The following is a 130,000-nucleotide window of genomic DNA, read 5'->3' as shown; positions in this document are numbered from 1 at the left end:
GTGACGGACTGATTGCCTGACTGACAGACGGCCGGGGGAGCTTTTCAGCAGAGTGCGTAAGTACTGCGGTCAGTGTTTCTGTTGCGTCCTCTGTTTGTGTTTACGCCCATGGCCAATGAGGGACCAGCATTCATGGTGATGTCATCATCAACAGCCAATGAGGGACCAGTATTCTTGGTGACGTCACCATCAACAAGTGCGACCTGATATAAATAACAAGGCGCAAGTTGGCACCTCGACAGAGTGCCAACTTGCCCACCCACATACACAAAGACAGAACCGAACGCAGTACTTGAGTGCTCTGCTGGCACACAAGTAGGCCATATATGGCCACGAGTGCACACGGCGCAAGTTGGGACCTCGACATAGTGCAGTCTAGTTGTGGGCTCGCTGAAAGGAGAGACCAGTATAATGTTATACCAAACTATCACTGTGCCCGGTGAGATTCTGTGAATGATGCTGCTTTCTCAACTCTGCACGCACATGACACGCACACATGCGCATTGCGCACATGCGTGCTCAGACAGCGCATGCACTCTTACAGGCACACACAAGCACACACAGACGCTGTGCCGAACCTCTAGTCATCTCAGTTAGGCAGCAGTCATGTTGTGTGCAGTATTGTAACAGGATGGCTGTCTTACAAGAATACATTTAGGGTAAAGTACGTTATCCAATGAAAAACTTTGTTTATTTTGATATTGAATATACAACAGGAAAAAAAGAGTTGAGCCAGAAGGCAAAGCTCTCTGTCTATCGAGCAATCTTCGTTCCTACGCTCACCTATAACGGTCATGAAGTGTGGGTTATGACCGAAAGTATAAGGTTGCGGGTATAAGCGTCCGAAATGGGTTTTCTCATACAGGTGGCTGGCATCTCCCTTCGAGTCACCCGAGAGAGACTAGAACCGCTGCTCCTACGCTTGGAAAGGATTCAGCTTAGGTGGTGCGGGCATCTAGTACGGATGCCTCCCAAGCGTCTCCCTATAAGGTCCTCTATGCACGTCCCGCTGGGAGGAGATCCCGTGGTAGACCAAAGACCAGATTCATCTCCACGCTGGCCGAGGTGCGCCTTGGGATTCCCTTGGAGAAAGTGAATAATGTTGCTCAGGAGGAGAGGGAACACTAGAAATCTCTTTTCCAGTTGGAACTATTATTATTGTTTTCAGGAAGTCAAGAACAACCCAGTGTTTCTGAAGTGAACATCTGTGGTGGTGACAGAAATCACAGAGTATACAAACGGAAAGATTCCATTTCATTTCATCAAGAGTTACAGACCCAGCTGTATAAGGCTCCATTTGGAACCCCCTCAATGAATCCCGGTAGGCCTACCCCATTTTAAGAACCACTTGCTAAAATGTTCACTTTGAAGATGTAAAAAGAAACAAACCATCACGATTGCTACCATTGTGGGGCCACCTCACAGCCCACATCAGGGGCCCCAGTGTGTCATATCTGGGGCCCCCAGGGGCCCCAAGGTGCCAAAGGTGCACCGTTGCTCTGATCTGCACCAAATATGGCACAAACACTGGTCTTCCATCACAATAGTCACACCAGGGGCCGCGACATAAAGACAGTAACAAGACAGAATAAGTGAACTGTCCACAGCCCACCTCTGAGTCACAGAGGAACAATACATTAGTGTGTCTATTCTCTTGTCTGCCTTATGTGGTCCCCATGTGCCCCCACACATGGCCTCTGGAGTGACTGTTGTCATGGCAGACCCCTGAACAGTGTTTGTGACAAGTTTGGTACATAAAGGGGCATCAGTGCACCTGTGGTACACAGAGGCCGCTGGGGGCCCCTAATGTGGTCCCTGGTGTGACTATACTCAGGGCAGACCCCTGAACAGTGTTTGTGACAAGTTTGGTGCGTAATGGGGAAACAGTGTTCCTGTGGCCCCCAGAGGCCCCTGGGGGCCGCTAACGTGGCCTCTGGGGGCCACACATGGCCCCTCGTGTGACTTTTGTCATGGCAAACCCCTGAACAGTGTTTATGCCACTTTTGGTGCAGAGTGGACCAACGGTACAGCTGTGGCACCCAGGGGCCCCTGGGGGCCCTTTATTTTGCCCCTGGGGTTCACACATGGCCTCTGGTGTGGCCACTCTGATGGCAGACCCCTGATTAATCTTTGTTTGGTGTGGATTGGAGCAGTTACTGTTTCCCTGTGGCAACCAGGACCCTTCAGAGGCCCTAATGTGGTCTCTGGGGGCCACACAAGGCCCCTGGTGTGACTATTGTCATGGCAGACTTCTGAACAGTGTTTGTGCCAAGTTTGGTGCGTACTGGGGCAACGGTGTGTCTGTGGCACACAGGGGCCCCTGGTTTTGTATAGTGCACGTGCACTTGGGCCATTTGCGCTCCAAGTTCAATGAAGGTTTTCACCTACGCCTTTTTGGTTTTTAGGCTTTATTTCAAAAAGTAAAATGTATTATTATGATTTTTTTCACCATCTGATAGTGTTCATGGAGACCTTTAAGTAAAAAAGTCATGAAACTGTACCTTTCCCTATGCAATCAATCAATCAATCAATCAATCAATCAATCAATTAATCAATATGACGGTGTCATGCCACATTACAATAGCTGATATACAAGCTCACAACATAGGCCTAATAATATGCTTTTGCAGTTAATTGTGTGTAATACTGTGGCTGTTGATACTTGTTGGCCAATGGTTCTCAAGGAAGGGACGAGGGACCACTTTGAGGGGATTCCAGGCCAGGGGTCGCCAGCTAAATTCTGTCCTATATTTCATATTCCATCCTGATTGGCGAATCATTGCTGGCCCACAATAACACTTTTTCTAGTCTGTATGTGGGATGTGATGCATTCTAATGGATTTTGTTAGGGTCGATTCATACTCCACTTTTAGAGCCTAATTTATTTCGGTTCGGCTCTGTCTAAACTATGATATGGCGTCATTCAGAGGATCAGGGGGGGCGGGTAACGTCATTAATGATTAATGACGCCATATCATAGTTTAGACAGAGCCGAACCGAAAGAAATTTGGCTCTAAAAGTGGAGTATGAATCGAGCCTTAGCCCAGCCCCTCTAAATCACCACCAGCCGCCACTACTTCGCCTCAAATTTATAGCCATAGATTTCAATTATTAGCCTACATACAACACAACAGTAAAGGGCAACCTATTAGGTGTGGAAAAATTGTCTCATCTTGACCTTGAACTTTGACCTTGAACTTTGAGGCCTATATTGAGTGAGTTATAAGATTTCAATTATTAGCCTACATACAACACAACAGTAAAGGGCAACCTATTAGGTGTGGAAAAATTGTCTCATCTTGACCTTGAACTTTGACCTTGAACTTTGAGGCCTATATTGAGTGAGTTATAAAGATGTTAAAATGTTTGGCCTTATGTTAAAAATTTGAGGATTTGAGTCATTGTGAACAGAGTATAGGCATATCTTATATTTACAAGTGGCTAGAGGCCACGCCCACTAAGCCTCCACAAAACGGACATGCTTGAGGCCAAGCCAGTTCATTGGCTCCCACACCCATCCCCCCAGGCTATGGGGCCTGCAGCAACATTCCAACACTCCCCCAGGCACAGGGAGGGGGATGTGCCAACAACTCCACTCATTTCCAACAACAGAAAGGCATCAACACCTATTTTTCGTCTCCACAATGGCATCCTCAAGCCCAGGTACAGCACAAAAAGGTAATAACAATAAATCAATTTACTCCAGTAAAAGCACAGGCGCTGCATGTGTGATGTACTCTGTTCGATTTCCTCACTCTGCTTGTAACTATACAGCAAAAAAAAAATTCTCAAAATTTGATTTTTCTCTTTTTTTTATTTTTTTTTTTTTACTTTTTTTTTTTTTTTTTTTTTAACTAGATGTGAGCGGGCCGAAGGCCCGCAAACCTCTAGTTAGGCTACAGTATGCAGCCCAAGAATTGGGACACAACAGAGAGCCTCATCATAGTTTCACAATCCTTGTTGTGGCTCAACTTTGCCAGTGCTTAATTTGTAAATTGTGAGGTGCAGGGAGACCTTGACTTTTCAGAGTCAACAACATAGAACAGATGGTTGAGGCTGCCCTCTACAGGCCAACCGAGGAACACACACCACACACCCCCAACAACTTTCATTTGTAAATGTTCAATTTAGGCATTATTAAGCAAGCTCTTGTGAAGTGCAAGATAAATCGCATGAACCCTAGTAGCCAACAAATGATAGGGTAAATGGTTACGTCATGTAAGTAGAGTGCAAAGAAAATAATTAAGTCCTTACAATTACAGACACCATAACATTTTGTATGTTGACAACATGTCACATTCTTATGAGCTTCTAGATAAGTGGTTAAACTGATTTTCCTGCTACAGTCATGAAGCAATTTAGCTGGGGACAAATAAACACTGAACAAACAATAACAATGAGTAGAAATCCCATAAATAGAATATATCACATCACTATTATAGACATTTTGGTGTTTAAGATGTCTTTTAATATCACTAATCTCCAAATAAGTGCATTTGTCTTATTGAAATGTTTTTTTTTTCTACTTCAGTCCCCGTCACTGCTAAGTCATTCCACGAAACCGGTACGATTTGAGGTCCCTCTAATCCTTTTAGCTGTATTTTATCTATTTGGTCACCAAAATTGATTTTTAGAAGCTTTTATCATTAATTGAAATGTTCCCTTTAATATTGTGTAAAACTTACATACATTTTATCTTAATTCCAGAAATTATCTTCAATTCTTTTAGTAGACACCACCTATTTTGTCCATTTTCTCATGTCCCCGATGGCTGCTAAGGAAAGTGGACTTGAGATATAACTACAAAAAATGTAAAATAATGCATAAATTATGCTATTCACATAAAACCAGCAATGTACTCTATTGCTGGTCATGTTTAGTATTTTAATAGATAGATGATTTATCATTAAAATCACATAATATAGCTCCGTCCCCCAATCGCACTCAACCCCGTTACAAAGTCATTCTCCTCTCTGTAAAAAGTATGAACTGCTCCTTTAGTGACATTAACAACATGCAATGGCATTCTACAAGTCTTCTGAGCAAGATGCTGCAGAAAGAGGATTTTTCCCAACTTTTTACACCTATTTATAGTCATTTAAACTTTCATAGTGTGGTCGTAAAGCTTAACAACTCAACCCCGTTACATGAAATAAAGATAGAAAACAATCATTTGTGAAAAATATCTTTGTTATTTCAACAATGTATCTGATTTCCTAATGTCATGCATGCCATGTGGTCTCTTCTTAATCACCACAGGTAGAGTAATTGCCATCTTGAGTAAAAAATCTCAACCCCGTTACACTCAACCCCATTATCAATGTCAACCCTGTTAAATGGATTATTCCATATAAAAATATTAATTTAATGCCTGAGATGGGAAAATATGTTTTTCTGCATGTTAAATATGTCCTTAATGGTGTGGGCTATTCAGAAAAGTAATTCATTTCGATCAAATTTTCCCGAAAAAAATGTCCAAATCGTACCGGTTTCGTGGAATGACTCACCTACAGTTGGTCATGTTTGAGACGAGCCTCTCTCCTCCCTCACACATGCAGTTCCCAGTTACCCGGAGATAGCCTTGCTGGGCAGAACCGAACACACTATCCAACCTAGTTCTGCTCCCTGCCTGTAGGAGTCACTATAGTGCAGCAACAGAGATCACCCTACCCAGTGCCCACTAAGGCTGGGCATTGATTGATTGATTGAAGGCTTTATTAGAAGTTTGCATAGGAAAAGGTACAGTTTCATGACGGTACAGTTCACTGGTACAAGGTCTACTAAAAGGAGATCCTGAAAAGACTACGCTTATTTCAACAGGAAACCATTAAAGTATCTCATATAACATTGAATGACAGACGAATAGAACACAGTACTATGCAGTAGATATGTAAAGAAAAGAAAATGAGAGAGAAAAAAAAAGAGAGAAAACAGTAAGTCTAAACAAACAGTAAGTATATACAAAGAAGGGGCAGGGGAAATTAAGTCACCCAGAGGCGGCACAGCAGTTAAGGTTACAGGACAGTAAGAAAAAGAAAAAGGACTGTTGTGTACAGCCGAGCGACAAAAACAAACAAGAAAGAAGAAACAACAATACAGGAGAATCAACCATACAGAGCAATTAGTTATATATATATATATATATATATATATATATATATATATATATATATATATATATATATATAGTGTCGAGAACAGTTTGAAAAAGAAAAAAAACACAACACAACAAAAGAATAGTAGTGCTTAACGTTTCTATAATGGATTGCAATTTTAAGTGACTTTTCTAAGCATATTGCAAACTCAAAGAACTTACAATGGTCCATTCATCCAAACATTAGGAACTACTTATCAACACAGTGCCAAAAATATATATACACAAATATACAGTAGGTCTATACATAGGCGTCTGCACCAAGACAATAATGATAATGCTTAGCCTAAATAAAAATAAAAGTGCAGAACCAAAAAAAAGTGTCCAAAAGTCTGTGCAAAAAAAAAAGAAGTGACCAGTGTCGAGACTCGAGTCACAACAAAGAAAAAGAAAAACGCAGAAACGGCAAGGTTTGGTATCAACATGCAAGGTATACATATCGACAATGGCTTGAAATGGGGTATTGGTATGTGTCAAATTATTTAACAGACACACTTTGCATGCACGTAGCACATGCAAAAAAGCAGTCCATTTGTAACCTTGTTGTGGTTATTTCAATGAAACCTACATAAATAACCCTTATACCTCTTTTTGTGGTCACATGTTCAGATACTGGATTCTGATTGGCTTAAAACAGTGGTAAATCAGTTATACAACTGCAACACAACAGTGGGCGGGCCACTGTTGTGTTGCAGTTGTATAACTAAATAACCTTGCAAGTTACAACTGTGTTTTCTTTCATTTATATGGTAGAAGTGATAGAAAAGCAATTTACCATTCGAGGGTCGTGGGTTGTTGGCTGATTTACCACTGTTTCAGGGTTGTTTGGCACTTGGCTTCGCCTTGTGCCACAACTCTGAAACAGTGGTAAATCAGCCAACAACCCACTCCCTCTCATGGTAAATGGCTTACTTCTACTGTATGTGTGTATACTGTGCAATGTGCATGCACGGATATGCTATTCATTATCTGGGTTAGGCAGGCAGGCAGTGGACCAAAAGCAGAAAAACATACATTAAAAACTATATAATGCAATTGTTTCTACTAATATCGTGAGTAGTATCGAGGTATTCAACAACGTTATCGAATATCAAAAGTTTTCCTAATATCGCCCAGTCTTAGTCCCCACCCTTCGGAAACAGCCAATTGTGTTTGTGGGAACGCTTGGCAAAGCCAGGTGCACCACAGATGATTCAAAACCCCTATTCTCTGTGGTGGTGGTGGTGGTGGGCAGGAACTTTACCCCTGTGCCACCCAGATGCCCCTGCCCATGTACATTTCTGATGCTGTGAACACATCCAGTTTGCTGCAGACCAAAGTAGGAGGGCAGGAAGGAGGGAAAGATTGCACACACATGTAGTCTGGGCGGATGCCTTCACTTTTCGGGGTTTGATCCGGTCAGGAGCGGAAACCACTTTACGTCATGTTGTAGTCCTCAAAGGACTACAATTTGGCCGGAAAGATCAAACCGGATTCAGTTTTAACCCAAAATAATTCCTGTGCACTCAAGGACACACTTTTAGGGCCTACCTAATAAACCCCTTGATGCGGCGTAGTTTTGCTTTTGGAAAATTATTTCGGTATATGCATCTTTTAGTCCATCTCATAGCGACTGGCAAGACTACACTAGGCTACTCCCGTTTGTGGGGAAACAAACAGGGGGAACCAAAACAAAGCGACGCCGCTTCCTCTGCTTGTGGTTTCCGCCTAGACCGGATCAAACGGCCTGTTGAAAACGATCACCAGGCTGGGGGAAAGCCTGGTGAAGCGAGGTTACACACATGTGAGTCACGAGGAAGCCGCTGGGAAATGAATATGGAGCATGATGACAAATCATGTCTGATTGGACATTTGTCCCATCAGAAAAGGGACAGAAAAAGTCAATTGACTTTTGGGGTTACAGGAAAAGGTTACAAAAATCTGCCCATTGAACTCTTTGGGGGTTACAGAAAAGTTAACTGAAAACAGGATACTCTAGTCTAGGCGAAATAAAAGTTTACAGAAAACTTTTTAAAAATCCATCCATTGAACTCAATGGACTTTTGGGGTTACAGAATTGAAAACAGGTTTATTCTAGGTGAAATAAAAGTTTACAGATAACTTTAGGACTAGAACAATAGCAACCACACTAAATACATCTACAAAATATATATTATTAACTTTGTGTGTACAGTATGTGTGCGCACAGCATGTGTGTGTGATGGACAGTGTATATTACACGTGTGCATGTTAGACTGTGTTGTATGCTGCAGTAAGTGTGATTGTGTGCGTGCATGTGAGTGCGTGTGTGTGTGTGTATGTGTTTGTGTGGTCAGTAGAATAGAGTTCAGTAATAATTAATAGCCATTCTATCTGTCTGCATTTAGAGAAGGGAGCTCGGAGATATACAGGGGAGATATGTCACTATGGCAACGGCCCCCTCACCGACCCTAACAGACCTCCAGCTGGGGTTGTGTGTGTGTGCACGCGCGCGCGCGCGTGTGTGTGTAAGAGGACAGGTGAGGTGTCCACTGTGTCAGTCAGTCAGTGTGTGTTCTCCAATGCAGCAGGATGCATCGAGCCTACCAGCCTCTAAAGCCCGTTACCAACAGATACCTGCAGCAGAAGTGGGATGAGGATCAGTTCAACCAACACCGCAAGAAGGTATGATGCAGGGATGATGGGACCATATTAGTCATTAGCGGTGGCGCTACCTGAAAATAAACAAATACTCTGTCTTGGCTTTATCACCTGTCTACATGTCCAGTACTACTCTGTCTTCATCACCTGTTTGCCTGTCCAATATTCTGTCTTTATCACCTGTATTTCTACCTGTCCAGTAGTCTGTCTTATCCACCTGAATCCTTTCACAGTAGCTGTCAATAACCAGTTTGTTACCTGTCCAGGTGAGCTCTGCTTTGCCCACAGTGGATACAAGAGGCATGGATATACCTGCACATGTTCAGCTCAAACTGAAGAAACTACAGGTCAGTGGACACATGTGCGCACGCATGCACACACAAACACACACATGCACGCACGCTCGCATATATGCACGATGCACGCTTTGACGCATGTGTGTGTACAGTACCGGTACTTGTTTGTGAGGGCCGAATGTCCCAAAAGTAGTAGAATTTGAGGCATCAGCATTGCAATGCTGATGCAATGCAGGATTCTTTACAAGGAAAAAGATTGTTAGTTCTCTTTTTAGAGTTAGGCCTGTCGTCGCACACCTAAAATAGCCAATCTACAAGCTCACAACGCGTCAACTTACCTAGAGAAATCACACCCATGTAAAGAGAGCCGTGCTCACTTCGCCTCGCAGGTGGCTTGATATCTTGTGACGTCATGTCCTGTGTAGTTGGAAAGCTTACGTTAAACTTATATCATCCAATGGGAAAATCCTTGGAAAAACACAAAGCCACGCATTTAAGCGATTAGCACCGCTCATGAAGTAATGTAATACCTGTGTGTGTGTGTGTGTGTGTGTGTGTGTGTGTGTGTGTGTGTGTGTGTGTGTGTGTGTGTGTGTGTGTGTGTGTGTGTGTGTGTGTGTGTGTGTGTGTGTGTGTGTGCGTGCGTGCGTGCGTGCGTGCGTGCGTGCGTGCGTGCGTGCGTGCGTGCGTGCGTGCGTGCGTGGTGTAGCTGCAGGATGAGAAGCTGTCGGCGATTGACAGAGACAACAGGATCCTGGCCTCCAAACTGTCTGACATTGTGCGCTCTAAAGGTGTGGTGGACCACAGGAACCACTACCAGATCAGAAGGTATTTCAAGTCTTCTACAGACTAAAATTATCAGTGTCGATTTAATTACATGAACCTAGCGTCCCTAATCTGGGTGTGAACATTCTGTGAAATTAGTCTGATCTACAAGCTCACAACATGTTGCTTTGAAACGCCTTGTGAACTTGTAGATCAGCTAGTTTCGGCTATACAACATTTGGTGTAGAGTGAAAAGAAGGAGTAGACCGAGCATAGACCCCCGTGGGACTCCTGTCAACTTAGTACAGTATATCCACAAGTTTCCGCGGGAGTTTACTGGAGACTATCGGGACCAAACTTCCGGGTTTAACAGCAGACATACAAGCTCACGTCGCGTCGCAGATGCAACCCGTTGTGAGCTTGTAAATCGGCGCTGGAAGCTCGGTGCAGACGTCTGCGCAATGCACTATGGGGCGTTGGAAACTCGTGGATAGGGTTTATTATTTTAACTTTAACTCAGGATTTTAGCATGTACTGGGTCATTGGGTTTATGAAGGTCCTTTTGTCAACGTGTCTCTGCTTTATTGGATGTATTGGTGTCTCTGCTTTAATGCAGAGGACGAGAGGAGAGAGAAAGTGGACCAGGGACATGCAGAGAATGTTAGAGAGGCAGGGGCTGAAATTTCTAAAAGGTCCTTTTGGTGAAAATATGAGAAATAGCAGACCTTCAAGCTCACAACTCATCGTGAGCTTGGAGGTTGGCTATTTTCATTGCTTGATACCACATTGAACTAAGCATAATCAAGTGAATACTGGAGATGTGGCTTAAGGCATGGATTTCTACACAGAGAGGACAAATATTTCAGCATGAGATGCTGCATTCAAGTTCAGGAGTGTTTGGACAAGGCAATTCTCTTGAATGCTGCCTTCAGGTATGGCATGGAAAGGGGGCATTTGCATTCCTTTCACCATAGTAAAAACTGCATTCATGGTCTAGAGAGGGTATACCTTTTATAGATGGGTAAAAGGGCAGGGGCTCAAGCCCCCTTTGATGTCTATGTGTGCACGTGCCTGAAGTGGACAGGGAGGGACAGAGCATTTAGTTGAGATTCATCGCTGGTCATGAGTTATGCTATGTCAACATACCGGTAAGTGAGCCAACAGGCTGTTTTAAAAAATGAAACATGGCAGTTCACTCCTTTTGCTTATTTTCCATTTAGTTCATTTAGAAAAGCTTAGAGGGAATGCTTTAATCGATGTGATTTGATACTTGAGCAGTTAAGGCTACATACAGTATAGATTAGGAGGGCTTAACCACTACGCACTCCTGTCTCCGCTGTGGTCTGCTTGTAAGAGGAACGACTCCCCTAAATTACAACTGAGATACACAGTCTATACACAGAGGAGGAAGCCAACTAACCACCATCTGTAGATTTAAAACAGAACCTTAACACAGATGACGAATCTACTGTTTTCCTGTTCGGTATTTGTTCAAAGAAGGTTGCTGTTTGCTCACGAGGCTGTTACGAGAAGTCCAGGTCAGGGCGTCTCGGTTAAGGTAGGTTAAGGTTTCAGCAAACCATAAACATTGTGAAGATAAACCCGACAATTACACTGAGCTGACAAACATTATGCACTCATGTTTCCAGGCACGTGCACACATAGACATCAAAGGGGGCTTGAGCCCCTGCCCTTTTATCTGTCTGTAAAAAGTGCCCTCTCCAGACCATGAATGCATGCAGTTTTCACGATGGTGAAAGAAATGCAAATGCCCTCTTTCCATTCCATACCTGAAGGCAGCATTCAAGAGAATTGCCTTGTCAAAACTCTCCTGAACTTGAATGCAGCATCTTATGTTGAAAGAATTGCCCTCTCTGTGTAGAAAACCATGCCGTTACGCCACATCTCCAGTATTGACTTGATTATGCTTAGTTCAGGGTGGTATCAAGTATCGAAAATAGCCGACCTCCAAGCTGCTATATTAGGAGGTCTGCTATTTTCAATATTTTTACCAAAAGGCCCTTTTAGAAATTTCAGCCCCTGCCTCTCTAACATTCTCTGCACGTCCCTGGACCAGACAATTACACTGAGCGTACAAACAGTATGCACTCATGTTACCACCAATAAAGAACCCTGGAAAGGAGCTGCAATGAGATGGTATGGCACGCTCCGCCTCCTCAGGTTTGACCCGGTGCCAGGTGTTTATGTGTTGCCATGGTGACATGGGCTCCCTGCTGGCTCCTTCTGAATGTTTGATGGGACCAGTGACCACTCCTGTTGTGTCACTGAGATGTGACTGTGAGTGTACAGTATGCATCATGGATCTGTGTTTTTGAAAAATCTTGAACATTTGTGCAAGTCTTTGAATACCTGTCCAATAGTCTGTCTTATCCACATGAATCCTTTCACAGTAGCTGTCAATAACCAGTTTTTACCTGTCCAGGTGAGCTCTGCGGTAACATGTCATTAGGTCGAACACCCTTTGGATTGACCACCAAACTCTAACCCAAACCCTAATCTTAACCTCAGCAAAACTATGCCTAACTCTAACCCTAACCCTAAACCTAACCTCAGTAACCATGACGCGGGTGATTATCTAACCTGCCGACGCTCGCGGGTGATTATCTAACCTGCTGACGCTGTTCAACCCAACGGGAGTTCGACCTATGGGGCAGTCCCCGAGCTCTGCTTTGCCCACAGTGGATACAAGAGGCATGGATATACCTGCACATGTTCAGCTCAAACTGAAGCACAAATGTACAAGATTTTCAAAAAATAGCAGAACTACAAGCTCTAGGGACCCCTCCAGAAGCAAATTTTGAGTTACAAATGTTCCCTAGTAACCCAGTCCCACTACCCCCCCCCCCCCCCCCCTCGTGACGCCCCTGGAAGGTGGTGTGACAGACAGTTGTGCTGTGTGTCAGTCTGAACAGGGAGAAGCGCAGAGAGGAGATGCTCCAGGTGTGTGTTCAGAACCAGGCCATCCACCACCGCATCTCCGCCCGCCAGTCAGAGTACCGGCGCGGTGTGTGGCTGGACGAGTGGGAGAGGGTGGAGCGAAGACGTGAAGACATCGCCCGCTACCCAAGGAAAAACAAGGTTCAGACAGTGTCCAAAATATATAGGCCATGGGTCTTCAACAGGGGTTCCGGGACCCCTAGGTGGCCCTCAGAGTTACTACAGGGGGTCCTTCAAATCTTTGAGTGATAGAAACCTTTTTCTCCTTTTTCATATTAACTACTTGAACCCTAGCATCCATATTCTGAGAACTTTAGCCAAAAATAGCAGATCTACAAGCTCACAACGCCTCGCAACGCCTCGCAGATTGGCTATTTTAGGCAAAGAGCTTTGGTGTAGAGGGGAAAAAGAGCAGACTAAGTACAGAGTGAAAGGACGGTTCAAGTGGTTAAATATCTGAAGAAACAAATTGACATGAATCCAAAATACACTGACGATTGTGCTGTCAAACAATGAAACTATATGGAATCTATGAGAAGTCCGCTTCATCTCTCTCTTAACTAAGGGGTCCTTGGCCTGAAAATGTTGAAGACCCCTGACATAGGCTATTTGTTATTGTGACCAAAGTACTTATCTGTGTGTGTGTGTGTGTGTGTGTGTGTGTGTGTGTGTGTGTGTGTGTGTGTGTGTGTGTGTGTGTGTGTGTGTGCGTGTGCGTGCGTGCGTCCGTGTGTGCGTGTGTGTACAGAGGGGTAGGAGGAGAGTGCAGTTTGCAGCCAGTGAGAGCGGGGAGCAGAGTGAGTCGACAACAGACAGCAACCTGAGTGACAGCGCAAGCACCACCACCGAGGAAAAAGACACACGGAGAGATGAATGAGCCACATACACGCACAGACGCACAAACACACTCAATTATGTACACACTTATGTATTTGTAAACTTTAAATAAAGAAAAAATAAATTGCAAATGCTTGTACTTTGTGTATTTCTCATCCTAGTAGCAGCTTATTGCAGCCCATCCATCTGTCCACCCGTACACTTTTCTTCTCCTCAGAGAATGAGCCCCACACATTTAGGGGATCCCCATGGCCTTTCCTTTAAGGCCACCCATAGGCCACTACTCTAAAAGTAGACTGTTCAACTTGCTCATGCAGTGCACTTGCTATGCTGTGTGTGGTGGATGAACCCTAAACAATTTGGGTGACATCATGACGTTGTCTCTTAAGGCCCTTTTCCACCGGCAGCGATAACGATGACGATAGCCATAAAATATCACAGCGATAATTATGCCTTCACATTGATGTCCGATAAAGTTATCGGACATCAATGTGAAGAGGCGCCAATTAACAGCCGCTCGCTCAGAGCGCACCTCGAGCTGTTTGTCAGAGACCCAGTTCCATATCACTGTGATCTTAACCACATCGTTGTTTATCCTAACGATGTAGTTGTCGGCTATCGTTGTCTTTATCGGTGTTGGGTGGATGCTGCCGATCCACTTCAATTGAAAACCCACTTTTTTAAATCGTTATCGTCATCGTTATCGCTGCCGGTGGAAAAGAGCCTTTAGCCTGACATGGGCCTATCACTGCAGATTCCTATGGTTTGCAGGCTAGTTGCCTCTAGCACAAACCTCTGCCCGAAATGTCAACTTTGCATCTCCAGTCTAATGGCAAGTGTCTTAGCCAAAATCTTACTATCAACATTTAGCAAGGAAATAGGTCTATAAGATCCACAGCTAGTTGGGTCTTTATCTTTTTTGAGAATAAGGGAGATAGTTGCCTGTGTTAGAGTTGGCGGAAGAGCTCCATTAGTCAAGGATTCGTTGTACATGTCGAGCAGTAGAGGAGAAAGTTTTTCGCTAAATGTTTTATAAAATTCTGAAGGGTAGCCGTCCGGGCCTGGAGATTTATTGCTCTGCATTAATTTAATGGCCTCAGTTAGCTCCGTTAGAGCTAAAGGTTTATCTATCCGCTCTGCCTCGGCTAAGTCGAGTTTAGGGAAATTGAGATTTGAAAGAAATGCTGTTGCATCAGATGGGTCGTTTGGAGACTCCGATTTGTAGAGAGTGGAATAAAAACTAGCAAATGCCTGGTTGATTCCAGAGGGAGTTGTCTGTAGTGTATTAGAGCCATCTTTTATCTGCAAGATCTGCCGGGTGGCAGCTTGCCGCCTAAGTTGGTGTGCTAAAAGGCGGCTGCATTTATCTCCATGTTCGTAATACCGTCCCTTCGATCTAGTTAGTAGCTTCTCAGCGGTCGTTGTAGTCAGTAAATTAACTTTATTCTGAAGGTCGAGCCTCTTTTTACATAACTCTGGGGTAGGGTTTGACACTATGAGTTTGTCCAAATCAGCGACGTCCTTACATAAACCGTCAAATTTTTGTTGTTTGGCCTTGTTGGATGATATTGAGTATGAAATTATTTGGCCTCTGAGAAAAGCCTTCAACGATTCCCATAAAATGGAGGCAGAAGTGTCTTCCGTTTTGTTTGTAATAATAAAAGTGTCGATCGAGCTGGAAATGTAGTCGCAGAACTTTTTTTCAGACAAAAGCAATGAATTGAAACGCCATAAGGGTCTTTCCCTTTGACAGTTAGAGAAATTTATATCAAGTTGTATAGCTGCATGGTCTGAAATGACTATAGCCGTATAATCACATAATTCAACGGCTGGCAGGAAAGACTGATCAACAAAAAAGTAGTCAATTCGAGTAAATGTTTTGTGCACATTTGAGAAAAAGGAGAATCCTTTTGTTTGAGGGTTTCTCTCTCTCCAGGGATCAACACAACCATTTTCCTTCATGAACACATCAAAGGCTTTAGCCATAGCCGATTGTTGTTGAATTTTAGGGTTTGATTTGTCTAATGCAGGGTTCATCGCTGAATTCAGATCTCCCCCAAAAATGAGGCGGTGAGTATCTAAGTTGGGAAGAGATGACAAAAGGTTGTTCGCAAATCTGGCATCGTCCCAGTTTGGGGCGTAAACATTCACCAAGACTACTGGTATCTGATGAAGAGTACCCGTTAGAATAATATCAACTTTGCATCTCATAATTTTTGTAAAGACAGATGAACCCTACTGATTTTGGTGACACAATACCCTTTCCTCTGGGTCCCTTCTCTCATGGGAGGGCCTCCCAACTAATAAAAACAAAACATTCTTCACCGTTCTAACCCCAATCTTTGCCCCAATAGTGAGATTGCCAGATAGAAATGTCAGTCACTTCAAACTACCGTACATTAGTTTGGTTGGGTGTAAGGAGTAGCTAACAGGGCTTTTACACTTTTCCATGAATCACCCAAGAGCAAACGTAGAGAGAGAAACAGGTTTACCTAAAAAAAAAAAAAAAAAAAAAAAAAAAAAGCATTTGCTAACTATTTTGTAGAATAGTTAGCAGAATATTTGATAAAAGGTATGACTCCCATAACACAAGTAGTTTTTATTGTTGTTTTTTAAGATGTCAACCTTACAGATGTTCATACATTTGAGATGACATTTGTGGGGGAAACATTTATATTAAAGATAAATCTAATAGGAATATTCGTATTAATCTCTTCAGCGTCGTTTGTTAGGTCACCAAAAAAAAAAGTGCTGTAACACTAACATGGAATCTGTTGAGCATGTGTCTTCGCCTATGCCTATGGGGTCCTCAGAGTTTCTTCAGGGGGTAAGGTGTGAGTGGAACCTTTATTTTCTTCTTTTCTTTCTTACTTTAACCACATGAAACGTGGGGAAAATAGCTATTTTGGGAAAATACATTTGATGTAGAAAGAAAAAAGAGCAAAGGTCAAGTTTACTTTTATTGAGGGTTTAAGTGGTTAAAAAATGAATCCAACATATTAATAGAAAAGATAATGTGTAAACAACAAACAAACAAAACAACAAAACACAATGCTAGTGCTGTTTAAACAAGTCTATGAATCTCCCATTCTGGAACCCCCAGCCTCAAGGCACGCTGAGGGTCCCTGTACCCCACTTTGAGAACCACACATGGTCTATGTAACACTGTGGTGAGTACCGTTTCTGTTTCCCAACAAATTCTGAAGGAAACCAGTTACCATCAGTGTTACGGCTCGAAAGGAAAGCCATAACGCAATGGTGCTGGTGATGACGATGATGATGAAGATTGCGGTGAGGGCGCCGTTCATCCAACAGGCTTTACGTCCCAGTGACCTGGCCCCCTCCACATCCCCATGCTGGAGCCTGTCTCTGGCCTGCAACACATCACACCACACCACGCCACACCACAACACACAACACAACACAACACAACACACACAACAGAGTTAGTTATTAACCTTTATTCATAGACAGAAAGTCAACTAACCTCACATTTCATCACATTGGCCTGTACATGTAACCACAGTCTGCTGGTCACTGGAACCCTTATGCAACTGTAATAATAAGTAGAAAGATGCAATTTGAAAGTTGCGAGTGTGGTTGCTGACGGTGGCTGACTATATTCTACAGTAAGCTAACTGTCATTTGAAGCTCGACCAATTGATTCCCTATTGATTCCCACTCCCATTGATTTCCTACTGATTCCCACTTCCATTGATTCCCTATTGATTCCGGAAAGTGGAAAAGTTACCCTAGAAGTTTATAAAAAGTTATCCTAGAAGTCTATAAACAGTTACCATAGAAGTCTATAAAGTTTCCCTTGGACTATATTGTGTTGCCCTGTTGGGCAACTACACTAACTAAAAAAGATGCAATTGGAAATTGCAAGTGTGGTTGCCTATTTATTGTCTGGGTAGCTAGATTGTCATGTGTAACGTGACCAATCCTCGAGCTGGCACCACTCCTCCATTGAACTCAATGAATGGACTTACTCTATAATGCTGACGTCACCGAGAATGCTGCTTCCTGATTGGCTATGTTTACGCAATGTTTGTGTTCCAGACTAGAACAAGAAAGATGCAATTTTGGGAAATTTGCGAGTGTGGTTGCCTATTTAAAGGCTGGAAAGCCAAAATGTAATGTGAAGCTCGACCAATCCTCAAGCTTGCAAGCACTCCTCCATTGAACTCAATGGACTTTTTGCATTTTCCTATTTATAGTCTGGATTGTTTATCTAGAATAAATAAATAAAGCTACACTAGAACTATAATGTGTTGCCCCTGTTGTGCAACCACACTAATGATAATCTCTCAAGGCAGACTCTGATACATCATCAAATGAAGAGGAACAAACAGAGAGGGCGTTCCCTTTTATTTGACGACGGTTAGCCAGACTGCACTAATGATAATGAGATTGATAATCATCATCATCATCATCATTACGATTATTAGGTCTAAGTACATTATTTAGCCTTTATAATAGGCCTAATAAACCATACATTAAAATATATGAACAAGAAGTAAAATTAAATAAACAAGTAAATTAAAAAGTAAATAAATAAATACATTTGAATATTTTAAAAGCAATAAACACAATAAGAAGAGTCCTGTCTAAGCTCACCTTGATGGACCAGCAGAGAGCTGGCAGGGCGAGGCAGCATGGGTTGATGTACACAAAGTTAATGAGGGACCAGATCAGGTAATCTCTGGGTGGAGGGCCATCCCTGATACTGTCCACCTCTGGATGCTGGAGCCTGCTGTTCTACATAATACAAAACAGAGACAACAATGTCCTAAATATTACATTCAAATTAAATAGCAGTCAGTATAGGTCAGTGGTTCTGGCCAGTGAAAGGGTTCCAGGGGGTCCCCAGCAAAACATTTTAATGTAGCATCACTACATCACTACTTAACCCTATTTTATACTTTGTCTATCCAAAAATATTCTCTCTACAGCGCGTCCGCTTTAATCCTGGATCGTTTTCAGTGCTTCCGTTGCACAACTACCAGTTGTGTTCAATTGGAGCGCCCGGACAAGCCAGATGCCCCATGGAGGATTCAGTGTGGGCTAGTGGTGGGCAGGAACTTTAACCTTGTGCCACCCAGAATATCTTGATTTTATATAGATGTTATTTTACTCTCAAGGTTGAAGGTATCTGATATGTACTTTGCCCCTGCAAGTCAGAGCCAATTGCTATTAGTGATCTCATGGATATTGTGTCTAAAAAAGACATTAATGAAACATGAAACAATATGGGGGAAAAGGCTTTGGGGCCTACTAAAGAGCTTCTAACCCAACAGCACTCCACAGCAAACAAACTATATAGAAGAAATACCAATGCACAAATAAAAGGTCAAATGAAATGATTAAATGAACTCAGTAAACACATAATTCAAATCCATCCCAGCCTTCCCAGGTTAATGATTAATGGCCCAGTGTAAACCTATACACCCCAGCCATAAACCTGCACATAGCCCTATAGAGTAAATAACAAAGCCCAACAAGACAGTCTCTAGTTGATCTGTTGATGGCACAAGTTTAAAATTTGAGGAAAACAGTGAGTGTTTGTTGGTACTAGTGTCCCACTCCTTTCTATTATAGAACACACATAACATTATGAAATAACATTTCATTTGGTTGCCACCAGCATTGTTAGTCCTAAACATTAGTAGCCTATAAAACAATAACAAAAAAAGAAAAACGATATGAATAAAATCACACAATATATAATATCAAAGTGTATCTGCAAGACTCCGACTAGTTTATACAAACAGTTGGCTTCAAGCAGAGATAAGCATTATGACAGTGGGAGTTTTGGAGATACACTTTGGCAAGGTATTTTTGAGTAATTGTATTTTCATAGCATTTTTGTTATATTACTTAATTAGGATACAAGTTCAAGATGGATACCTACAGCTGGTTCAGCTATTACCCGGAGGCACATAGGCATCACTCCTGAAGCAGGAGGTGTATCTTACAATAGTTACAATTGTATGGCTACACTCCATTGTGGTTTGTCAATTTTTTACCGAAGCCTTTGCCTCCATATATTATGTTGATCTTACCTTGGACTGCAGGGGAATTAGCTCTGGCTGGTGAAACAACTTGGCATCCATAATTGAATTTTAGAAATTGTTTGGAGAAAAGATGGAGAAATGTCTTTAGAGAGGGTTTCTGAGCTGAAGCAAGACACATCCAGCCTCCAGGGAGCAGTCCGGAAGTGAAACTACTACTGACACACCTCTAAACCTGTTAATATGTCTAGAATATGTCCAAGGTTCACAGGTGTCAAAGCAGTTCAATGGCCAATAAAACCAGTCCAAAAACAAGCGCAATACTTGAAATCAAAATACGGCTCTGCTAAACCCTATCTAGACCTATGCTGCTTTTAAAATCAAAAAGCGTTACCCTCATTACCATAATATATTGTAAATGTAATATAATCACACACTGAATGTTTTCCCCAAGTAATTCTATCACTGAAGTAAAATGATTGTAAACTAGCCTATATACCGGTAGATCAGATTTTAGATTTTTAATGCATTAGTGTTTTATGCATAGGCTACAATGCATAAAACACAGTGTTAGGCCTAACCTATAGTTAGGCCTAAATCAGAATTTAGCCTACAAAAACAAATATGTTGCAACATACTGTACATGTACTGCCCCTCCCATACACTAAAATGTGTACCCGGCCTGAATGGGCTTAGGATAGTAGATCTTTCACCAAGATCAGACATTTTTTTGGGGCACAGTAGGGAACAGGAAATGGGGAGAGAGAGATGGGGAGTGACACGCAGCAAAGGTAGTTGGGATCGGGAGTCGAACTATAGAAATAATAACATTTTATTTATAGCGCATTCACTCTACAGGGCTTAAAAACGTGGCATAAAACAGCAAAGGCAATTAGATGGGACCTACTAGGCTAAAGGGTCAAATTAAAAACGAGTTAAATCTAGGGCATAGAAAAAAGGCCCACACAGATTGTTTGTACTGAAATAGTATAAAGGTTCATCTCAATACCACACATTCATGTACTGTATATAAACACAATGGTGTTCCTTCTTCTGTGGGCTTGTTACTCCTCCAACTGCTCCACCACCTTGCGTAGTTTGTCCACCAGCGCTGCAGAACAGAGACAAATATCACTTATATCACAACACCAAAAGGCACAAGATGAAATTAATTGCCAAAGGCATGCAGCAACAGTAGTGTGAGTGATAATGAACAAAAGAAACAATTTTGCCAAATGCATTTTTAGACTGGGATGTGTAAAAAAGCCATGCATAAAGACAGGGCTGAGCTTTTAATATAACAAGTTGAGTTTGACCATAATGGCCATGCCCATATGGCCTATCAGATCATCCCTGTGGTAAGTCAACCCTCCTCCCTTTCACATTTGACTTATCCCCAGTTCCTTTAATAGGGCAGGGGTCTTCAACGTTTTCAGGCCAAGGACCCCTTAGCTGAGAGAGAGATGAAGCAGGGACCCCCTCTAAATATTGTATAAATGTGTGATGGAGATTCTCATCGATTTCATAGATAGATTCACAGAATAGTTTGACACTTAACCACTTAAAATCTTAAATCGTCGATACTTAGCAAGCTTGACGTTTCACTCTGTACTTGGTCTGTTCTTTTTTACCTCTACACCAAACCTATTTGATACAAACCTATTTGATACAAAAATAGCTGATCTACAAGCTCTCAACACCTCGCGCTGCGAGGCGTTGAGAGCTTGTAGATCAGCTATCATCAGAGTATAGGGATGCGAGGGTTCAAGTTGTTCATTTAAAAGAATTATCCTATCACACAAGGATTTGGCAGCCCCCCTGTAGTAACTCTGAGGACCCCCTAGGTGTCCCGGACCCCCTGTTGAAGACCCCTGCCTATTAGGGTAACACTCAACTTGGAAGTTGGATCCAAAACAAGATAAACAGAATTACCTCCAGCAGTTGGCCTGTGGAAACTATCATATGAACGGCAGGCATTGATTAGTTCTCTCAGCTGCTTAGGACAATCCTCAGGAAGTGGTTCTCCTAGCTTGTCCTCACACACTCTCTTATATATCTCTAGATCTGTGGAGCAATCTGTTACGGGAGAAATCGTTATAATTAACAAAGTAATGAAAAGTAATCAGGATGATTGTGTAATTGCAAAGACTGAAAGGTACAGTCTGCATTAACCACTGTTTTCGGGACACACACCATAAAATGGTTTCTTCCGGGTTGCAATTTCCCACAAGACAATTCCGAGACTGCAAAAAACAAAGTACAGTTTTGGTGGTATGTTAATTGATTATGCCATGCACTTTATAGTTTTTATGTGTTTCACTTATTTATTTTTGTACATGTAAAGAATTCTGCAGATTTGTTTTGACCTTAAGTGTTACTACAGGTGTTCAGTTCAGAGTACTGACCTATAAATCTCACATTCCCTGCAGTATGGATGTTTGAGGCTCTGCAGCTGCTCGGGTGATCGGTACTGCAAGGAGCTTTGCTTTTGGTCCTTAAGATTTTCTGTCCTTCTCAGGGACGTCTCTGTTTGTGACAGCTCCAAGCTATCCAGCTAGTTAGAACAGATAATCACTGATAGGTATCATTAAACATTTTAAAATATAGAAATGTAGACATTTTAAAGATGATCATAATGTATCTAAAGTATTGAGCCATGAAAAAAGGTGAATGCAAACAAGAACATAATGAATCCCTTCACTACACTTTATATTTGACTCCCTCATACATACCTTAACTCTGAACCCTTCAGCTACCAGGAACTTGTCACTGTTAATATTCCCATGAACTTTAGATGTGTCTTCTGTTTGATGCAATCTAATAGGAAACAATAATTGTGAGTGTAATTTATCGGAACCAAAGTTTAAAGATTTGTTTTGGGGCTTTTATGCCTTTATTTTTTTCAACATAATTTTTATTTGCAGTTCGTTGCATGTACAAAACATTCACAGGGTCAACATCATTACAACATTTTGATTATCACATTTTTGTCCATTTCAGATATTTGTGGTGTCATTTTGTTGGGTTTTATATTCTTTATGCCTTTATTGATAGGACAGTAGACTGACAGGAAATGGGGAGAGAGATGGGGAGTGACATCCAACAAAGGTCGTTGGGATCGGGACTTGAACCTGCAACACACTGTCAGGCATCAGGGCCTATGTGGTATGTGCCTGGACCGGTAGGCCAGCGGGCGCCCATCAGAACCAAAGTTTAAGAGAGCTAAAAGTTGTGGCTTAACCCTGCCTAGAGACACGGTGCAGGGCTCTAGGCAACGCTCTAGGTCTAGGGCCTCGACATTATATTGCACACAGTATCACTGCCAAAAACTTTCTTGTTCTACATGTGTCTTCTTCTTCTTCTTCTCTTCCGTAGACGTAGTGATATTTTCTTGACTGTGTTTTTAACTGAACATGCAACCTACCATGTTTGTCAACCCATCAAGTCAAATTCGTACTCAGTGTTAATTATTAGATATAACTATTATTATTATTCTGAATTGATTTGCTTTTCTCTACCACGAAACTTCCACTGCATGGGAACTCACCTGTAGAGGCCTTGTGCAGCATCTAAACACATGCTAGCTTTCCTGTCCCACGGTAGTTTACATTTTGAGTCCAAGACTTGTCTAAGACTTCCCTTCTCACAGTACTCCATAACTATAAGGTAGTTTGGGTTGAGTCCTGCAGGAAGGGAGAAGACATTGGGGACATCACACTGTGATCGTGGCTATGTTTGCCGCCCTAAAGCAATTCACCAAACTGTTTTGTTCCCGTGCAAAATTAAAATTAAAATTGTAAAAAGCCTACTCACCCTTCTCATTCTGGACACAGATGCCAAACATTCGCAGTATGTTTGGTGATTCGAAGTGCCTCATGGTTTGAATCTCCTTTTCAAATAACTTCCTCACTTCACTTTTAGGGAGAAATATACATAACAGATTAACATCCAGTCATTCGTTGTTGCTCGTTGTTGCTGACAAGCAATGTTAATCTATTTGGTGCCATAATATTTGCCTATATTATTGAATATATATTATTTATCAATGATAAAGTGTGCCACAAACCTTGGATTAGTGCTCATTGGGTAGGTGTATCTTTTGATGGCCACAGTAGATTTCTTGTATTCTGCCTTGTAGAATTCTGAGTCTGAAGTTTTCATGAAAGGTTTTTTATCATGCTTCAGCTCCTCAGGTTTAATCTCCCGGATGTCTTGAGGAACACTGGGATTTTTGACTGTTGATGGCAAAACCATCAATGGGATTGAAGGAGAAAAGTGAAATATAATCCATCACAACATTCCACTTCCACGCCTAGAAATTCAAGGCTACAATTGAGCATAACAGTTAGTCAAATATGAAATCTAAGTCCAGTTGCCATTACAGAGCTAGTAATTCGGGCAAGATGAAAAGGCTACATTAGTGATCAACATCACAGCAAACTAGCATGCATAAGTTAGGGTTCTTCTGAGGTTAAACCATCAACAGAGAAAGGTGCATGTCATTGAAAAAACAAGCGTATAAGTCAGAGCACAACAGAGGGACTCACCCTCTTTTTTGTCAGGTGCTGGTAGATGAGGAATAAGGGAGCATAAGAAGTACTAAATTAATATGTGAAAAAAGGTAGTTGGTGTAATACACATTATATTACACATATCCATAATCTTGCACAAACTAATTTATTTTGTTTGATCATTGATCCCATTGATCTAATATTTTATCTTGGTTGGCCAGTGATTCAAAAAGCCTATACAAAATATTATGACCAAATGTCTAACAAACAAGTAACTATGGGAGAAACAGTTCCACTGAAGGCTGGGACCAAATGTCATCCATGGGGACTTTTTATTTGGGTAAAATGTCAATGTAATGTGTTACAGTTGAACAAGACGTGGCAACTGACTTTAAAGTTGTTTACTTACGGATTTCATTCATGGTTTCCATATTCTGTTTGATGTCTTTGACTTCTTTTAGAGTGTCTTGAACCTCTTTTAGAGTAGAATCCTGTTTCTTCACCATAAGTTGTAGCACTGTGAATTACAGTTGGTATTAAAGACTAACTTCATAAAGGCTTTCCTATATCGCCTCTTTTTATTTATTTACATGGAAGATCCAATCTGGCTCACTGCAGACTGTATAGAAACATCAATTAATACCTTACCAACAGACCCTAGTGATAAGTCATTCTCTATGAAGTCAGTATGTTTGTAAAATCAGCAATGTTAGATTAAAATGCTGGATTTTAGGAGTGGATTTTGTCATAATACCATGACACCTGCAGAGTGAAAAGAAAGACCTGTAGTGTACACAAAGGGTCCAAGATACGATGATCAGACTTCTTGGGAAAACATCTTAATATGTAAAAGGTGAAAAGACCCCCATCTCACTTTTCTGCAGCTCAGCATGATCCTCGTTCCTGTCTGCTTCATCCTCTGCTCGCTGAGAAGTTACTTCGAACAGCTTGTATAGTTTATGATTGTGGTCCACCTGCAGAGCCAGGGACAGCACCTGGAATGCGTCGTTGAGACGGTCGTTCAAACTCTCAAACTCGTTACCGTGGTTGTAGGCCTTCGTGATACGCTTGAGGAAACTATCAGAGGTGTATTCTTTAACAACCTCTGTAGCAGACTCCAGTGTGATCTTGAGCTCACGAAGGACCCTCTTTACATCGGCAGAGGTCTGACCGGCTCCTTTTCGCTTGATCCCCAGCAACAGTTCCTCCAGCGCTTTCACACGCTGGGCCAGACGACGGCACCGTTTCTTGTTGGCCTTGACCTCCTCACAGAGAGAGTAGAGTGAAGATGCTATGACCAAGATGGGGTCTATGAACTCCATGACTGAAACATGAGAGAAAGGAGAAAGGCTACAGTAGTTGAAATGGAACAGCCCAAAAAACTAAAAGAACAAAAGAAACGTCATTCCAGCTGAAATGAGCTAGATAGAATTGAATTGAATCAAATCAAATTCCAATTAAATGGATTTGATTTGATTTATGCAACCCATATGTTGTGCACAATGGCATACAGCCAAAGTAGGAGAGGTGCAGAAAGAGGAGCGTGCCGTAGAAATCTAAACATCAGTTTCACAGTCATGTTTTTATTTTATTTTATTTTACAAACCATTTGGCAAGTGCTGCCTTTATCAGGGATGATGTTTTTTTTAAGTACCGTAATAAAGCAAAAGTAGGGATGATGGTAAAAAAGAAAAAAGATACAAAAACACACCACAGGACTAGGGATGGGACGGTATGAAAATTTCATATCACTATTATTGTGACCAAAGAAATCGTGATTTACGATATTATCGCGGTAATCAAAATATCTCCAACATCCATTATCCTGGGGTGGAACATTTGCCAAAAAGTAGCAGATCTATAAGCTCACAACGCATAACAACGCGACGCGTTGTGATCTTGTAGATCAGATATTTTTTGGCAAGGTGATTTGGTAGAGAGTAAAAAGAAAAAATACTGTATCAAGTATGTTATTTACAGGTCCGTTATAACAATTATAAAGGGTTTAAGTGGTGATATGCAGCTTGGCAAATAAAAGGCAAATTGATCCCAGTGCATGACGGAGGTCGATTTCACGATAAATTAAATCTCCACGATACGATTGTTGTGAGTGCTTTTTATTGCGATAAACGATAATATCGATTATTGTCCCATCCCTACACAGGACAGTGTGACTCAATGGAGAACACTGAGAACCCCTTTACCAATGTCTCTGTTATTAAAGGTTTAAAGAACACTGAAATGGTGACAGAAACATTTGGTTTAAAGACTGCCAGCTTGTATAAATAATTCATGCACATGGGTTTCACATAACACTACATTACCAACTGGACATAATACCATGCATGAGCATGACAATTAAGCACAGGCAAGGAATATTGGTCTTCCCTGATTCAGGTGTCTGTCAATTCCTGCTGTGAAATTATCTCAGAAAAAGGAACTGGAACCTCATTGTGAAATAAGAACTGATCCCCATCCAGTTGTTTCTGGGGTGTAGCAATAGTATAATTTGAGAATTACCAAGCCTAATTTGTGGGTTATTAAAAGGAGTGCATATCAATGTAGTTCTAGCCTCTGAATGGAGGTTATGTATTTGCCAGCATGCAGATAGTAGTAGCATGCCACCCACTAATGTGGTTTGAATAATAGTGGGAAGACCACTGTTGCTTTATATCAAAAAAAACTTTTTAATAACAAAGACACACAACTTAACCCCCTTTAAACTGGAAAATATGGGAGAATTGCTTCTCACTTTTGAATTTGACTTGGTTAACTTGGTTCTAGTGAGCTAGCATCACATGAAAAATACTGTTAATTTAACTCAGAATGTAAAATAGGCATGTGCTCCATAGATAGTCTATATAAAGAAGTCTAATACATCTGTGAACAGAATAAACAGGAAGTAGGCGTAGGACAAAAAAAACACATCAAAGAACATAAGGAGATAATTTACCTGTAGTGAATGCCGATATCAGACACCTGTTTACACCCAGGTCACTCTGTTAACTGTAATGAAACCAGAGCTGAGCTTTGTGTGCATTCAGCGACTAGAGTAACTGTGTTTGGCTTCTGCTCCTCCCACAGCAGTAACGTAGCAGATCTGTCATCCTCTCCACCTCCTTCTTGTTGTCTTGTTGCCACCTTAGTAGCCATCAGATGAGGTAAACTGAAACTGAATTTCCCCGGTGAAATTAATAAGGTTTACACACACACTGTAGTTTTTCTTATAGTCTCCTTTTGTTGCAAACCAAACAATCTATAACATCAACCATATAAAAAAATTACAGATTAGAAGAGGTAAATATGTTGTTGTACTATCTGCAGAGCCGATCTACAAGCTCAAAACGCATCGCAGCGCGATGCATTTTGAGCTTGTAGATCTGCTATTTTTGCTTCTATTGTATGAGATACTAGAATGACAAAGTAGGACGTAGCAATATGCAATGTGGCCCTCTGGAGTGAAGGTGGAAATATAGTGGCCCTCGCCATCATCAAAGTTGCCCACCCCTGGCCTATACACTCACATTGTGTGGTGCTGCGACACCGTGTGATCTTGTAGACTGGCTATTTTAGAAAGAGATATGTGTAGAGCAGTTGTTCTCAACCAGTGGTCTTTGAGGGGGTTCCAGGTGGTCCCCTGCTAAATGATGGAGAGTTAAACCAAACTAGCCCTTACCCGTTCAAAGATATGAGCTCCGAAATGATGTGCAGTGTGTGGATTATGGGATGTGCACTGTGCACACAGTATATGAGGGATGGAAAGTAACTTTAACTGGTGCTTGCATGCTAATATGTAAGAAATACCCGTTCCATTTAACGGCTACAGAGATACTGTGTACCGATCTGCATGATTTTGGACAACATCTGTAACAGGGCCAGAACCCCCCCCCCCGCCCGCCCGCCTGCCCGCCTGCACACACACACACTCCCCCCCCCCGTGTGTGTGTGTGTGTGTGTGTGTGTGTGTGGGTTTGTGTGTGATTGTGCATGGCCTGAACAACAGCGCCCCTCCCTTAACATGTGTGGTCACAAAAGGTACTGTAGGCTAAATAGATATAGATACACCATAAAAATGCTATTATACAGCATACGATTTGTGAAAGTGACAAACGGGCTTCACAGTTATGTCAGGTGTGTTCATATGCTGATGGTGATGCGATTTCAGATCAATTGCTCCAGCCACCGAGGAGAAACGCTGAGACAGACAGACACTCACTCAGACATTCGCAAAATTATAGTATAGATGGACCCTTATAGATCTTTAACTCTTGAGAGAGTAAAATGAACCTTACAAGTCTGTTTGGTTTAATGTTACGCTCTCAAGAGTTAAATAATTGTTAAACATCTGCATTACTTAAAGTCTAATGAGACTTGATATAGAATAATTGTTATTTTGATCAACGTTTGCCTGTTATCTCTATATGGTACCACATCAATACAGCATGGAATTGTGGACGAAATCTAATTCAACGATAACAAAATATGCAACGTTTTTCGTCTGAGAGGGCAAATCTCCTCAAACGGTGGTCCATGCATGGCTCAAATGCCGAATAAATAATGAACCTTGATATGAAAAGGGTTGAAAACCAATGGTGTGTAGAGGAAAAGGAGCCCTAGAGCCCTGGGGGACACCAGCCAATGGATGGGCTTTAACTGGTCAAATAGGCCTGCCCACTTGGTCACTTGGGGGGATGAGAATGTGCTGGTTTTGCTGGGCTGCTCTCACACTGTGGTCTTTTTTACCTGTACTTCCCTGTTTGTGTCTTTTTTCTACTTATTTTTCTAAGCATGCACTCCTGTGACTGTCCTCTCTTCATCAGTATCACATGCTACACCACTTTTTGGCAGGTCAGGAGTAATAATAACCTTCCATCCACCAGGTAGGAGCTGCAAACTTTTCGGCAGGCAAGCTGTGGTCACAAAAATAAGCAGGCAACCTGCAGAATACTGCCTGGTGCTGGAATGAATGTGTCAACATAGGTTATGTTGTATTATCACCACAGGATGGCGCTCTTCACAAATAATTCAAAATATACTAGGCCTAGGGCAATGTGGGCTGTACAGTGCTATGAAAGTCAAGGGGAAAAAACAGGTTGTTTACATTTAATATTTGATATTAATTTGATCAGACACACGGCACACGCCCCCTTCCTATACAAACCCATTGTAACTTAAAACTACATTTTAACCATAATGAATTAATTGAAAACACCTGTCCTTGGTTCTGGTGATTGCATGGCCTTCTAATAGTGAGGGGCCATGTTTTTCTTTTCTTTTTTTCCCTTGGAGCACAGGTCTCCGCCAGGTCTGGTAGGGTGTTGTGGGCCAGCAATGTTAGGATTAAAGTTGAAGTTTTTTGCACGATTTGCATGATGTTTAAGACTGTCTCATTAGTGTGTGTAAAAGTGTTTCAAGATTTAAGTCCCAAACGGCCCCTCATAATGTTTGGACAAATAAAAGTAATAAATAGCTTTAATATCAAAAATTGTGTTTGGTTAGAATTGGCCTGCCGGTGGCGCTATAATAGGCCAATGTGAAAAGGGTGGCATTTCTACCTCAACCCTGTGGGAAATTCTGGGAATGCATGTGCATGCAACATTTCACTGCAATCAAATGCTGCGATTTGAGGCATTTGCTCACTTGCAAACTTTAGATGCCGATCTTAGCCAATTAGGATGGAATATGAAAAACCGGACAGACCACATGACTAGATACTGACTATTTTCTGATGTTTAGACGAAATCAAACCTCGGTTCGAAGTGAAGCGGTGAATTTTTATTCTATGTGTTCTAGAGCTATGACATCCGTGTTCTAGATCTATACTGTCTATGTGCTTTAGTTCTATATTTTTATGAATTCTGAATGAATGAATGATTTTGTCTGGAGGGCCAAATTGGCATGTGAAGCTTGACTGACCAATCCTCAATTCTGCATGCACGGGACATGTACGGGACACACAAAGCCACTCCTTGGAAGCGGCTTTCACCACTTCAAAAATCGTTAGGATTAGTATAAGTAATATAAAGAAACTAGAATTTCGCCCGCCTTCGGCTCCAAGCCATGTTGCCCACAAAAAGCACAGTAATGCTTCTCTCTCTGTGTGCGCGCTTCTGCACTGACTGTATGAGGGGCACGTGCCTCTCTCTCTCTTGAGTTGAAGTGGAGGCGAAATGGGCGTGAATGGGCTTGGAAGTGGGATGCGGCTCTAAGAGGAATGTAATAGTAGATGCATTTAGCAAAAATCAGCCTCCTGGTGGAGCTATATAACTGGTCGATCTGAAAGATTTGAGGCAGGGTTCTGCTGTGGTATACAGGGAGTGTTTGATTGATTGAAGAGTTTATTACTAGCAGTTTGCAATAGAAAGAAAGTACAGTTTCACGACAGTACAAATCACTGGTACAAGGTCAACTACAAGGAGATCCTCGTAAGCTTTATGGCTTATTCTTGCCAACTGCCATCAGACTGTACAATGAACACTTATAAGAACACTCTCCCTCATATATTTGTGGTCTTTTGTGATTGTGTCCATTGTGTCTGTGTGTTCCTGCTGTCTTGTAGTTTAGTTTATCTATGTATTCACATATGCTGCTGTAACGCCTTTCCCCTCGGGGATTAATAAAGTATTTCTCATCTCATCTCATCTCATCTTTACACAGGAACCACTTTATATCTCATAACACTGAAAGACAGACAGATAGAACATAGTACTTTACATAGGATAACATCAGTTACAAAAGCAGATAAAGGGGAGGAAAAAAGGGGGGGGTGGAAACATGGAGGCTTAGTCCATTTACTTTTTTTAAGTCTCGAGTAGCAGCCGCCTGAAGGTGACTTTTCATACCAATTTTGAAGGAGGCTGGGGATTTGCACTCCTTTAAGGCTTGCGGGAGGGCGTTCCACATGTTGGTGAGTATAGCTGGAGAACAAATTAGATCCTTTTATAGTTTTAAATCTAGGTTGAACATGATTAGTGGAGCTGCCTCTGGTGTTGTGATCGTGGACATCCTTGACCTTTAGGAAGTAGTTTGTCAGGTACATGGGTATCTTGGAGGTGTAGTGTATCATGTACACCAGGCCCATTGCAAGATGCTGTACTCTGTCAGCTACTTTGAGCCACCCCACGCTTTTGTGGTGATGAGCGGTAAGGTGGGCCCGAGGAGGAAGACCAAGTACGACCCTAATCAGTTTGTTCTGGGCTGTTTGGAGCTTTAACTTTAAGGCAATTTGCAATTTAAGGCATGGGGCATTGCGATACCAAACGAGGATTCCGTAATCAATGATGGGCCCAATAAGAGCACCTCCTAGGGTCTTTCGTGATTTAGTATTGATCAGCGGGGCAACCCTATGCAAGAAACAAATTTGATGGTTGACTTTATTGATTACATTGGTAGTACATTTTTCACTGATAGGTTAGCCTCCAGGATGCAACCCAGGTCGCAGTTTTTCTTTTCTTTTTTTGTTATCACAGTGTCACCAACTTTAATTGTGAAGTTCTCAACTTTGCTGAGTTTCTGACTAGATCCGAAGAGGATACATTCAGTTTTACCTAGGTGAATTGAGAGTCTGTTGTCATTGAGCCAGGTGCAAATCATGTTTAGTTCACAGTTAAGGGCCTTTTCAACCTGTAATATGTCTCTGCCTGAGACTAGGAGAGCCGAGTCATCCGCAAACAGAAACAGATTGCAGTCACACGCAGATGACACGTCGTTTACGTGTATTAAGAACAACAGCGGTCCTAGTATACTTCTTTGGGGGACTTGACTCCACAGTTTACTGGGAGCGGGGAGGACAGGGTTCCGTTGACTTCCACCATCTGTTCCCTCCCCACCAAGTAAGAGTGCATCCATCTCACTGCTGTGCTGTCAAGACCGATAGCTTTAAGTTTATCAATTAGAGTGTGTATGCACAGTATGACGTTGGTCGGGCCATCAGTGCCAGAGAGCTGTTTTAACACAGACAGACACACACAAACACGGACAGGAGGTAAAACAATGTCTCTGCCACGACTTCAGCATGGCGCCTGGCTGAGATAATAAATGAAGAAAATACTTGAAAAAACCCAGTCCCCTCGCATTAGAAGGACAATATCAGTCACCAAAACCAAGGACAGGTGTTTTAAATGAGTTGAAAATTGATAGGTTTGTATAGACATGGGGCATGATATCAATTATCTGAATACATCAAGCAACTTAAAAACTGTCTGGTGTGCTCACAAAAGCCTGAGTAGACAATAAAATGGCCCAAACATGTTTGAAAATGAAATATCCCTTAAAGCATAAGGTTCCACCAAACTGCAAAATAGGGACAAAAGCATAGATTTGATGTTCATATGCCCTTACCCAACCTGTTTGAACAGACAACAAGCTGCCTTAATGCCCTCAGCCTATGGCAGTAGTAAGTTACCTCAGCCAGAAAAACACAGCCACAGCTGCAGAACAGTTCATGCTATTATTGCTATTATTAAACATAAGTACTAACTAGGCTAAGCATCCTTACATTGGTGGATTGTTGTTGTTTTGCTTTCTGTTTAACCTTGTGTGTGGACATGCACACATACTGTACAATGTACAGTATTCCAGATTGTTGTTATTGAATGTACAGTGTACATTCAATAACAACAATCTGGAATGTACACTATACTCACACTCAAGGCAAGGCAAGACAGGACAAGACAGGTTTGCTTTTGTAGGGCATTTCAAGTAATTCAAAATGCTTTGCACATTAATGCAGGCCCATGCGCCTTGCATGGGAACAACAACAAAAGACAGGTGATTTCCACAACAACGTAAGTGACCTTGCACATACAGGGTGTGGAAAAATAAAGTTTAATAATAATAATAAAGTAAAGTTCCACGACAACGTAATGTCATGTCCTGCAAAAAAAAAGAAGAAAAAAAAATCTCAGTCAGAAAGTACCCATCGTGGGATTTAAAGTTAGGTGCACAGGAACTAGTGAGACAGAAACAGACAGACAGGATGACCGACATTCCACACTTTTGGTATTTACACTGACTTCATAGCATGCTGCTGAATCACATGTTGAACAGGTTTTCTAGGTCCTAGAAAGACCTGCACTTCCTAGAATCTAGGAGGTGTGTGTGTGTGTGTGTGTGTGTGTGTGTGTGCGTGCGTGCGTGCGTGCGTGCGTGCGTGCGTGCGTGCGTGCGTGCGTGCGTCACGGTGTGTGCGCGTGTGTGTGCGCGTGCGTGTGTGTGTGCGTTCATGCATGTGCGTGTGTCTGAGTTAGTAAACCTGGGACTTAGGGTAAACAGGATGTAACTGCCTTATTTCAAAACTAGCTTATCTTAGTATGCCTGATTTATACTTAGCTGCGCACCGGTGTCTCACAGAGAAAATAGCCGATCTGCAAGCTCACAATGCGTTGCACTGTGATGCATTGTGAGCTTGCAGATCTGCTATTTTGGTGCAAGACATGCGACCAAGTTAACTCAGCCTTTATGTATCATCAAGGATATCAAATGCTTTCCATCCTCTTATACTCCACCAACTTCCTCTCCTCTCCTTTCCTTAAGTCACTTCACGCCTCTGTTCTCTTCATATCTCCTCAGCCCTCCTTTCATCATAATCCTCATCCTTCCACCTCATTTACTATCCTGCCCTTTGTCAAATAATGAATGACTTTTAAACTACCTTTCTCTCTCTCTCTCTCTCTCTCTCTCTCTCTCTCTCTCTCTCTCTCTCTCTCTCTCTCTCTCTCTCTCAGTGTTTGTGTATTTTTTATATCAAAAGTCTGAAAGACCATCTTACAGTTTTTCCACTATTGTTAACACATGTTTCTCAAAACAATAATGGCTTTCTTAAACTGCACACACAAAATGCTAAACCTGACACTCCCTTCGCAAGCTGACTCTTTGCCATCAAATACTTTAAATGTTCAGAAAATGGCCTTTTCATTTCATTTGGTACACACAGATATACTGTATTTTCAAATGACACACACATACCATTCATTGATTACACTAAGCAACTAAGCATTTGCTACACACTACCCGGCATTTACAGCACAAAGAAGTGCAAACATTAAAACACAATCATAGAAATGGAACACTCCATATGAATAACAATGAGAAATATAGCTGCAAGCAGCGATAAAGTGTCCAAGGCATAAAAAGCAGGAAAGCAAAAAGGCATCAAGGTAAAGCAAAGAAGAATATTCTTCCGAACAGGACTCCGGCAGGTCAGGTAGGTTTTTTTTGGCCTAGTGGTGACTCTATAATAGACCAAAGTGAAAAGGGTGCCACGTGTTCTTGGGCCTTTCACGGCAATCGGACGCTGCATGCAGGATTTGAAGCATTTTGTTCCAAAAATGTGTTTTGCAAAAATGTACCCACTGGTGGCGCTATAACAGGCCAATGTGAGAAGGGTGGCATCTGTTCCTTGGCCTAGTGGGAATGTGTGTGCAAAATCTCACACACATAGCAGGCTGCGTTTGAGACATTTTGTTCAAAAAGGAGCAATCCTGCAAACCTTGGAATTCAATGTTAGCCAATTAGATAGAATATGATATCTGACAAATCCGTCATGATTACATCACTGTAGAGATACTGTGTACTGATTTGTGTGATTTTCGGATAAAATCTGAAGGAGTAATATCGAAGAATGTGTTTTACATACTGTAAGTCGGCCTTCTGGTGGCGCTATAAATGGCAGATGTGAAAAATGCAGGGCACAGGTTTTTCCTTGGCCTCTGGGAAGTGTGCATACAAGGTTTTACACTAATCGGTGGTTATAGGTAAAAGCACAAATTGGCCTCTACACATGTATGCAAAAGACTGTAGGCCTATATGCAACAGACATAAAATACTGTGATACTATGCACCTGGACAGTTTGATGATGTACATAGTAAGCCTTGCTGAGCTATGAAGACCATATGAATCGGCCGAGCCATGAATCTCATAGGGCAGGAGCCTGTCTCCTGTTTCTGAAGCGTAAGGCGGCTTGATGTACAAGTACACCCCCTGGACATGACACTAGTATGTCGCAGGGAGTTACCCCCAATCCAACCCTTGATGCTGAGTTTCAAGCAGGGAGGCACTGGGTCCCATTTTTTAGAATCTTTGGTATGACACAACCCGGATTTGAACCCGGATCTCCCAGTCTCATGGCAGACACTCAAACCACTAGGCCACTGAGAAGGTACATGATATCATTGCAATCCTTGGAAATCACAACATAGGTGTAGACATGACAGTTTGTATTATAATCCTTGTTTCAGGATTTATGATGCAAAATACATTATTTAGTAATGGCGGATATTAAAATACGCATCAAGGGGGGTTGGGGGACATTTTTAGGAAGGCTCCATATCAGACATTGTTCAAGGAACCAGTCTGTAAAGTCTACCAAATGTCATGGTTTTATGCTTATATAAACCCCAGGCGGGATTCAATCCAATCCATCCAGTGATCATATTTTCTTTCACTCAGAACAGAAAAATAACGGCCGGTAGAGAAGGGCTCATTTTAAACATGAACGTGATCTGGAGTTAGATCAGACGTGTCAACATTAAAGAGTTTGACATACACACATGCCATGGGCATCCAGGATGTTAACATCAACTCAACCCGACGTGGGGTTTGAACTCACAACAGTCCGTATATCAGGCACAGGCACTGACCACTACACTACGGCAGTTACACATAATGGACCTGTCATTTAAAAAAAATAAAAAAAGTTTCATGTAATGTACTTGACGCCTTCTTTCAAAATGATATAGGGCCCCCTTTGGCCAATTGGGGTAAGATTGGTTTCAGTGATATTTGGAACCTCTACAGTAGTTCATCATGAAAATTTTACTTTGCATGTATGTTTTAGAGGCAGAAGAATAATTTGCATAAAACTTGCAATATTGATTGAATTATTAAAAAAGCATGTTTCAATTTTTAAAAAATCCGATCTGACAGATCTTTAGATATTGGTCCAAAGTTAATGTAAAAAAAGTTCCATACACGTGATGCGAAAATTCCGGAATAAAAGCGGGTTTAAGCGTTTTACAAACTGCTCAAAATGGCGGAAAATCAAAGGGCGGAGCTTACTTAACAAAGACACAGATGTCTTCTGCTTGAGTCAAGGCACGCGTGTAAGCAAGTTGCATGTCTTCAAACGAAACGAGGCATGACTTATGCCCCTTTAAAGTTTGAGTTTTCAAACGCTTCGTATAGCGCCCCCCTTTGGCCAATTGGAGTAAGATTGCTTTCAGTGATATTTGGACTAACCCTCTACATATTTGCCAAATGCCATGAACGTGTCGCGTTGCATGTATGATTTAGAGGCAGAAGAATAATTTGCATGAAACTGCAATATACAGTGAATTATTAAAAAATAATGTTTCACTTTAAAAAAAATCCGCAGAGACAGATCTGACCGTATTGGTCCAAAGTTCATGTAAAAAAAGTTTCGCGCACGTGATGCGAAAATCCCAGGAGGAGATAGATTTTGACTGTTTTTCATATAATTCAAAATTGTGGGAGAAGTAAAGGTCAGAGGTCAAAAGTCAGAGCGTAAAAGTTGTTCGGCATGAGGAGACGCATAAGTGTATACAGGTTTCATGGCTGGATCTGAAACAGAGCATGAGCTTTATCTGTTCAAAGTTGGCATTTTTCAAAGGCTTCCTACAGCGCCACCCTTTGGCCGATTGTTGCGAGCTTCGCGTTTTAGCCGTTTGGCATAGTACTCTGCCATACTGCCGAGTTTCGTAAAAAGCGACTGCACGGTCTAGCCGCTAGAGAAAAAGTGGCGGAAGAATAATAATAATGGGAAAGTCCAATATCAATAAGTGGCCTTTTGCCACTTCGTGGCCTTGGCCACTAATGAGCCAGTTCTCCTTTTGTAAAATGACTCAGAGTAGGCCTATTTCTTTCATAGTCAAACATAAAACAGCACACAGAGATATGTAGCCAAAAAAGTGTTATTTCGCTACATGATTTTAGCATCACGCCTCCGGTTCCTGTCTGACCAGAGGGCCTCATCTACATCTGGTCCAAGCAGCAAAAGAAACGAGTGGCGCATGAAGCACTGACAGGCCTCAACGCTGACACATACCCCTTCCACCTCCAAGCTGAGAATAACTCAATGGGTTTCAGGAAAGGAGAATAAGGTGGAAGGTGGGTGGTCATGTAACCACTCACGCACTTGAGCAGCACGGTGGAAGCTAACAGTGTCCCAGATGACAACGTTGCTCAACAGACCTTGATGTTTAGAGATTTGAATATTTGTGTGTTGTAGGCTGATGCTTACGTGAGAAGTGTGTGCAAAAACTGAACATTGTGTGCAGTGCTTGGACAACAAGGTGTTGTAGTGTAATTGACATCAGAATGTAAAGAAGGAAAGTCAAAGTCTAATGCAGATAAAGGAGTATGAAGTAGTGGCAAATCAGGTCGACGACTATATGCAGTCCATGCATGGTACCGTAGCACCTCAAATGCCTTAAAAAGAAGGCTCCAAACATCCCAAAATAAACTGTTTGGACTTCCATCTCAGACATCTTGACCCTGATCATTTTGCTCGTTTGGCATAGTATAGTTGTATACTGTATCTATCAGGCAATCTGTCATTTAATGTCTCAATTAATTAAGTACAACAGACCTCAATCGAAACAAGCCTTAATGCTTTCTTGGGTTTATATCCTATTAGTAGACCTTGTTGCTAAACTGTCCTGTGCTTTTCCTTTGCAAACTGCTAATAAAGTATTCAATCAATCAATCAAGTGTGAGCTGACAGGCTACAAACACTAGCCCTCTGCGGCCACAGCTGCAGTAGCCTTTTTCTCTGCGTTGGAAAGCCTGGTGACACGAGGTTACAGCTGCAGATTCATATGGTAGTAGGTACTGTGTATATATACACACACAGCTCCTCTAAAGGTAACAGTACTGTAGATTACGTTATCACTGCTGTCAGCATGGAGTCTCTCAGAGCGTTCACAGTCAGTTAGCTAATACCCCTGTCAGACCACAGCATTACCTGAACAGATCAACACCCAACCACAAAATGTTAATAGCTAGACAACGTTAGAAATGGAAGGAACAAAAGTGGAAGCATTCCAAAACGCTATTAGGCTAAAACATGTGCAATCACTACTAGACAAATTCCTAAAAGAACCGTAAAGTGTAACAAGGCAGTAGAAAGCCTCAATAACATAATTTGACCTTATAGCCTCATTAGCAAACCTAAAGCCCTCTCAGAAGAAAATGAGGAACAAAGATAACAATGAAACATTGTATAATAATGAACCTACTAGACTAGCCTAAGGAATTTATCAAACCAAAAACACAGAGAGCCAGACAACCAGAACACACGCCTATGTTGCAACATTGAAACAGTGTAAAAACACTATTTGCCTTTTTATTTTATTTGGTATTTATTTCTATTTTTATTGTATGTTTCTGTAATTTGTTATTCCTTTAAATTATGTTGATTTTGTACTGCCATGAGTGTGTTTGGGATGGGGGGGGGGGGGGGAGACATCTATATTTGTACAATTTATTTCTCAATGTGAAAATCAATAAAGACATGTTTAAAAAAAAAACAACAAAAAAAAAACACAAGAACAAGAAAACTAGAAGCAGTGATCTTCCGAGCACAGGTCTCCGCCAGGTCAGGTCGGTTATTGTGGCCTCCTGGTGGCGCTATAATAGGCAAAATGTGAAAAGGGCGGGTGCCATGTCATCTGCGGCCTGTCATGATTTGAGGCAGACAAATAGCCACACATACAGTTTACTGTATTGCAAGCAGACACTGTATAACAACAGGTGTGAGGAGGTGCCCGCTGGCCTACTGGTCCGGGCGCATACCACATAGGCACTGCCACATAGGCATGGATGCCTGGCGGCGGCGGTGGCGGTTCGATTCCTGATCCGAATGACCTTTGCCACATGTCATTCCCTGTCTCTCCCCCCATTTCCTGTCAGTCTACTGTCCTATCAATAAAGGCAAAAAGCCCCCAAAAAAAATCTTTAACAACAGGCGTGAGACCTGATCCACTGACAATTGTATGTCTACGTGTGTGTGTATGTGTGTGTGTGGGTATCCACCCTATATTGTACCACTGACAGGCCTGCTGGATATGAATAGAGCCATGTGATACTTAAAAACATACCAACTGCATACTGTAGCTGCATGGCATGCATGAGGTACACTTCATTTAGCACACCTTACATGAAGGGTATGACTCACAGAACTAAATAAAGCATTTTGTAATTAAAGTGATGACACAACATAAAGGTGGCATGTTTTTATGTATATGAGTTGAGCTGTGCAGAGAACAGGACAAGGCTCTCTGTGTTAGATAAAAGGACAAACATGATGCAAAATCAATCAAAAGAAGAGAAGAGAAGAGAAGAGAAGAGAAGAGAAGAGAAGAGAAGAGAAGAGAAGTATCTGAAGAGCAGAACTGAGCCAACTTACGTCAATCTCGCTCTTCTTACTCTCATACACACGCAGACATGCTTGTGCACACGCACGCACGTGTACACACACACACACACAGTATAGACCGTGATTGCGTCGAAGTTGAAGTAAGGGTTGAATGAATTAAGACAGAGAGAGCCGGGTGTGGCTGCACGTTAAGAGGACACACACACACGCGCACATGACATGCACACGCACGCACACACACACACACACACACACGCATGCACGCACGCACGCACAAGCGCACTTTCACACATTCTTTCCCTCCAAACACCATTGCAGAAGCACAGTATATATTTCCTATAGGTCAAAGGGAGGGGAAACTGTAGCAGAGAAAATATTAGGTTTGTGATAAAGCCGCTCTGTACCTGGTTCATAGGAGGGGCTGCATGACTCAGGTCACAGAGAGCAGAATAATAAAGGATACACATACAGTACCCCCATTGTACCTTTGCACACGTTCATCAGTGGCCACCACTGATAGCAGATGTGACTTTTATGCCCATTGCTAGCCCACAACAAACAGTGTGACTATGATATAGTTAGTAGTTAATATGACTACCATTTCAAGACTATAGGCATACGCTACTACTTTTATAGGACAACAGCACTTCTCAAAATCAGTGTAATATTACTGTTGCTTACTTGTACACAAAGTGATTTATTCAGATAGATGCTAGTTGCATTTCGTTAGATGCTTTATTAGTGGACTTTTGGTACTACTGTGTTGTTGCGACCATAGGTCGCAGTTTACTATGAAAACTGACACATCCTTTCCATCAGTCAGTCAGTCAGTCAGTCAGTCCGTCCGTCCGTCCGTCCGTCCGTCCGTCCGTCCGTCCGTCCGTCTGTCTGTCCGTAACGCCTCAATGTCTATAGCTGTTCTGATCACATTGTTGACTGTAAGGACTATTGACTATCATCACCTGGATATCCATGCCCATACAGTATATGGAGATCCCTGATGTCATCAATTACTTAATTAATCAATTAAGTTGGAACAACACATACTGTAGATCTCCATATATGGAGATGACTGGATCATCACATGGATCCCCATACTGTATATGGAGCTGACCAACACTGACATCATCAACTCTACATCACCTGGATCTCCATATATGGCTATGGCTGACTCATTCTGACATCTCCAGGATGACTTGACCAGCTCAGAGGAAGGGTATAAAGAGACCGAACTCTCCTAGTAGGACAGATTCAACCATCGCTCTCGAGAATCTCCAACTCTACCTTCAAGACCATCCACAGATCTTCAAGAATACTTGAAGTCTGTGTGGAGTCTGTTGGAGAATACTTCAACAGACTCCACATATGGATATAGCTGACCTGTTCTGACATCACGTTCAAGACAAGTATTTTTCATTCTTAATTTTTTTGCTCTAAGTTGATCCCATGCCAAAGTGAAAGTTGATCCCATGCCAAATAGCCTTCAAGCACTGGCCTGTGAATACGGAGCAGCAACCCCATTATAAGCCAAAGAGCCATCAAAGAGTCATCAAAGAGTCACACAAATGAATTCCGTCCTTGTTCCTTTTATGCCCATATATGGAGATCCTTGATGTCATTAATATTAAGCCCATGTAAATCACAGTGCGTGACGCCTCATCCCAGCTCATCCATATTTGGGAAAATATGGCTGCATTTTGGCAACATTTTGGCCAACTTAAACAAACAATCGTAATGCGAGTCACACTTGCAAATTAATTCTGTCCTTGTCCCTTTTATGCCATATGAGATCCCTTCATGTCGATGTCATCAATATTAAGCCCATATCTGGGAATGCCCATAAATGGATATATTGTGTCAGTCTCATCAAAAATCTATGTCAGTCATCTCCATATTTGGGGAAATATGGCCACATTTTGTCCAACTTAAACAACCAAACAGGTCTGTGATTTTTTTTTGGGTCACAGTTGATCCCATTAATATAGTCTTTAAAAGACAAAGAAGCAGCCGCACACACTGTAGCCAAAGTGACACTATTTATTTTAGGACGCAGAGGGAAAGTTGATCCCATGCCAAAGTGCCAGCACTCACTCAGCAGTCTGCTGTCACCCAGGGCATCTTACTGGTTAAATAGATGCTATATAAGTTATATGTCTTCTTATGATCCTATAACTTTGTAGGACATGCTTGCTTCCTTAATATAATTTATAAAATAATAAACTGTAACCCTGACCATCCTGCTGTTGTTTGACCAGGGTTCATGTTTCTTACACCAGTCTTGCACTTTAAAGTCTCTCTGGATAAGAGCTAAAAAATTACTCAACTGTACTGCTGCATTACCACCATGATCTGAACAAGTGGTTCCATACCTGTGTTTTACCCCCTTGGAACCCAGGTTGGGAACGACTGATCCAAACATTCTAAAACTCATGTGTTGTACAGACTGTTCCTGATTATGCACATGGCAATGTCAAGATAAAACTACAAAATGTCCAACACACGCTGCTACAGGCACAAGTTTCCTTTAACCAGTTACCCTTGATCTAAGATTTGAGACAAAGTGAGTCAATGCTGAATATGAATCATTCCCGACACAATAAATCTTCTGCTACCATATACATTATTCTGGCATTCCAAATGTGCCTATCATCACAGACACAGCGATGCTTTTGAAGATGATAAAAGAGGAGAAAGAAAATACCGGTAGGAGAGGACTAGTACAGTGGTTCTCAACCTGTGGGACGGGACCCCCAGGGGGTCCCATAATTATTTGGGGAAGTTCCCAGATGATTAACTTAATGTGCAACATTGTTTTCTCGCTCAACAGTAAACAACCCAACATATAGTTTAAGTGTACGGAGGGTTTCTAACATTGCTAAAGTCACAATTTAAGGACTTTTTTAATACATCTAAAATGACAAATTAAACATTGGCCAAATCGTCAAATATTAGAGGCAGAAATTGTTAAAATAGCCGATCTACATGCTCACAACGCCTCGCGTTGCGAGGCGTTGTGAGCATGTAGATCTGCTATTTTCACAATAGTGTTATACAAAATGTAATGCCTCAACTCTTAGTGCTCGCCAGGGTGGGGGGGTCCCAAGTTCAAATATGATTATTTTGGGGGTCGCGGGCTGAAAAGGTTGAGAACCAGTGCACCAGTAAAAGAGAATTGACAGGGAAACTTGGTTTGAAAAAACAACAACAGTCATATGAAGAGAGCAAATGAAGGAAAGAGGAGTGAGAGCTTTTCCATGTTCTCTGAATCTCTTTGGAATGCATCCTTATCTGGAATGGTGGCAGGTTGTTGGTAAGAAGATTGTTGCATAAGTGTAGCGCGCGCACACACACACACACACACGCACGCGCACACTCGCACGCACGCACGCACACACACACACACACACACACACACACACACACACACCACACGCACGCGCGCGCACGCACGCACGCACGCACGCACGCACACACACACACACACACACACACACACACACACACACACACACACACACACACACACACACACACACACACACACACATACACACACACACACACGCGCCAGCCCAGTACAGGCTGGTACAGAAAATAGGCAGGCTAGCACAGGGCATAAATCTGGAGGGAGGGTCTGCTTGGGTTAGACTCAGAGAGAGAGAGAGAGAGAGAGAGAGAGAGAGAGAGAGAGAGAGAGAGAGAGAGAGAGATAGAGAGAGAGAGAGGGGTTGAAGCCTATAGAAAGGAAAGGAGGTGTTCTAAGTGAGGAGTGCAGGAGGATATGCCAGAGCTGGACACACACACACACACACACACACACACACACACACATGCACAGTCGCACACATGCACAGCACACACACACGCACGCACAGCTGGATTCAAGTTACTCCCTTTGCTTTTAGTCATGAACCATTTCCATCACTCACCATGAATCATGTCGACTGGACACTGACAATGACCTTGACTTGGGGGAAATTATGATTTTCACATGACTTTTGAATAAATCATATACCCTACAGTAACTGTGTAATAGCCTACATCACAGAACACAATAAGGGAGAGGAGAGTGGTTTTGGCGAACGCTATAAGTTCAGGGCTTATCGGACCCAATCTCACTCACAATTCAGAGAGCATACTGTACACATATATTCTTATAAATTAATAGTTTCACTCAACTCAACTAGATTGCATTAGCCTACTTTTCTATCTTGTTTTATTTTCCACACTGTTGATGAAGCTTTAGATGATTTTTTTTTGCTATTGATTACTCACCCCATGGAGACCTTTTGTATTCTTGTATTCCTAAGACAAAAATGTGATTACAGTAAATGTACCCCCATTGATACCGGATGGGGACCCAAATGCATGGCACTGGATGCATGGGGACCCAAATGCATGGCCCTGGATGGGGACCCAAATGCATGGCCCTGGATGGGGAGTCTTGGGGACCCAAATGCATGGCACTGGATGCATGGGGACCCAAATGCATGGGTGGCCCCACTGGCCCTGGATGGGGACCCAAATGCATGGCTCTGGATGGGGAAACCTGAAACCATCAGGGTAAATGTAATCAATTCTTTGTCTTAGGAATGCGACAAAAACCAAAACATATTATTGAACTCAGCATTATTGTCTCCAGCATGGTGTACGTGAGTAATCAATAGAAAAAAGTCATCCGGGGGTGAACTAGCCTACACCTTTTCCTTTAAGTTTCACTGTCAATAATGCTATTCATTCACCCTCACCCAGATGGAAAGGGGGGGGGGCAGCATTGATCGATCAAAACCATCAAAACCAGCTCGCATCTGGTCCATTTGGCAAGCGAAACCGTCGTACTAAGGATTATAGCACACCAACGCCCCGCCCATTTCGCATAGCTCCAGTTTTACCGTGGAGGAGAGGGGAGGAGGAGGAGAGCTCAGCTTGGACTGGAGGAGGAGGTGTGAGACAGAGAGGAGAGAGTGAGAGCTGAGAGGGACATTATTATTACTACCGTGTCTGACTGCTACTGAGGAAGGGCTGTCGTACTGTGTAGGCTACCGTCAGGCTACCACCGAAACGCATCGACAGCACTGCCGTCTGTGTTGTTGATACAGTGGGACGGTCTGAACCGCGGCAGCGACCCGCACCTGTCGCCAACCCCCCCGGGCCCGGGGTGTCACTAAATAATAATAATAATGCGCTGACATCGGCAACTAGAAGAAGTGACAGACAGAAACGTATTTTTTTCCTGCACGATTATTAGATAATAACTCGATTCGGACGGACGGACGGACGGACGGGCAGACGGATTCTCTACTCTCTCGCCATCCATGTGTCGCTTTATTATTTCACCGCGGAAAGGAGGGACATAACACAACTGCCCGTGGATGATCTTATCCGCAGTGCTCCAGTCGGACAACACCATGTCGAGACACCAACGGACGCCGTTAAAGCTCACCGCCGACAATGTGGTGGAGGTCAAGAGCAAAGTGAGTATGAGGGATAATGGTGATGATGATGTTTATAGGCTGTTTTATGAAAGGAACACAGCAGGACGCAGTGTTTTTATCCTAATGTGTAGTAGAGGTGCACCACCACGGTCTACCGTCTGCCAGTGATTTAAATGCAGAGCCCCCTGCCATCCCCATAGACATCCTCTGCTGGGTGGAACCTCCAGGCCAGGGTCATGTCATGTTGTTGTCACCCTCTTTCGGGTCTTTCCTCACCCTGTTGTTTAGGCTACTAGCCTATCTAATTAAGTAAGAAATAGTCCTACAGCATTCCTTCCTAATAATGTCTTGGAAAACCATCTCTCTCTCAGCTGTGTGTGTGTGTGTGTGTGTGTGTGTGTGTGTGTGTGTGTGTGTGTGTGTGCGCGCGCGCGCGCGCGCGTGCGTGTATGTCACGCAAGGTTGATTACTTAATCCTTGATTATTTTTGGAAATAACAACTAGGACTGGGCATTATGAACAAAATGAGATAAAAGGAGATATTGTGACATATCTTTTTTTTATCATTATTATTATTATTATATATATATAAAAAAGAAACTATCTACCAGCTTAGGATTTTTACTATTTATGAATAAAATAAACACAGGAAAACAAAATAAACAGGAAAAGACAAGACAGACTTGTCTTAAGCCATATCTTGATGTTATATCCATAATATCAACATATTTCCCAGCCAGCCCTATAGACATAAGCTCACATAAGGTGTATTTAAAAACATGTCATCCTCTGTTATCAGCCTTTAGCAAGCCTGCAGCTGCTTGGCTTATTACACCATTGAGCATCCCCCCAGTGTAGGCTAACGAACTGCTATTGATTACTCATTATTTAGACTGGCAGCATCTCCACTGGTCTCTGACATCTTCTGGGTCGTTCCCTCCACATTCGGAGTCATCTTAGGCTGTGTTATGATATGGATTAATTCCACATTCCACGTCAGAGCTCTCTCTCTCTCTGTTCTTGATAACATTGATATATTGTTTCTCTGTTGAGCCATGCTAAACAGAGAAAGAATGCTGATTTGAGTGTGCACGTGTGCACATCAGACTGACAGACAGAGACAGAGATATTTTTTCCAAGATATTAGGAATGTGGGCCTATTTCTGCTTCTAACGCACAATGCACTGAGGTCTTTGGTTTAAGAAGGGGTCCAATGGACAAGTGGTAGACGTGGTGTCTACTCATAAAATACAGTATCCACCAAACCGGAATTCACCTGAGACCCATCAGGTTCCTCTCAAATCTGAGCCAATTCCCTCTTTAGTTATTTCTTAATAGATTGGATCTGGCTACATCCCCATGTCAAAAGGATTGGAGTATTTTTGTTGTTGTGTATAATGAAGAACACCCACTTCAGGACCTGAGCACCTGTCTAGTATCAGCTCCCTGCCAGCCCAGAATGAGGAGGGAAGCGGAAGTGTGAAAAGAAGAACCAGTTTGTCCACATGACGCATGTGATGTTCTACTGGAGAGACCTGTTGACAGTCCTGTTGAATAGTGTGATACCTAGCACAACAACGTGTCTAAAAACATGTCTCTCTGGGGATATGCTACACGTACATTACATGGCAGACTCCTGATTTAGTCAGAAAGCCCTTTCTTTCCCTTCCCTAACCTTCTCATCTCTCTCTCTCTCTCTCTCTCTCTCTCTCTCTCTCTCTCTCTCTCTCTCTCTTTCTCTCTCTCTCTGGCATGCTGTCATTCTCTATCTACCTCTCTCTCTCCCTTTATTATTCATGATGTGAAACCACTCCAGCCACTCAAGAATCTACTCTCCAGAGAGTTCCGTTGTCTGTCCATCTGTCCGTCAGCAATCTGCTCATCATGACACAGCATAGAGTTATTTGGTAGGATATACAGTAGCAGCTTACAGTAGTATACACTACTAGCGTGTTTAGTTGGGGAGTTGCACCAGAAGCTTACCAAATTAAATTTGTCCCTGGATTGATTCTGGCTGCAGAGACATGTGCTGCATGGCCTGCCACCATTTGTTGTCAATATATGGGCACATTCTGACACCTCCACCAGCACAATTAAAGCCAGAAAATGTTCACTTTCTAGGCCGCAAGGCCAGCAATACTGCTCCAGGAGCTGTACAAGAAGAGATGCGTAGTCAAAGCTCTGCACGTCATCAAAGACAGGCACCTCCCAAGCCACAAACTGTTCAAACCCCTACATACCGCAGCCGGGCAAAGCGGCCTAACTGTAGTATTAAGGGCCAGACCACCAGGTTAATGGTTTACTTTTGCTTTCCTCATGGACGTAACTGTGGATTATACCAGTAAAGCAACCTTCTGTGGACTATGCCGTTGAACTTGACACTTGCCGATACTCTGCACCTTATTCTCATGTACAACGCACTGATACTCTTCTTGGGGGAAATCTCCCTCTTTCGAACGACCATCATTTCGACAAAGGAGCGCCGGGAGGGTTATAGCGACTCGCCCCACGGAGGTTAGGGTTATGGTAAGGGTTAGGTTTGGGTGTCGAAAAGATGACACGTAGAAACAGCGAAACGCTCCCTCTTCTTGCACATGTCTATGTCATGAACATGTACCAGCTGCTATGCTCATCCACCGTATTTCAAAACCTCATGCAAATATGTGTAAATACGTAGATACCTTGTTGTCTCTTTGTGTGTGTGTGTGTGTGTGTGTGTGTGTGTGTGTGTGTGTGTGTGTGTGTGCGTGTGCGTGTGCGTGCGACGTGCGTGCGTGCGCGCGTGTGTGCGTGCGTGCGTGCGTGCGACGTGTGTGCGTGCGTGTGTGTATAGGTATATATAGGTCCAAAATTGAGTGCACATTTTTGTTTTTGGTGTTTTCTCTTGCGTTGCTTAGTGGCAAAGTACCAAACCCAAATGATTAGAAATCAATAGTCTCTTGTCTACAGGCCTACCCAAAAGGCAGGAGTAATTAGCTGTGCTACTGTTTGAGAACATGCTGGCTTGGGGTTTACTGTGGACTCTCACTATGAAAACACCCTGAGCCCTATTCTACCTCAGAGATTCGAATGCTGTGATTTAACCACCGTATACACTGACCGGAGTCCCACAGGCATCTGTACTAGGCCAGGTTCCTTTCCCCCCTCTAGTCTACACGAATATATTTGCAATAGAAGAGCTACAAGCTCACAACATGTCCCATTGGGATCTTGCAGATCTGCTATTTACCCCGAAGGAGGTTCGTCTCAGCATATTAGGGTTCATGTGGTTATACAAAGATTGGAAAGCGTCTTATCACCTTTTTCCAGGTAATGTTTTTAGGAGTGAAATTATTAATTGAATAATTCATTAACAGAATATACTTGAATATTTTTTTTGTAATTGAATAACGGGTAGTAATGTGTCCATCTAAAAATGTGTATGTGATCTAACTTAACCTTTCTATCATTTGTCTTTGTTCCATATTACGAAATGACATTTTATGAGTATGACTACTGGGTAAAAATATAATGAAGCCTTTTCAAGACCCTTTTCTGTGCTGAACATTACCATATTTTGTTTACGTTTTACCCTATTCTATTGTCATTATCTTCTGAATTAATTGCATAGATTCATTGAATAATTAGAGGATCGGTATAATTGATTATGAAAATTATTATTTGCGGCCCTAGCAATCTGTGATTGATTGTTTTGGTTTTTCCGGTGTTCCGGAAACATTTTAACAAGTTATGATAGTGTTATGTCAAATTTGATTGATGATACATTGAATGAGAGCAGCGATCTCTGAAGCGCTCGTCAATGCCAACAATCAGCTATTAGTGTACACCGAATAAGGGTGAAAATGTTGTGAGTCATGAAGTTCCCCATAGCTAGCAGCAACATCTTTTAGACAGATGTAGGGAAGAGTGGGAGATTTTGTAGTGTCCAGGGCCAGCCGGGGCCTTAATGACCCTGAACACTTTAAACAGGAACACCTCGAGTCAGGATGATAGCTGGGTGGAGCTATGCTGACTGCTTTATGGTGTCACAAAAATCTATGGGCCAAAAAAGAATGATGATATGGGATATGGTAAATTGGCCAGGAGTGAGGCAGTTGTCAATCAAAGCTGTGTGCCCTGAGAAGAGCAACTGCAGCTAGAGTGACTAAAAACACCTGCAGGGATGCAACCAGACAATCCTTTAGCCTCTGCACTCTGCAAAGAATAAAACAGCCTGATCTACAAGCTCACAGCAGTCGCAACACAAGGCATTGTAAGCTTGGAGATCTGCTTTTTTATGCATCTTGGCCTATAATGACATGCCCAAAATAGAGACACATTGGCTACAGATTTGTGTAATATCGATGTCACCAAAAAAGTAAAATAATGGATGAATCATTTAGGCTCTACAATAAAGACACAGAGATTGAAAATCAGTGAAGTGCTTCTATTCTTTTAACTGCAACAACACATAGGGTCATATTTTCATCCATGCCTTACCACTTATCCCTAAACTTCTTTTCCTTTTTTTACTATTTTGAAAAACATTTTTAAAAATAGCTGATCTACAAGCTCACAACATGTCGATCAGCTATTTGAAGTATTTTTAAATGTTTTTCAAAATAGTAAAAAGAGGCAAAGAAGTTTAGGTAAGTTAAGGCATGGAAGAAAATATAGCTCATGGACTCACATGCAGTTCCTTGGTAACTTTGCTCTCATGTCTTTGCAGTACGAGGCAGAGTACCGTCGGTTTGCCCTGAAGAGAAACGGTCCAGGTGGCTTCCTGGAGTTCTATCGCCTCCTTCAGACCGTCCACCGCATCCCGGGTATTGACGTGTTGCTGGGATACGCCGATGTCCACGGCGACCTGCTGCCCATCAACAACGATGACAACTTCCACAAAGCCGTCTCCTCCGCCAATCCCCTACTTCGTATCATCATAACCAAGAGAGGTAAGACAAGAAGGTTATATTGCTCAATCCTGGGAGCAGGAAAATGCTCTTGCAGAGAGTGGCAGTGCGACCTTCAGTTGGTGGTATGGGCAGCCCTTCACATGCATCGATACTGCGTCGGTGTGTGGCTCTGGGATTGTGAAGTGGCCTTTAACCACTCACACTTCTATACTTCATTGACTATATACTATTATACTCTATACTTTTCGACACTAAATATCTTTTTCGAACATATTATCGCCAAAGGTTCGCCTATCATGACATGTCCAGAGACAGTAGGGTTCATGTGGTTGAATGCTGAATTATTCCTGCATTGGCTGGAACCCTGTGCAGTATGTGTAGTGTGGCTATGAGTAGTACTCACACTCAACATCTAGACTATAGTGTATTTGGCTGAATTTCTTGAGACCTTCCACGCACACGGCCGCCTGGTGGAAATCCAATCAAACAAATAGAAACAAGCATTATAGTAAAAAATATTATTTATTGAAGAAAGACATGCTGCCGGAAGCAACACAAACTATATATGAAAAACCATGATTGAATAATCAAGGATTCTCTTGTGTTTGCATATAGTTGCTTTGCTTCCACAAATACACATTATGAGCCTCCACCCCAAGCCTCCCTCATCACAGTTTTCTTTCTCTTAGGATATTCTACCTGTTTGGCTTGCTAGTCTTGAGTGTGTTGATGTTAGCTTGAGGCTCTGCCGCTGGGACCTTTTTGTTCCCATCATCAAACACTCTTTATTCCCAGTAAAGAACACCACCTGATTATTCACTAAATGGTTGGTCTCTCTCTCTCTTTTTTAGTCAATTCAAAAACAATTGTTGATCCATTGATTAAAAAAGATTACAAAACATTTCCTGAAAAAACACACTTCAAGATTATTCCATGAATCGAAAAATAATCAATAGTTGTAGCCCTAATGTCATGCATTTACATTTACATGTCAAACTGAACCCCTGTTAGGTCACCATCCGTATGCTCTCCTGCTGCTCCTCCCCACAGCTCCATCTGCTTTCATGTATCATTTGGGAATCATGTTACTCCTGACCAAAATCTGTAGTAGTGATTTATAGCCTTTCTAATTTCAAAGACCCACAGTTTAGGTGTGTTTGTGCATTAGGCCAAATCCTGAGAGGTTCTAAAGCAGGGCCGAGGATCCCTTAGTTGAGAGAGAGAGATGAAGCAGGGACCCACACAGCCTTTTCATAGATCACATTGCCGAAAATAGCCGATCTACAAACTCACTACGCCTCGCGTTGTGAGGCGTTGTGAGCTTGTAGATCTGCTATTTTTGGCTAAAGTTCTCAGAATATGGACGCTAGGCTTCAAGTGGTTAATATAAAAAAGGGGGGAAAAAAGTCACACAAGGATTTGGAGGACCCCCTGTAGTAACTCTGAGGACCCCCTGGGGGTCCCGGACCCCCTGTTGAAGACCCTTGTTCTAAAGGGTTCCTATCTCAATTATACAGCTGGGGACCCTTAGGACCCTTGGAGGTCCCCGTACCCCACGTTGAGAACCAGTGTTCTATTATGCATTCACGTGGTGCATCTAGCTCTAACCCAGAGAGCCATGAAATTACATCTAGTCCCCCCAAACCAAAGCTATTTCCACGTGTTCTCTTAACACCAGTACACCTATTGTATCAGTTGCTCATTTGTCTTGAATATGAAATGAATGAAAGTTGCTCATCTGTATGAGATGCAGGCGTGCATTGAATGTGCTCCGGCATGTTTCCTTACTATTGAATTGCCCAGATTAACTCCTCTCCACTCCTATCTCCTCCTCCCCGAGCTCTCCTTTCCCATATCGTTCTTTTATGTCTTCCGCTCTATCTTTTCAATCTATGTGTCTGCCTCAATCTAGTTGCCTTGCCTCTCTCATCTTACTTTCCATGCATGCATGTCTCTCCCCATCCATGTCTTTTGTGCACACACTACAGCTCGTATTCAATAATTGTTACCCTGGTTTATATTGCAGTATACTGAATCTCTTTCTTTCTTTCTCTCTCTCTCTCGCTCTGTCTCTCTGTCTCTCTCACACACACACACACACACACACACACACACACACACACACACACACACACACACACACACACACACACACACACACACCCACACACACACACACACACACACACAAACAATTTCTCTCTCTCTCTCTCTCTCTCTCTCTCTCTCTCTCTCTCTCTCTCTCTCTCTCTCTCTCTCTCTCTCTCTCTCTAATCTGTTATCGAGTAGAATAGGCTGTCATTGTTCAAGATTTACAGACAGACCCAACTCTAATCAGATTACCTCCATGGCCACAGGATGAAGAATGAATTGTGGTTTCAGGTGAAAGAGAGTCAATGAATGACAGGAGGGGCAAAAGACAGACAGAGACAGAGAACGATGAGTCAGGCTGAAGAGAAGTAGAAAGCATCTATTTGGCTATTTCAGAGAGAGGGATGCACTCTCACACACGCACGCACGCACGCGCACGCACACACACACACACACACACACACACACACACGCGCACGCGCACGTGCACTTTCAGCCACCAACATCCTGTTTAATAGAGCACTATTAAACAGGATGGTCAGTGTGTGATGATGCATTCAACAAACAAACAACCAGCAAAATGTTGAGACATGTTTACAATCTCACTTCACCCCAAGGCATTAGATTGCACACACACACACACACACACACACACACACACACACACACACACACACACACACACACACACACACACACACACACACACACACACACACACACACACACACACACACACGTGGTGCATACACTCACAATGGATTATAAATGTTAATCTGCATTTTGCCTCAGGAACCAGCAAGCACCTCGTTAGTACAGAGTTTGCTTGAATAATTATACCCAACAAACATATGCTCACACAATGATTTATCCCTCGAGTAAAATACTATTCATACATACAACACCTTGTATTCATACAAAGAAAGGAATATTCTATTATGGGACAACTGGTCTTACTAGCCATACATTGTATGCTATATCTCATGATGCCGGACACTTTAGGCTAATATCCATGCATTGTATGCTGCTGTACTGTATGTCTCATGATGTTTGACACTTCAGGCTAATATCCACACATGCTACTGTATGTAAGTTGGACACCAGGCTAAGTTTATGTCTTTGTCAAACAAAATTATAAAAGGAGTAAAGTAAGTAAGTGAGTAAAGTAGCCTTGGGAACCAATGGTTCCTGAGCCATGTGGCCCATAGGTTACAAGCCCATCTCCTGTTTCTGTAGCTTGAGGCAGCTTCATGTATAAGTACAGTACACCAATACAACCCTTGATGCTGTGTTCCAAGCAGGGAGGCATTAGGTAGTGGGTACTGTTTTGTGGTGTGGTGAAGCCACTGCTCTGAGTGGGTATGTCCGTATGTGGCTGGCTATGTCCGTATCATGGCAATACTTCTGCTGACCATACACACGCATTACAGTAAAGGAGGGGCGCTAATGAGAAGTTTCATATAGTTGTATGTTCCCTAAGGTCATTCAGGTGGTTTAGAAGCCTAAACCCCTTACAGATAAGGGGGTTGTTGTAGGCCTAAACACGCCTGTTAACTGTTATGAAATCACTGCCAAGCACTTGCTCTTGAGGCTTATTGCTTTATTAACCACCACGTCAACACATTACTGTGTGTGACTGTGTGTGACTGTTACTGTGTGTGTGTGTGTGTGTGTGTGTGTGTGTGAGACTGTTACTGTGTGTGTGTGTGTGTGTGTGTGTGTGTGTGTGTGTGTGTGTGTGTGTGTGTGCGTGTGTGTGTACAGCATGTGGCACTGAAATGTGAAATGTTTGCACGTGCCTCAAAGCCTTATCAAGCTCTCTGCTTCTATTTCAAGGCAAATAAGAATTCAAATTTTCTCCCTGCACAGGGGCTTAGCTGAGCTGAGCTCACTCACACTTTCCTCTCTCTCTCTCTCTCTCTCTCTCTCTCTCTCTCTCCCTCTCTCTCTATCTTTTCCACACTTTAACCTGTGCTCCACCGAGTCTCTTTTTCATGCTGCGTTCTCTACCAGTGTTGGGTGTTACGGCGTTATAACTAACGGCCTTACGTAGCGCTGTTACGTTTGGTGGTAACGGAGTAACTTAACGAGTTACTTTTGCAATTTAGTAGGATCGTTACCTGTTACATTTTCCAAAAATAACAGCGTTAATTAGTTACATTTAAGACATATAAGACCCTGTTCTTTATTCTGTTGCCACAAAGGAAAAAGAATCCATCTGACACATTTGCTTTTTCCTGAATGAATGAGCCTGAGGAGGCATGCATGCATGGCCTGCATTTTTACACGGAAAAGGGTGACCGACCAGAAATGTGTTGCAGTCTGTGGTGGTTGCGTAGTCATTCTACAGTTTACGACAGCTCACGAAATTTGTTGTAACACCGGCCCGGGTTACACGGTCATCTATTGGCGACATAAGGAGAACTTATTTGTGCGTGTATTATTTACATTAATTTACAGTCGCGCACGACATGGCAGAGCTTGAGAGAAGCCCTTTAGTAAGGCTGTGGAAGGATTCACACTATTTTTGGATTTACTGGTGAAAGGATCAATGTCATTACATTATCCACGTTCAAGCTGCAGGTAGCTACGCACAGCTGACAGCTCCATAACACTCTAGCCTGATCTATTTTATGTTTACCAAACTTCCTCGCAGGTGGGTTTTAATGGTCGGTAACGGAAAAAGTAACCTAACAAGTTACTTTTCTCAGTGGGTAACGTAGTAATGTAAAGGATTCGTTTTTAAAGGCAGTAACGATGTAACCTAACGAGTTACTATAAAAAGTAACGATACCCAACACTGAGTCTCTACCTCCATGTTGTTTCACTACATGTTTTCAATCTGTCGGCCTCTTTGTCTCTGTTGCTGCATTCCTCCCTGCCTCTGTATGTCTGACTGTATCTCTGTATTTCTCTAGCTCCATAGACGGTCGTTGAAGAGAGTAAGACCACATTGAAAGAGAGATTTAACAAAGGCTCAACAGAGTTGATGCCCTGTGTGTGTGAGTGCGTGTGTTTGTGTTGGGAGGGGGGGGTATTTTCCTTTCTCTACTGGTGTGTGAGTGTGCATTCATATGCACAGTATAGCTTCTGTTTGTATGTTGAAATGTGGATATGTGGGAGTGTTTCGCTGTTCTACGTGTCATCTTTTCGACACCCAAACCCAAACCCAACCCTTACCCTAAACCTAACCTCCGTTGGGTAAGTCGCTAACCCTCCCGGCGCTCCGTTGTCGAAATGATGGTCGTTCGAAAGAGCAAGATTTCCCCGGATATGTACGTGTGCGTGTGTGTGTGTGTGTGTGTGTGTGTGTGTGTGTGTGTGTGTGTGTGTGTGTGTGTGTGTGTGTGTGTGTGTGTGTGTGTGTGTGTGTGTGTGTGTGTGTGTGTGCGCGCGTGCTAGAAAGAGTGTGTTTGTGATAGATAGGAGACCATCTGCTGTTTTACGCCATTAGCCACTCAGTGGGATGAGCTCATTCTAAAAGGCTACATCAATCATAACAACACCATTCACTGTCACCACCGTGTGTGTGTGTGTGTGTGTGTGTGTGTGCGCGTGCGTGTGTGTGTGTGTGTGTGTGCGTGTGCGTGCACGTGCTTGCGCGTGCTTGTTTACGACGCGTGTGTGTAAATGTACTTACAAAATTGGGGTGAAAGGTTGACATGAGGACGTAGCTAGGGTTCTTACATTTTAACCATCAAAGTCCCCCAGTCTGCATGTACGCAGCATTAGTATTACATTGGTACTATACTAGTACAGTGGGACTACATTAGTACCAGTAAGACGCCTAAGGGTGAAAAGCGACCTCGCCCTAAAGGGAGAGGTCGCGCCATCTGTCTTGGCCATATCTGGATTCTGTCGTCTGACAACATACATTTATGCCCATATATGGAGATTCCTGCTCTGAGTATCTGACTGATGTGTCAGCATTTTATACCCATATATGGAGTTCCCTGCTCTGACGATCTGACATCACTGTGATGTGACCTGTGATGTCACAGTGATGTGTCAGGGGAACCACAGTGTCAGGCGTTACGGAACCTGATGGCTTTCACCAAGGCCGAGCTAATGTGTCAGCAAGAATCCTACAGTATTATGTGTGTTTGCGAGTGCATGCGCTCATGCACGTTATTGGCCTATAGTTAGTAAAAATGCTCCATTTGTCCTTCACAACAATGGCCACTGGAGTAGAATGCAATGGAAACGATAGCAAAACATATGAACCTGGAGAAGAGAAAAGCAACGTATTGTGTAGAATTGAACCAATTAAGTAGTCTGGCTTACACAACTGGACTGAATCCAGTCAGTGTCTGGGAAACCTTCTTTGATCTTGAAGCGGCTGTGCCCTCAGACCTTAAGGCGGGGTCCTATGCTGGTTTCCCCCTTTCAAATGTAATGAATCATGATCTAGAACCCACCCCACCAAACCACACATGAGCCACCTGGTTGTTGTTGTTGTTTTCTCTTCTTCTAATCAACTGTTTTAGTTAGATTGTCTTTTCATTTTATTCCCAATTTCTAATCTGTAGTTCCCGTCACCGGCAACCTTATTTTGTAGTAGTTGGAGTTGTTGTTGGAGTTGTTCCGATACCAATACCAGTATCGGAAAAGCTGCCGATACTGCCTAAAATGCTGGTATTGGTGAGTATGTCATTCTATGAAAAAAAGAAAGTTGAACACAACATAAAACAACATTAAAAAGCATGAACCCTTAAACATGAGTCATGAAGCATTCTAGTGTCATAAGGCTGCCTCGTGTGTATGTACCGTATGCCATTCTGTCTGCAATGCCTATACACTGTACTGTATCAACCTCAAATCACAACACAAGGCCATGAAAGTTCAAACGTACACTTCCTTTGACCTGTTACATAAATTATGAATGCAACAGAAGTAACCCTTCTTGGTTAGTTCTTAATTATCAGCTCTTAGAGACACAAAATGAAGAAAATACACACACCAGGGGTCATCATCACCATGGCAGCTTGTGATGGACATACTGTACCAAATGCGTGCCAATAATTATTATCAGAAATGCAGCTAGACCTAGCCCTAAGTGTATACTAATGGACTCCCAACAACGTGCCATATGCCAATGTGCAACAGTATTTCTAATATTCAGCATCAATGCAGCTTGTGAACTGACTATAAAGTACTATATCATATCATATCCAAGTCTATATGCAAGTCTCAGTACAGTACAAATACAAAAATACTCAAGACAGACACAGACACTAGACCATGAAAATGTGAGCTGTGTGCTATGAAATGTAAGCGTGTGTGCTGTGGTGAAGCTGTAAGCTGTCACAGAGAGAGGTGTGAGGATGCTTGCAAAAACATGCAACACACTCATGCTTTTATGTCAACTGATATGCCAACTGCACATAGACACACTAAGCTAACTGTACCCGCAAATGGATGTCCTAGCGTGTGTGTGTGTGGGGGGGGGGGGGGGAGTAGCAGAGATAGAGAAAGAGAGAAATGGAGCAAACTGTATTCTATGTTCTTTCTGCCAGAGGGTTCAGGGAAAAATAAGCCTCCAGAAATAACTCGTACGCATACTACGCACACATCACAGCTGCTCGCACTGTGTGTGTGTGTGTGTGTGTGTGTGTGTGTGTGTGTGTGTGTGTGTGTGTGTGTGTGCGCGCTTGTGTGCTTTCATGTACAATATGTTATATGATGTGCCTCCTTCCATGCATGTCAATATGTCTTAGAATAGACAGAGGGAGAGAAAGAGAGTGAGTGAGAAAGAGGAGTGTGTGCGCGTGCGTGTGAGTGTGCGTGCATGCATGCTTTCCATGTATAGAAATATATTCTTATGCTAGTGCAGCTGTCAGTAGTGCAGCCTGACCCCTCCCACCCGTCTTATCTATTGTCTCTGGATGGATGGATGGATGGATGGATGGATGGATGGATGGATGGATGGATGGATGGATGGATGTCTGTACTGCAGAATGAGAGAGGACGAAATCAAATATTAATAGACCAAATACAAAGACAGATGGACTGTAAACAAATATGTTTTAAAAATATTAATTGTTGGTTTTGCTCATAAATTAAAATCATTTGAAGTGAGCGGTGCATTTGAGGCGAGCAGTTCATTTCATTAAGCTATGCCCTGTTTGTGTGAGAGAGGAGTGTGTGTGTGTGTGTGTGTGTGTGTGTGTGTGTGTGTGTGGTGTGTGTGTGTGTGTGTGTGTGTGTGTGTGTGTGTGTGTGTGTGTGTGTGTGTGTGTGTGTGTGTGTGTGTGTGTGTGAGAGAGAGAGAGAGAGAGAGATAGGTAGCTCACCATGCCCAAACAAGCCCATCTGCACCGCACATGTTCACAGATCTCTCAAATAATGAAACATACTATCTATGCAGGATAAACATGAAAGCCAATCACAGGCATTCTGATTGTCTCTGCATAGACACGTCACAGTATGGTAGTATGTGTCATTGATACTAGAGTGTGCTCACAACATTTGAGATTGTGCAAAGATAATCGTTCAACCACATATAACTTGTGCACCCCTAAATCTTTTTGGCATGCTAAGCTAAAGACATTTGTGCTGAAACAAATTAATGCAATATTCAACACCATATTTTTTAGCGGTGCAAGCACTCCCAAGCTTGACTGAGTGTGTATGTAACTATGTCATTATGTAATTATGTATGTGTGTAGGATATGTAACTATGTATGACTATAGTGTGTTTGGTTTGTCTTGTAACCATGGAGGCTCAGATTGCTGCATCTGAAGCCAGAGCATTCCACCTGCCCAGTGTGCCAAGGCACATGAATCAGTAGTACCTTGTCTGAAAGGAGATCAAAGATTATTTGTGTGTGTGTGTGTGAGTGTGAGCGTGAGCGTGAGTGTGAGCGTGTGCGTGTGCGTATGCGTATGCATATGCGCGTGTGTGTGTGTGGAGAGAGACTGGTTCCACTTGACTTGAGAAAACAGGTATGCATTAAGTATGCAGACCATCACCATAACAATAGGAACCAGTCAGTCAGTCAGTCAGTCAAGAGAGATGGGAGGGGGGCAGGGGGCACAAAGAGACAGAGGTACAGAGAGATATGACTCAAGAGACAGAGATCAAAGACAGAGAGTAGGTGATGAGTGTGAAGATCTTGTCCTTGTCAGTTCAATCACTATTATTATATTAATATTTTGGCCATGGAACATCTTGAGAAAACCAACCAAGCGTGGGCAGGCACGCATACAAATTGAATAGGCTGTGACTGCTAAAGTTTACTACAGCATACAAAAAGGGAACTGCAAAGCGAGCACACAAACTTTGCCTGCATGTTTATTTCAGTATTCAATGGTCATATGGGTTTCAGTAAATTTCACTTAATAATAAGTAGGCCTAATTCAATGATATATGTTTTATCTACTGTAGTAGTTGTACCTCCATATTGATAACAGATACTGTAAACACGTATGAAATGAGTACATATAGTCTTGTCATTCTATCTATGTTAGTGTGGCGGTACTCTAGCTGGATGCGATGCAGTTACCCCTCATCTTTCAACAAGCAGCTATTTATGCACCGTCTCGTTAGTAGAAGACAGAGAGGGTGTTGGATGGGGAGCTATGATGTGTCATTGGGGCCACGGAGCAGGTGCCTCCTCCTATCACAGATGTTTGGGTTAAATCGGGCTCTCTACACCTGCTGTGAATCCAATACATTGCCCTCTCATGGCACTCTTCAGTTCAAACCTATCCTGAGCAACGTTGCATAACCCCACAGATGTATATATAGTCTACAACAGTGGTTCTCAAACTTGGGGTTCTCACTCAACGGTAAACAAACCAACATACAGTATAAGTGTATACAGGGTATCTGCAAATTTATAAGGTGACAATTTAAGGACTTTCAAGACTGTTTTAATACCAAACTGGCCAAACTGTCAAATATTAAGTAAGCAAGAGGCGAACATTGTGAAAATAGCCGATCTACATGCTCACAACGCCTCGCAGTGCGAAGCGCGTTGTGAGCATGTACTGTAGATCTGCTATAATCACAATATTTATCTGTGAAATTTTTAAATGTAATACCTACAATTCCAAGTGCTTGTCAAGGTGGGGGTCCCCAGTTCAAATATGTTTATTTTGGGGGTCACAGCCTAAAAAGGTTTGAGAACCCCTGGTCTACAACACCTCACAGTCCACAACATTGCAACTGGTTAATGGGACAGGTGTCCCTGCTGACTAGACCTGGCAACAATCACAGGCTAAGGGGGGAGGCTGACACTGCAGGCTTGAAACTGATGTAACACGAATACACCCAGAGGGGGGGGTGAGAGGAGAGGTTGAGGGAGAGAGAGGTTGTGTATATAAACTACAGTAATTATCCCAGGAGGGAGTTATAGAGGGGTCAAATGAACATAATGTCTCTGCTACAGTAGTTGCTGATGTCGCCAGCTGGCAGTTAAAAACACTTTCAACCTGGCATTCCTGTCCTGCAGGAACATTTAAATTTAGGGGCGCCGGGGTGCCCGCTGGCCTACTGGTCCGAGCGCATACCACTTAGGCATTGCCACATATTAGGCATGGATGTCTGGCGGCGTCGCTGGTTCGATTCGCGATCCAGACGACCTTTGCCGCATGTCACTCCCTGTCTCTCCTCCTATTTCCGTCTCTCCCCCCATTTCATGTCAGTCTAACTGTCCTATAAAGGCATAAAAGCCCAAAAACAAATCTCTAAAAGCGGGGCGCCCGCTGGCCTAGCGGTCCAGGCACATACCACATAGGCCTGACAGTGTGTCGCGGGTTCGAGCCCTGATCCTGACAAACTTTGCTGCTTGTCACTCCCCATCTCTCTCCCCATTTCCTGTCAGTCTACTGTCCTACCAATAAAGGCATAAAATCCTCAAAACAAATCTTAAAAAAGCAGATCTACAAGTTTACAACATGTCATGATGCAACACATTTCTTTTTTATTATTGTTGTTATTTTTATAGGGCTTAAGTCTATAAGAACGAGGCGGAGCAGCTTGTAGCCATTAAAGTGTAATTATTCATGACACCTAAGTGACACCTAAGTGACACCTAACCAGATGACAGACAGAGAGGGGAGAGAGGAGAAATGATACTGTCTGGACTGGAGGTTGTGGAGTGGGATTCACAATCACAGGACGTTTGTGGCTGCCAAGAATGAACTCTTCAAGGAATTCGTAATGAACTTGGATTAGAATCTAGTTAATCACCATGTAAATCTAAATGTACATGGCATTGTCTTGGAGATACAGTACTTTCTGCATTAGGCAGACAGTATGTATATGTAGTGTACTCGTACCATAACATAATTGGATTTCATACTTTGCATATCCCCTCATATACTGTATGTGCAAACATTTCCTTGTTCTCAGTAAAAAAGAGTAGAGATATAGGCTCTGAACACACATTTAGGGAAGGCACTGGAGAGAAATATAATATATCAGCAAAAATATGAAATAGAGTCAGCACATTGCAGTGTAGTTCCTAAAACACAGTTCTTTATTTCAGTTTCTGTGTCCATGTCATTCTTCAAAACAAAGGTCTTTGATAGCATGACATAATCCCTATTGCTAAATTGATGCTTTGTCATACGATGATATCATGCGCCTAAAATAGCTGGTGTACAAGCTGACAACGCATTGCAATGCTATTTGAATGATGAAGTAAAAAATCTGGCTCATCTCTCCTGTCAGGTTCCATTGTGTACTTAATACAAACATATGGCCACACCTCACCTCCCAGATGGTGGGCATAGCAGGGGGGTATGGTTACACACACGCACGCACGCACGCACGCACGCACGCACGCACGCACGCACGCACGCACACACACACACACACACACACACACACACACGTCACACGTCATTCATACACAAGGGGATAAAACAAATACATTATACATACAACACACGCATAAAAACCTATGCACAAATCCAAAGAGAGAGAGACAGGGCGCTTGCATTTATTATTACTGTACAAGTATACTTGTTAAGAAAGTGAATCATATTTTTCAGCCACCATTAATGAAACAGTATGTAGTAAATACAATCAGGTACCTTGCTAGTCAACCATTCACCTAACATAAACAGCAAGCCAAGGACCTTAGTTAATTGTTGCCAATCTTTTCCATTCAGTCAACTGGCCGAAAGTGCCTCATTTTGCAATACGATACATAGTGAGCATAGATCTGCTATTTTAGCATTTCTTTTTAATTGTGAACATATCTATAGAATATCTTTTTAAGCTTTTGAAAATCATGTTTTTTAATGCTTTGGACAGGTTAATGTGGTTAGTAGTTGACTCCATCAGTTCCCTGTGCTCTGTAATAATAAACCAATGTGACAAATTACCTTATCATTAACCCCAGTTCCACAATTCAGTAACATGTTTTTTAGTTTTTTTTTCCTTTCTTTTTGAGCGGTGGTCACAACGCTCCTATACGTGGCCGTGTGTGTGGGTCTGTCTGTCTGTCTGTCTGTCTGTATGTCTGTCTCCGTGTCCGTAGCCTGCAGTAACCTTTTCTGACCACACATGTTAAGGGAGGGGCGCTGTTGCACACACACACACACACACACACACACACACACACACACACACACACACACACACACACACACACACACACACACCACCGCTCAGTTCACACAAGTGTGATTTTTTAATAAACTACTGCACACTGTACCATAATACGGCCATAGCCATAGCTATAGCTGAATGGTTAGTGAGCCTGCCTTGGACACTGGAGGTCCCAGGTACCATTCCAGCTCCAGCAATGTGTCGAAGTGTCCATGAGCAAGACACCTAACTAGGCCTGTCACAATTATTACATAATCGTCTAATCGCAATTATTTGACATAATCGCAATTATTTGACATAATCGCAATTATTTTGTGATAATCGTCATAATCGTGTTGAAAAATGTTTATATATGTTCAAACATTAAAAAAAATAGTGGAAATAGCAGATCTACAAGCTCACAACGCGTCGCGATGCGACGCGTTGTGAGCTTGTAGATCGGCTAGTTCCACTATTTTTTTAAAAATGTCATAATCGTGACAGCCCTACACCTAACCCCTCCCCTCCCCCGCGCTCCTTGTGATGCTGAAACCGAATTTATTGGTAATTATTAATTAATTAATTAATTCATTCATTCATTCATTAATTCATTCATTCATTCATTATACACAGACAGCGGGGTAAAACAGCCAGACAGCTATTCAGTCAAAAAGCCAGTCAGCCATCTGTCATATCACCAAGTGGATTAAATAGCCAGACTGTAGATGAGTAAAGTTCTATTGTTGTGTATAGAAATATTGCCAAGGTTTGTTGATATTATAAATATACATCATGAAGTAGTTTGTTACCATAATGTGAAAGTGCACTGCCAACAGCAATGGGATGATATTATTATTACACATTCACTATGAAATGAAACCTCTTTCATTGTACACTAAAAATATACAAAAAAATGGCCTCCTCTTGGACAAACATGTTGAGTCAGAGTCTCTCATCTGCAGCATATTGTGAAGTAAAGTGTTATTTAACATCGGGAAAGTATTATGTTGATAGTTTCTAGTATACTATGCACGGAATAATAATACTTAACCACTAAAACTGTATTTACTTGCCTGGTTGACCGTAGTCCCCCAAGGGTCTGTACTCTGTACTAAGCCAGAGATTATTTTTGATGTACCTTTTTCATGCTTCAGTGCTGCCCACAGAGGAGCTGGAAGGGGGGAGCAGTTAGGGGTGGCTACACGGAGCTGGATATTTCTGAAGCTAGACATTTTTTGTGCTGTTGGGGCTTGCAGCCACATGAAGCTGGATATTTCGGCCGCGAAGCTGGATATTTTTTAAACCGGATAAATAAGTGAAGACATTGAAAAATATCTGATTCACTGGATACGTGTAGACACGGTACCCGGATATCTCTTAAGACTTTACTGTGTGTGTGCTTGTCCCCCAGTGGAGGTCTGGGGACTCAGATTATTTTAGACCTAGATATCTTTCTCGTGTGGACCTAGATATTTTTCTATGTGGATATCTGAAAAACCGGGATATATGAAAAATCCAGCTCCATATAGCCATGGCCTAAAGGCCGAACGGGAGCTCATCGGTAGGTTTTCGGCAGCGGGTCGGGAACGCTATTGACCAGTATCGACGGAAAACTGGAAGACTGGACTTGCTCAGTTTTGTAGAGTCGCCCCTGGACGTCGGTGAATTGTAGCGAGTTGTAATGGACCATTAGTTTGCTACTGCTGCAGCAAAACCAAGCCTAAATAAGCCAGAGACATTTTCCCGTTGCATATTTTAACTAAATAGCATATTCACAATCTCAACTCTCAATTTCCTATACTAATCAACTCCAAGGCAACGCTAGTAATAGTGATGTGTGTTGTTTTGGTGTGAGGAGAAGTAAACACCGGACAGGAAGCATCTCCGCTTCTGCTCCCCGGTTGCCAGATTCTGTGAGTTAAACAAGCGACCAGGTCTATGAAAACAAGGCCTAAAGAAGCATCCAGTTTCACCTATTGAGCTCTATTACATTAGCTATTTTCTAAAAGAATGTTGAAAGCAAGGCCCAATAAGCAACTACAATTCAGAAACATGCCCAAACAAAAGTAACCCACAACTAGCAACATTATAGGAAAACAGGCTCAAAGTCGCTTGTAACGAGCCGATATGGCAACACAGTGCGCATGCGCAAAACTGTACAGTAATTACAGTCTGCATACAGTCGGCTGGAAAATTCAATTTGCTTAGTTTTTAAATCTGTGTAACAGATTTCTTTCATCAGCTCATTTTCTTAGACGAGATTCTAGCGACCGTTGGGTACCTCTTCTGGACTGGCTATCCCATGTCACATGGTACTGAGTTAAGGGCCAATCGCAGGACAGTACCCCAGGAGCGCCCTTACCGCTCCTCCAGGCTATGGGGGAAATTAGCAGTGTTGGCAAAAGTACTCAAATGTTTGTTGTCCCTGCTTAGCATTGACTTAGCATTGACAACATTGTCATGATCGTAAAACTATCTAGTTTTAACGTTCAGAACGTTTTCTTTTTGGACAATAAAAACATTGACAGCCAGGGGGAAAAAAATCCATGAAGGACACGTAATGCAATCGTTCACTCGCCGTTGGAAAATTGACTTATTAGACTATTCTGGATGTGTGGCTAACGGCTAACGCTAACGCTAGCTAGCGCTAGCTGCAGGCTAACGCTAGCTAGCGCTAGCTGCAGGCTAACGCAGGCATGTTATACACAATTACTCATGGAATAAAACGGCGACCCAACTCTATTTTTGCTCTTCTACAAGCTCACAACGCGAGGAGGTTAAGTCTGTCAGAACCGTCAGATTATCTTTCTAACTGAAGTTACACAAACACTGATTATGCTACATTTAGCACTGTTAGCCCGACCAATTTAGATAGGGCACGTAATAAATTCACTTCAACCTCGTGTTGAGCAGTTAAACCTATTTGCTACGTACGTCTACAAAAACGTTCATATTTCAAAGATAAAGTGCTTACTGAAGTCTCACAGATGTCACAGTATGGTACGCTCAAGCAGAATTACCCGTATCTTTCTTATTGTTTAATAAACAGCATTTTAATCCGATCAGACGTCATTTTCTGTTGTTTTTCAGCCATGCGACCGCATCGGTTGCGAGGTGTACTGCACTTAGATACATTAATACCTTTTTAAGGAAACAACGACCGATCGGATTAAAATGCTCCTCTTTAAATAATACGATCATTACGGGACATTCTGCTGGAGCGTACCCTATGGTGACATCCGTGAGCCTTCACTAAGCAATTTATCTTTGTAATCTGACCGTTTGTGTAGACGTACGGAGCAAATTGGTTAAACTGCTCAACAGCAGATTGTGTTGAATTCATGGTTGGCGCAGCGTAGCGTCTTTACATTTAGCCCAATAATGCTAATCTACAAAGCAATAACTACAGTTTAAAACATACATAAACCACTTTAGCCCTATGTTATACCAAGGCTATTTGAAAATAGCCGATCTACAAGCTCACAACGCATTGCGGTGCGACGCGTTGTGAGCTTGTAGATCTGCTATTTTCAAACATTTTGTACTTTTACTTTTGGTACTTTAAGTACATTTGGATACCAATACTTTTGTACTTTTACTCAAGTACATTTGTAATTCTGGACTTTTACTTGTAACAGAGTGATTCTACATTGCAGAATTGATACTTTTACTTAATTATAAAAACTAGCCCTTACCCGTTCAAAGATATGAGCTCCAAAATGATGTGCAGTGTGTGGGTTATGGGATGTGCACTGTGCATACAGTATATGAGGGATGGAAAGTAACTTTAACTGGTGCTTGCATGATAATATGTAGGAGCATCAATGTAAGAAATACCCGTTTCGTTTAATGGCTAACCCCCCCCCCCCCCCGCCCGCCCGCCTGCACACACACACACACACTCCCCCCCCCCCCCCCCCCCCCCCCCGTGTGTGTGTGTGTGTGTGTGTGTGTGGGTCCATGTGTCCATGTATCCATGTGAAATTTTCCACACACAATCCTTGTCTGCCAATCCACAACCTCCACCCTTCCAGGGACCCCCGCAGCTCCAGGGACCCCCGCCAAATTTTTTAAAACACATTTTTGAATACTGCTCCTACAGTTTTTGCCCTAAAATCACACAAATCGCTACACAGTATGTCTACACTTATCTCATCAACATGGATCTGTCCCATATAGCGCCACCATCAGGTCGATTTTTTAACACATTTTTGGACCTAAACCTTTTTTTTTTTAATTTTTTTTTTCAAACTTTTTTTTTTTCAAAACATTTTTTTTACAAACTTTTTTTTACACTAAAACACAGATTTTATATTGACTGTGTCAATTCTTGTTTGCAGTTCTTTGCAGTTCTTTGCAGTCTGTGAACAGTTTCCTGTAGTTTTTTCGGTGTGGAGGCACCTTAAGTGTCTTGCTGAGGGAAACTTCGACACATTGCAGAGGCCTGGAATCAATCCTGAGAGCTTTTCCTTCCCAGGCGGGCGCTCTTGAGGTTCTTGTGGTTAATTACGCCACAAACATTCTCCCTTACGTTTCCTTTCTTTAAAATGTTGAAAAATGAAAGAAGAAAAATGGAAAAGAAGACATATGAGGTATGAGATAGCTACATGAACCTTAGCGTCCCTTTTCTGGGCAACGATCTGAAAATGTTGGAGACTGCTGTGTGGTTGAAGTGGTTGAAGTACTGTGCACAGGGGAGAGAACCCACATGTTTGCATTCCACTATAGAATTGTTGAGCACTCCACTCACATTATAAATAAAATACTAAAATTGCATTTTAATGAACCAGTGCAAATATTGCAGTGGAAACATCCAAACAAGTGTCAGCCCTGATGCTGTGGGAATTAACCATTTGAACCCCATGACCCATATTTCTGGGAGAACAATTTTGTCAAAAATAAGCCGATCTACAAGCCCACAACGTGATGTAGATCGGCTATTTTTGGCATTAAGTGGTTAAAAGATGCATTTGGCTGTGGAAGGGTGAATCTCTTCAATTGTTCACGGAAGTGCGGTTGATACATATAGGATACACTGTTATGATTGAGGAAAACTATAATCACTCTTTTTATTTCTCTTTGTGTGTGTGTGTGTGCGTGCGTGCATGCGTTTGTGCGTGTGTGTGCGTGCGTGTAAAGGGCTTAGCAGTGTCTATACCTTCAGGCTGCAGTCTGGTTCTTCCTTCTGTTGTTCTGTCTGTCTGCCCAGTCAGGAAACAAACACACACACACACACACACACACACACACACACACACACACACACACACACACACACACACACACAAACTCAAACTCGCACAACATGGTTGTACTTACAGTTACAAGGGCCTAGACTAGAGAGAGGGTACGTGGTGTAATCTGTGTGTACGTGTGTGTGTGTGTGTGTGTGTGTGTGTGTGTGTGTGTGTGTGTGTGTGTTTCTCTCACCATTAACGCTGATGTCAGTGGATCAATACTAGTGCTCAGAACAGACATGACGCACGCACGCACGCACGCGCGCACGCACGCACACACACACACACACACACACACACACACACACACACACCCACACGCACGCACGCACACACACACACACACACACACACACACACACACACACACACACACACACACACACACACAGAGAGAATAGAAATAAAGGAAGGAGGAGGGGCTGTGATGAGAGGAAAATAACAAAGAAAGGTAGAGACTGGAGGAGAGGAGAGGAGAGGAGAGGAGACAGACTGATGGAGACAGATCAAAGGAATGTAGTAGGAGGAATGTAGCAGGGCAGGTATTTGTCTCCAGCAGAGAGTCTGTGTTGGGTTGGGTTGGGTTGGGTTGACGTATGGCTAACAGGCGTAATGCTACAATCATTTAGTTTATGCATTCAGTCATACAGATCATACAGATAGGCTGTGTTACAGTATGCTTTATTTGTGCTCCATTGTGCTACAGTGTCAAAAAAATAAGACCAACGTGTTGCATTGTGAACTTGTAGATATGCTATGCAACACGTAGGTCTTCTTTTTTTACACTGTCGTAAAAACTCGAAAAGAAAAAAAAACAACGATTTATTTTTGGGGAGCATTGTAATAGTAGTATTACTAAGGGTGTAACGATACATTTAATAGCGGTACGATACACATCACAATACAGTTACTGTACAAGGGCCTAGACTAGAGAGAGGGTATGTGGTGTAATCTCTGTGTGTGTGTGTGTGTGTGTGTGTGTGTGTGTGTGTGTGTGTGTGTGTGTGTGTGTGTGTGTGTGTGTGTGTGTGTGTGTGTGTGTGTGTTTCTCTCACCATTAATGCTGATGTCAGTGAATCAATACTAGTGCTCAGAACAGCCATGACCCATGCGTGTGTGCACGGAATGTAAAAGTAATTAGACCCATCTTTTTCATTTTTCTAATTAAAATGGCTAAATACAAGGCACAGGTACTTAGTATCCATACAATCGATTGTTTGCATTGTAAAATGATACGATACGATACAAAGACAAACGGTATACGATATTTAGCTGTTTGCATATCGAAATAGTAGATCGTTGCACATTTTTTCGATTCACTTACTATATCGTTACACCCCAACAAGTATTACTGTCTAAATTTAGAAATGGGTAATATGTTGCATCACAATGGTCAGCAGACAAAGTGACGTGAGTGAGATGAAAAAACCTGGGTGAAATGTGTCAATCTCAACAGGAAACATCGGTATATATTAAAAAGACATTTCAAATAGAGAAAGTGATCGATGGAATGATCGCTAAAAAAGATAATCAATAGTTGCAGTCCTATCGCTTATTTCCCCATTGACCTTGCCTTCATTAACCTGTGACCTCCTCTTCTCTCATAACTTGTACTCCTGTGATCTGCTGTCCTTCCCTCTCCTCCGCCCCCCCAACACACGCACGCACGCACGCACTCACACACACACCCCTCTGTGACTTACCTCCCCTCCTGTCTGCGTCAGCAGTTGGTATGTTCTAGCCTCTCCCCCGTGTCTGCGTCAGCAGTTGGTATGCTCCGGCTGTGTTTAATAAGCTTCCCTCGGTGGGGGACTAAAAGTCATAATGTGGGTGCAAGCTGGGGGACACTGAGACCCACACACAACTCTGTACACCAGTGTTTCTCAACCTTTTTTCTGCATGGGCACGCTTTTCATGTCCCAAGAATCCATGGGCACACCAACATAATACGCGGGTGTAAATATCGTCACTGTCGGGAAGAAACCTTGTATCTCCAAGTTTCAAATTTGTATGTTCCTTCGCAAAGTAAAACCCTGCTTCATCATACAAGGCTGTTGCACAACAGTAGTGAAAACAGCAGATCTACAAGCTGCGAGGCGTTGTGTGCTTGTAGATCGGCTGTTTTCACTAGTTTAAATCATTTTTAAAATGATAAATACAATACTGGCTTTCAAGCAGTTTCAAGGGGCACACTTGACCATTCTCAGGGGCACACCAAAGGTCCCCAGGCACAGTGGTTGAGAAACACTGCTGTACACAGTAAGGAATACAGGCAGACAGACAGAGACAGAGAAAGACAATGGAAATCATATGCAACTGTACATACGCTGGTGTTCTCTTTTTTTGCTTCTCTTTTTTGCGCGTGAATTATTATTATTATTATCTATGCTGCTGCATTGTCTGAAGGAAGCCCAACAAAAACAGGTTTTACGGGGCGCCCGCTGGCCTACTGGTCCAGGTGCATGCCGCGTAGGCGTGTGGATGCCTGGCGGCATCGCCGGTTCGGTTTCCGATCCGGACGACCTTTGGCGTGTGCAGCGCGCTGTGAGCTTGTAGATCGTCTATTTCCACTATCAATGTTCTTTATAATAGTATAAAGTTGTCAAATATGTCTGTAATTTCTTTGTATATTTATGTGTCATATCTGCCATGTGCAACTTCAAAGCCTAAAAGCCAAACAGAAATGTAATTGTCAACGACAAAAACACAATTATATCGTTAATCGCAATTATTTGAGTGACAATTAATCATCATGTAAAATGTCATAATTGTGAAAATGTCATAATATGTGTACCTGTACACAAGATGTAACAATAAAGCACAAGCTTGAACCTTGAATAGAGGTTCTGCTGTGTGTGTGTGTGTGGCGGAGCATGTGGGATGTGGATACTGGATTGTAGCTTTTTGCAGGATGTATCAAATCCAACTTTATTTATTTTTGTTTCGCAAGGCAAGGCCAAAGGATTGACCCATTGGATCTATTTCCAATCTGCAAGCACCAAAAGTCTTCTATATGACCCCAGTATGCAGTGGATGGCTGTTTGACCTTTAGGAGCTGTGTGTGTGTGTGTGTGTGTGTGTGTGTGTGTGTGTGTGTGTGTGTGTGTGTGTGTGTGTGTGTGTGTGTGTGTGTGTGTGTGTGTTTGTGTGTGTGTGTGTGTGTGTGTGTGTGTGTGTGTGTGTGTGTAGTACATACTGTACATGCCTGCATATCGTCGTTGTTGGGTGGAAACCTTGTATGTCCAAAACCGTTAGTTTTTAGCATTAAAAAAATGAACTAGGTGTGAGGTGTTGTGTGCTTGTAGATCTGCTGTTTTCACTACTTTTGTGCAACGGCCTTGTCTGATGAAGGAGGGTTTTACTTAGCGAAAAAACGTACACATTTGAACCTTGGAGGTACAAGGTTTCTGCCCGACAGTGACAATATGTATGTGATCTATGCTGGCACTTACACAGGAACACACACTGTTTAACCCTTTGACCCAGATCAGATTTAGCTTTTGCCAAACACCGCCAGAGATCAGGATCAAATCTGGATTAAAATAACCCCTCGCATCGCCCTCCCATCTAGGCTTGTCACGATACTGGATTTCTAACTTCGATACGATATTATGAAACATTTCGATACTCGATACCATTTTCGATACCACGCAACCAAAGCAATTTCAGTGCAAAAATGTTTATTTTTATTTAAAGAAAAATACAGAACTTCTTGAGGTAGATGGTAGTGCACTTTTTAAAGGCCTGCCTTTGATTTTTTCACATTCTAAGTACAAATAGGCCTTTAAAATAACTAGGAATAAGCCAAAGTAGGAAGGACACACATAAAATTAATGTTGGTGTAAACCAACGAGAGGTCAAAACTGATCAATATTATCGATATTATTGATAATATCGATATTATCGATATTATTGAAACTATGGAAAAGTCATATTGAAAATCGATACTATATTCAAAATCGATACTTTTCGATAAATCGATATTTTTGACAACACTACTCCCATCATCACTGTCTATTTCCAATACTGCACTGCTCAGCTGTGTTGTCTGTGTACCCTGAAAGCCCTCAGTGATTCAGTGTCTGTGTTATAGATGTTGCCCCATTCACCTATCTGCTGTTACTAGAAAGGAAAAACATCCAAAGCACAATGGACCAGCCACTATGGTCTTTATCGCCATTGTTGTATGGTCTCCTAGCAACTAGTGGCTTATTGTATACAAGTCTGGAGTTAAACGCGCGTGTGTGTGTGTGTGTGTGTCTGCGTTTCATATGTTTCAAATGTACGAGCGTGTGTGCGTACAGCCAGATGACACTTTATTAATCCCCAGGGGGGATGCGTGTGTGTGTGCGTGTGTGTGAGCACTGTGCGTGTTTGCGTGGTGGGGGATGGAGTTTGTGTTGTCTGGATCTCTATGATAATAAGAGGATCAGACTGTACAAGTCCTTCTGCACTGATATTGTGTGTGTGTGTGTGTGTGTGTGTGTGTGTGTGTGTGTGTGTGTGTGTGTGTGTGTGTGTGTGTGTGTGTGTGTGTGTGTGTGTGTGTGTTTGTGTGTGTGCCTTCTGGGTAAAACATGTGAAATCACACAGAAGCGAGCCTCTCTATACTCTGTTTGGCTAGTCTAGTCTGATATGACTTCCTGGTTGGTGGAGTGTACCAGTACAGGCATGGCTGTGCATTGATAATGTTATTGCTTAACATGAGCTGTCAGTACGTTTCCTCCTCCTGGTCTGTTTGTGTTATTACAACAACAACTAGCTCACTACATCCTCCCAAGCCCATTAACCACTTACTGTAAAGACTCTATTCTTAGAGAAACGGATGAGAGTGACAACTATAATTGGGTCACTTTTTCCCTGTCTCTTTGCCAAAAATAGACGATCTACAAGCTCAAGCTGTGAACTTGTAGATCTATTTTTGGCTAATGTCCAAATTATTTTGTGGGGTCCCCAGATGATTAGCTTAATGTAAAAATGTCTCACTCAACGTTAAACAAACAACAAAAACAAAGTGTATACAGGGTATCTTCACATTTATAAAGTGACAATTTAAGGATTTTCAAGACCAAACTGTCAAATATTAAGTAAGCTAGAGGCGAACATTGTGAAAATAGCAGATTTACATGCTAGATCTGCTATTTTCACAATACTTATCTGTGGATCTGAGTCACATTAAATGTAAGATCTACAATTCCAAGTGCTTGTCAGGGTGGGGGTCCCAAGTCCCTATTTGCTTATTTTGGGCTAAAAGGTTTGAGAACCCCTGACATACTGTATATATTTGATGGCTTCATGGTTTTCCACTGATTGTAGCGTTTTAGATTGGGATCAGTAACATCTTCGGGTTTCTGATTCGTTTGGGAGCAAAAACAACCTACGTCATCTTGTAGTCATAGATGGACTACACTTTGGCCTCAAAGATCAAACCAGAAACAGTTTTAACCCAAAATAATTCCCACTCAAGGGCATAATTTTAGGGCCTACCCAATAAAATCCTTGATGCGGCGTAGTTTTGCTTATTTTTTTAAAGGTTTGTTTGGTATATCCATCTTTTAGTCCAACTCGTAGCGAGCTAGCGACTGGCAAGACTACACTTCTCCAGCATTTAAATAGGGATTTGGCAAACAAACAGGGGGGGGACCAAAACAAAGCAACGTCGCGTCATCTGCCATGCCTAGACCGGATCACACAGTCCGTTTAAAACGAATACCAGGCTTTCCTCCGAGGTCGACAGTCTGGTGACGCGAGGATAGGAGCGTTTCGAACATCACAGAGAAGCCTGCGGCGATGACAAAATGTCAGATTCAAAGGAACATAATAGCAAATTCACTGAGGTGGGAGACATCATGGCATTTAGGCTAAATCCCACAGCGACCAATGACAGATCATCTCTCTTGTCTGTCTTCTATGTAAAGTAGCATCTAATCAAAAATGGCATATAAACTATCCTATCTAAACCTATATATGATATATCTGAGTGTAAATGTAAATATCGCTTGCTTTTCACTGCAATGCACCAACCTCACCAAGTCAAATTCCTTAGTATGTGAAAATAGAAAATACAGAAATTCTGAAGAAAAACTAAAAACCAAAATGGTGTTGAGATCCAAGATGATGTTGTGTGATCTCCAGAGAGAGAGTGACACTGATGTCAAGATCATTCTTTCGTCTTGTACAGTATAACAATGATGGGATTATACAGTAGATGGGAGATTTAGCGTAATCTGTCTGTGTGTCTAATCTGTTTGATTATCTCAACCCTGAACGCTGATCCTCCACATCTGGACCCACAGACAGAGATGTTACTACAGTGTCTTTTCTTAACCACTTTCAACCTGGCCTCTACAGGTATATTGTCATTTTTGGCTAAATGTTTCAAATATTTCTGAATAGGATATTTTTCATATGAATATTTCAGAATATTTCTAAACAAACACTATCAATAAAACGCACGCACGCACGCACGCACGCACGCACCCACACACACACACACACACACACACACACACACACACACACACACACACACACACACACACACACACACTCAATACAGTACATAGTAAACTTGACCTTTGGCTCTGTACTTGGTCTGCTCCTTTTCACTCAACTCCAATCCTCTTCTCACACGCATTGTGAGTTTGTAGATAGGCTGTGTTACCCCCCATAATAGGGACACTAGGTTTCATGTGGTTATTTGCCTAGACAGAGCTATGTTTTTGTATAGTACCGGTACATGAACACCGTTACACCTCCCCCTTCATTTAATGAAGCTTTCCTCCCCTACATCAGTTTTCATCTGTCTTATTTCTCCTGGTACAGTCTTGCACTCCTCTACTAAGGTTTCTGGCCATGGATTAGGTTGAATTAATAGGATTAGAGTAATCTGATTAAATCCATTCCAGTGGAAGAACACTTTCTTTCTTTGAATATTTTACTGCATAGTTTGTGACTTGTTCTGATGATGGTTATTGTAACTGCCCTGCATAATGCTCTGAGGCTAAATGCCTAGTTTATAAATGATCCTCGTCACTTAACGTTTGAGTATATCACTAGTCTTTTACAAGAGCTAGCGTGAATGCTAGTTTTGACTCAGTTGGAACTTGGAAAGTGCCGGCAATACATACTTTATAGGATTCATGACTAGGCTTTGAAATCCTGTTCTGCATGACGCCGTGTGCAGTTTTGCAACAGTATAACGACCAAGGTTAAAACGTTTTAACAAGAGCTTGTTACTAAGTAATAACGACATCGGGCCCAGACGGTTGGCATAACCGTCTGGGCACCTATGCTGATAATCCAGCCTGACAGCATGTCACGAGTTCGAGTCCCGATCCCGACGCCCTTTGCTGTGTGTCATCTCCCCCATCTCTCTCCCCATTTCCTGTCAGTCTACTACAGTATGCTATTATTCCAAACGTAGGAGACGGTGGAGGAAGGAGCGCTTCTTTTCCGTTCACCAGCGTCGGCTACTCGCCAGCGTCAGGGTTACTGAGGTTGGGGTTAGGTTTAGGCATAGTTTTACTGAGGTTAGGGTTAGGGTTAGAGTTAGGCATAGTTTTACTGAGGTTATGGTTAGGGTTTGGGTTAGGGTTAGGCATCGTTTTACTGAGGTTAGGGTTTGGGTTAGGTTTAGTCATAGAGGTTAACGTTCACACCCGCTCGGTCCAAGTGACCACAGCCGAGCACTCCAGACCTCCGCTCCAGCCAATCACAAGCCGCGCCTTCTAATTTATGCAACACCGTCTCCTATGTTTGGAATAATCGCCTACAGTATATAGTACTGTATCTATCAATAAAGGCAGTAACGACACTGGATCCATTGGAACACAGGTTATTTCTTTTTTATAATGGTTTGGACATACAAGGTTTCTTCCTGACAATGACGTTATCCCCTGAGTCTACTCTATATCATAGCTTGTCCTACCTAGCAGTATCTGCCCTGTATTTGTCTGCCCTATATTTTATTATTCATGGGTTCCATTTGTAGTCCTACACCAGCCATGTTGATGGCCAACACAGTTGTTCTGATTGGCGTAGAACATTGGTTCCATGCCAATCAGACAAATTGAAAAACCTGTGTTGGTCATCAACATGGCTGTTTAGGACTACAAATGCAACCCATAAAATAAAATAACAATGATTAATGAGCATTTTTTTAATGGATATGCCTGTGCTTATTCTCACCCTATTCTATTATCTGACTTGCTTCATTTTGTCAGACGCATTGGCCTTTTGTTTGATGGTGGAGGTGCCTCTGTGGCCTTCTGTGGCAGTGTGGGAATCTGAAGATGCATGCAGCCCAGCCCACCTACAGTATCTGACCACTTTGACAACCACTTTAAGTGGTCAGATGGGTGGGCCGCGAATGCTTTTGAGATGTTCAAGTGGGCCCTGGTCCAGAAAAGGTTTAGAACCGCTGGGATAGACCCCTGCAAAGATAGGCTGTAAAAACACTCCCTCACACACAGACCGTTGGGGTAATGGATACGTTCATGGAATTAGATCCATGGCATAATATTTGTGGACTAAAACGCCTTCGTTTCCGCCACAACAAAAGTGAAGAACGACAACACTGTGGTGTGATGTACTCTACTGTTGTACTCTCTCTCTCTCTCTCTCTCTCTCTCTCTCTCTCTCTCTCTCTCTTTCTCTTTCTCTCTCTCAACCTCTATCTCTCTCTCTCTCAACCTCTATCTGTATCTATGCTTCAATCTGCCTCTTGCCCTTTCTCCCACATCTCGCTGGATGGAAGTTATCTCAGTACATCCTGAGATTGCGAAGGCAATCTTTCACTCAGACTGGCTGCCTGTCTCTCTCTTGTAATTTACCCTCATTAACCCTGGCATTCCTAGTTGGGGTCGAAAGAAATCCCTTTTTGATAATAAAATAATAGAAATTGCAGATTTGCAGATAACATTGTAGATCGGCTATTGGCTATTTGCCATACAACAAAGTGCATGAAAATGATGCTCAACTTCTCTCTCTCTCTCTCTCTCTCTCTCTGTTCCAGAAGACGAGCCTGTAGTCTTCACCAACTCCCTCCAGCGGCGCAAAAAGGGGTTGGGCTTGACAGGGCTACGCCCAACCGGCTCCGGCTCCACCCACCAAAAGAACAAGCCAGGCCTACGGATTGGCTTACCACAGGACTTCCGACAGATCTCCTCCATCATTGACGTGGACATTTTGCCGGAGACACACCGCCGCGTACGGCTCCACAAGCACGGCACCCATAAACCCTTGGGGTTCTACATCCGCGACGGAGTGAGCGTACGGGTGACATCGCAGGGGGTAGAGAAGGTAAGACAACGCAGAGAAGGTCACTGGTGATGGTGGAATATCTCTTGATGGTCGATATCCTGAATACAAAATTGTATTTTTGTTCGGAAAGTCTTTCCCTTTGGATTTGCAACCAGTGGGGATTCTGGGCTCCAAGCTCAAGAGCAGGTTCTTTCAACACGTGCATTTAATTAAGATTAGTAATGATGATGAAACTCGGATGTTTCATTCCTTCCTCCCACTTTCCATTTCTGTCTTCGTCCCTTTTTTTATCATCTCCACCGTTCTATATTTTTATATCATATGTAAGCTTCTGTAATATCAAACGACAATGCTTGATGTTTTAAGACCTGTTTCAGTCAAATGTACTGCATTACTGTCATCTCCTCTCTCATGTAGAGTACTCTCTACTTCTTTCCTATGATCTCATGTGCTTCTCTCTTCTCCTTACCTCTCCAGGTCCCTGGGGTGTTTATATCCCGGCTGGTACGTGGGGGGCTGGCAGAAAGCACAGGGCTGCTGGGTGTCAATGACGAGATCCTGGAGGTCAATGGCATCGACGTGGCGGGAAAATCTCTGGATCAGGTGATTACTGAGAAACAGGACAGGAAACTTGTTCAAAATAAACAACACACGCAGGCTAATTTATTGCGAGCGTGTGTGTATGATGCCTACCTAATCCTGTGTACAACTAGGCCGATCAGCATCACATTTCTTGTGCACACTATACCAGCAGGGCAAGAACCTGAATGTTTTTCAACAGCAACAATGCCATTTTTATGAATTTACTGTATAGAGCGGCCATCCCTCCAGGCTATGGGACAAGCATCCCATGGGGCTATAAGGAGTGTCAAACAAACCAAACCCCTTGACATTGTTAAGAGTACTTATGTTCACCAAAGAATGCACCAAAACTGTCTTGAAATCACAGACATGTACAGTACAGTTGGTGAACAAGCATGCTGGAGTTGAAAATAACATGTTTTGGACAACGGGATTGGGACATCTTTACTGATGATCTCTCTCTCTCTCTCTGTCATGTGGATGTGGGCAGCGAACACATTTGGTTGACTGTTAATACAAACATAATTGACACAAGGCATTAACAGTTCTACTGCCAGATTTATTATTTATTTATTGGGGCTGGTGCCAACAGAAAGCAGCTTACCTTTGCGATGTTATAGAAAAAGATCTATTAATTTTTTTCAAACGATTTTATTTTTATTTTTATTTATTATATGTGTTCTGTAGCCAAGCTGACGGCAGAGGGCAGCCTTATGCAAAGAATAGGTGTGAATTGGGCGGCTCCGCTTGCCGTCGTTCAGAGCATAGAAATGCATAATCTAGATCAGGTCCACAGAGAACAGCCAGGAAGTGAATTGGACATCATTGATGTATACGTGTGGTGGAGATTTGAAAGCAGCATTACGGGAGATGTTTTTACTGTACACACCCGCGCGACCCCTCATCAGCTTACAGTCATCAGACAAGGTAAAAGAACGAGCGTTCGTATTGGCAACGAGCTGGGTTCAAAATTGGGGCGAACGGGAACGTCCGAAGCGGTAAAAGAGTTAAAAACCAGACTGACTTTGTGTATCACAGAGAGGGATTTGAATGATAGCCAGCCAGACAGTCAGACAGACAGAGTCTGGCAGAACGGTGGAGAGAGGTAGACAATAAATGTGTACGAGAGAGAGGGAATAGGACAGTAGGGACACAGTGCTGCTGTTATTAGGGCATGCCTCCTGGCAGAGATTTGTGCTCCACTGAGAGCGACTTTCTAGTTTAGTTATAGTTTTATCTGAGGATCTGTAACATGCAGGGAATCTTCCTTGAGTCACAACACAATGTGGAATCAGGCCAGTTGGTTTGAGACACTCAATCCAGAGGCAGAATACAAAGCAGAGAGCATGTAGTAGGAAGTACTGGGAGGCCATGAAGGCCGAAGGCTTAACCACTTAAACCCTCTAGTCTAAACCCGAGTTGGATCTGTACTTTATACTTGCTTTTTTCTCTCTACACCAGTGGTTTTCAACCTTTTTCCACATCAAGGTCCATTATTTATTGGGCATTTGAGCCACAAACCACCATTTAGATAGAGGTTTTGTCCACATTTCTATCATTGCTGCATTGATGTGGCACCATAGAAGAGATAACAGGCAAATGTTGATCAAAGTATCAATTCTTCTACATTCTCTCAATTGTCTAGACTTAATTAGACTTTATTGTAAATTAAGACCACACTCTCGAGAGTTAAAGGGGCATCTATAAGAGTTCATTTTGTTACCAACTCTCCATCATTTAGCTGGGGACCACTGGTTGAAAACCACTGCTCTACACCAAAACTCTTGACCAAAAATAGCTGATCTATACGCTCACTGTGAGTTTGTAGATCCTCAGCGCTGAAGAAGACCGTCAAGGTTCAATTGTGTCTGTTGTTCCATCTGGGAACGGCAAATAAAACTATGAAAAGGACCCTTATTGAGTGCTGAATGTCTTCTTCTTGTCATGATATTGTCGGGACATGCACCTTGAGACGTACCTTTAATTGGAAGTGTTGCGGGCATTCTCTTTTCTCTCTCACTTCAGGTGACAGACATGATGGTGGCCAACAGTCACAACCTCATAGTGACAGTGAAGCCAGCCAACCAGCGGAACAACGTGGTGCATCGTGGGAGCAAAGTCTCGGCCGGAAACACTTCTACAGGCTCAGCCGGGTCCACAGGCTCCGCCCCTTCCCATGACTCGCCCAGCCCCGCCTCTCAGAGCAACCCCATGACTGCTAGGTGAGACTGGTTCACAATGAGGCCTAGAGCGGCGCTTCTCAAAGTGTAGTCCGAGGGTCCTCAAGTGGGTTCCAGGGGGTCCCCAGCTAAATGCGTTTATTTATTTATTTTATTATTATTTTCCATGTTTCCTGACCTCAATTACACACAAAAAAAACCTGACCTTTCAACATTCAGTGGTTTTTCTGTAATCTGTCGTTTTTTTTTAATAATTAGGCTCAGAAAGGTGAGTTAATTTGTCTCTGGACGTACGCATCATCATCCAGGGGAGGGTGTGGTTGTAGGGGAGCCTATTAAAAAACTACAGATTACAGAAATACCACTGAATGTTGAAAAAACCTTTAAAAGTGTCTGTATTGCTCCAATATGGCCTGAACCTTTTACAAAGTTGTTGGATGCACTTTTCCCACTGCTCTTAACATGTTGCCATGTCCTCTGCCACAACTACAGCAACAGCGTTGCCGAGGGCGACAGCGAAGACGACGACGACGACCTCATCATCGAGAGTGACAACGTGCCGACGTACGTTTCGCACCGCGTGACCAACGGCAACAACGGAAACCACAACGTCGCCATCTCGCTCGGCAGCATGAGGCACGAGTCTTCCGCCGTGCAGAGGCCCCTCCCGCAGAGCGTCTCCATGCCCAGTAGTGTCGGCGTGTCCTTGAGTGACACTTCGCTGACCACGCCCATTAACAATGACAGCCCTGCCCACACAAACAGCAGCAGCAGCCAGGAGAGCATGAGGGAGGACGGCAACATTATAACACTGTAACCATGACAACCAGGATGTAAGGCCACCAGGACCACCTCAGAACACACATAATATCCATGTCTCCACAACACTTATTTTTATTTAATTCTAGTTTTTCTTTTCCTTTGATCAAGAATGGGTCCTGAATATGGATGGATGGATGAATGAATGAATGAATGAATGGATAAATGAATGGATATATATATATATATATACACAGTATATATGGATAGATGATACTGATAGATAGATAGATAGATGGGTAGTGAGAAAAGAATAGGAGAGACACAAGAGATGGGGAGGTGGTAAGGTCACACTTTTCTCTTCAAGCGCGCAGCCTATAAAAAAAAGGTTTAGCAAAAACAAAAAGATGCGATTGTGGTGAAAATGTGAAAACGTTTATTTCATCACTTCTTGCACCGCCAAGATTGAACTAGCCAAAGTCACTCTTAACTAATTTAATGTTAAGAGCTCCAAGCAAAAACCTCATCCAGTATAAAACAATTTAAGCAGCAGGGAAGTGCTGCGGGTTTTGGCAAGGCACAAGATGCCTGCTTAAAGTTTTATTAAGCCATTGCTCATAGATAATTAGAATGAAACAAATTCTAATATGAGTAAATGTCATTAATCAGCCTATAATGCCAGACATAGGACCATGTGATGGCACTAATGACATGACATTACAACTACAGTAGGCTATATGATATGGGAATAAGACACCTACTAGTTGTCAATAAAGTTAATTATTTTGGAGCAGACAGAGCACCTGATAAGACACTATGTTTATTGTAGTTCGGACGTTGTTGCAGTTTCCTCTCAGGAGAGGGAGGCAAGAATTGTAGCTTTAATAATATACATTTGTTGGAGAGGAAATGGAGCGGTACATGGAAAGAGAAGGATATACGTAACATGATCTGTTGAACATGTGCCAATTTTGTCATACGACATAGTAGCATAAATTAGCCTCAAGGTTCAGTGCATATGGCAGTAGCACATATTGCCTGAAAAACAGCATCGTAACGCACATTTTCTCGTCTGAACCCAGCCATGTTTTTTCAGTACATCAAGAAAATACCACTTTCCTCAGGCAACTTTTATTTTGACATTTGAGATGACTAGCATGAGAGAACACGAAAGGGCTATACTGTATGTACAATTGTTCATAGATTGTGAAGATGTGGAATTGTTACCTGAACGGTATGTTTCTCAATTTGGATTTGGATACATTTAGAAAACTTTTTTTGATTTTTTGCAACACTAAGACACTAAGAGATTGTCTGTCTTCCATCTTCACACTGTATAAAGCAGCGGCAATGCTGTAATCTATCACCTCCGCCAAACTCAGCCATAACAGATACAACCACCTCAAATTCAACATTCTCGCTCCGATTCACTCACACACACACTTATTGCAGCCAGAGGGTCAGAAAGTACAAATAAGGAAATTCCTTTCGTGTTTGAAGAGCTTGAGAGTCAGTGCGCCATGGGACATTGGTCACACACAGACACATAGACGGAGTTACGGACAGACAGATAGATACATACACACACACATAGAGAGAGACCATGCTTGTCTGGATAGTATAAACCTCATCCTGTGTGTGTTTGTGTGCGTTTAGCACAGATTTCCCCCATGAAAGCACAGGGGAGATCACCTTACATTCAAAACCGTTACGTAGATAGACTAGTCTTTCTCTTCATCTCACTTTACCTTGTTTTTTTATCGCCTTTTTGGCCAAGCCAAACACTCTCTTGTTTCAAATCTAAACAAACTGCGACAGCAGTATACACACATTACATTCAGGCTAGATTATACAGATTTTATTGATGCTTTATGATTGGTTCATTGAGCTGGTATACTGTACCTTTACAGTGATAGTTTTTTAGAAGAGAAATGAGTTTGTACTCAAAACATACAGCAGTTATGTACATATTTACATTCTCAAATTGTTTTCTTTCTCTTATCTCCCTCTCCTATGTCGTAGCTGGAACTCACACAATGAGCCCCATGTACGTGTGTGTGTGTGTGTGTGTGTGTGTGTGTGTGTGTGTGTGTGTGTGTGTGTGTGTGTGTGTGTGTGTGTGTGTGTGTGTGTGTGTGTGTGTGTGTGTGTGGCATCAGATGTCATTTCTGAAAACCACCTGTGATAATACAAGACTTAATCTAACCTCTTTATCTCTGTGCATGTGTGGGTGTGGGACGGGTGTGTGTGTGTGTGTGTGTGTGTGTGTGTGTGTGTGTGTGTGTGTGTGTGTGTGTGTGTGTATGTGTCGGCGTGGGTGTGTGTGGGCCTGTGCATGCCGACTACGTTAATACCGTAGTTGTACAGTATGAGTGCACATAATGTCCCCTGTAATGTACAGTATGTGTAGGTGTGTGCACGTGTCTGTCCATGCTTACGTGTGTGTGATTGGCTAAAACCGCAGACACAACAGTCTTGGCAGAGTAATGGGACGCCTCCCCAAGCACCCGTATTGAATCAGTGTGCTAACCCAGTTTTTGGCGCCATGTGGGAGAAACACTTGCTGTATTTCTCTTGGAGAATAAGCCTTTCTTAGCTTTCTTAAAAATCCAAACATGTTTGAAAATTGCCGATCTACAAGCTCACAACGCGTCACATTGAGCTTGTAGATCCATGTTATTTTTGCAGCATGACGTCGTATGACAAAGTATAAATTGGCTTAAGTGGCAGAGAACAGTTCTCTGGAATGCCTTTTAGGAAGTTAGGCAGAAACAAAGTTGAGTGATTACAATTACAAACTCCCATAGCTGCTAATAACCAGTAAAGCGTGTATGTACGTCTAAAATGGAGTCGAGGTTGGGGCTTTTGAAACGGCTACTCCCATAGGTGTGAATGTGTGTAACTGTGAGAAAGCGTGGCCCGAGTTATATTTAAATAGTATATTAAATGTATAAACAGACGATTTACAAGCGTTGGCTTGTGAAGCAGGGCATTTCTGAAAAACTGCATTTGCGCTGGATAAACATTAAGAATAATAATAATACAATTTCACTATACAACAGTATGCTCCAACCATTCTGCATCCAAAATCCTATTTCCTAAAAAATTACAAAATTGTAATAGTATCCCAGTCTTTCAAGTACTGTATATTCACGTTATAAAGTAAAACATGTAAAATTCAGTATGTTAGCAGCAAGTGTTTCATGAAATTGATGGGTGAAGGCTAAATTAGATTTTGTGTTGTATGACAAAAAATGTTTTGTGTCAAAAAATACAACAGAAAAAAAAGGAAAAGAAAAACTCTTTAGGCTTCATGAGCTATGGAACCCCCAAACTAGCAGACCTGGTACAGTCTCTTGGAGTATTGTAGAGAAGCATGAGGATCAATTCATCTTTTCAACTGATGACGTGATGTTTTTGTGTCTGGTAAGACAAGTGTACCCCACTCCATAGATTAAACATTAGAGACCAGAGTTTAATCTAATATTGTCTACCAGTGATGTCAACTAAAATGGATGGTAGTGCAATATACTGTTTAAGTTCACACACACGCACGCACGCACTAACACACACTAATACACACACACACACACACACACACACACACACACACACACAGATTATCTTATTTTCAAGTATGTAAATGTTATCGATAATACAAATAATATTAGATGGAAAATATCAGATCATAAAACAAGGGAATTCTTTTTGATTAACTGGGAGAACTTTTCTAAGTAAAAGAACATTTTATAATATCTGTAAAATACGGAGAGATTTTTATTCTTGTACATTTAATTTGTATATGAGCAGAGATGGGTAGCAGAATTTATAACGGGGGACTTTGGAACTGAGGTACTTTGTTTGGAAGCAATTGAGTGTGTTAACCTGCACACATGTAATCCGGATTATTAGTTCATAAAAGGATATTCATATTGCTGTTGACGGTGTGAACACTGCAATCAAACCATCACCCAATTATTCACAGTAACAGTTAAACATCCAGTTGCCCCACAGTCATTTTGAAATGACTTATAATGGGGATATGGTTCAATTTAAATACATGTTACAGTTCATCAAATTATTCAATGGAATCTGTGATAATATTCACCCGGATGATAAGGATGTCGCTGTGCATGTCAACACACTCATTTCCAGGTTTACATATTAGGCACTAATTATGGCTTATTTCTGCGTCCACAAGTTATCCTTTTTTTTCTGCATGCCAGTGCCTGTCTGAGGACATATCCCTGCTAATAAGTGTTGGGGATCATTTGGAGCAAGATGGCATAAGTCGAAGCAACGATAGCAATCAAATTGTTTTTTCTTTGCAAGTTTTGCCATGCATCTCCATGATTCTCGACAATAGGTACACGTTGTAGACTCACAATCTGGACTACTTTAGTTTTTTCTTGGGAAAACAAACAACGAAACAAGTCTTCTTGGTTTGAGTGTACGTGACTCTGTGTGACATACGATAAGGTGGTATAACATCAAGCAAACGCCTCCTGCACCAACAAGTTGTAGGTGCAGGTGGCGGGAAGTGCCTTTGATAAGCAATATATCACCTTTTTTCCAAGGAAGTCCTGTCCCCCTTTCAGTGCTGACGATGTTGAAAAAATTAAATAATGCAGACAAAAATGCATTGACATTTTTCACTTAGGATTTTTCTTCTGTTCTACATGAAAATGATGACACTACATTTCCAGTTTGTTCGGTTCACTACACAAGCATCTAGTTAAGCTGGTTGTGTTGAAATGAAGACACTCAAGGAGGGGACTTTGTGGCAGGACAAAATGGCACAGGGCATCCAGACAACTTTGGACCTTGTGTTCATATCTGCCCATTCGGACTCGATAACAGAGTGTTATGCAGACTTCTAAGCTAGGAATTACAGACTAATGTGTGCTCCTTACTGGAATGCTATCCAGAGTTTCTATATGATTCTATGGGCCTGGACATAACAAAACTGTGAATGTTATTTGAAGAAAATGTGCTGATTATTAAATCACGATATTATGGTAATAAAATATGAAAAGTGATATGTATTGGGTTAACGTTTGTTTTTCTTTGATGATGCGTTAGCAGAGTTTGAACCGTTGTCTTATTTTCTGGTTACCATTTAGCCAAATGTTACATTCTTAAAACTATTATACCGGTTTGACTGTTGTCAACCTGGTGTCAACATTATTTTGGAAATGGGGTAATAGCAGGTCTACAACCTCACAATGCATTGCACTGTGGCACATTGTCCCCTGCTGCTTTTCTCTGTCACACTTAATGTACAGTACTAGAGGTTCGCGGCCCTTCGGGCCGCTCACATCTAGAGTCCACGCCCGCTTCTTTACTAAAAAACTTTTTTTTTTTCAAAAAAAAAAACTTTTGAAAAAAAAAAAGGAAAAAAATAAATAAATAAAATTAAAAAAAAAAGTTAAAAAAAGAAGAAAAAAAAATTGGGGGGGGGGAACTATTGTGGCGGAACTATTGTGCCACAGCGCACGTTTCCGGTCGGACATATTTGACCGCCGGACACACTTCCGGTTAAGAACTCCCGTGTGCCACGTGATCAGTCCTAGCCAATTAGCCCTATTCACGGCCCGCCCACCTACTTCCGTTTCTCAGTATCCCCCGGGTGCTGACTTCAATTTAGAAGGGGAAACTATACTGGACTTAAAGCCAACAAATCGTTATTTCTAACGGTAAAGTAAATTATAATGCTTTGTGCCGTTTACTATCTTGTGTTCTTGATCATGCTAGCCGTATTTTATACTTTACTATTCGGAAATTGCATTAAATTTGCGATTTCTGTGCTAACTCTATAGGCTTATAGTAGGATTTTCCCCTTCAAAACGGGACTTCAGCACCCGGGGGATGCTGAGTGGGCGGGTCGTGAATAGGGCTAATTGGACTGCTTTGGGTCGTCGAATGCACCGTTCGGTCAGTTTCAAATTGTTATATAGATGTGTATAAAAACAGTGTCCTCCTGGCTGCAATTGTAAAAAGCATAAACCACCCTCAGCTGTCATTGAATGCAGGGCAAAACACATTAATACACAAAATAATAATATAAAAACACATCGATACAAAAATAGAAAGCTGAACCTTGTGTTGAAGATCACATTGCATTGTTTGAGTTGGATACTAGCAGTGGTGTAAAGTAACTTTTTAAGTACAATTTGGAGGCATTTGTACTTTACTTGAGTATTTTCAATTTCCAATACTACTCACTTCTACTCCACTACACTTCGGATCCAAATATTGTACTTTTGCTCCACAACATTTATTTGAAAACTTTAGTTACTAGTTAGTCACATTTTCTGTTGTATAATCTCACACACAAACTAACACACCCCTCCTTACTGTTATCTTTGCAATATCCTGTGCTGTGTTGAACAGAGCATACCATTCTGCCAACAACAGCAAAACAACTCATGGATATTGGCCTTGGTACAATGAGAAAACAGAGAGAGAGCATGCTGCTTACTACACTCTCACATAGGCACTGTAGAACTGACATTCAATAGACACTATTAGGCCTACTCCTACACTATCACACTAATTGGTGATGTGTCACAGTCTTTAAGACAGCAGACAAATACAGTAGGCCTACTGCCAACGTTTAACCGACCCCTCATATAAATCTGTTAAAATACTGCCATCTACTGGCCTTAAATGCACACTACAGGGAGAAATCTGACTCATGGGCTTTTAAACATTTGAGCGTGTGAGTGAATTATTTGTGTGATTAATTAGTACTAGAGTGGCTGTGGCATTAGTGACATTACATTGGCTAAATTTCATGTATTCCATATTTACTCAGCCATATGCCCTCCTGTGACAGTGTCACCAATAATTAATTGCTACGACTTGTAGTCAGTTTACTTGTCATCGAGTTTCATAATCCATTTGAAAGTTCTGGCAGAAAACGTGTAGTAGGCCTAAAATATCTCCACTTTCCCACGAGTTTCAAATTCTACTGATTTATTGTACATATGGCTATGTGTTCTTGAGCAACCCAGAGAAGCAGTGGAAATAGCTACGAACCTAAAGGGTCATTCGGGGAAGAAAAAGATAAAGATAAAAGAAAATATCGTTCTCTGAGGATGGGAGTGGATGGCAGCGTCCAGTGTGGACACTACCATCCACTTCAATTGAGAAAGATATATATATTTTTTTATCTTGCCTGGTGGGAATGACAATGACCCTTTAAACAGCCTTCATTTTCATTCCAGTTTACCAAGTTATATAATAAATAATATATTTTTGTAATTCTCAGTGAGAGGGAGAGATGAGGGTTAGTATAATTTAATTTCACAATTCACACACACACACACACACACACACACACACACGGTCCACTAGCCATAAAATAAAATGCATAAACTCCATCTGCAATTATTTATTCAGAACATTAATTCATGCAACTTTATAACCTAATTCCTTCATCAAAATGTAAAATATTGTTTTATGTATTTGTAAACCATAATTTGCATTACAATGCAAGTGTCTCATCTCTCCAGTAGGTAGTGGATGAACAGCTTCTCTGAGCTCAGAACCTTGCTGCTGGGCTTATTGGTTTCCAGTGAACGTAGCCGCTGGAAGCCTGGAAGCAAACACAAACACAAACACAAACACAAGCCCCCATAAACAATAAAAAATGATCTTTATTTAGACTTTCATGTTAACATGAGCACACACACACACACACACACACACACACACACACACACACACACACACACACACACACACACACACACACACACACACACACACACACACACACACACACACATTGTGAGGTTATGTTGTGAGAGGAGAGCCATGGCTCCTCACATGCATTTCATCGCATGTGCATCTGCATTATACTTTTTAGTGCACACATGACTCAAAATGTTGTCGTAGCAAATACATACTTTATTAAGAACCTTTATTGATTGAACACTACTACTTGAAGTTGGAGTTGAAGTGTGGTGTCTTGTATGCACTACATTGCTAATGAGACCAACTAGTGGCTGATAATGATGTGGTGGATGGGATGCTAGACCACTTGTACCCTGCTGGCTTGGGATCGAATGTCACCAAACACCTCTGGTGACAACTCTGTGCATCTCACATAAACTTTCTCCATCTTACCTCCCTAGTACTGTCAGCATCGATGAAGAAACACAAAGAAGAAGAATAGCTTGTACTCTCTCCATAACCACTAAAGGCCTATTTTATACTTGTCCCGACACGTTGTTGCTTGTAGATTGCCTATATTTACCCTATGGTTGGATAATCACTTAAACTTAAATCTCTGGCTTTAATGACATTCCCAAAATAAGGACACCAGGTTGAAAGTGGTTAAAAACAATTTAACAAGGAAGTTTATTTGTAGCTTACCTCTGATTGCTGTATACCAGCCCTTCAGGCCCTCAAGAACACTGTTTTCATTGTCTGGAGCGTACCTCCTTCCGTCTGTAAAAGGAGTCAACAGTCACTTTCTGCACAGACATGACAAAACCATTTTACACGCACATGCTGTGATGTGTCATCATCTAACATGTATGTAAGTCTGCACATTTGAACAAACACAAACTCAGATTGACTTAAAAAAATTAAATAAAAATCTACTGCTGAGTGAAGACAAATTGGGCAGAGATGATATTATGCTTTGAGTTTCATGCAATATAACTGGTCAGTGTTCCTAACCAAAGATATACATTTCTCAATAAAAGAGCAGGGAGAACAACTACCTGTACAACCACCACAGTTATGCTAGTTACATTGTATTAACATACTCTACCATACAGATTGGTTCAAATAATGTTCTATTCATTTAAAAGGTCATGGGTTGCAGCTCTAATTAACTCACGTTTGCCTTTTAGGTACATCATGGACTGTGGGCCCCAGCGGATGTTTAGCTGAAGAGAAATCAAAATAGCAGATAGGAGCATTATTGTTCCTTACAAATAGAAACATTTTCACAACATGAGTTGTTGTTGTTTTTTCAGGTAGTGGTGGAAAGTAACTTAATACATTTATTCAAGTATTGTTCTTGAATAAAGTACCATTGCGAGGTATACTTTTACTACACTTTACCAGAGGCTAATATTAGGCTACTATTTCACTACAATTATTTGACAACTTTAGTTAGAAGTTACTTTGTAGATTTTGTAATTCAGAAATAGCCAATCGACAAACTCACAATCTCAATTTCTTTTTAAAGATTAAAAACAAAAACATAAATCTTTTGGTACTTTGGTACTACTTTTGGTGTGAGTACTTCTTCCACCGCTGTCAATAGGTTGACATAAAACAGAACAGAAGGACAGAGCGTTGTACCTTTTGTGCGTGGTTGCATTCCACAAGCAGGGAGATCAACAAGGCACATGTCCAGAAAACTGTTGTTTTTATCCTCTGAAACAAGACCAAGAACAACCTGTCATTCATCTCCTCCACACAGGTTGATAACGCTGCCACAGTTCTAGTAGTGGGAAGTAGCTATAAGTACACCAACTCAAGTATAGTACTTAACTACAATTCTGAGGTGCATTTTGGGTATTTCCATTTTCTTTTTGATTACCTTTTACTTATTCCACTACAATTATTTGACAGCCATATACAAATTAATTTGCAGATTTAGATCATTATTCCAAAACATACATGAACCACATTAGCAGGGGCATCATTTGGGGTCCCATTGGCATGGCAATTACCACCAGCTATAGCGTTCACGTTTAACCTCAAATTCAGTTATTTTATGCAATTATTTTCACCACCTCTGCACATTTATTTTTCCAGATAAGTGATTCAATATAGGAGGTGAGTGCATCTTAATCCACACTATATATCCATCTGCATGTGTTATAGCCAGTAGCCACATTCGTCTATATCCATACACATTCATTAACTACTTTCAACCATGGAATCTCTATTTTGGGCATTACCAAAAAAATAATAAAAATCAACTTCTTCTACCACTGCACAGTTAAAACGAAGCACATGTGTGGACATTATGGCAGCACACAGCAAAATCCTCAAAACATATTTGTGTTTTACTTATTCCAGACAAATAAATCCCTAATATGAAGCAAGCATACCAAGGCAAGGACACCTGACAAAATCAGTTGAAAATCAGATCAATCAATATCACTGCTCCCATTTTAAATACAATTTAGTTTTTACAACCACCTTTCTCCCTTTTGCCCAAAATAGGGATGCCAGCGTTAATGTGGCTGACAGACATTTTTTGTTAAATTGTGATACTGTACATAAATATATCAACTATACCTTACTTTTCCCAAAAGGAAATGTGTGTATTTAATCTAACCAGTTTAACCAGAAGCATGGATAAAACCTAACCCCAAACGTGATTCCCACATCACCACTCATTGCTGATGACATGTATTATTTCTCTGCTATGTTGATGAATTGAATAGTCTACATAGGACCACAATGGAAACAAGTCGACAGGACTTTTTTTAAATCCTTTTAACCTGTCTGACTGTACCTTGTGCTGTTTACATTTATGACTAATACAGTATTCAATTAATACAAAAAAAGAACAAAAACACAGCAAAATGAACCTAGATGTCATGCTACTGTACCTACCTTTTCTGCCATTGTAAAGCCAAACTCCATCAATCCAGTCAGACCATTCGTGATTACACCAATGTTCCTGTCTCCTTATATTCTCTGTCAATAGCAGCAGGCTCACATCAGGTTCGATCTTGGCTCCCTGTGTAGTGTACTGAACTCAGGAGTGTGCCTAGCAGGACTCCTGTTTACTAGCAGCTTAAAAGCAGTGCAAAAAACATTGACTCACGTCATCACCATGACTTGGAGTAATGGTTGTCAATCGTTTTTTGACCTTACTGTGATAGAAGTGGTGGAGAGGGAATTGGTTCACTCTGTAACCAGTGAGCGAGATTGAGAACCCACAAGGCTGGATCATAAGTTGTGTCATTTGAATTATTTGACTCTTGAATGGTTGTCATTTTCATAAATCCATTACATTTAACTCAAGCCCATAGTCATCCAGGCTGTCTTGTTCTATAGGAAGCTAGCATACAGTATATATCCATCCCACAATTATATATTTAAAAATATGTTTTACAAATTTCAACAATAAAAGAAATCAGCATTTTTCAAAGGAATTTCAGTAGTAAAACAAAACAAAATCCAAGAAATTCCATAAATATAAAATAAATAAATAAAAAAGTGAAAATAGCTCACTTGTCCTTGTTACGAGTCATCTGGTGTGAGTGGCTGTCAGGGCTGTTCTCATTCCCCTGCATCTTTCCTTCTGTGCCGTTGCCACGGTGCTTACAGCACTTACAGGTGGTTGAACTAAGTGTCTGGGCCTGCACAGGGACACAGCAGGGAAACTCACCGTTTCAACACATCTTCTAAATCCTAACAGTTTTCTGAATAACCTATGTTGCTATATCAGTGGTGCATGCTCAAACGTTTTCATGTATTAGGCCCCAGACCCCATTCTCAAAATATTTTGTTCCAGTGACCCCCAGAAGCAAAGATTTGAGAAGCAAAGATGTTCGCTTTAAAATAATTATGTATTCAAAGTTAATTATCTATTGCCAAATTCAAGATGGGTATTTTCCTCCTGTATAGAAAGTCGATGGGAGCCCAATTTGATTTGGCCGCTGTGGCGACCCCGAAGGTCGCCGACTCAGGCGCCCTAGCTAAACCATTAGAGCATGCCCTGGGCTACATCTGTGCAAAATGTGGCGCTTTTAGACTGATTAGCACGAAGAACTATCAGTCACAGTTGCTGCTGCACAGCTCTCCACTGGCAAAGCAGTCACAGTAGCTGGGAGAGATAAAAATGCAGTTAGCTCACACTCAATCAGTCTCACACAGATGGACAAGTAGTGTGTGTGTGTGTGTGTGTGTGTGTGTGTGTGTGTGTGTGTGTGTGTGTGTGTGTGTGCGTGCGTGCGTGCGTGCGTGCGTGCGTGCGTGCGTGCGTGTGTGTGTGGGAGAGGGAGGAGAGAGAGAGAGAGAGAGAGAGAGAGAGAGAGAGAGAGAGAGAGAGAGAGAGAGAGAGAGCTACAGTATGCAGTAAAATGCCTCTGGCATTCACGCTGCTTAGCTGCTTGGCTGGTGTAGTTAACTGTAAAACCAGCCATGTCAAAGCCACTGTTTTGCACTGATTATGATAATGTGTGCAATCAGGAAAATGCAAGGATGTATATCTGCTCTGCCTGCATGTACATAACCTTGACGCATGAAAACTGTTACACACTTTTCACCTGTACATATTTTGTTCTGATTGTATTGTATTGTATTGTATTGTGTACACTTCTGCTTTGGCAATGTAAACGTATGTTTTCTCATGCCAATAAAGCCCTTTGAATTGAATTGAAAATTGTGTGTGTGTGTGTGTGTGTGTGTGTGTGTGTGTGTGTGTGTGTGTGTGTGTGTGTGTGTGTGTGTGTGTGTGTGCGTGCGCGCGCGCGCGTGCGTGCGTGCGTGCGTGCGTGCGTGTGCGAGAGAGAGAGAGAGAGTCTACACAAATGAACGCAAATAAAGAGGGTTCTATAAAAATGTATACTTACAAAACCCTTGTACCATGTGCTGTATTTCATTCCACTGTTTGTCATTAAAAGGACAAAAAGATATCTGAACTTATAGTAATGATCCGGAAGGGCAATTAGCGAATGATGTGAGCCAACATGGCATTAGCAATATTCTATCAGTGCATTATCTATTATGTATGTATTGCATAATGCTGATGGCTTACTTGTGTGGTACACACAGATTAAGGCATGGGACTTGGGGTAGTTAATAATAATCTTTATTTGTATAGCACCTTTCATACAAGGAATGCAGCTCAAAGTGCTTTACAGTCAGTTGAAGTGCTTACTGGACACGGTCAAACACCTTCTAAACAGGAAAAACAGGGTCAGCACATGGATGTGCACCATTGTGTACAGATAAATACTACATTAATAATACATCTTATTTGTAACACATTTGACATTTGAAACCGTTTCAAACAAATCTCAAAGTGCTATACTGTATACTAGTCCGGGAGCCGTGGGGGTGAACGTGGATTTGCCTGTAAAAGTATTTTTCTCAACTGATTCTTGTAGCTTGGGGTCACCTCTTAAGGATTCAAGATGATGACCAGTGATATCCATTGAGCATTTTTTATTATTAATAATAAAAAATGCTCAATGGATATCACTGGTCATCATCTTGAATCCTTAAGAGGTGACCCCAAGCTACAAGAATCAGTTGAGAAAAATACTTTTACAGGCGAATCCACGTTCAGCCAAAAATCACCATTTGGCTCCCGGACTATACCTAATGGCATGGTTCTTGAATGTGACATACTAATTGTGATTTCCCAAGGTAAACAGGATTATTTGACTTTCTTGCCTTGGTCATTACACTATACTGACAATTAAATCATACTTCTTTCACATAGGCCTACTGTGAATTAAATACATTTTTATTCTATGCTTGATGCCTGTCATTGCTATGGAAACTCATACATTAGCGGGTTGCATAAAACATTTCGAATAAGGCAAAAACAAGAGAGCAAACATTACATCACACTCATCTTTTCATTATGCCAAGTGGAGAAAGGGCTTGTCTTTTGTCATTCCTTCGTTCATTCAAATCTGAAAAGGAAATGTCCAAAACGTGTTGTTGATTCTTCACTTGGCATAATTAATAAAAGTATTTTTGTAATATAGTCAGTCAGTCCTACAGTATATTTGTGTGTGTGATTGGCTGCATCAGAGTGAGCGAGAAGTCTGGCCCCCATTTTTGCCATCTGCAGCTGCAGTATTTGCAGTAAATATCTAGAGAAAACACGGTGCACGTTTTACAGCCTGAGAAATCACTGGCTTTAGCTGAGGCCAAACAGCAAACATAATCCTTACCATGCAGTAGGGGCTGTGGGATGTCGCTTTGCTATCTGGAGACATGTTAGAATATAGACAAGGATAATGAAGAGATTAAATCAATAAATAGACAAATTAATTAATTTATGAAGCTAAGGATGAGGAGCTGAAGTTTGGGTCATGGGATAGTGTGGAGTTTGCTTGCTTGAAAGGTTAAAGGACAGCTATCCCAGCAAAGCTGTTCCCTGGGCAGAGAGATGACCTGGACAATGCAGTAATCAAACTACCTCTCACTAACACTATACACTGTTGTTCAGAGCGGTTCCGGAAAGCAGGCTTGTGGCTGCTCACCTCCCATAGCTGAAGGCCAAGTTAAATAAGCAATGTGTGAAATATGTGCCATGAAAATGGATAACATGATTCAGATAATATGAACTCACGTGTATGATACAGTGTCGTGGACTCTCTGTCACCCATGGACCTGCAGACACACCAGGCATTTATCTGAGGAGGCAGGGATAGGGCTTAATTTCCCCTGGAACTTTATGAAGTGACAGCGATTGCCTCTACCACTAAAGAAGACTTCAGAAGTGAAAAGTATAATGGATGTTCGGGGAAATCCAGCAATCCAGAAACGCAAGTTACAGTGTAATCTTTTTTACTAATGGTGTACCATGATGGCATGTGGTGGATATTCTTGTCAAAATTCCATTTTGCCATGGACACACAAAATAAGCAGACAATAATATTCCCAGAAACGCATGAAGAGATAACCCTGATTGTCCATAACAGGTCTGTAACCAGTTATGGGGGTCCTTGCAAATAAAACATTTGAGAACATTTAGTACTTGTGGACTCATAATGTGCCATAGTGTCGTGTGTCATACACATTCTGAATAAAACCTGGAGACTTGACATTCAGTAATTGGGTATACAGACAAGGCCAAGTCATTGCCACAGACACATTTTGTCCTTGTGCAGACAAATTGATGGCCCCTGACTGGGGAAAAAATGTGAGGTTATGGAACAAGGGGGTGACAATTCAGGATTTTACAAAGACAGGGCACCCCAGCAAATGAGGGCCCAATTACCACTGAGGGCCAGGGGCCTCAGTAGGACAGTGAAACCTGCAATCAATTAGCCAATTAGGCCTACAGCCATCATTTTGATCACAAAAAGAGCTAGAAAAAAAGAAGAGGGACATAAAATGAGAGTGAAGGTGAAGCAGTAGGCAGTCTAGTATGTGAGAAAACATGTGATGAATACCTAGCTATAAGTTACAACTAGTCTATTTATGCTAGTTATAACAACTAGCATTATGATTCGTTTTTAATGTATAGACGGCCCTTTTACTTGAAAATGTCATTTGAATTGAAATGTTTTATTATATTGTCAAACAACTACTGTAGTCTATGTGTTAAAGGGAAACTGAGAATATTAAATGAGTCATAATAAATTCCTGTACATTACTTGCAAGGGCAAGAAACAATGTATTAATATAGTAGCCTATTAATTAGGCCTACTTTTCGAAAACTACCTTTATTTCACATAATGGGGTGGCAGGGGTGCGCTCCTTTTGTTGTAGGTGTAACTCAAGAAAGAGCCAGTTAGGTCTTGCCTGGCTCCAGCCAATAGACCCGCCCACTCTCTGAGTGAACTGCTTCTTAGAGTCTGAAATCAGGCTAAGTTAGGTCGGTAACCTAGCGAAATTAAAAAGTGAATTTTGATAGATTACGTTTCTTAATGCACAGTTTGCACACGTAATATTAGTAATGTGTAACACAAGAAAAAAAAAAGTGTCAACATGTTTATAGCACACATCTAAAACGAATGGGTAGCGCGGCGCCCTACTGTGCTTATCCGTGCTCTAAACCGAGTGCACCTAAACGCAGTCACCGTAGCCCCGCCCCACGTGGCGTAACGTTACTTATAAAAACGTGAATGGTGGTGTAGTGTTTATGTTGTTGTTGGCTGTTGTAAGAGAGAAGGGCACTTGTGCAAGTACTAGTGACACACAAAGAAGATGAGTGCGTATTTTGGTAAATGTAAGTCTATTCTGATAACGGGGGCGAGCAGAGGAATTGGGCTGCAGATTGTGAAGGACTTGGTGAGAATGAAGGACCGTCCAGCCACGATCATAGCTGCAGCTCGCAACCCGTCTGCTGCAAAAGTGAGTAGGCTATGGAATGCAGGAATATGCAGGAGTTATGTTTCAAATTGCCACAAACGATTAAGAAAATAAATAAATCAGATCGTTCCTATTTGTATTTTTTCTCCTTGTACTGACAAAAGTTTCTCCCTCCCAGTTCGGTCCCCACTGTTCCCAGTTGCCAGGTTATGTCAAAGTCATCATCTTAACAACATGACTGTCAATTTTTATCTCAAATAATTATGTTATTCTGTGTTTGTTTTTATTTTAGGATCTGCAAGAGCTCTCCAAAACATATGCTGGTGTTCACATTATAACATTAGGTGAGACATGGTTCTACCATATTATGTAAATTAAGATTCTTGGCTACAGCGAAATACAAATGCAATACACTATTAATAAAGCAGCCAATTATTATACCCCAAATGCTGAAAAAGTTGTTGTCATGTGATCCCCTGACCAGGCTGTTATAAGTGTTGCTGGCAGTAGATGGCACCAGAGCCATTTCTATGCAAACACTGCACGATTCAGACGTGCATATTTATACAGTATGTGCATGACTATTAGTTAGTTGACTCTTATGCCTTAAGTAATGTAACGTATACATGAGGTGAACATGCACATTACATCATTATCAGTCTTAATTTTATCCTTCAGCTTATTGTTTATGACCCAAAATGACTTGATATACAGGTAGAAATCTGTAGCAATTGTAGAAATATTAGACCTTCATGTCTCAAGTACTATTTTTCCTCTTGCTTGTCCAGATGTCGTGAGCCCACCCAGTATCACCTCAGCCCTGGAGGAGGTCCAGTCCATTGTAGGTTCCGGGGGTCTGACCTGTCTAATCAACAATGCAGGCATCAACAATGGTGATAACATAAACTCTGTTAGCCCAGACAACATGATGAAAACCTTTGAGACCAACACTGTTGCACCGCTCTTCATCACAAAGGTACAATGTGCGAAAAACCTATACCGAACTTCAGAGCTGAGGTTGCACCGAGTGAAACCTTGGAAAAAGTTAACCTAATTTTCTGATCCATTGTACGCTTCTGCTTTTGAGACATTGCATGAACATGAGTTCATATCCAGTACTTTACTGCTAAAACACTACATTTGGGGGGAAATTATTTCAAGTTAACATCCTTTAATGCAAGAAGAGTGAACATGTTTGTTTCTACAACATTGATACAAATAACAGGACAATTATTAAACTTGGGAATAAAAGTTACTAGTCCTGTGCCCCGGGGGTGTGCACAGTAGCCTATATGAGGGATTGAATGTTGGAGTCTCAGAAGTAATGTTGGGGTACCCAGATCGGTTACCCGTTGGGCAGAATGGTCAACATTGATGTCCAGTTGTGCAATACCCGTTGTATCCGTCTGTCTGTCTGGCCCTCTTATGCCCATATATGGTGTTCCGTGTCCAGGCCAGTCTGTGATGTCATCTCCAAATTTGGGCACTGTAGTGATGACAGTCAGTGATGTCAGTTGGGTATTGTTTTAGCATGCAGTTGTTACCATTGTGGCGACACGATTTAGTATCAGTCATGCAGACAGACGGTCAGACGGCGGACGCACAGACATTCGCTATATTAATAGTTAGATATGCACCGAATCATTGGCATTTGGCACCAATAAAGTGACAGTACATTTCTCATTATTGTCCTGCATTTTAAGAAATAATGTACATATAAGCAATGACAAAATCTGACACAAAGTTCACCAACACATCCACCTACTTTACATTCAAAATTGTAAATAGAAAATGTAAACGAAAAAAGTCATTTTGAGCTACTTACTTACTTTACAGGCTTTCCTCCCACTTCTCCGAACGGCTGCATCCCAGTCCAGTGGAATGGGCATTCATAGAGCTGCAATCATCAACGTCTCTTCCATTCTGGGCTCCATCAAATGCAACTGGGGAGATGGTGCCAACTTCAAAAGCTATTCCTACCGCACCTCCAAGGTCAGAACAGAACACAGCATGATAACTGCTGCTACTGAGTTTGAGGCATCAGGCATCACAAATCTGAGTTTATATCTTAATTCATAGATAAGTCATGTGACTGGAAATTAGTGTTACAGTTTGTTGTCCTAAAACCTGTAGCCTAAGTGAGTTTGTGAAGTGTTTTTTAAGGCAGGGTTTGAGGCATCCGGTTAAAGTATTGGGGAGTAGTGGCCGAAGTAACCCCATATAGAACCTCACCCTCCGCTGCATACTGTTGTGCTCTGAGATGAGGTCCTACGGGGATATCACCGGGCTGGGGTAGAATGCCTCCACGGCGAGGTAGATCACCCTTTTCCCGAAATTGTATCCAAAAGGTAAATTTAGTTCCACGCTCCCAGAGTATGATTTTCCATCCCACGGTACATAAAACATGCACTACGGCATGAAAAAACCGCTTAAATCACTAGTTTTGTTAGCCAGTGTAATGTTTTCCCATTCTACCGGAACTCCCCCGGCGGCAGTTGCTAGTACTGCTTACTTATCTTTATTATACAATTGAGCAAAAGCCGCATCCCACTTCCAAGCCCATTCACGCCCACTCTGCATCCACTCCAACTCAACTTCAACTCAGCGGTAGGTAGAACGTACGGAAAAATACCGCCCACCTCTATGCCGATTCGCTAATCGCTAGGATCAGGGGCGTCACTTGGGTATGGCAGGGGTATGCAGCTATATACCATACCCTGGGTCCAGGGGGTCCAGGGGGGAAGATAAAAGTTAGTTCGAAATATAAATCCATGAATGTCTCTGGGTCCAGGGGGGAAGATAAAAGTTAGTTCTAAATATAAATAATAAATGTATCATGCCTGTTGGTAAGGTATGGCAACATGACTGGAGCTACTTCTTCTTAAAATAAATGTATCATGCCTGTTGGTAAGGTATGTCAACATGACTGGTGTCTTGCACGCGCGCACCAGTCATGTTGCCATACCTTAGCTTTTTCTGAACTGACGCCACTGGCTAGGATCCCGCTACACTTCCACAGCACAGAGGAAAGTTACAGCAGAGTCCCACAACAAGAAGAGCATCAACACCTATTTTTTTCTCCAGTGACAATGACGACCATAAACACAACTACTGCATGCATGCAACATTGCAACTCCAAATGTACCGCGCCGCGCACGCACAGACATTTACGAGGAACGTGCATGTTTGGATCGATGACTCCCTCAAAAATACCATCAAGCGACCATACTTCTGCGTCTTGAAAGCCTTGGATCGGCCGCGCCGTGCAGTGGCTCTCTGTTTCGTGAAGTGTGTCTGTGTATTTATGTGCGCCCGCTCATCTGAGCCATGAGTGTGTGTGTATTTTCATGGGCCGGTCAATTGGCCGCCGCATCAGTAACCAGCGGCCACTGACATAAATTCTCAGCACTGCTCAGCATGCATGATGCTCTGGGACCACCAGAGCAGGACTGCAACTTGTACTAAAAATTAGCAAGTAGCAGCCAGCCTACTTTAGTGGCAGCCAACAGTATACAGATGGTGCTTATTAGCCTACCTTTGCAATGTAAGGATATATTCCATAATCCTGTGTCAATGTCGTCTCAAAGAAGAAGAAAAAGAAAAAAAAAGCATCGTGTCACCATGCTTTCCTGCCTCCAGTCCAGACGGTCCATGCAGAAGGAGTTTACTCTCACATTAATTGGAGTTTACTTTCACATTAATTTAACAGAATGCAACAGAATTGCAAAAGCTTTTGCAAGCTATAGAAAAAGCCATTAGTCCCTTTATTTTAGCCAGTTTAAAGGGATAATCAGCTCCAGTTTCTCTGTTGCTGAAAATAAAAAGTCCGTTCACTTTGTGGTATGAAAAAGACCGTTCACTTTGTGGTATGTCCACACGCTGGATTAATGAATGTCCACAGGTGAAGCCCGTTAAAGGTCATTAATAGTCTCCTCTGATAGTTTCACAAAGTACACTAAGCAACAGAAATGTATATGTAATATTTTAAGTCCCTGACAGAGGTTTTACAAGCCAATTCAACAGCATTGTCATGAGGTAATTTTTGCCCTTAAATATTTGAAAGGAACAGACTAGAGTCAGATTATTGTGACATATTAAATTTTCCAATAATAAAATCTAATAATTCGCTCCAACGTGATACATCAACTGTGTCAACGGCCCATGTCCTTTTTTATATGCAAATCGCTATTTCATTGTTTTATTTGTTGAAAGGTGTGAATAGAGGTCTCATTAAATTCTCCCCCCCCCCCCCCCCCCCCCAAATGAGAGACCGAGTGGGAATGTTTCTGTCTGCAAATACACTACATGTATTGAAGTGATTATAGAGATAGTCACGTTTAAGTAATTAGTGCTTATTATTAAACATAACTCGTATTGCTTCAGTCATCAAATCAATTTCAGTAGGCTTACTTTTAGCCAATAATAATAATAATAATAATATTATCCAGACGTTCCATGCAGAAGGAGTTTACTTTCTTACTTTCTTACTTTTACTTAATTTAACAGAATGCAACAGAATTGCAAAAGCTTTTGCAAACTACAGAAAAAGCCATTAGTCCCTTTATTTTAGCCAGTTTAAAAGGAAAAAGACTGTTCACTTTGAAAGTTTGTGGTATGTCCACATGCTGGATTAATGAATGTCCACAGGTGAAGCCCGTTAAAGGTCATTAATAATCTCCTCTGATAGTTTCACAAAGTACACTAAGCAACAGAAATATATGTAACATTTTAAGTCCCTGACAGAGGTTTTACAAGCCTATTCAACAGCATTGTCATGAGGTACTTTTTGCCCTTAAATGCTGTGCACTAGCCTGGAGAGCTGTGCACAGCACAGATATAAAAAGCTAGATACCTCCTCCGCTGCTGCAGTTCATTAGCACGACTGGTCAAACACCTCTGGCGGAAGTGCATAACTGTGGAACTGCGGAAGGCACTCTGCCCCCTCCAATGGGAAAGAGGGAGTCCTGCCAATCCTGCATCTGATTGGACTACCGAGCTTCCCATTCTGTGACGCACAAGGAAGCGTCCTTCAGAATTCCCAAGAGCCCCGCCTCAGAATTCTGGAGGCTTGCGTAGAGTTATTGGGAGGCTTGCCAGGAGTCTTGGACCAGCACCCCCCAGCCGGAAGAGGCGTCTACCTTTCTATGTCTGTGGTGCACAGCAGTGGAATATCTGGCCTAGCCTGATACTTCAGTCCGCACATCACCACCCCCTGCTGGTGGGTGGTGTGCGTGTGGTGTGAGTCGGATGCTAGCAGTCAGGCAATATCTGGCCAGGTTGTCCACAACTGGCCAATTGTAATGGAATCTGCTCAAAGCCACCCTGTGCCTGAGGGGTTTGTCGGTGACACTAGATGATCGGCCGGCAAAGCCGGCCGAGCCTCTAGTTCTGCTACAATGGGAAGGGAGCAGTACTGGCACCTGCCCCCTTTTCTAACCCTAACCCTTTTCTGAATTTAATGAGACTAAATAACCATTTCCCAACGCCGTATTGCATGTTTTATGTACCGTGGGATGGAAAATCATACTCTGAGAGCGTGGAACTACCTTTACTTTTTGGATACAATTTCGGGAAAAGGGTGATCCACCTTGGCGTGGGGGCATTCTACCCCAGACCGGTGATATCCCAGTGGAACCTCATCTCGGAGGACAACAGTATGCAGCGGAGGGTGAGGTTCTATATGGGGCTATGGCTGAAGTAGTACGGGTCAGTCTACAAAATATGTCATCACCAGAACACTCTACTTACCTCACATTCACATTGGGCCATTGCGACATCTCTGTTTGCACACTATTAACCTATTTGCAATTGGTTTCTGTGTGTGTGTGTGTGTGTGTGTGTGTGTGTGTGTGTGTGTGTGTGTGTGTGTGTGTGTGTGTGTGTGTGTGTGTGTGTGTGTGTGTGTGTGTGTGTGTGTGTGTGTGTGTGTGTGTGTGTGTGTGTGTGTGTGCAGGCAGCATTGAACATGGTGACGAGGTGTCTAGCAGCTGATCTGAAGTCGGATGGTATCCTCTGCATGGCTTTACACCCTGGTTGGGTCAAAACTGACATGGGAGGACCTCTCGTAAGTATCCTTTACTCCAGTGATTCTCAACCTTTTCAGGCCGCGACCCCCAAAATGACCATTTTTTAACTGGGGACTCCCCACCCTGACGAGCACTAAGAGTTATTATTAAGAGTTATATTATGAAAATAACAGATCTACATGCTCACAACGCCTCGCGTTGTGAGTCGTTGTGAGCATGTAGATCTGAGTCGTTGTGAGCATGTACCGGTAGATCTGCTTTTTTCACAATTTGACAATTTGGCCAATGTTTAATTAAAATTAATTTAATTATTAAAATGTCCTTAATTTGTCACTTGAAATGGGCAGATACCCTCTATACACTTAAACTTTGTTGGTTTGTTGAGTGAGAAAACAATGTTGCACATTATGTTAATCATCTGGGGACCCCCCAACATTATTTGGGTCCCGACCCACAGGTTGAGAACCACTGCTCTACTCTATGTTGAATGAGAAAATGAAACTCTATTTTATACTGTTGTGAGATTTTAAATCGTCAAAAATTCTGAAAGAATTGGGCAAAAAAATGTAAATAAATAAAAAATTAAATACCAGTAATGATGATGTGCCCAAAAAGTGAACGTCATTAAACCAGTTTGAAGGCTACTTAACATCATCTATCTGAACATATCTTTACATAACCAACTCATCATTTCTATTATCAAAGAACTATTTTGTTGTATGCATAATAGTTGCAGCATTAGGCTCAGATTCAGTTGATGAATAAACCCAATGAACCACCGTGGTCTGAAGACTCACCTCTTCAGACTCCACCTTAGCCCATAGCACTTACCGTAGCACTTGCCTTAGTTGCCTACACTCAATTGACCATACATGTAATTTAGAAAGCACTTTTTATGTGTTTCTTGATTATTATAAAGTTTTTACTGAATAGGTGCTTGTTCTCCCTACGTTACGTCTACTATTTCTATGCATGTGTTGTATTGATGTTGATCTAAGTCTCTCTGGATTAAGAGTGTCTACATATATGACATATAGTTCTCTTTGTTTCAGGCTCAACTGTCAGTGGAGGAGAGCGTCACTGGGTTGCTATCCACCATTTCTAGTCTCACAGAAAAAGATAATGGTGAATTCTTGGACTATTCTGGAAACAATCTCCCTTGGTGAACAACACAAACGGCAATCTGTTGCTGTGGTTCTAAAATGTTGAAAAATAACTTGCTCCGCTAAAGAATGCCAAGAACACCCCTCACTTGTAAAACAATTTTAGGTAATGTTGTTAAGGTAATTAATCCTTATGAATCAATTCATATTTTCTGGTTTCTAAAATACTGAATTCAGCCAATTTTGAACATGTGTAATAAAAGTGGCATCAGGTGACAACAGGCAGGAATGTCTAATTTATCAGACTGTCTGTAGTGTATATTTTTGGTTAAAACGTCTGGTAATAATCATTGCTTATCTAGAGTGTTTGTTCAGTAACGGGGGTCTTCCCAATCTCAAGTTTTGTAGTAAACAGAAAATATATTTTCAGGCGGGTTACACTACACATTTCATCTATTACTGTTGCATCCAGTCTTGAGAGATGACTCCACAAAGATTATTTATCAGCCTGTGTTCCAATTCCAATTTTGTCTGCTCATTTATTCGTTTCTGTCGAGTTCTCTCTCCCGACTGGATAAAACCATGTTGACTTTTGCATAATCGACTGTCTCAGTTACAATATAAAATATTCTGAACTGAACTAATGAGTTGCTTTTTTCTGTGTGTAGACTAGTAGACATGTATGTAGACTAGTAGACATGGGACTGGTTAAGATCGGCCCTTCAGCCAATCAGACATTTAATTTGAATTGATTTCAAAGCAGAGTTTAGTGGCTAATTGAACTCTTTTTAGTCCTTAACACCTTGACAAAAAATAAAGAGTATAGGCCTATTTCATAGAGCAGAGCAGACCAGACAACCCCAGAAAACACAAATATCAAAAGGTGACACATTACCTCCATGATATAGACTACATTTTCTACTTCCCATTTGTATGTGGATACATGCATGCATAGATGCAATTTTCATCAGATGAAATTCCAGCAACACATGCAGTAACTCTTGCAGGTGGTGGGGATGAATTGTGTATGCAAACTTGAGACAACTCTCTGTCTGAGTAAAATGCCATTTGTTAATTTTATTCACTCCTTCCTCTCAAATCAGATAACAGTACTGTACATATAACATGATGAAACAATATTAGTGATTTGGAAACCATTTCTGCAGTCCCCTGTACCTAGAGCCAAAAATCCAAAAATCAATCTCCGTTCAAATATCTCAGAGGTTTATCCTCTGCTATCTTTACATTAAGTGGTGCAGACAACACGGATGATCTAGTTTTAGCTGTCTGTGCTCGGAAAATAATATCCCTATGTGGCATAACCCTGCATAGCCAGCCATATTGATGTCATTTGTGTGCCACCACCACCACCAGGTGATAACTGATTTATGCTCCATTTATATAACAGTGTTGCACATTGAAAATAGCCAATATACAATTTTCAGCACACACCATCACACAGGAAAGTATAAATCAGGCTTAAGAATAAGAGTATTTTGTATCTTGTCAAAGGGAGCTAAGGTAATATGAGCCAAGACAGCAAAAAACATTGATTGGTTTTAGGAAGGCAAACATCAGAGAGACAAACAGGGGAGAGGATGAGCAGACAAACAGGTGAACTGATGAAAAACAGATGATTTAGGAATTGGCCAGCTCTTCTGAGGTCAGAGAGGATGGGAGGCTGTCCAGGGCACCCAGCTCTGCAATGGCAAAAAGCATACATGTGAACAGAGTTCGATTTATATGTGTTATTATTTTTAATGAATGATTGTGACATATTTTGAAAATTTTCCCGCAAAATAGGGACAAACCAGGATTAATGTGGTTAACATTATGTTTTTAATAAATTGGGATATTATCAAATATAAATATCAAGTCTACATTTCACAAAAGGAAATTCATGTATTAAAAACCATACTCTATAGTATTTTTGGTTCCATTCCCGGAAGATCCTTATTGTGTTAAGAACAAAACCCAAGGAAGGGAAATTAATGAAAGGACACCAACGTAACTTTCTCTATCCGGCAATTCCAGTTGGCAGATTTGTTGCACTGGGTTGCAAACTTGGGAAAATCTCGCTATTTCTACGTCCCATTATTTCGACTACAGGCGTCGTCAGGTTAGCTACTCACCAGCGTCAGGGTTACTGAGGTTAGGCTTAGGGTTTGGGTTAGGTTTAGGCATAGAGGTTAACATTCACTAGCGTCGGCAGGTTAGCATTTCACCAGGTTAATATTCACCTGCGTCGAAATACTGGGACTTGGAACAAATGTTATGTCAAAATATCGACACGCTCCCATGCAAACTTCAGATGCAGCTTTAGGGGAATACATTCGAGTCAGTGAGAGCCAGGTGGTCCAGCTTATGAATAATCATTATTTCTGAATGACTGCGACCATTGTAAAATACTCATCCTAGCAAATAAAAGAAGACATATCACAATTGCTTTTTGAGCACAAACACAGAATAATTTTATACAGATATCTAAAGTGCACAAAGTTTGTTTCTGAAGAACGTGCCAAAGTATCGCGAGACTTTTCATCATTGCCACTCTTGCCAACCAAATCTTGCGAGCCATAAATGATACCAGTGATCACAAAACAACCATGTGATATGTCATCTTTTACAACCTGACAAAGTCACGATCGCTCATGAATAGTGTTTGTTCGTTCGTAAGATGGTCCAGCTGGCTCTCATTCACTGTAATGTATTTCATCAAACTTCAGGTCCTAGTTTCCCACCCAAATATTGTCTCTCTAGAAGCAGGGATAGAACATGAATACCAGAATGCTCGCCCCAAATCACAGTCGCCTCGGGCGTCTATCCGGCGGAGCGGTAGAACGTTCTCTGCCTGGTATTCCTAAACATAACCTCAGTAAAACAGTGCCAAAACCGAACCCAATTCCAAATCTTAACCTCAGTAAAACTATGCCCAACCCTGAACTTATTTCTAACCTTATCCTCCTGTGTTTTAGGGCAAGCATTCCGGTTACCTAGAACATATCTGACGATACAAACAAATGACCAGGGGGCGAAACACATGAAGAGTTGGGACTGACTCGCCTTTAAGTTTGAGGTAGGACAGGAAGTCAATGATTGTATGAATAACATCTTCATCTGCTATCCTCTGGGACCCTGTGGAAGAAGAGCACAGTAGAACTTCAGTCTACCAACAACAGTAAATGTACAGTGAAACACACAAAGTGTCTTGATACTGCCAGTAGCAGAACATCTATTGCACTGGTTCACAAAGTGGGGGCAGCAAAATGAGGAATAGTTAAAACACAAGCTCTATTTGATCTTTCATCTATTTTATTTTCAAATATCCCAGACACAAAATCATATCAAATGGGTACTGGCAGCTGAATACATATCAATTTGTGGGTCCTTGACATGAAACTGTTTTAGTGATCTACGGTATAGAATCATCTCAGATTTAAAGTGCTTAAGCATTTAGGATAGTACTGTTCTGTTGATCTTGATTTGTTATACAAGTAATGAATTGTACCTGGGCTTGTGTGTGGATGTGGGTGTGGGTGTGTCTCACCTGTTCTGTAGTCCTCATCCTGGGACATGTCTCTCTTGCCAGCCAGACCAGGCTTGTCCCCTAGTGTCCTATGTCCTTCAATGCCATCTGAACAATCAAGGTTAGTAAGAGATCATTACAATTATACAGATTGTAGATGACACAACTAATTATTATATGCTTGCTTGGTTTTATTTTGATTGTATTGTATCATTATTTAAATCAACCACAAACATAACTTGCTCAACTGTTTGTTAATATTTTGAGGTAAATCCATTTATTTTTGTGACAGAACTAACCCGGTCTTAAATGAAAAGGGTTGTATATATAAATCTTCCATGAAATGGAACTGATTTAATGTAAAAATCCAAAATTGACATATTAACAAAAGCATTGAAATAAACTGAAAGAAGAACACAAATAGTTTATTTTAAGTACATATAGTATTGAGTAGAACAGACATTTGCACTTATTTCCTACATTAAAAAGCATCCAACTTCACACAAGAAGCATCCATGTGAGAAACATTTACATACGGTACACACACACACACACACACACACACACACACACACACACACACGCACACACACACACACACACACACACACACACACAAGTCTGCCTATCGCTCATAAGAAGACCAAAGGGACATCTTTCTAAACTCAGTCAGCTAATTCAGCGTGCACTTCATGTTTCTGTTGTTCGTGTCAATTTCCAAACTTCTACGGACTGCTGCAGGGCTTGGCTCAAGGAATTGCATAAAACAATATGAATGAAATGAGAAATGATGTAAAACCACTATGACAGAAACAGAAAAAAACTAATTCACAAAAACAAATTGTTTACAGAACAAGCTTAGTGAAAAAGAACCAAAACAAGCATACAAAAGTATACAGTATTCTGATTTTATTCTGATACTATTCTGGTTATAAACCTATTAGTATTACTCATCTACAAAAAAAGTATGAGTCTACAAAAAATGGTGTGTTTGAGGTGTTGATTTTTATTGGTTGAAATAATCAACCATTTGAGGTATGAGTACTCTCCATAAGATAATTGTAATTGGGCAGTGAATTCACTGGAGTAGTGCTTTTGAAAAAGAAAAAGTACAGTACTAGTAGTACTATAAGAGCCGTTTTTAATTTGTCATGAGCACTTTACTGGCTTGGCCAATTACCTCCTTCATGGGAAACCAAATCAACTCCTACAGAATGGCAACAGGTTAAGATTAACATTAACGTCATTTTATCACTGTCTGTGTCTGTCTGTCTGTCTGTCCGTCCGTCTGAACATACATTATCCCCTTCATAGCAGTTTCAGATTTCTTGTGACATTAACACATCACGAGGCCATGCCATTTAGCTGAAGTAGTGCTTCAGATGTAGGACCTTACTTACCCGTATGACCCCATAAAGTGCTTTTTAACCCTAAACATACAGTATATTGTTACCTTAGTATGTTCAGAAGGCAGCAACACAATCTGTCTTTCTGTCTTTCTGTTTGCCCTATATACTATGACAAATAGTGAAATTAACTCTACAAGCTATTTATACATTTGTAATTTTATTCTACTGTAGATCTGTTGTTATAAATAAAATGGTTGTTATGGTTATCATGGTTTTTGTGGTTAATTTAGATACTACTTTTGTCCTGAAAATATGGAGGCCATTTTGTAACATTTCACAATCGCTGCAATGCTTTAGCAATATAACAGCTCCCTGTGACATGAAGTGCTATGGGGGGAAAAAAAGAAGAAAAAACATTTAAACTTATGAGCACAAACAGCAGCAGCTGGGTAATGATAGAGCGCGGGCCAACAGAGCAGCTGCTCCCCTGACAATACTTAAGGGCAGAAAACAAGACAAGTGGCAGGATGTTTGCACAGAGCAATTCCTGTCCATCCACCAAGGCCCTGCAGCGACCGTACATGTTTCTATCTTACATTGAGGGCCCAGCTCTCCTGTGTCTCTGGTACTGGGAGAATCCTTTATCTGAATTAGGTGATCAATACGACCTGCAACACAGGATGAGGCAGGTGCAACCTTTACCCAGGCTTCTCTCTCTCTCTCTCTCTCTCTCTCTCTCTCTCTCTCTCTCTCTCTCACACACACACACACACACACACAAACAAATGATTCCAAGCACACACAAATGATCAGATGTTGATCATACACACAGACACTCAGCGCCTGCATGCACACACAAACACACACTCAGATAATCAGACAGACACTCAGTACCTGTGTGCACACACATGCATACTCACATAATATTTGTGTGTATGCATGACGCGCACACACACACGCACGCACGCACGCACGCACGCACGCACGCACGCACACACTCTGTATCACTACTTTGTCTCTCAAACAACAAAGTAATCTGAACGTTTTACTAAGCGGAATCAGAATTCTACAGAGGATTTAAGGAAGCCAAGCTTGCAGTATCGTGTTCTCCTCTGCGCACATTCCAAAATGATAACCAGCACAAATTGATATGTGATAATCATTAGTCTACTTGTCAGTATTCTTACCTATAGGCTACTGAAGACAAATCTGTCAAAATGGACTAGCGAATGACAATGACTATACCAGCATGGAGATGAGAAGGATACTGCTATACTGCAGGTCTACAATCAGTTTGAATTCAGAATTAAAGCTGCACTTGGTTTTATATCCTACCCAGGATTTGAACCCATGGTCTCCAGTACATTTTGATACTAATACTTTTGTACTTTTACTTATACATTTTGAATTCTGGACTTTTACTTGTAACAGAGTATTTCAACATTGCAGTATTGATACTTTTATTTGTGTGAGTGCTTTTTCCACTACTGAGTATACCGGTAGGTGTCCCACACCAGGGTCTACATTTCTCAACTAAAGTCTAGGGCAGTGGTTCCCAACCTTTTCAGGCCGCGACCCCCCAAAATCATCATTTTGGGTTAGCCACCACCCCGACAAGCACTTGGAATTGTAGGAGTTGAGGCATTACATGTAATTTGACTCAGTTCCATAGATTAATACAGTGAGAATAGACAATCTTCTCTTTTGCCTCTTTCTTATGTTATTTGACAATTTGGACAATGTTTGACCATTTCGTTTGTTTGACCAAGCTGTAGGCCATATCTGCTTTATATAGGCCATACAGCCATGCTTTAGAGCCGGGACATTATTTGGGGAACAGAGATTTTTCGGGAACTGGACAAAGCCAGATGTTGGAGCTTAGCTCCTTCGAAGAGCACCGCTCAAGAATCCTTAAATTGTCACTTTAATGTCATTTGGGGACCCCTCTGGGTGTCCCGAACCACAGGTTGGCTAGGGAGACTATATCCACTGCAGAAGTGCTAGTCATACTGTATTAACATATGGCTACTATAGATTGGATAAAATAATGTATGCATTCAAATTAAGTACAGCAGCTTTAAGCTTATAATAGGCAATTCAATGCAATTCAACAGGTATACATTTACAGTGGGTTTGTTGTGTCAGTTTTTGTGATGCACCATTTTCTTCATTTTTGTGGTGCAATTTAATGTCATTTGCAGTTATTTTGTTGGATGTGCATGAGCTGACGTGTGACCAGAAACACTTTAAATATACCTGAGAACAATAAAGTATTAATCTTACATGAAGACATTTTGCCCCAAGCCATTGTGTGATGAGAATGTGTTGTGTTGATAGGCTATTATTTACTTACGTGGACCTAAGAGGTAGCCTGCGCTGTTCAGAGTCCAGCCTCGCTTCTCTTTCTGTGGACAAACAGATATGCGAGGGTGCATCATACACAAATAAAGCCTACACAGCGAAATATGGACAATTTAAATCTGTTAAATTAACATGCAATATAGCCTAAATGAATGTTTATTTTGTGAATGACACACATTCATTTTTAAGGAATCTAATTAAAATAGGCTACTAGTAAGCTACTTTTGGAAACAAATTGGACGGAATTGTCAGACACATTTTAAGCAGGCATGCAAAACATTTTTGATATCTTTTATAAACCATGTATTATAGGCTAATGTTGTTTAGGACCTACATAACGTTACAAAGTAATTATAACATGTAGGCCTATAAACCTATAGACTGACCACCGAAGTCTATAATAGCTAAATTCAAATTCCACAAAATAAATTAGGCTACAACAACTTACTGCAATGAATCCAATGGTCTCAGAAAGAGTTGCGCAAAAGATAAGCGACACGCAAAAAGCCCCAAAGTACTTCTGCATCTAAAATAAAGAAGGGAAACGTCACATTGATAGCCTATGCACACAGGTGAAAACGATCAGTCTAAACAATTAACAGTGAGATCTCCAACTCACCTTACAGCTGAGCTGGTGTGAATTTGTGAGAAAAGATGCTTGGATGTTCTTTCCAAGTTGCGCGGTCCACTTGAAGTTTCGTTGCGAGTGCCTATATGCTCTTTTACGATAGGTTTGGTTTCTTAAAATGAGACTATAACGAGACTTTCACTCGCCTTTTATAAGACCCTTGAGGAGAAAGGGGATGCTGCTGCTGCTCAAAGACGCACCATATGATTTGACGTCACCAGTTCCCCCTCCTTGGGACGCGATGGGAAGGTCACGAATAGGAGCAAAATGAAATGTAATAATATCGTCATCACGTTTGTTGCCTTTTGAACTGTGGAGTTTCTTTCATAATCTGGTAGGCCTATGTAACTTTTAGAGCGCGTCACGTGCTTGCGAAAGAGGCTCGGGCGATAGACATGTATCATAAATAAAAGCGCTCTACAAGAGTTATGATTTATGGCTACTCGGGCGATATGGAAAGTTTGTTTGTAAATATGCAAATATTCTGGACTGTTAGGCCTTTCAAAATAGACGAACTTTGCTGGCATCAACGTTAATGATGAAACATTGTGAAAATCACAACACATAATGAGAGTCTGGCTTCGTGTGGGTGCTTAGAAATGAAGATTTCAGTACCACGGACAGCTCCAATTTGCATCTAATTTCACTTTAAGGCTTTTTACTTTTAGGGTACTGTTTTCTTACCAAATGGACAAGCCATTTCAGTGATCAAAACTCTGACACATTATTATTTATGTTTCTCAGTTTAACTCTCTTTTAATTCATTAAAGACACCTATATTGATACTACCTTCTGTGTCAGTTTCCAAAACATTTCTATCTTGAATGCCTGAAACAGATATGCATAAATGCATGGGTGTAAAAATGAACAGACTTAATACACAGCACTGTACCACAGGCTATATTGTGTATAAGGAGGAGATATAAAACAAAAAACAATCAGTACATACACTTTTAGTGAATAAAATAGTGAAATTAAACAATTGCATGAAATCTCTCCCTGAGGAAACCATGTGGCGAAGCAGTGAACTTGATTGAACATCTCAATGCAATTATCATCTACTCCAGCATAATACTGTAGTGTATATCAGTCCTTTTGGTCCTGAAGCACATTTTGAAAAAACACCAAATTCTACACTCTAAATTACCAATTGCTGGCAATGCCAAATTATTAGTTGCTTAAATGTCACATACAACTTACAGTAGTTTGATCATGCCAGAGGGAGGAAAAATGCAGAAAACTGTTTGGTCATTAGCTTCAACTTAACGTCTTAACCCGTATATACTTTGTTGACTGGGGTCCAGGTTCCCCATGGGTCTATTTGACGACTACTTTTTCCTCCCATATCAAATCTCATTGTCAAAATAACCGATCGATAAGCTTGTTGCAATACCCCGTGAGCTTATAAGTCTTCTATTTTTACTAAATATTTACTTATTTATTATCATGACCAGAAAATGTTTTACTGATTTTTTCGTTGTTGTTTTTACTGCCCATGATGACTATTTTCAGAGGCCATGTGTATCCATTATTTTCATTTCACTCAGTGTTCTGCACAGTATTGAGATATGGGGGAACTTGGTGTCCAGGCTACAGGTATTGATTCTGGATTTCTTTCAACATATAATATAATATAGTATAATCTAGTTGTACCACCTCAGTGGCCTTGTGGTTAGAGCGTCAGTCATGGGTTCAATCCCCGGCCAAGTCATACCAACAATGATAAAAATGGTACTTCCTGCTTAGCACTGGTTATTCTCTGAAACCAATAGCATCATGTCTAGTGGGTTTACTGGTACATAATGGCATTGAGATGAACTTGTACATCAAGCCACCTCACGCTACAGAAACAGGAGAAAAGCGTACATTGAAACTACCTGCATTCTCACTGTGTAACTCAGGCACATGCACACATAGACATCAAAGGGGGCTTGAGCCCCTGCCCTTTAAAAAAAGTAGCCGACCTCCAAGCTCACAACGCGTTGCGCTGGTCTGCTATTTTCGCTATTTTCACCAAAAGGCCCCTTTAGAAATGTCAGCCCCTGCCTCTCTAACATTCTCTGCACGTGCCTGGTGTAACTGTACTTCCAGTAAGAGCAAAAAGACTGTAGATCATCACAAACTTTACCAAAAAATCCCTGGCTGACTGGGGAACACGATACCCGTGACAGGACTACCACCACCGAAGACAAGAGAGAGAAATATCCCTCCTACAGTGTAAACTCGGGAGAGAAACCACTTAGGCCTTCATCAAAACTGTCTTTTTACTGCCTTCCCTCACCCTCCTCCTCTTCCTCCTAGGTGTTATGTTGCCGTGCCTCCTTTCATTTGATTCACGTACTATGTTCTCCAGCATTGTTATTTTGGACACCCTGCGTGGACAGCCATCATCATTACCACGTCTTATGAGAAACTCTCACTGGGAGCCACCTGACTCATTGCTAGGACAATGCTCTGATGGGACATTTTAGCACAGGGTAGGAACAGAAAGTTCAGTGGAGACATTGAAAAAGTGGCCTCCTTCCTTGCTCACTGTGACGACTTCCCGGCCTTGTACCGTGTCTCTCCCTGTATTTTTTGTCTGTCTCTCTCTCTCTCTCTCTCTCTCTCTCTCTCTCTCTCCTCTAGTCTTCTCTGTCTCTCCTGTTTGACCTGAAATGGGTCTCCATTGGAAATAGCCGATCTACAAGCTCACAACATGTCACGATGCGAAGCATAGTGAGATTAGTCGTTAGTGGTTTACCTGTCTGATACAGTCCATACCAACTATGTTTCCTATGTAGTATTATATATGTATATATATATGTAGTAGTATATACCAATATATTCAGTGCTACAGTCATGAAACCATCCACTGAATAATCCAAGTGATTCTTCCAAGAAACATTTGGACTTTTTTGTTTTGTAGTGACTACTGCGACTCATAAAGTCTCTGGGCCTCTGCTGTTCTGAACATGCACATTAAATAAACATAAGCCTCCGAAAGCATACCAGTTAATGTTTATTTGCTTCCTCACATTCGATGCAACTCATTTTCACTGAAGTCCACATCCAAGCCAGGGAATACTGAAATGACAACATGGTGGTGTTATTTATCCAGTCTGTATGATCAAACAAGGCCTACATTCTGCCCCTGTGAGCTCATCTATTGTACATGCACCTGTGCCCTCTTCGATAGCATAAGTGCACACGAAGCAAATCAAACACACTTGTATGACGGCTGTAACAATAGGCTAGGTGATAGACTTTGCCTATCGCTTATGTCAGTGATTTTCAACCTTTTTAATGTCAAGGACTCCCAGTTTGATATGCATTAGGCCACAGATACCCTTTAAAGACCGTAATGGTCTGTTTGGTTCCTAACAATCAACCATTCACTGTAGCTGGGGACCCACTGGAGCCACCTCAAGGGCCCCTGGGCCTGGGGGTCACTGCCAGACCCCAATGCTGAGAACCAATAACTTACTGTAGGTGTACTAATGCTAACCTCCAGCCCATTATTGGTTATTAATTATTTGAATGAACTGATCTATAGAGATCCTGCAAGTTAAGGCTTTGTGAAGATCATCAATAAGCAGTTTAGCCTCAGGTATCAAGAGCTTTATTCTATCCTAATACATTTTATTGCATCACTGAGGACAGTGATGTTCTTCGTTAGATTGATGTAAATGTGGACTGGTTTTCGCCCACAGCCCACACAAGTGTTTATTTCTATGCTGTGTTAAGGAAAATGGAAAAGAATGTATCCATATGTATATTGAATATTTTAGTTTAGCAGTATTTTAGTGATTAATTTCACTAATACTTTCCTTGCTTAGAGGGAGTTTTACTGGTAATAAAACAAATGTATGCTATTTTCTTCCCCCAGGAGGATGTTGCAAGGTCTGAGGGTTGAACGTTTCATCCCCTGAAAATCTCCCCCCATTATCAACTCATTATCATCAACCCGCTGTCAGCATAGCAAGGAAACACAATGGTACGGTATATTGTTGTTGTCGGGAGGAAACCTTGTATGTCCAAAATCGTTTTGTATTTATTATTTTAAAAATGATTTTGAAAATAGCCGGTGCGAGGCGTTGTGTGCTTTTAGTGGTGTGTGCTGGTGTGCTTGTAGTGGCAGAGACGTTGTGTGCTTGTAGATCTGCTATTTTCACTAGTTTTGTGCGACAGTCTTGTATGATGAAGCAGGGCTTTACTTTATGAAAAAAAACATTCACATTTGAAACTTTGGAGATACAAGGTTTCTGCCTGACAGTGACGATATAGACACATTTCACATTAGTACTTCTGCTTGTTTGTCACCCGAATTTGGTTATTAGTAAAATCTTATACCAATGTTTCAAGTCAATTTTGAATTCCAGACTTTTATAGAGTATTTCTATATTGCAGTATTGATACCTTTTATAGAAATGTGAGTACTTTTCCACCACTGCTTGCCATGGGTTCCAGGGTCATAAAAGCCGTATTTTTTAGAAAATGTGTTCATAATCTGTGCTAACAATCTTGGGTGTCCAACAGTGGTGGACACCCAAGATTAGGTCTAATGTACTGTACTATTTAATATGTTTAGTGTGTGTTCTTTTCTTGCATATTTATATTTCTGTATAATATGACTTTAACTCCACTACATTACAAAGACAAATATTGTACTTTTGACTCCACTACATTTCTAGAAAGGAAAAAAGTAGAAAGCTGTACAAATTTGACAGAGCAACATTCACTTGTAGTGTTTGTAATATTTGAACAGGAATATCCATACTTTTACATGAAGAACTGGGGATGAGTACTTCCTTGAATTTACTTTTAAAACAAACAAAAAAATCCAATCCAAATTAAACGGCTCGTACTACACATTCTGTGTCAAAACAGACGTGTCATTTTGGCCCTAACTAACCCTCAGTGTTTTCCATGCAGCTCCCATAATGTTTGTCAGCATGCGTCAGCAGCAGGTGTGTGTGAGCAGGTGCTGCTACAGTAAGTCCAAAACAAAGTTGTCCTTCTCCCCCCTTCAGTCTCTGCAGCTAGTTATTAAGGTAAGGGTTGTGAATGAAATAACTGTCTAAAGGGTCATTCACACTGCAACACTGATGATAACTATATCATTCACCATTATTTGTGATAGTTGTGGTATAGGCATAGTGCTCAGTGCTCAAGCCCAAGCACTGAGTGCTCAAGCCCAAGCCACATGCAGTCATTACCCCCATTATGAAAATTCAGCCACCAAATGTTACTAGTAATCTTTCAAAGCTTATGATTTGGTTATCAGAGGTTCCCAAACTCTTTCAGCTTGAGACCCACAAGATACATGTGGTGTCTCCCCGGGACCCAAAACGTACACAAAAAAATCACACTCGTGTGAACTGAGCGGTAGAGGCTGCGTGTGTGTGCGTGCGTGCGTGCGTGCGTGCGTGCGTGTGTGTGTGCGTGTATGTGTGTGTGTGTGTGTGTGTGTGTGTGTGTGTGTGTGTGAATGTGAGTCTGAACAACAGCGCCCCTCCCTTAACCTGTGTGGTCAGAAAAGGTACTGCAGGCTACATACAGACACGGACGGACAGATGGACGCATACATACCCACACACACGGCCACGTATAGGAGACAGTGTGACCACCGCTCAAATATTATGAACTAGAAATACTGTTCCTATGAAACAGTGTGAGGTCGCATGGAACACCATGTATGGCCACAAAGATGAAAGATCTACCATTTGGCTGCTCCTCATTGGCTAAGGGCCCTGCCTTTGTACTGTCAGTAATTCTTTTGAGGAGAATAACCTTGGTCTATAAAGTTTTGGTATAACATACTGATATAACATACTGGTCTCGAGCCCACGTGTTGTTGTCATTTATATCAGTTTGCACTTGTTGGTGGTGAATGGTGATGTCACCAAGAACACTGCTCCTCATTGGCTAAGGGCCCTGCCTTTGTACTGTTGGTCATTTCTTTGAGGAGAATAAACTTGACCTATAAAGTTTTGGTATAACATACTGGTCTCGCCTTTCAGCCTTGGTATAACAGTATGTTTTGGTATAACATACTGATATAACATACTGGTCTCGAGCCCATGTGTTGTTGTTATTTATATCAGGTCGCACTTGTTGGTGGTGATGTCACCAAGAACGCTGCTCCTCATTGGCTAAGGGCCCTGCCTTTGTACTGTCGGTAATTTTTCTGAGGAGAATAAACTTGACCTACTGTATAAAGATTTGGTATAACATACTGGTCTCGCCTTTCAGCGAGCCCACAATTAATCATGTGAGCCCTATTTAATAGTGAAAATATACGATCTTCAAGCAACACGTTGTGATATGAGCTTGTAGCTGTGCTACTTTCATTATTTCCTAAACGTTTTGTATCTTTTGAAATAATAAATAAAAATCATTGGAGACTTAAAAGAGGGGTATTTGGACCCATAACACCCATTGGAAACATTGGGTTACATACTGTAGCTTCTATTGGAGAAATTAGTTTATGGCAATATCTTCCATTGGATCTCCATTAGGATGTGGATGTTTGGGATGCACATAAAGAAGAAAAGAATTGAAAAAGATTTTCTATATTTACAGTATATTTTCCCCCCTATATGTCAAATCATTGTGAGGCTGCATGCCATATTAAGTTAGAACCTGTCTGTGTATTATGTTAGTACTCTATAACTTGACCTTCCTGGTCTGCTTTGTCTCAGTCCCGTCTAACTGCTGTCGATACAGCCCGCTGTGGAGGTTTGGATTGGGTTACAATGACTGTGATGAACAATTTTTCCACACTGGATCCATGTCTTTAAACAAAGTTTAGAAATAATAACGTTTTGTGTGCTTCCAGGTGATCCATAACATTAACCACATTCAATCTGGCTGGCATCCCTGTTTTGGGTGTGTCATTATTGTTGAAGATTTAAAAAAATTGATAGAACATGATAAAAAAAAACATTTTCAAAATTACTGAAAATATAAAATCTACAAGCTCAAAACGCGCCACAGCATGTCACATTGCGATGCACTGTGAGCTTGTAGATCAACATTTTTTCCCCGATTTGTCGTACGGCAAAAATGTAGGGCTTAAAGGGGAGAACCACCCATTTTCAATAATCAACTATATAATTAATATACCTTGGAGTTGTTGTGTGGAAATAAGAAAAAATGTTGTGCACAGGGGTGTGCAGACTGTGCACAGTATCTGAGGGATTGAATGTAGGAGTCTCAGAAGTAATGGTGGAGTGCCCATTGGGCAGATCTTTATGCCCATACATGGTGTTCCATGTCCAGGCCAGTCTGTGATGTCAGTACTATGACGTCAAAGTCAGAGTATGACCTCAGAGTACTGCAGACAGACGACGGACAGACATTCTCTAAATTAATAGTTAGATAGTTATAGTGCTCGGTGTGCATGGCCCTTAACTGGTGGCTGTTCGAAATAGAGGTTCCTGCAAGTATGACGACTTTGTGAAGAATAGATCATCAGTATTTTCTTGGGCCCGACAATGTGTCAAGGTATTCCTGAGCATCTACAAGCTCTAGAGATCTGAGATCTACAAGCTCACAGAGCGGCGAGCTTGTAGGTCTGCTATTTTTGAAAAGTCTTGGCAATTTGTGCAAGTCTTTGAATACCCGATTCTATAAATGTTTTCTAAATACTTATAGGGTTTTTGAAAAACGCATGTTTCTATCATCAGTGGTTCTCAAACCTTTTCATGTCAAGGACCCCTAAAATTATATGTATATTTGGCCACTGACCCCCATCTCAAAATATGTTGTTCCAGGGACCCCCCAGATGCAGATATTTGAGTTACTTTAAAAAAGATATATTCAAAGATTTGCAAAGATTTGCAGACATACATGCTCACAGCTATTCCAGGTCTTAATGTGTTAAGGACTTTGCATTCTTTAAATAAAAATAAATCTAGAAGTTCAACAGATGTTCAACACATTCATCATTGCGTGGTTACATAATTTAATTTGAGCTCTTCATATCTATGGAACAAAGCCCTGTTATCACACAAGGTGAAGACACCCACATACAGTTATGCCTAATATGCTCCATATGACAGTGTCATACATCGACAATAGGCAGCAGATCTACAAGCACACAATGGTTAGAGGATTTCAAATTGGGCATTAACACACACAGGCAACCGAGGTTGAGACCAAGTGCTTGTCTGAGAAAGTTGTTATATATATCGAGGCATAACAAAAACTACATAAAATGTATATCTACTGCATAGTACATTAAGTACATTAAGCCATTACGAAATGTCACCTCACATTCAGGTCAACTCCTCAGATGCACTCAGGTCTGACCACTTGGGGCAGCAATCAGCTGGGAGAAGAAAATAAACTGATAATTACAAAATTACAAACAATGAAATGAAGCCATTGTTTCCTCCATTCATGCGACACCCAATACATATTAATTAATTAAATAAAATGATGATAATTACATAATTACATTAAATTAATTGTATTGGCTAGATTGTAGCTATAACGCCAGTTATTATATTGTCAGTCCAATTGTTTTGCCCATTTCCAATATTGGTCAGTTCAGCCCTATCCACTGACTGAAAATGGGTAGGGTAGAATAGCATTAATGATGCACCCTAGTGTCTCACTGAGTACTAGCACATAACACATAGAGTGGATTGCCATGACACTTGTTGATTTCAGCTTAGGTCCCAAGCAAGATACCTGAAAAGCCCTACTGTATTACCTGAGGTGTTAGAAAGAAGGAGCACAACCTCTAGCCTAGGGTTGGATAGCATTTTTTCCCCTTCTTTTTCTTATTATTTGAAAATGTGATCAAATCACCCATTCTGGTTCGGGTCTAGGTGTAGGAGGTGAGCATCAAGGATACAGATTGTATTTACTTCCGTCACCATTTCCTCTTCTCTACTCAGCATCAAAAGAAGCACATCAGCACTGAGCACTGATTGTCTGGTAGGGGGTCTGGTAAAACCAGAACTCCTTCAGATGAAAGAGGAGCTTGCTGAGAAGAAAGGGATTAGATCTATTTTAGCCCCATTAAAGGATCCAGGGAAATGTAGACGGATACTGGAATGGAATATAAGGCTTCAGAAGGACATTGTCCCCTGCAAAAGATGTCTAACAGCTCTACATGTTAGTTTATCCTGTGTTCAAGCATGTTTACAGATTTCATTTCACAGATAAGTATTTAAATGTAACATCCTTTTCAAAGCAGCCATTTTGACAGGTAAACAAAGCTAAAGGTAATGACATTCATTGTGTGCATCATCTCCTTTGTTGGCATCTTCTGTAGTCAGGTCTTTCTCCAAAGCCTGACAGGCTTCAATAAATGGGATTTCAATTTGCGGTCACAACATCCAAATGGGTTCACACACATGCACAACGTTTTGCATATCCTACACTTAAAGGTCTATGAAACAAGTGAAACTGGCAATTTGGTTCGAGAAACAAAACACTTTTTGTGAGTACAAGCAGTATTGTGTTTGATAAAACCATTGTATAATAAGCGATTGTGACCTGGTGCGGCTTAGCATATATCATTAATTGTGCCAGACAACGCCACCTCTATTCAAAAGAGGACAATTCAATAAACCTTAAATTAGGCTCCCCAAAAACAGGCTCGAAACAAGGCTTGAGACCAAAGGTTCCTCTACAAAGAGGATTTTATTTAAAGTTCTGACACATTTTAATAGCAATCAAAATAGAAACTTCAATGACATAACATTCGATATCCGGCAACAATAGAATCAGTAAATCAGTGAATAGTCGATATCCGGCAACAATAGAATCAAAGCTTTAACTGTGGCTGAGGGGCTGAGCAGGCACGTAGGATACAAGCAACAGGGGGGGCTAAAACTATGTGGCTAAGCTAAAAGAATTAAATCATGCACAAACTATAAAAAGCACACACACGCACACAGCATGCAAAAAGGGGAAATAAAGCGACACCGTGGAAAAGGGGTGATCGCGAAACTTTCACACAATGTCTTACTGTGGTGGACTAGCAGTGGCCCTATGCCGCAGTGAACCCCCTGAAGCCGGCCGACGGTGCTCCTCAGCTCCCTCCGATCAGCAGCCAGTCAATTGTTGTATTTGGAAACAAACAAAAAGAAAGCAATCAGAATAACAGAAATGGCTCAACCAAACAAAGCAAAAAACAAAACAAATAATAAACCCTAACTAAACAAAACAGCAGTGGTGATGGAATCTAAAGAAATGAAAAACAACCATTTTAGTATAAAGCACACAGTACATTTTAGTATTGACCGAAGCCATGCTGCCAAACAAGGTCAAACTGATCAAACAGATATATACCTTGGGTGTGCCTTTAACATCCCACGGATGGGAAACATGGATAGGCAGCCCTCAGTCCAACAGCTCTCACAGGAAGCATGGCTCGCATTGATACACAGCTAGACTGCTCTCAACCTGGGTGAGTTGAACAACATATACCACACTAGTTTAAACAATAAGTACAACAAAGTATAAAAACAACTAGTTTAAACATTAAATAAAACACAGCATAAAGCAACATTTACTCACCCAGGGAGGAACAGTGAAACTTGCAAAAGGACCCAGGTCGCAAGACCTTGCAGCCACCAAACCCAGAGCGTTCTGTTTGTGGCTGCCGACTGAACGCTAAAGTACTAGCCATTATTGAATGGAATGCGGAAGTAACGTGTCGGTGCGCTACGGTGGCCCCACTAGTTCAACCCAGCCGGCCACATTTACCCCCATTTTTTTTTATTGGCGTCCCTGACAATAGGGCCCTAACACCATGGCCTAAAAACTGCTGCTGTGGAGTTGCTCACCCCAGGTACCCGGGAGTTTGTAGCCCCCCCTCCCCCCATCGCCACTGGCAGGTTATGGGGATTGGAATGGTGTCCAGCCGTCTCCCGAGTCGTCCTTCTGACGCCAGCATCACTGGGAGGGTCTGGTTGAGGCACAGACATAGGTGGAGGGCTCACCACCAATGGACCAGCAGGGAGGGTGTCACTGGCCCGGATAACCTCTGGGCCTGGTCTTGAGGATGGTGCAGGGCCCACCATGATGTACACGTCATCTTCTTCCTCCTCGTCATCGTCATCATCCCTCCGCCCACGGGTCCTTTGGTACAAGGGCCGAGACACCGGACAGTCCCCTGGCACAGGTTTGATCATGGCACGGTTGACCTGCCGTACCTTAGACAGGTCCTGCTGTGGTGCCACTGTGTAAACACAGCCACCTGGCTCAGGGGGCCTGACAACTTGGTGAATGGTAGGGGCCCAAGTGTCCTGAATCTTGTTCCTCCCTCGATTAGAATGGTCCCGCAGGTAAACCCTCTGGCCGTCTGGCAGGACCTCCTCCTGGACGTGTCGATCTGCCCGGCGTTTTCTCTGCGCCGCCGCTGCCAGCAGCCTTTCACGGGCTGCCTCTGCTGCTATCTGGAGTCTTCGTTTGTGTTTTCGAACCCAGTCACAGACTTCGCCGGATGCTGGCTCAGCTACACGACCCAACAGGAAGTCAACGGGGAGCTGGGGTTCCTGGCCGAACATCAGGAGGAATGGGGATGCACCAGTCGACTGGTGTGGCGTGGTGTTATAGTTGAACAGCAGCTGTGGGAGGTACTCTGGCCAGCGATGTTTCTGCTCAACAGGTAAGGTACGGAGTAGATCGTGCAACGTACGATTGAACCTCTCACATTGTCCGTTGCCTTGAGGGTTGTAAGGGGTTGTACGGGATTTAGCTATGCCGTACATGGCACACAGTTGCTGGATAATGGTACTCTCAAAGTTCCGGCCTTGGTCAGAGTGGATTCTGGCTGGTACTCCGTAACGGTAGAACCAGTCCTTGACGAGTATGTCTGCCACAGTCGCCGCCCTCTGGTCACGGGTTGGAATGGCCTGGGTAAACTTTGAGAATACATCCGTTAGAACCAGTACATTTTCCCTACCATCCCTGGCAGGCTCTAGACAGGTGAAATCTATAGCCAAGATCTGATTGGGTTTGCAAGCCAACAAATGACCCATAGGAGCCCTTACCCGAGGCTGGGTGTCTTTAGAGAGGCTGCACCGCTCACACTGGTGGCACCACTGCTTGATGGTCTTCCACATGCCCGGCCAGTAGCACCTCTCCCAGATCAACTCCGTAGTTCGTTCTGCACCCTGGTGGCCATGGTTATGGTGCAACTGTTGGAATACTTCTGCCCTCAGGCATTCTGGCAGCACCAGTTGATGGACCTCACTCCCCCCATCTGGTCGTTGGCAAACCCTGTACAGCAGGCCATCGTCCAGGATGAGGCGGTCCCATTGCCTCAGGAGACCAAGGGTTCCGGCAGGAAGACCTTGTTTCTCCATACACCCAGGCCTACGTCGTTCCAACCAGAATGGGAGGAGAGCTCCTATGGAGGCATCAGCTGCCTGTAGAGCAGCTAGGTCAGCATTCGACCGTTCAGGAAGGGCGGAGATGGCTGCTTGGGTGGCTACCAGTGGTCTCGCACATGCTGCTTGCTGGACGGTTTCAGGCAGTGGGGTTCCAGGACGGGGCTGGGGCTCCCCAGTAGCAGACGGGTCGGCCTGCCTTGACAGCGCATCGGCATTCTGGTTGGTGCGTCCGGGACGGTAACGGATGGTGTAGTCGAACACGGCCAACTCCGACTCCCATCGTTGCTCTGTGGCGCCCAGCTTTGCAGTCCGTAGGTGACTCAGTGGGTTGTTGTCAGTCCAGACCACACATTTCTGGCCCAGCAGGTACTCTCTGAACTTTGTCGTCATGGCCCACTTCATTCCCAAGAATTCCAACTTCATGGAACTGTAGCCCTTTTCTGACGGATCTAGGCTACGACTGGCGTATGCAATGGGCCTGACTTTCCCATCTTGTTCTTGGGAGAGGACAGCTCCCAATCCCCCATGGCTTGCATCCACCTCTAAGATGAAGGGGAGAAGAAAGTTAGCATAAGCCAGTACAGGTGAGGACACAAGTTTCGCTTTGAGACCCTCAAAACTCTGTTGGCACTGCTCTGTCCATGCCCCCTGCAAGGAAACTCCACGGCCTCGCCGGTTCTTCGGCCCAGTTAGGTCAGCTACTAGCCGATGGAGAGGTGATGCCAGCTTTGCAAAGCCCTTCACATACCTTCTATAGTAACTCCCAAAACCTAGGAAGGACCTTAGTTCGGTGACGTTTGAAGGAGTTGGCCAGGCAGCGACAGCAGCTATTTTCTTTGGATCAGTGGAAACCCCTGCAGAAGATATCACATGTCCCAGGTACTGTACCTCCTTTTTAAAGAAGTGGCACTTCTCAAGCTTGACCTTAAGACCCTCCCTCTGCAAGCGACCCAGGACCAGGTCCAAGCGGGTGATGTGCTCCTCTACTGTGGAGGAGAAAACAACAATGTCATCCAAGTAGAGCAACAGTGACTGACAATGTTGGTCCCCAAACATTCTCTCCATCAATCGTTGGAAGGTACTGGGGGCATTGCACAAACCAAAAGGCATCCGCTGGAACTCGAACAGGCCGAAGGGGGTACAAAAGGCAGTTTTCTGCTTGTCCCGCTCTGTCACGGGGACCTGGTGGTAACCACTAGCCAGATCCATGGTGGAAAACCACTTTGCTCCGGACAGTGCGTCTAACGATTCCTCAATACGAGGCAGGGGAAAGGCATCCTTCCGGGTCTTTCCATTGAGCTGCCGATAGTCGACGCAGAGGCGAAGGCTCTGGTCCTTCTTCCTAACCAGGACGATGGGGGAAGCATAGGGGCTACAACTCTCCCGGATAACCTGCCCATCTAACAGCCGGCGAATGTGGGCCTTCACCTCATCATAATCACATGGGGGTATGCGCCTATACCTCTGTCTGATGGGAACATCATCTACCAAGGGTATATCATGTGTGATGAGGTTAGTGCAACCTAAATCGCTCTCGGAAGTAGCAAATACAGAGTTATAGTTGAGCAATAGCGACCTTACCGGCTCTCTGTCTGTGTCCGGAAGGTCAGACAGGTCCATGCTCTCTATCGTGTCGACTGTGGGGCTAGGCTGGCTGACTTGCGAGAAGGATGTGGCTTCCACCACCACTGGCTCCTTAACCTCAGTGGACACACCTGGGGGCAGACTGACAATCTGAGCCTGCATTAACGCACCTAGGGGTTGGCGGGGATATAAGGTGACACTGTTCTCAGCTACATTTATCACAGGGACATAGACAGTGTTGTGGTCAACTGTTACCATAGCTGAAGAAACCAATATCCCTTCAGGGAGAGCCCCCCAAGTAACCAATGGCTCTAGCAAGACTTCCCCCCGGTTCCCACCCACATGAGAGGAACAAGTTGCTGCCACCCACTTCATAGTACCCCCAGGTATAATCACGTTAGCCTTGCCTCGTACCCTGGCCACCCCTGACCTAGTCTGCTCTGGTCTACTTTGAGCCTTGTGGCAGTGCTGCAGGGCCTGTAACCATGAGGAAGGGGAGTGCTTAAGAACAGGGAGATCGAAAAGGGCCAAACCATGTTGGTTAAAGAGCTGATAGTAGCACTCGCGAATGATGTTCATACCCAACACTCCAGGGACCTCCGGCGGAGATACCTGGCCGGGAGGGTCCTTCACAATCAGTACACCACGCTGCAGCACCACCTTGCCCAACACCTCAACATCAAGCTCCACGTAGCCTACATACGGTATCTCCAAACCATTGGCCGCACTTAGTTGTAACCAGCGACAAGAACGAGGGGCCCCTTGAAAGTGTTCTAGAAAAAAACTTTCCCTGATGGTGGTTACCATTGAACCAGTATCTAATAGGCAGTTCACAGTTACCCCACCCATGCAAATGTCCACCCTAGGGCATGTGCCAACCAAACTAGAAACCTCAGGGTGACTGTTAACATTTTGTGCATTTGAGCCGATGCAACCCCCCCCTGATGTATGGCTCTGTACATCAGTGGGTATTAGTTTTCCGCCTGTTGAGAAGCGGAGGAAACGGCTGCTCTTGGCTGGTAACCACTGGGCTGTTGGCTAGCTGGGGCAACTCGAGCGTTGTCGCAGTCTCTAGCATAATGCCCTGGTTTTTGGCATCTCCTACATATGATGGGACCTGAGAAATTAGGCTGGAAGTGTCGGTTTGAGGGCTGAGAGCGGTTTGGGGCCTGGGACAATTTAGGGGCAGTCTGCATTGCTAGGAGGCTCTGTGTAAGGGAATTTAGCTGCTCTTGTTGTTGCTTTAGCATGTTTTTAATTTCTAGCATCTCAGCGCTACTAGGGCTGCTAGGTTGCATGTAGCCCACCTGCTGAGTAGCACACAAGGCAGGAAGGGAATAACTCCTACCCCTAGGCTCATTCGGACGCCCCTCCCGTTCCCAACGAATGGCCTCAGACCTTATCTGCAGCAAGGAAAAACCCGGATGTTCTCTTATGACACGCTTCAACTCTCTGCGTAGATCAGGCTCACAAACATGTTCTATGAACTGGTCACGCAGCAAATTGGAAGCATTAGGCATTGCCTCTGGGGCACAACGTTGTATTTTCTCCATTAAACAATAAAGAGCATGGGAAAACTCTTGTAATGATTCTCCCTCCAGCTGCTTTCTAGCAAAGAAACTCTGCTGGAGGGAAACGTAAGGTTTAGAGCAGCCATACATGTCCTGAAGAATAGACAAAATTCGATCTGGGTTTTCCCTGTCTGTCCTGGGCCTGTACCTGATTTCATCCTTAGCCTCTCCCTCAAGATGGTCATAAATGAAATAGGCCTGATCGATAAGTCTGAGGTTTCGAGCCCTAATTGTTGCCCTTACTTCCTCCACCCAATCCTCAACTGGGATCCCTGATGTCCCCCTAAAAGGAGGACACTTCCTTTCTCTAGGAACATGATAAACCAGACGCTCAGCTGGTGAAGTGTCTCTAGCAGTGTTACATGAAGGATTAGTACTGGCCCCTGGCACTGGCTCAGCACGAGCCTCTGCTTGTTCAGACAGTTGCTCTTTCTCGGCCTGCAGCTGACGCACCATGGCCCTCAGGTCCTGGACTTCAGCCTCCATAGTCAACCAGTCAAGCACAGGCTACACAGACTGCTTGATGACGGACAGCTGGTCCCCCAGGGCACCAACTGCTGTTTTGTTATAAAACTAACTAATGCAAAATTCAAACCAAAAGGAGTTGAGCCATCTCTAAACCAAAAATAAAAACTTAAGTCTCAAGAGCCTTGTTAAATCCTGCCGACTAACGCCAGATTGTGACCTGGTGCGGCTTAGCATATATCATTAATTGTGCCAGACAACGCCACCTCTATTCAAAAGAGGACAATTCAATAAACCTTAAATTAGGCTCCCCAAAAACAGGCTCGAAACAAGGCTTGAGACCAAAGGTTCCTCTACAAAGAGGATTTTATTTAAAGTTCTGACACATTTTAATAGCAATCAAAATAGAAACTTCAATGACATAACATTCGATATCCGGCAACAATAGAATCAGTAAATCAGTGAATAGTCGATATCCGGCAACAATAGAATCAAAGCTTTAACTGTGGCTGAGGGGCTGAGCAGGCACGTAGGATACAAGCAACAGGGGGGGCTAAAACTATGTGGCTAAGCTAAAAGAATTAAATCATGCACAAACTATAAAAAGCACACACACGCACACAGCATGCAAAAAGGGGAAATAAAGCGACACCGTGGAAAAGGGGTGATCGCGAAACTTTCACACAATGTCTTACTGTGGTGGACTAGCAGTGGCCCTATGCCGCAGTGAACCCCCTGAAGCCGGCCGACGGTGCTCCTCAGCTCCCTCCGATCAGCAGCCAGTCAATTGTTGTATTTGGAAACAAACAAAAAGAAAGCAATCAGAATAACAGAAATGGCTCAACCAAACAAAGCAAAAAACAAAACAAATAATAAACCCTAACTAAACAAAACAGCAGTGGTGATGGAATCTAAAGAAATGAAAAACAACCATTTTAGTATAAAGCACACAGTACATTTTAGTATTGACCGAAGCCATGCTGCCAAACAAGGTCAAACTGATCAAACAGATATATACCTTGGGTGTGCCTTTAACATCCCACGGATGGGAAACATGGATAGGCAGCCCTCAGTCCAACAGCTCTCACAGGAAGCATGGCTCGCATTGATACACAGCTAGACTGCTCTCAACCTGGGTGAGTTGAACAACATATACCACACTAGTTTAAACAATAAGTACAACAAAGTATAAAAACAACTAGTTTAAACATTAAATAAAACACAGCATAAAGCAACATTTACTCACCCAGGGAGGAACAGTGAAACTTGCAAAAGGACCCAGGTCGCAAGACCTTGCAGCCACCAAACCCAGAGCGTTCTGTTTGTGGCTGCCGACTGAACGCTAAAGTACTAGCCATTATTGAATGGAATGCGGAAGTAACGTGTCGGTGCGCTACGGTGGCCCCACTAGTTCAACCCAGCCGGCCACACAATGATGTAGTAGACAAATGGGCAACCCCAACACCTGAATATACAATATAAAATAAAATAAAAACATTGGTGAGTTTGTTACTTTTTGCAGTGTAATGCAGTGGTGTCCATTACAGCCCTTAGGCCTCCCTGCTAAGCCACAGCCTTCAGTTGTAGATTTCTGGAAATGTTATAGTATACACTCACACAGTCATTAGCATTTAGACAGGCTGGGATCAGCTCAGAACACAGACTGACAAACATTCATGGAGACACACACACACACACACACACACACACACACACACACACACACACACACACACACACACACACACACACACACACACACACACACACACACATCGAAGCTATTCACTTTCTATTTCTGTAGAATATGACGAATGTCACCACATGAGTTTCAATGGTGAGGCCACACAGGGACTGGCCATTGTAAGAAACTCCATTTCATTGAAGACTGTGAATGATCTGCTCAGTGTATTCTGTGATTTCTCACATTCACATAGATGATTGGCAGATACTCCAATCATATGCAGATAGAGTTGGGTCTTATCAACACCAGAGTGAGGTCTGTTGAGGTTGAACCAGGCATTCTATGGTGAGTTGCACACAGGAGGATTGCTTCAGGGAGAGGTTTTTTGAAATGTACTATTGCTTGTTCCAGGAATCAGGGGTCCATTCGTGGTGTGGAGAGATTGTGATAAAGGGTATACATCCTATATTCAGTAGTGAAGTGTCTGCCGTCTTCTGGTCGACTCAGTATAGTCAACATGCGGGTAGATCAGAGCTTGTGGACTGTATTACACAGGCCAGCGTCGATGTCAAAGAAGGTCTCAGCAAGAACAGTCACCAACGTCATCTAGGCTCCATGGGTGGCGGGTGGCCACCCAAAATAACATTAGCGTCTATGAGCACTTCGTCACTTCCGCCACCCAAAAGTGTCATGGCGGCGTCCCATGGTGTGCCAACTTTCGGGTGTTGTCTGTTCCTGCCTAACCTTCCTTGGTCGATGTGAGGAAGTGAGCTCTGCAGGTGGGATGCCAGAGAGACACAACAGGAGTTGATTATCAGCCTTCATGATTAGCCTCATGAAGGTGTTGAG

At 42.2% G+C, this 130,000-nt stretch overlaps 5 protein-coding genes across 5 annotated transcripts; 2 read left to right on the top strand and 3 right to left on the bottom strand.

Moving 5' to 3' along the window:
* Positions 1–16,576: 16,576 nt before the first annotated feature.
* On the bottom strand, positions 16,577–19,834 carry LOC308294100 (interferon-induced transmembrane protein 5-like). Its single transcript, XM_080736823.1, has 3 exons — positions 19,695–19,834; positions 18,250–18,390; positions 16,577–17,003 (listed from the first exon to the last, which is right to left on the bottom strand). The coding sequence occupies exons 1-3, from the start codon at positions 19,743–19,745 to the stop codon at positions 16,785–16,787; spliced, it is 411 nt and encodes a 136-aa protein (XP_080592949.1). The 5' UTR covers positions 19,746–19,834; the 3' UTR covers positions 16,577–16,784.
* An 873-nt stretch (positions 19,835–20,707) lies between these two features.
* Positions 20,708–25,476, bottom strand: LOC308294472 (mixed lineage kinase domain-like protein; the record flags this gene model as incomplete). Its single annotated transcript, XM_080737206.1, has 8 exons — positions 20,708–20,754; positions 21,576–21,707; positions 22,062–22,197; positions 22,376–22,460; positions 23,191–23,326; positions 23,457–23,557; positions 23,710–23,878; positions 25,029–25,476. The coding sequence occupies 8 exons, from the start codon at positions 25,474–25,476 to the stop codon at positions 20,708–20,710; spliced, it is 1,254 nt and encodes a 417-aa protein (XP_080593332.1).
* A 19,445-nt stretch (positions 25,477–44,921) lies between these two features.
* pard6a (par-6 family cell polarity regulator alpha) lies at positions 44,922–80,590 on the top strand (the record flags this gene model as incomplete). The annotated part of the gene is made up of 6 exons (XM_080736388.1): positions 44,922–45,023; positions 49,693–49,915; positions 76,764–77,050; positions 77,489–77,614; positions 79,619–79,815; positions 80,266–80,590. The coding sequence occupies 6 exons, from the start codon at positions 44,922–44,924 to the stop codon at positions 80,588–80,590; spliced, it is 1,260 nt and encodes a 419-aa protein (XP_080592514.1).
* A 15,821-nt stretch (positions 80,591–96,411) lies between these two features.
* Positions 96,412–103,708, top strand: LOC308294471 (C-signal; the record flags this gene model as incomplete). Its single annotated transcript, XM_080737205.1, has 6 exons — positions 96,412–96,558; positions 96,809–96,860; positions 97,305–97,492; positions 98,353–98,508; positions 102,470–102,580; positions 103,595–103,708. 6 exons carry the CDS (start codon positions 96,412–96,414, stop codon positions 103,706–103,708), a joined length of 768 nt encoding a protein of 255 aa, XP_080593331.1.
* A 1,575-nt stretch (positions 103,709–105,283) lies between these two features.
* gal (galanin/GMAP prepropeptide) lies at positions 105,284–111,407 on the bottom strand (the record flags this gene model as incomplete). Its single annotated transcript, XM_080737204.1, has 6 exons — positions 105,284–105,345; positions 106,709–106,780; positions 107,193–107,279; positions 109,117–109,188; positions 110,874–110,925; positions 111,330–111,407. 6 exons carry the CDS (start codon positions 111,405–111,407, stop codon positions 105,284–105,286), a joined length of 423 nt encoding a protein of 140 aa, XP_080593330.1.
* Between the last annotated feature and the right edge of the window lie 18,593 nt (positions 111,408–130,000).

This window comes from Nannobrachium achirus, assembly GCF_963921795.1.
Source record: "Nannobrachium achirus genome assembly, chromosome: 11".
In the NCBI taxonomy this organism is placed as follows: Eukaryota; Metazoa; Chordata; class Actinopteri; order Myctophiformes; family Myctophidae; genus Nannobrachium; species Nannobrachium achirus.
The sequence above is the reverse complement of the archived record's forward strand: the minus strand, read 5'-3'. Positions and strand labels throughout refer to the sequence as shown.

What these genes read in the sequence shown, in the direction of transcription:
- LOC308294100 (XM_080736823.1), bottom strand. Translation starts at nt 19,745, where the DNA reads ATGGATGCCAAGTTGTTTCACCAGCCAGAGCTAATTCCCCTGCAGTCC. An exon ending in TAATTCCCCTGCAGTCCAAG is followed by an intron (nt 18,391 to 19,694) that starts GTAAGATCAACA and finishes TGTATTATGTAG; the next exon opens with AACAGCAGGCTCCAGCATCC. An exon ending in CTCTCTGCTGGTCCATCAAG is followed by an intron (nt 17,004 to 18,249) that starts GTGAGCTTAGAC and finishes GATGTGTTGCAG; the next exon opens with GCCAGAGACAGGCTCCAGCA.